This window comes from Aquarana catesbeiana, linkage group LG06 (genome assembly GCF_042186555.1).
Source record: "Aquarana catesbeiana isolate 2022-GZ linkage group LG06, ASM4218655v1, whole genome shotgun sequence".
Classification (NCBI taxonomy): domain Eukaryota; kingdom Metazoa; phylum Chordata; class Amphibia; order Anura; family Ranidae; genus Aquarana; species Aquarana catesbeiana.
In genome coordinates this window covers 281,947,320-282,091,498 of record NC_133329.1, presented here as the reverse complement: position 1 = coordinate 282,091,498, position 144,179 = coordinate 281,947,320, and the positions used below count along the sequence as shown (strand labels likewise).

At 43.4% G+C, this 144,179-nt stretch overlaps 1 protein-coding gene across 1 annotated transcript; it reads right to left on the bottom strand.

Annotated features, from left to right (window-relative positions):
• Positions 1-23,296: 23,296 nt before the first annotated feature.
• Positions 23,297-140,861, bottom strand: LOC141147756 (carboxypeptidase O-like). Its single transcript, XM_073634938.1, has 11 exons — positions 140,742-140,861; positions 90,214-90,289; positions 80,658-80,782; positions 63,563-63,674; positions 54,678-54,779; positions 39,905-40,009; positions 37,762-37,872; positions 37,102-37,192; positions 31,429-31,631; positions 29,417-29,501; positions 23,297-23,622 (listed from the first exon to the last, which is right to left on the bottom strand). The coding sequence occupies exons 1-11, from the start codon at positions 140,819-140,821 to the stop codon at positions 23,351-23,353; spliced, it is 1,362 nt and encodes a 453-aa protein (XP_073491039.1). The 5' UTR covers positions 140,822-140,861; the 3' UTR covers positions 23,297-23,350.
• Positions 140,862-144,179: the final 3,318 nt, after the last annotated feature.

Here is a 144,179-nt window from a genome sequence, read left to right as displayed (position 1 = left end):
TATGTAAACAGGCAGGTTTTTTGTGTCAGGTAATAAATTCCTACATGTTTTGCCAACTTTGGCTTCCTCAGGGAAAGATGATAATACCTGTACACTTCTATAAGTTCTAAAAAAAGAAAAGAAAAAACATATAACAGTATTTGCTAATAATAAACAATGAATTAATTTGTCAATGATTTTATCAGTAAATGAATGCTGGACATGACTAAAAATGATCCCCTCTCATTAATGCCCAGGTCCAAACCATAGCCCCCCAGATGGACAGATGGGTACCTACCAGATAATTACAGTGAGCACCAAGGGGCACAAGGCACCCCGAGGGAAAACGAAGGTCCTGCGCCGCAACTATACGTGGTTGCAGGGGGCAAAAAAAGACCTAGCAAAAAAGGAGTATGTTGAACATATAGTGTATAGTAACAAGATCATTATATAAGAGTGTTTAATTCAAATCAAGGTAAGAGGGGGGCTAACATAGCCTCAAAATACTAACAGTATGTGTGTAATAAAAGCAAAAACAAAACAAAGGGGCGCCCGGGATGTTGAATGGCTGAAAGATTTGGGAGAAAAAATTACCACCAAGAGGGGTATTGTGATTGAGATGGCATTACTGGAATGAAAATAAAATAAAAATAAAATGCTAAAAAGCAAACGTGACGCGGATGGCATCCCGCACGGCATTGTGGGGCTTGTAGGCCCACGGAGCCGGTGACGGTCGCATGCGCAATGGCTCCTGCTGTCCGCTCACACGGTCGGCTACGTCAGATGCCGACTGTGTGTGGGGGGTTCAATTTGCCAGCTCCCATAGTGCTTTCTTTGCTGGCTCTCAAGGGCGCCCATATCTGCTGCTGCTGCATCTTTGGTAAGTCTTAGAAACATCTAGCCATCAATATCCCACTCCTTATTATAGATATATACCCTCACACCCTATAATCTATTTATCCAAACTTCAGGTGTCCCTCCCTGCAGCATTGATCTGCTGTGGAAACCATCCTGGCCCCATGTGAATGGAACTTTATATTCCCACCCAGTCTAGTTACTTGGTGGTCATGTGGGTGAGTGTATTCACCCATTTTTTATATTATTTTCTTACGTTATCTTTCTGCAATCATTCACTTCTGAAGTTAGTTGATAGCATTCTCTCATACATTCACATACTGTTTGCATTTATAGCATTTTATTTTTATTTTATTTTCATTCCAGTAATGCCATCTCCATCACAATACCCCCCTCGGTGGTAATTTTTTCTATTCGTCCCAAATCATTCAGCCATTCAACATCCTGGGCGCCCCTGTGTTTTGTTTTTGCTTTTATTACACACATACTGTAAGTATTTTGAGGCTATGTTAGCCCCCCCTTTTTACCGTGTTTTGAATTAAACAATCTTATATAATGATCTTGTTACTATACACTATATGTTCAACATACTCCTTTTTCGCTAGGTCTTTGTTTGCCCCCTGCAACCAGGTATAGTTGCGGCGCAGGACCTTCATTTTCCCTCGGGGGGGCCTTGTGCCCCTTGGTGCTCACTGTGATTATCTGGTATGTACCCATCTGTCCATCTGGGGGGCTATGGTTTGGACCTGGGCATTAATGAGAGGGGATCATTTTTAGTCATGTCCAGCATTCATTTACTGATAAAATCATTGACAAATGAATTAATTGTTTATTATTAGCAAATACTGTTATATGAATTTATTACCTGACACAAAAAACCTGCCTGTTTACATACTGGCTGGTTCCTGCTGTATTTTCCATACGTCTGTACAGTGATTTTATATGTATTGCACCCTTGTACCCTATATATATATTTTTACTTTGTGTACTAATAAAATGACATACTTTTTAAACAATTTTGTGCAACTAATCTTTATATTCCTTGGCACCGTTATAATCCCCTTCTCTATCCCCAATTGTTGCTCTTTACATGCTAAGCCAATTGCTCAAAGAAAGTGTACCAGTGTCTATGATCGAGTACCCTTAAGAGGTGGATTTCCATTTTGTTTCCTGGAAGGATAAAGGCCTTGGCTGGGTTAAGAGCTGCAAGCAAGGTTGACCTCCTGTAATAGGAGGTCAACACGTTTCGGTAAGCAGGCATTTTATATGGTGGAGGTTCTTATCCAGGATCACAAAAATTTGGTGACGGATGATGTACATATCAGTGGATGGACTTTATCACTTTATGAATTTTGTGCAACTAATCTGTATATTCCTTGGCACCGTTATAATTCCCTTCTCTATTGCTAATTGTTGCTCTTTATTGATCACTGGGATGAGGTGCCATATTCTATTGAGAACCCTCCAGCCATACCTTCTTCTGGCTTAGCATATGTTGAGCAGTCCCTTTAGGCAGTCAAATGTACAAAGCAGAAAATCAGATTACAGTGCACACATACAAAAATGACATTTAAATCCTGCAAGGCTATTTAACTGCTTGCCGACCAGCTACCACAGTTTTACTGCAGCAGAATGGCACGGCTGGGCGAAACGACGTTACCTTACGTTGCTTCACCTTCAGCCACTAGGGGTGCGTGCGCCCGCAGCTGGAGGCGCACTCGCCCGCAGCATGTGCCCAGAGCCGATGCGAGTGTCCGGCAGGGGCGATCGCTCATGACAGAGCGAGAACCGGATCTGTGTGTGTAAACACACAAATCCCGGTTCTATCAGGGGAGTAGAGACAGATCGTGTGTTCATACTAAGTATGGACACCGATCTCTCTCTCCTCCTAGACAGTCCCATCCCCCCTATAGTTAGAACACACCTAGGGAACACAGTTAACCCCTTGATCGCCCGCTAGTGTTAACCCCTTCCCTGCCAGTGACGTTTAGACAGTAATCAGTGCATTTTTATAGCTCTGATCGCTGTATAATTGTCAATGGTCCCAAAAAATGTGTTAAAAGTGTCCAATTTGTCCGCCGCAATATCGCAGTCCTGATAAAAACCGCAGATCGCCGCCATTACTAGTAAAAAAAAAAAAAAAAAATGACATAAATCTATCCCCTATTTTGTAGACGCTATAACTTTTGCGCAAACCAATCAATATACGTTTATTGTGATTTCTTTTACCAAAAATATGGGATATTTATTATAGCAAATAGTAAAAGATATTATGTTTTTTCAAAATTGTCTCTCTTCTTTTGTTTATAGCGCAAAAAATAAAAACCGCAGAGGCGATCAAATACCACCAAAAGAAAGCTCTATTTGTGGAAAAAAAGGACATCAATATTATTTGGGTAAAAATGGCTTGGTCATTGAGCAGCAAAATCTTCCGGGGCTGAAGTGGTTAAAACACCAGAACATATTCAGCAAATAATGGAATTGGACTTTGGGGGCACATAAGTAGTTAGACTATAAAAAGTAAAAAGATTTTTTAATTTTATTAAATTTAAATAGACACGAATGTTAAAATCGATACAGTGTATATATAACAAATATATTGTATATAGAGTGGATCCTACGCTGCATACACTTTGAACCCTACTAGTAGTATATATAATCCGACATTCAAATAAATGAAAAATGGAAAAACAACTTCCCAAGTATAGATTGCAGTTATGAATGTAGGAGAAAAGGTTGTGGGTTGAGTTGCAGATGCGGTAGGTATTTCACTTTATATGCTTTTTAAACGCTTGACATGTTGCGCGTCTGAATAACGCTTCTTCAGGAGCTAGAGATAGTTCTGTTGAATATATATGAGAAATATATAGCAGTAAATACATATACATTATAAACAAAAATTATTAGAATAGAATATACATTAAATGTAGAATAGAGAGTAGAATACATTTAAACCAATTGTAGTGATCCCATGGAGAAAACCCCATAAAGGAAAATGGTCAACCGGGGACCAATGGTACAACCCGATAACTGGGGAGGCCATTTAATTAGTACATGTGATACCTATATATATAAATAAATGTAAATATCATTAAAAATAATCTATTATGTATTAAGCATGAACTCCTAATGCCTCCCGGTCTCCTTGAAGGTGTTACAAGTAATCAATTGCTCCAAGAAAGTTAGTAAAGTCGTTTGAGCCAATGTGAGATATTTAAATAGGGGGCAAGACCAGTTCATCAAAAAAACAGTTTAAACAAAACTGAATGATAACCAAACAAGATTGAGTCTAAAGGTATGTATAGATATGAATGCATATAAACACAGCTTACCCCATCTGGTCAGACAAAGTATATAGATTGCAGCTATAGTAGTACTGTTGATAAAGCAAGCAATCACTAGATTGTATTAAAAAGCTGGTAGTGTGTACCGGACGTAGCGGAAGCACCAGAATAACCCCAGTTTCTGAAAGTGGGCGCCAGTAGATAGCCTTTTAGGTAGCGATGGCTTAACGCGGCCAGTATTTCTAATATAAAAAAACAACACATAGTTGTAAAATAGTACTATGCATGTGTAACATGCCAGTGTTAGTTTAAACATGTTGCAGAAGGTAAATTCTGTGCTAGGTTGTATGCAGGCTTACCTGAGGTTCAATAAGAAACAGTGCAGGGTCTGGTAAAGCTTCCAGAAGTAAAGCAGTGTCCGCTGACCAAGTAGTCTAACTACTTGTGTGCCCCCAAAGTCCAATTCCATTAGTTCCCACATTTTGCATACAGATTATAGGGACCTTGGCACACCATTCTCAAGAGTACCTACAGTGTCACCCTGTTTTTAGGTACAGACCTAAGTGGGATTTTTTTCTGAATATTCAGCAAATAAGCAAAAAAATATGGGGATTTGGTCACACCATATGGACATATAGTACTTAAGCCCACTACTGCGTCAAAGTACAACATTATTAGTGGGTCCTACACTATTCATAGAATGAAGATCCTGCTTCTCAACCATGGGAGAAATACATTCCTCTATGTGGGACTTCTATTATAATACAGGTAGACACTAATAAGAGGTAATGGCAGGGGGGATGGGGTGCTCCAGCCCAAGGGATCTGGTCAGGACCCATACAATATACAATCAAAATCAGACTTTGGGGGGCACACCCTAAAATGCATTACATTACCCCGCTTGTTGACCAGCCGCCGTCATTATACTGCGGCAGTTCGGCGCGATCTTGCGAACCATCGTAGCTGTACGTCGGCCCTTTAAATGCCTATAGCAGGCGCGCACGCACCCGCTGCACTGCGGGGAGCTGATGCTCATGGCTGGCAGTCGCGATGACCGCCGGCCACGTGCGGGCATAAGAACCAGAACAAGGATGTGTGTGTGTAAACACACAAATCCCTCTTCTGTGAGGAGAGGAGAGACAGATCGTCTGTTCCTACTAGCTAGGAACAATGATATGTCTCCTCCTCTAGTTAGAAACACAAATAAGGGAACATATTTAACACCTTGATCGCCACCTAGTGTTATCCCCTTCCCTGCCAGTGACATTTATACAGTAACCAGTGCATTTTTATAGCACTGATCGCTGTATAAATGTTAGTGATCCCAAAGGTGTCTGATCTGTCCGCCGCAATGACGCAGTACTGCTATAAATCGCTGATCACCGCCATTACTAGTAAAAAAATTAAATAATAAACATGTCATAAATCTATCCAATAGTTTGTAGACGCTATAACTTTTGCGCAAACCAATCAATATATATGCTTATTGTGAATTTTTTACCAAAAGTATTATTATTATATAGGATTTATATAGCGCCAACAGTTTGAGCAGCTCTTTACAACACGAGGGCAGAAAGTACACTTCCAATACAAATCAATACAGAGGGATAAGAGGGCCCTGCTGGTTAGAGCTTACAATCTAGAAGGGATGGTCAAGTGGAACAAAAGCTAATAACTCTGGGGGGGTGAGCTGATGGAGAAAATGAAAATACAGTTGTTAGATGCAGGTAGGGTAGGCTTCTCTGAAGAGAAGGGTTTTCAGGGATTGTCTAAAAGCTAATAGAGTAGGAGATAAGCAGATAGATTGGGGTAAGGCATTCCATAGGATTGGAGAGGCTTTGGAAGAGTCCTGGAGGTGAGCATGGGAGGAGGTGACGAGGGAGCTAGAGAGCAGAAGGTCTTGAGAGGAATGAAGAGAATGAATAGGTTGGTATTTAGAGACTAGGATAGTGATGTATCTGGGGGCTAAATTGTGGATGGCTTTGTAAGTTAGTATTTTGAATGTAAGTATGTAGAAGAATATACATTGGCCAAAACTGATGAAGAAATGTGATTTTTAAAAACTTTTTGGGGGATATTTATTACAGTAAAAAGTAAAAAATATTGCTTTTTTTTCAAAATTGTCACTATTTTTTTGGTTTATAGCGCAAAAAATAAAAACCGCAGAGGTGATCAAATACCACCAAAAGAAAGCTCTATTTGTGGGAAAAAAAGGACATCAATTTTGTTTGGTTACAGCATCGCACGACCGCGCAATTTTCAGTTAAAACGACGCAGTGCCGCATTTGTATGGTTTTATAGCTGCACCATCTTTAATGTAATGCATTTTAGGGTGTGCCCTTCAAGTCTGATTTTGTTTGTATATTGTATGGGTCTTGACCAGATCTTATGGACTGGAGCACCCCGCCATTACCTCTTAATAGTGTCCACCTGTGTTATTGGAGGAGTCCTTTAGTTCTCCCACATAGAGGAGTGTATTTCTACCATGGTTAAGAAGCAGGATCTTTCATTCTATGAATAGTGTAGGACCCACTGATAATGGGGTACTTTAACACAGTAGTGGGCTTAATGTCCATATGTTGTAACCAAATCCCCATATTTTTTGCTTATTTGCTGAATATGTTTAGGTGTTTTAAATAGCCTTGCAGGATTAAAATGTCACGTTTGTATGTGTGTGCTGTAATCTGATTTTCTGTTTGTATGGTCTTATAGCTGCACCATCTTTAATGTAATGCATTTAGGGTGTGCCCCCACTAAGTCTGATTTTGTATTAATAAAAGGATAAACTACACTATATTTATGTGAATGTTTCAGTTCAGTCCTCCATGGCTTCTTTGCAGAAGTCACACCGCTAGCAAACTAATACTTATGTGAATACACATGTTTACTGTTAAAAATAATATTATTTTTCCATAGTGTATATATATTTCTGTCTACGCCACAGTTATATTATCATACTTTTTGGCCAAAATTAATCTATCTTAAGAGAAATGTCTGTAAATCTCTATAAAGTTACCCAAGGCAGGCAAACAACAAGTCTCAGGGCAAAAAAGGATATATGAAATAATAAAATTAAATAAAACCCTTTATTTAAAAGCAAAGTGAGCATATTCAAAGAAAGTGACAGCTATGTCTGGGTCCATTTCTCTCACGGCTCAGGCAGATCTTTTGAACTTCACATAGAATTTTTTTTTCTTATTCTCGTATCTACTTGTAAAGCTTATCATATACAACACAAACTGACTACAATCTTCTTTAGATTTACCAAAACTATGTAACATGGGAAACTGTCTAAATGATGCAATCAATTTGTGTCCAACTAAACAACCCCTTATTCTACGTACACACGATCGCACATTCTGACAACAAAATCCATGTTTTTATTCCGACGGATATTGGCTCAAACTTGTCTTGCATACACACGGTAACACAAATGTTGTCGGAAATTCCGAACGTCAAGAACGCGGTAAAGTACAACATGTACGACGAGCTGAGAAAAATGAAGTTCAATAGCCAGTGCGGCTCTTTTGCTTGATTCCGAGCATGCGTGGAATTTTGTGCGTCGGAATTGTGTACACACGATCGGAATTTCCGACAATGGATTTTGTTGACGGAAAATTTGAGATCAAGATCTCAAATTTTGTTTGTCAGAAATTCCGACGGAGAATGTCTGATGGAGCCTACACATGGTCGGAAATTCCGACAACAAGCTCTCATCGAACATTTGTTGTAGGAAGTTTCGACCGTGTGTACGCGGCATAACACTTCATACTTGTTGGTAGATCTAAAGGAGATTGTATAGTCAGATTGTAATGTTTGTGGAGAGCCTAATGTTTATGGAAGAGGGCATTAAAGTGATTGTAAAGTTTCAAGGTTTTTCACTTTAATGCATTCCATGCATTAAGGTGAAAAACCTTCTTTGCTGCAGCTTACCCCAGAGCCCCCCTTTTTGTTACCTGAGCACAATCTGATCCAGTGATGTACACAAGCCCAGCGGCTCCAGACGCTGTCTCTCTCCTCACTGGACAGATTGATAGCAGCATTGGCTCCCACTGCCGTCAGTCAAATCCAGTGACATGAGAGCCGCTGGCTGGGCCGATTCCCACTGTCTGTGTCAACAGGCGCAGCAGCGGGACTCGGGAGCCAGCCCGCACAGGTGCCCCCATGGAAAGCGGCTTTCCATGGGGGCACCCAATGAAGGGGAAGGAGCCAGGAGCACTGGCGGGGCACCCCAGAAGAGGAGGATCAGGGCTGCTCTGTGCAAAACCCTTGTACAATGTAGGTAAGTATAACATGTTTGTTATTTTTGTTTAAAAAAAATAAAGGAACCTTTAATACCCCTTTAACGTTCTTACATTTTTTTTAAATAATCAAAAAATACCTTTGTGAAAATTTATAAAGAATATGGTGTTTTATAAAGTATTCATACAATGAGCATTTTTAGTCTTAACTGTGTGCAGTGCATACTCAGCGGGGCACTGCTAGTTAAAAAATGTATAGGATGCCTAAAAGTAAAAGGCAAGGCACCAATATAAACACGTACTTCAGTAGAAAAAAATTCTACTACTACTAGCCCCTTTGCCATAGAGATTAATGTGAATAGTGAAATATTCACTGAACAACGATGCAGAATATGCTATATATCTATCTATCTATATATATATATATATATATATATATATATATATATATATATATATATATGTAAAAGAAAGAAATATATATGTATAATGTTTATAACTGTGTGTGTGTTTGGGGGCACTTTGGTATGAATTTCTTCTTTAGTGGAGGCTGAAATAAATTGGACAGAGTTGTTTCTACAGCACTGGTAAAAAGAGCTATGCAATAATACATGTGAATGTATATTTTGATTAGTTTCTGCAATTTGAAAAGTCCTGCAATAAGTCTCAGACTCTTCAAAGGCCTCTGCAAAAGCTGCCCAAGGCCTAACTCTGCCTTTGCTGCAAAGACCCAATTCATAATTTCTCAGGACTGAACTTTCACTTTTTCCTACTCCATGTCCCTCATTGATAAAGTCGTAAGCTATAAAGTATAATATATTAAACACTTATCCCTACTCAGGAAACAACCAGGATAATACTTAATGAATGCCAAAAGGACACAAAGATAACTCTAGCGATGACCTTGGAAGTCAGAGAAAGGGTTGTTAAAGGTACTGTAAACATATGAACAAAATGATAGTGTGTTAAAAACATTTTCCTGTAGTTGTATATCATTTCTGTGTAAATTGTAGGAGAAACTGCTGTAGAATCAGCTGTTTTATGAATCTAGCTTGTCTGGAAAAAGGTTTCTTTTTTGCTTCTGCTGAGCTTACCTTATTTTATCAAACAATACATTAAAAAAACCCAGATACGGATAATGACCTATTTGCATTTTAGTAACGTTTTTCATCTTTAAGATTAATTCCAAAGATATCCATGAATGCGACTTTGGTGGAGTTAAATTACAAAACACTACTCAAGTGGTTTATAGTCCCCACCAGGATAGTTAAAATGTGCCCAGAGATTTTATCTTACTGCTTGAGGCACTGTGGGCAGTTGGGCACTATGTTACATGTATAGTGGCAGTTGACCAAAATAGATTTTAGATTATCATTTTCAACTTAGTTCACTCAGTTATGGGATTAAATATAGCTTGGCCACCAGAAACCGCACTTAAAGTCAACGGTGACATCCCAAAACATAAAAAAAAGATATATGACTTTGGCGGCTAGAATTTGCAACAGTCAATGGTACCTCTTGACTACATTAACCGCTTTCCGCCCGCTGTACGCCAAATGACGTCCTCGGCTTTGAGCGGGGATATCTGAGTGATGCTGGTAGCTACAGACATCATCCAGATATCGCCTTTTAGAGCTGGCGAATCTGCGCACCATAAGAATGATCATAGCAGCTGTTCCACCTCTTGATAGTTCTTACAGGAGGCGAGAGTGAATGTCCCCCCCTTCCGCCGCCCTCCGGTGCTTGTACCGACTCACCGATACGATCGGTGAGTCGGTCACAGGATCCGCCAGCCCCAGATGTTTAGCATAGAGATTTCCGGCGGACCAGATGGTCGCCGGAGCCTCTATGATTGTTCGGAGGTGGGCGCGATGTTATGACGTCACGCCCGGCCTCCGTATTAAAAAAAACAGCGCCGCTTCGGCTGGGAAGCGTTGATTTTTTTTTTTATTTCATGCTTCTAAGCCTAGAGGTGAGATGTGGGGTCTTATTGACCCCACATCTCACTGTAAAGAGCACCTGTCATGCTTATTCCTATTACAAGGGATGTTTATATTCCTTGTAATAGAAACAAAAGTGATCAAAAAATTTTTTTGGGAAAAAAAGTGTCAAGCTAAAATAAAAAAAGTAAAATTAACAATAGAAAGAATTAAAAATTTTTAAAGCGCCCCTGTCCCCGTGAGCTCGCATGCAGAAGCGAATGCATACATAATTCCCGCCCACATATGAAGACGGTGTTCAAACCACACATGTGAGGTGTCACTGCGAACGTTAGCACGAGAGCAATAATTTTGGCCCTAGACCTCCTCTGTAACTCAAAACATGTAACCAGTAAAAATTTTTAAAATGTCACCTAAGGGGATTTTTAAATAGGGAAGTTTGGCGCCATTCCACGAGCGTGTGCAATTTTGAAGCGTGGCATGTTGGGTATCTATTTACTCAGCATAACTTCATCTTTCACATTATGCAAAAACATTGGGCTAACTTTCTTGTTTTGTTTTTTTTAAAGCCCAAAACTGTTTTTTTTTTCCCAAAAAATTGCATTCGAAAAATTGCTGCGCAAATACAGTGCTAGATAAAAAGTTGCAATGACCGTCATTGTATTCTCTAGGGTCTCTGCTAAAAAAAACATATATAATGTTTGGGGGTTCTATGTAATTTTCTAGCAAAAAAATTATGATTTTTACATGTAGGCCAGAAATGTCAGAATTGGCCTGGTAGGCAAGTGGTACAAAAAATAAATTGTATTATGATTAATGACAAACTCACCTGTATAACTAATAATAATTAAACCAAATCTGATAAGATGTGGGACCAATGGATCCGATGCATATCAGGGACCGTGTGAAACCTCCGGGTAACTGTTCTTTCCCCCGTTATATATTTCTTCCTTTCCTCTCTCTCTCTTTTATTTCCATTTGTTTCCTATGTTTGCTTTCTTTCTTTTTTCTCTTTCTGTTAAGAAGTGACTATACAGTAACAGTTAAATATGATTGAATTAGTCTTCTTCTATTTGTTACATTACTGTGGAACTAAATGCAATATGTATAACAAGACATAGAATGATGTGATGTACTGTACAAAATAGGATAATAATTTTTTCAAGTTTATACGGTATGAACTTTGAATAAGGTAACAATTTGTTTTCCTATTAAGACAAGTCTATCCTAATACTTTTTAAATAAAGCGGCGCTTAACATGACAAAAATTAACATTAAGAAATGTACAAATTGTGAAAGAAAAGTCCACAAAGTGACAAAGTCCATCCACTGATATGTACACCATCTGTCACCAAATTTGTGTGATCCTGGTGACATGGAAATCTATATATAGGCAACTCCTATCCTCATATTGATTAGTGGTTCCAAATTAATAATAACTACTGCAGTAGTTATTATTAATTTGGAACCACTAATTAATATGAGGATAGGAGTTGCCTATCTATAGATTTCCAGGTCAGATGGCGAGCTTTGCCTAGGAGGGGATTTACAGGTGACCCTGAGAATCGGAAACGAGGAGCTTGAGACGATCCGGGAGTTTTGGATAATCAGCTGGCTGAGGTAAGCCTTTTGCTTACATTTGAGTTATCAGACTTCCTTGATTGGTAAGGCATTTTCGGGACAAAGGGTACCTATTTTACTCCCCTTAATCGAACTGTATTGATTGGGGGTTAAATGTTATGTTGTCTCTGTCTACTGTCCACGAGAGTGCATCTTTTGTGTCTGTTCCCTACTGCAGTAATTATTATTAATTTGGAACCACTAATCAATATGAGGATAGGAGTTGCCTATCAATAGATTTCCATGTCACTGGATAAGAACCGCCCACTTAGCGGAACGTGTTGACCTCCTATTACAGAGGGTCAATCTCGCTTGCAGCTCTTAGCCCAGCCAAGGCCTTTATCCTTCCAGGAAACAAAATGGAAATCCACCTCTTTAGGGTACTCGATCATGGACACTGGTAAACTTTCATTGGGCATTTCGCTTAGCATATGTCGAGCAGTCCCTTTAGTCAGTCAAATGTACAAAGCAGGCAAGCAGCTTTGTCATTCTAGGAATAGGAGTGTGTTGGGAGTATGCAGCACTACATGCTTTGTCTATGATCGAGTACTATTAAGAGGTGGATTTCCATCCTGGAAGGATAAAGGCATTGTGTACATATCAGAAAGAATAAAAATAAAAAAGAATTGCGCTCGGTGAAAAATTAGTGAATAAGTAAATTATGAAAGCATAATATCCGTGAAAGGAGTCCTGCTGCTGAACACTATAACCTTGATATAAGGCAAAAGATGTATAGATAATAAACAGTGCATCGCTGGACATAAATCAATTATTATACCAACCAATGATAATAACACGATAATAACACGATGTGAGCAATCAAAATCATTAACCATAAATGTGAAAAATCAATTAGTGAAAAATAAATGTTCATAACACCCCAATAAGTCCCAAAGAGTGTTCAAAATAAAAAAGTCCAGAGAAAAATTCCAAAAAGGGTGTAGGATGAAGAATATAAAATCCAAATCCAAAGATCCACTTGAGAGTGACGACCACCACCAAGAGAGAAAAATGGAGGCTTACCAGAGAGCCTGCGACCGCCCTTACTCAGGGGGGTCAGAACAGTCTTAGTAGATCACCGTTGATATCTTGCCAGGAATGGATCAGTAGTTCCCCAGACCTCACTCCGCGATGGCTTATGGGTGACAGCCAGGAGCATTCAGGAGCATTTAGTCACGGGATGATCCAAGCAGCAAACAATCCAGTACGGGTGAATCATATAAAAGAAAAAGGAACTCCCATAGTGCAGAAAATCAAGTTCCATTTATTCCAGAAAGACAAATAAAATAGCAGGTACACTGCATTAAATAGCATATACAATGCCCCAGCAAAGTTAAGCAAAGAGAACAGTAAAAAACTGAAAACAGTAAAAAAGCTCCGCCGCTGTTTTGCATTAAAATCGCGCATGCGCGATGCATGTTCACATTGTGACCCTACGGCCAATTTGTCACAACTGACGTCATCAGGAGTACGCAATCGCGCATGCGCATTATATAGCCAGACGGCGATTTGGAGCTCACCGTCATTGGCTAGCTTCATTTGAACTGGACAGCACAATAGGTCAATTAAAAATCATTATTCTAAGGGTAGGGGCAGGCCTCCCTTATCAATGGACTATCGAACGGCTATTAAGCATGTAAAAAGCAGAACTCTGCAAGCACTAGTACCATCTAGTGGACATTTTAAAAATTGCCAAGAGAGACGTATATGGGTAAAAGATCTTAATAGATGTTGCTGAAAATAACGCTGTGGAGCACATATAATATATAGCATATTTTCCAAATTGATGCCATCCGGTGGACATAATAACAAAAGTACAAATAGTAGAAATCAAAAAATGAATGAAGGTGTCTATCCCAGGTATATATAACTTGGAACCTACCAAAATAAATGATATACATAAAGATTCACTTCCAAATACCAAAGGAAAAAAACATATTAATAAATAACAAAGGGAGAAAAAAATTAAAAATATATATAAACATCTTGAAGATGAATCCATTACTATGATTGTCATAGATAAACTACATGAAAATCCCAAATGCAGACAATCATAATGGTGGGGACCCCAAACAGAAAATATTGATCACTGTCAGGGAAATCACCTAAAAGGCAAACACATAATCACTTGACAGTCTGTAGCTTCTAGAAGGGACATCAACTGTTATTAATAAAACAGTTGATGTCCCATTCTATATTCAAGCCATTGGGGGCATGGGAACCTAATTTATAAATCCAGTTAGTTTCGGATCTAGAAATGGTTCTCTTACCATTGCTACCACGCCAGTGGGGGACATATTTCTCAATACCGATAAAGGTAGTGCCCGTCGGATCTCTATTGTGTGCAAGATCATAGTGTTTAGAAACACTGTGCTTGTCAAAGCCTTGCTTAATATTAGCAATGTGCTCCCCTAACCTAACATGCAGCATTCTAATGGTACATCCCACATATTCCAGCCCACATGGGCACCTAAGGAGGTATACAACACATTTAGAGGTACAGGTTATAAGTGATTTGATGGGGTATGTTAGACTTGTATTAGTTGAAGTAAATTCGGTCAATCTTCTTTCATTTAATGTATTCACCCTACAGACCTTGCACTTCCTGCACGGAGAGAAGCCCTTTAGATCCCCAAAAAAGCTCAAACGTGTAGGTGGGTCTGGGACGTTAGGTGCCAATATGTGTATGAAGCTAGTGGCTCCTCTAAACAGAACCCGAGGCTTGTCTGACTAGAAGGGCCCAAGAATCCTATCGTTTTTGATAACTGGCCAGTGTTTTTTAATAATCCTTTTAATGGCCCAATGTTGGCTCGAGTAAGTCGTAAGAAAAGCCAAACCGAAGTCCTCTCTGTTTTCTGCCCGCAGAGGTTTGTCACTAGTAGGTCCCTACGGTCCCTGTTGCCTACTTCTGTGATCAAAGAGTCAAGGACTATCCGATCATAGCCCTTGCTCAAAAATCTAGATTTCAAGGTGCAGGCTTCCTTATAAAATTGATCCACATCCGAGCAATTCCGCCTTAAGCGCAAAAATTGTCCCTTGGGGACAGCAGATAACCAGGAACGATGGTGACAGGAATCCAATGGGATGAAACTATTCCTGTCAGTAGATTTGAAAAAGGTGGAGGTGATAATCCTACCATTATCAATTTTTATGACTAGATCAAGGAAGTGGATCTCAGTTGGGCTAGCTTCATATGTAAAATCCTATCGTTTTTGATAACTGGCCAGTGTTTTTTAACAATCCTTTTAATGGCCCAATGTTGGCTCGAGTAAGTCGTAAGAAAAGCCAAACCGAAGTCCTCTCTGTTTTCCGCCCGTGGAGGTTTGTCACTAGTAGGTCCCTACGGTCCCTGTTGCCTACTTCTGTGATCAAAGAGTCAAGGACTATCCGATCATAGCCCTTGCTCAAAAATCTAGATTTCAAGGTGCAGGCTTCCTTATAAAATTGATCCACATCCGAGCAATTCCGCCTTAAGCGCAAAAATTGTCCCTTGGGGACAGCAGATAACCAGGAACGATGGTGACAGGAATCCAATCGGATGAAACTATTCCTGTCAGTAGATTTGAAAAAGGTGGAGGTGATAATCCTACCATTATCAATTTTTATGACTAGATCAAGGAAGTGGATCTCAGTTGGGCTAGCTTCATATGTAAGCACTATGCCTCTATTATTATTGTTGAGAGAAGACAGGTAAGTGGTAACAGATTCCAGATCACCGTCCCATATGAACAGGACGTCATCTATGAATCTTTTCCACATGACAAGCTGGGAAGGCTTGTCATGTGGAACCTCATCTTCCTCCCACTTGGCCATGAAGAGGTTGGCCATGCTGGGTGCAAATTTTGCTCCCATGGCCACCCCCTTTATCTGCAAATAATGTGTGCCATTATGCCAAAAGTGGTTGTGTTCCATCGAGAAGTCCAATAGCTCCATCACAAAATTTTGGTATTGAGAAATATGTCCCCCACTGGCGTGGTAGCAATGGTAAGAGAACCATTTCTAGATCCGAAACGAACTGGATTTATAAATTAGGTTCCCATGCCCCCAATGGCTTGAATATAGAATGGGACATCAACTGTTTTATTAACCACTTAAGGACCGCCTCACGCCGATGTATGTCGGCAAGGTGGCACAAGCAGGCAGTATATACACGTGATCTGCCTCCCGCGGGCGGGGGGTCCGATCGGACCCCCCCGGTGCCCGAGGCGGTCCGCTTTTGTCCAGCAGCGATCGGAGGTGAGGGGGAGACCATCCATTCATGGCCCCCCCCTCGTGATCGCCACCGGCCAATCAGATCATTCCTCTGCTGCTGTATGCTAAACAGCAGCAAAGGAAATGATGTCATCTCTCCTCGGCTCGGTATTTTCCGTCCGGCGCCGAGGAGAGAAGACATCACTGTGAGTGCACAACACACACACACAGTAGAATATGCCAGGCACACAAAACACCCCCCTTTACCCCCCGATCCCCCCCGATCACCCCCTAATCACCCCTCCCCATCACACTGACACCAAGCAGTTTTTTTTTTTCTGATTACTGCATGGTGTCAGTTTGTGACAGTTAGTGTGTTAGGCAGTTAGGGTTAGCCCTCTTTAGGTCTAGGGTACCCCCCTAACCCCCTCCAATAAAGTTTTAACCCCTTGATCACCCCCCATCGCCAGTGTCGCTAAGCGATCATTTTTCTGATCGATGTATTAGTGTCACTGGTGACGCTAGTTAGGGAGGTAAATATTTAGGTTCACCATCAGCGTTTTATAGTGACAGGGACCCCCATATACTACCTAATAAATGTTTTAACCCCTTGATTGCCCCCTAGTTAACCCTTTCGCCACTGATCACCGTATAACTGTTACGGGTGACGCTGGTTAGTTCGTTTATTTTTTATAGTGTCAGGGCACCTGCCGTTTATTACCGAATAAAGGTTTAGCCCCCTGATCGCCCGGCGGTGATATGCGTCGCCCCAGGCAGCGTCAGATTAGCGCCAGTACCGCTAACACCCATGCACGCAGCATACGCCTCCCTTAGTGGTATAGTATCTGAACGGATCAATATCTGATCCGATCAGATCTATACTAGCGTCCCCAGCAGTTTAGGGTTCCCAAAAATGCAGTGTTAGCAGGATCAGCCCAGATACCTGCTAGCACCTGCGTTTTGCCCCTCCGCCCGGCCCGGCCCAGCCCACCCAAGTGCAGTATCGATTGATCACTGTCACAAAACACTAAACGCATAACTGCAGCGTTCGCAGAGTCAGGCCTGATCCCTGCGATCGCTAACAGTTTTTTTGGTAGCATTTGTGAACTGGCAAGCACCAGCCCCAGGCAGCTTCAGGTTAGCGCCAGTACCGCTAACACCCACGCACGCACCGTACACCTCCCTTAGTGGTATAGTATCTGATCGGATCAATATCTGATCCGATCAGATCTATACTAGCGTCCCCAGCAGTTTAGGGTTCCCAAAAACGCAGTGTTAGTGGGATAAGCCCAGATACCTGCTAGCACCTGCGTTTTGCCCCTCCGCCCGGCCCAGCCCAGCCCACCCAAGTGCAGTATCGATCGATCACTGTCACTTACAAAACACTAAACACATAACTGCAGCGTTCGCAGAGTCAGGCCTGATCCCTGCGATCACTAACAGTTTTTTTGGTGGCGTTTTGGTGAACTGGCAAGCACCAGCCCCAGGCAGCGTCAGGTTAGCGCCAGTACCGCTAACACCCACGCACGCAGCATACGCCTCCCTTAGTGGTATAGTATCTGAACGGATCAATATCTGATCCGATCAGATCTATACTAGCGTCCCCAGCAGTTTAGGGTTCCCAAAAACGCAGTGTTAGCGGGATCAGCCCAGATACCTGCTAGCACCTGCATTTTGCCCCTCCGCCCGGCCCAGCCCAGCCCACCCAAGTGCAGTATCAATCGATCACTGACACTTACAAAACACTAAACGCATAACTGCAGCGTTCGCAGAGTCAGGCCTGATCCCTGCGATCGCTAACAGTTTTTTTGGTAGCGTTTTGGTGAACTGGCAAGCACCAGCGGCCTAGTACACCCCGGTCGTAGTCAAACCAACACTGCAGTAACACTTGGTGATGTGGCGAGTCCCATAAGTGCAGTTCAAGCTGGTGAGGTAGTGTCCTGCTGCCACCAAGAAGAAGACAAACACAGGCCCATCGTGCCCATAGTGCCCTTCCTGCTGCATTCGCCAATCCTAATTGGGAACCCACCACTTCTGCAGCGCCCGTACTTCCCCCATTCACATCCCCAACCAAATGCAGTCAGCTGCATGAGAGGCATTTACATTCCCTGAGATAACAATAAAAATGATAAAAAAAAAAAATGAAAGGAACAGTTTAAAAATAAGATAAAAAAGCAAAAAAATAATAAAGAAAAAAAAAAAGCACCCCTGTCCCCCTCTGCTCTCGCGCAAAGGTGAACGCAAGCATCGGTCTGGCGTCAAATGTAAACAGCAATTGCACCATGCATGTGAGGTGTCACCGCGAACGTCAGATTGAGTGCAGTAATTTTAGCAGTAGACCTCCTCTGTAAATCTAAAGTGGTAACCTGTAAAGGCTTTTAAAGGCTTTTAAAAATGTATTTCGTTTGTCGCCACTGCACGTTTGTGCGCAATTTTAAAGCATGTCATGGTTGGTATCCATGTACTCGGCCTAAGATCATCTTTTTTATTTCATCAAACATTTGGGCAATATAGTGTGTTTTAGTGCATTAAAATTTTAAAAAGTGTGTTTTTTCCCCCAAAAATGCGTTTGAAAAATCGCTGCGCAAATACTGTGTGAAAAAAATGAAACACCCACCATTTTAATATGTAGGGCATTTGCTTTAAAAAAATATATAATGTTTGGGGGTTCAAAGTAATTTTCTTGCAAAAAAAAAAAATTTTTTTCATGTAAACAAAAAGTGTCAGAAAGGGCTTTGTCTTCAAGTGGTTAGAAGAGTGGGTGATGTGTGACATAAGCTTCTAAATGTTGTGCATAAAATGCCAGGACAGTTCAAACCCCCCCCAAATGATCCCATTTTGGAAAGTAGACACCCCAAGCTATTTGCTGAGAGTCATGTCGAGTCCATGGAATATTTTATATTGTGACATAACTTGCGGGAAAGAGACAAATTTTTTTTTTTTTGCACAAAGTTGTCACTAAATGATATATTGCTCAAACATGCCATGGGAATATGTGAAATTACACCCCAAAATACATTCTGTTGCTTCTGCTGAGTACGGGGATACCACATGTGTGAGACTTTTTGGGAGCCTAGCCGCGTACGGGACCCCGAAAACCAAGCACCGCCTTCAGGCTTTCTAAGGGCGTACATTTTTTATTTCACTCTTCACTGCCTATCACAGTTTCGGAGGCCATGGAATGCCCAGGTGGCACAAAACCCCCCCAAATGACCCCATTTGGAAAAGTAGACACCCCAAGCTATTTGCTGAGAAGTATAGTGAGTATTTTGCAGACCTCACTTTTTGTCACAAAGTTTTGAAAATTGCAAAAAGAAAAAAAAATGTTTTTTCTTGTCTTTCTTCATTTTCAAAAACAAATGAGAGCTGCAAAATACTCACCATACCTCTCAGCAAATAGCTTGGGGTGTCTACTTTCCAAAATGGGGTCATTTGGGGGGGTTTTGTGCCACCTGGGCATTCCATGGCCTCCGAAACTGTGATAGGCAGTGAAGAGTGAAATCAAAAATTTACACCCTTAGAAATCCTGAAGGCGGTGATTGGTTTTCGGGGGCCCCGTACGCAGCTAGGCTCCCAAAAAGTCCCACACATGTGGTATCCCCATACTCAGGAGAAGCAGCTAAATGTATTTTGGGGTGCAATTCCACATATGCCCATGGCCTGTGTGAGCAATATATCATTTAGTGACAACTTTGTGCAAAAAAAAAAAAAAATTGTCACTTTCCTGCAACTTGTGTCAAAATATAAAATATTCCATGGACTCAACATGCCTCTCAGCAAATAGCTTGGGGTGTCTACTTTCCAAAATGGGGTCATTTGGGGGGGTTTTGTGCCACCTGGGCATTCCATGGCCTCCGAAACTGTGATAGGTAGTGAGGAGTGAAATTAAAAATTTACGCCCTTAGAAATCCTGAAGGCGGTGATTGGTTTTCGGGGCCCGTACGCGACTAGGCTCCCAAAAAGTCCCCCGTATCCCCGTACTCAGGAGAAGCAGCAGAATGTATTTTGGGGTGCAATTCCACATAGGCCCATGGCCTGTGTGAGCAACATGCCTCTCAGCAATTTCCTTGGGGTGTCTACTTTCCAAAATGGGGTCATTTGGAGGGGTTTTGTACTGCCCTGCCATTTTAGCACCTTAAGAAATGACATAGGCAGTCATAAACTAAAAGCTGTGTAAATTCCAGAAAATGTACCCTAGTTTGTAGACGCTATAACTTTTGCGCAAACCAATAAATATACGCTTATTGACATTTTTTTTACCAAAGACATGTGGCCGAATACATTTTGGCCTAAATGTATGACTAAAATTGAGTTTATTGGATTTTTTTTAAAACAAACAGTAGAAAATATCATTTCTTTTCAAAATTTTCGGTCTTTTTCCGTTTATAGTGCAAAAAATAAAAACGGCAGAGGTGATCAAATACCATCAAAAGAAAGCTCTATTTGTGGGGAGAAAAGGACGCAAATTTCGTTTGGGTACAGCATTGCATGACCGCGCAATTAGCAGTTAAAGCGACGCAGTGCCAAATTGGAAAAAGTCCTCTGGTCCTTAGGCAGCCAAATGGTCCGGGGCTGAAGTGGTTAATAACAGTTGATGTCCCTTCTAGAAGCTACAGACTGTCAAGTGATTATGTGTTTGCCTTTTAGGTGATTTCCCTGATAGTGATCAATATTTTCTGTTTGGGGTCCCCACCATTATGATTGTCTGCATTTGGGATTTTCATGTAGTTTATCTATAACAGTCATAGTAATGGATTCATCTTCAAGATGTTTATATATATTTTTTATTTTTTTCTCCCTTTGTTATTTATTAATATGTTTTTTTCCTTTGGTATTTGGAAGTGAATCTATATGTATATCATTTATTTTGGTAGGTTCCAAGTTATATTGACACATACCTGGGATAGACACCTTCATTCATTTTTTGATTTCTACTATTTGTACTTTTGTTATTATGTCCACCAGATGGCATCAATTTGGAAAATATGCTATATATTATAGGTGCTCCACAGCGTTATTTTCAGCAACATCTATTAAGATCTTTTACCCATATACGTCTCTCTTGGCAATTTTTAAAATGTCCACTAGATGGTACTAGTGCTTGCAGAGTTCTGCTTTTTACATGCGTAATAGCGGTTCGATAGCCCAGTGATAAGGGAGGCCTGCCCCTACCCTTAGAATAATGATTTTTAATTGACCTATTGTGCTGTCCAGTTCAGATGAAGCTAGCCAATGACGGTGTGTTCCAAAGCGCCGTCTGGCTATATAATGCGCATGCACGTGCGCGATTGCATACCCCTGATGACGTCAGTTGCGACGAAACGGCCGTAGGGTCACAACGTGAACACGCATCGTGCATGCGTGGTTTTAATTAAAAACAATGGCGGAGCTTTTTTACTGTTTTCAGTTTTTTACTGTTCTCTTTGCTTAACTTTGCTGGGGCATTGTATATGCTATTTAATGCAGTGTACCTGCTATTTTATTTGTCTTTCTGGAATAAATGGAACTTGATTTTCTGCACTATGGGAGTTCCTTTTTCTTTTATATGATTCACCCGTGCTGGATTGTTTGCTGCTTGGACCATCCTGTGACTAAATGCTCCTGAATGCTCCTGGCTGTCACCCATAAGCCATCGCGGAGTGAGGTCTGGGGAACTACTGATCCATTCCTGGCAAGATATCAACGGTGATCTACTAAGCCTGTTCTGACCCCACTGAGTAAGGACGGTCACAGGCTCTCTGGTGGGCCTCCATTTTCCTCTCTTGGTGGTGGTCGTCACTCTCAAGTGGATCTTTGGATTTGGATTTTATATTCTTCATCCTACACCCTTTTTGGAATTTTTCTCTGGACTTTTTTATTTTGAACATTCTTTGGGACTTATTGGGGTGTTATGAACATTTATTTTTCACTAATTGATTTTTCACATTTATGGTTAATGATTTTGATTGCTCACATCACTTTTTTTGCACATTGCTACTTATATTGTTGTATTAGCTTTGATTTGGTGTTATTATCATTGGTTGGTATAATAATTGATTTATGTCCAGCACTGCACTGTTTATTATCTATTGTGTACATATCAGTGGATGGACTTTGTCACTTTATGGACTTTTCTTTCACATTTTTTCCATTTCTTAATGTTTATTTTTGTCACGTTAAGCGCAGCGTAATTTGAAAAGTTATTTGGTACTGTGTGTGTCTTACAGGATAGCTGCTACTGTAAAATCTGTTACAGTTTAGATGAACAACCCAGTTTTTCTAATTTTGATGACTATCCTAATACTTGTTGAATTGTACATTATTGTAATAATAATGATGAACTGTCAATCGATTTTTCTTTTACTGGATTACCTGTTTTGAAAATCTCCAATAAACAGATTGAACATTAAAATGAATTCCAGGTATGGATATTTTTTATATAGTTACATTGGCTCAGGTTGGACCTATGTACTGTATATGCCATACCTGTCTGATGCCCCTAGAAGCTGGAAATCACTGAAGTAGATACTGCTACCCCAGTGATCTTCACTTGCTTCTTGGTCTCGCACCCATGGCTGCCCTGCTGCATGCTAAACAATGGAAGAGGGCTACTTGGCATGGGTGACATTCAGAGTATGATTTCCATTTTCTGAATGAATGGAAAGCTTTCTCTGTTAGAACAAGGCAGAGAGCATGAGGTCACTGCCCCACCTTCATCTTGTCCAACCAGAGAACATTTTGCATTCATTCAGAAAATGCAAAACATTCTTTAAATAGCATCCATGCATAAAGGCCAATCTCCTGTGTTCAGACTGCAGCAGGGCAGCTGCAAGGTGCAGGATCCAAAACAAGTGAAGGCCGCTAGAGTATTGGTGTCTACTTTACTGATTTCCAAGTTCCATGGGCATTGGCCAGATATGGTATATGCATATTTACATTGGTCCAAACTGGACTAATGCAACTAAGTGTAATAAATCCATAACTGGAATTCTTTTTTAAGACAACAGCTATGGGTTTGGAATATGCTATTTTGTAATACCTTGTTTTGGCAACACCCTATTTTGGCATCTTGGTACCACTGGTGTTGGAGAGTACCAAAACAATACTTCATTTGGCTTTTGGGCCATAAAAGAGTTTACAAACACTCATTTAGAGCAGAGAATTAATATATGAATGTCGTTTATTGTTATTGCTTGATCAACCCATGCTAGAAGAAGGCATGTACAATAGTAAAATCTGAAAATAATGATTGTTACAGATATTAAAATAAAGAATAATATGTGCCAATTAGGACTGAGAAGCTCATATTTATCCACAGATTTATAGAGAAAATTGTTGATGCACTGTTAAAATGTTTTTCATTGAGATATTCAATAATGGATAAAATTGCGGCTGTGGTTTCTTCGCAGGTTGGTTTGATCTGATCTTCTGGAAGAACAAAGCCATATGTCCCATTATCTCTTAACTCAAACGTGTATGGAAAAGGAATTCCTATGTCAGTAGCCCAGTCCCTTGAGGAGCCAGAGTTGAAATCTGTTAAATGAATAAACAGAAAAAATATAGCCTGGTTACTGGCAATCAAAATCAATCTCAGTCTACTGGGTATTTTTAAACCCAAATACAAAAATGTTATATTGCAATCCAATTCTTCGATGTGGTGGCTGCAATTGTTTGCTTTAAGACTTTTTCCTTTTATTTACACCTGGTGATCCTGACAGTAAGCCTGTTATTTTTCAACTTCCTTTAACAGACCAATGTGTCTAGCCAAAGTGGCAGTTAGGGGGTTGAGACTAACCAATTAATGCTTACAGGGATGCTTACAATGATCAGCTTTTTTTCATTAATGTTAAATCTTTATCCCAAAAAAAAAAAAAAAACTGTTGCTGTAACTGCTTATAAAGTGTTATCTGTAGTTACTCAAATCTCTCTAAATCTGCTAGTGCATCTAAGACTCCATTCACTGCTGAGCATTTTGTAGCTCTAAGCTCCAAAATCTCAGCATCCAAAATTCCAAGGTTTTCAATTGTGTATGTTCACACTTGAGTGTCATGTAACTTGAGGTTTGATGCTCATAGCATGAAACTGTACATGAGCTCTTTTGAGCTACATGCTTCAAGAGTTTTTCGGCCCCAATACATTTCCATGGGAATGCCAAAAATTTGGCAAATACTGAAAGAAGGACATGTAGAAATAACATATCATGCATTTTTATTCTTGGCAAATGACAAAAAGTAATGTAAAAAATGCTAAAGCTTCAGATTCCAGCACGTACACTTGTACATACGCTCAAAAGGGAAAAAAAGCCAGCAAAATGATCAAAGACGCTAAGCTCCAGTGTGAATGTAGTCTAATATTAACCTCTCCCTAGACTGACAATGTTGCTGTGCAAAGGTGTCTCTGTTAAGCTGGCTACACATTATACAATTTTTTTGTTCAACTTTAGATTTATATTCAACTATGTAGTGCAAGGGCCTGCCTGATTGCATACAATTTGAAAGTGTTTAGGTTTGACCTCTTATTATATGTTTTTGGTAAATCTAAAGGAAAATTGTACAAGAAAATTGTATAATGTGCAGCCAGCTTTAGATCTCCATTGGAGCGGAGACCCCCTAAGAGAGGAATGTTGTTACTGGTTGGATCACTAATACACCGTTAAAGTCTATGGGACACGAACATGAATAATCAAAAGTGCTCATTTTAAAGGCTTATATGCAAGTTATGTCATAAAAAGTGTTTGGGGAACCGGGACCTGCCCCAGGGGACATGTATCAATGCAATTTTTTTTTTTAAACGGACCCTTTTTCGGGAGCAGTGATTTTTGTAATGCTTAAAGTGAAACAATAATAATGAAATATTCCTTTAAATATCGTGCCTGGGGGGTATCTATAGTATGCCTGTAAAGTGGCACATTTTTCCCGTGTTCAGAACAGTACCACAGCAAAATTATATTTCTAAAGGAAAAAAAGTTATTTAAAACTGATCTCGGCTGTAATGAATTGTTGGATCTCTGCAATATAGATAAAACGCATTGAAAAAAAGAGCACGGGATCGTCGTCCCCCAGTCCATTACCAGGCCCTTTGGGTCTGGTATGACTATTAAGGGGAACACTGAACCAAAATTTTTAAAAAATTGCGTGGGGGTCCCCTTAAAATCCATACCAGGCCCTTTGGGTCTGATATGGAAATTAAGGGGAACCCTGCACCAATTTTTTTTTTTAAAATGGCATAGGGGTCCCCCCAAAATCCATACCAGACCCTTCAGGTCTGGTATGGATTTAAGGTGAACCCTTCGCCAAAATTAAAAAAAAAAATGTCGTAGGGGTCCCCCAAAATCCATACCAGACCCTTATCCAAGCATGCAACCTGACAGGCCACAGGAAAAGAGGGGGGGACAAGAGAGCACCACCCCTCCTGAACTTTACCAGGCCACATGCCCTCAACATGGGGAGGGTGCTTTGGGGTAGCCCCCCAAAGCACCTTGTCTCCATGTTGATGGGGACAAGGGCCTCATCCCCACAACCCTTCCCCAATGGTTGTGGGGGTCTGCGGGCGGGGGGCTTATCGAAATCTGAAAGAAAAAGATGAATGGATATCGTGGGACATTTTTATTTTTTTATTTTTTAATAAAGGACTTGTCCCCAAGCAGTGTCTTGTTGTTTTTAAAATTTTGACACTTTTTTTGTGAAATGGTAGGGGTACTTATCCCGTTACCATTTCACACAGGGGGAGGCCAGGATCTGGGGGTCCCCTTGTTAAAGGGGGCTTCCAAATTCCAATAAGCCCCCCGCCTGCAGACCCCCACAACCACCGGACAAGGGTTGTGATGAGGCCATCTTCTTCTTCACGCCGCACCGAAAAAGGAATAAAAATCTGCAACTGACCCGCCTCTATGGGAGGCTCCTGCCATGTGACACTTCTTCGCTGATGACAGTTCTTATATAACTGAGGACAGGGCCACCCGGTGACGTGCCTGGGTGACCCCGCCCCCTCTAAGGACACGGGGACTTCCCTATGGCTTCCCTATGATGTTAAAGGGGGGAGGGGTCACCCAGGTACATCGCCAGGTGGCCCTGCCCCCTCTGACACCACAGGGACTTTTTTATGGCGTCAGAGGGGGCAGGGCCACCCAGAGATGTACCTGGGTGACCCCGCCCCCCTTTGACATCACAAGGAAGCCATAGGGAAGTCCCCGTGGCCTTAGAGGGGGCGGGATCACCCAGGGACGTCACCGGGTGGCCCCGCCCTCAGTTATATCAGAACTGTCATCAGCAAAGAAGCGTCACATGGCGGGAGCCTCCCATAGAGGCGGGTCAGTTTCTTTTTCGGTCCATCACGGCGTGAAGAAAAAGATGAATGGATATCATGGGACATTTTTATTTTTTTATTTTTTAATAAAGGACTTGTCCCCAAGCAGTGCCTTGTCGTTTTTAACATTTTGACACTTTTTTTGTGAAATGGTAGGGGTACTTGTACCCCGTTACCATTTCACACAGGGGGGAGGCCAGGATCTGGGGGTCCTCTTGTTAAAGGGGGCTTCCAAATTCCAATAAGCCCCCCACCAGCAGACCCCCACAACCACTGGGCAAGGATTGTGATGAGGCCCTTGTCCCCATCAAAATGGGGACAAGGTGCTTTGGGGTGCTACCCCAAAGCACCCTCCCCATGTTGAGGGCATGTGGCCTGGTACAGTTCAGGAGGGGGGGCGCTCTCTCACCCCCCTCTTTTCCTGCAGCCTGCCAGGTTGCGTGTTTGGATAAGGGTCTGGTATGGATTTTGGGGGGGGACCCCTACACCATTAATTTCCATATCAGACCCGAAAGGGCCTGGTATGGATTTTAGGGGGACTTCACGCAATTTTTTTTTTAATTTTGGTTCGGGGTTCCCCTTAATATTCATACCAGACCCAAAGGGCCTGGAAATGGACTGGGGGGGGACCCCCATGCTCTTTTTGAGTTTTATTGAGTTTTATTTTATTGAGTTTTATTGAGTTTTATCTATATTGCCGAGACCCGACAATTTAGTCCACCTCGCTGATAATAGCCTTCTTGATCCCCTTCAGTCTGGATTTCGTCCTCAACACTCCACAGAAACTGCTCTCCTAAAACTAACAAACAATCTACTAACGGCCAAAACCAATCGACACTATTCTGTAATCCTACTCCTGGACCTCTCTGCTGCCTCTGATACGGTTGACCACCCCCTCCTCCTCTAAAAACTCCACGACTTTGGTCTCTGTGACTGTACTCTTCGCTGGTTCTCTTCCTACTTATCCAACCGCACCTTAACGTTTCCTACTACCCACTTCCTTTCTCAGTTGGGGTCTCCCAAGGTTCTGTTCTTGGACCTCTCCTATTTTCATTCTACACCTCCTCCCTGGATCAGCTGATAGCATCCCATGGCTTCCAATACCACCTCTACGCTGACGACACCCAAATCTATTTCTCTACCCCTCAGCTCACTCCCTCTGTTTCCTCATGTATCACTAATTTACTTTCAGATATATCAGTCTTGATGTCACACCACTTCCTCAAACTCAATCTATCCAAAACTGAACTTATGATTTTTCCTCCCCCATATGCCCCTTCCCTTGATCTCTCGGTTAAAATTGATGGAACTATAAGCCCATCCCCACATGCCAAGGTTCTAGGTGTAGTCCTGAACTTTCCTTCAAGCACCACGTCCAATCACTGTCCAAATCCTGCCGCCTCAACCTCTGCAACATCTCCAAAATACGCCCTTTTCTAACCAATGACACAACAAAGCTCTTAATTCACTCGCTGGTCATCTCTCGCCTCGACTACTGCAACTCCCTTCTCATTGGTTTATCTCTACATAGTCTATCACCTCTTCAATACATCATGAATGCTGCTGCCAGACTCATCCACCTTATCAATCGCTCTGTCTCTGCTACCCCTCTCTGTCAATCCCTCCACTTCCGGTCAGCCAAAGAATTAAATTCAAATTACTAACAACTACATACAAAGCCATCCACAATTTAGCCCCCAGCTACATCGATAGCCTAGTCTCTAAATACCAACCTATTCGTTCTCTTCGTTCCTCTCAAGACCTTTTGCTCTCTAGCTCCCTCATCACCTCCTCCCATGCTCACCTCCAGGACTTTTGCAAAGCCTCTCCAATCCTATGGAATGCCTTACCCTAATCTGTCCGCTTATCTCCTACTATATTAGCTTTTAGACGATCCCTGAAAACCCTTCTCTTCAGAGAAGCCTACCCTACCCACACCTAACAACTGTTTTTTTGGGGGTTTTTTTTCATTTTCTCCATCAGCTCACCCCCACAGTTATTACCTTTTGTTTCCACTTGACCCTCCCCTCTAGGTTGTAAGCTCTAACGAGCAGGGCCCTCTGATTCCTCCTGTATTGATTTGTATTGTAAGTGTAATGTCTGCCCTCATGTTGTAAAGCGATGCGCAAACTGTTGGCGCTATATAAATCCGGTTTATTATTAATAATAATAATAATAATAATAATTCATTACAGCCGCGATCAGTTTTCAATGACAATTTTTCCTTTAGAAATGTAATTTTGCTGTGATACTGTTCTAAACACGGGAAAAATGCGCCACTTTACAGGCATACTATAGACACCCCCCAGGCATGATATTTAAAGGAATATTTCATTTTTCTTGTTTCACTTTAAGCATTAAAAAAGTCACTGCTTCCAAAAAACGGCCGTTTAAAAAAATTTTTTTTTGCATTAATACATGTCCCCTGGGGCAGGACCCAGGTCCCCAAACACTTTTTATGACAATAACTTGCATGTAAGCCTTTAAAATGAACACTTTTGATTTTTCAGGTTAGTGTCCCATAGACTTTAACAGTGTTCCGAATTTTCCCTGAACACCACATATTGTTCGGTGTTCGCAAAACATTCGAACAACCAAAGTTCGGCCCGAACTTATGCTCGGGCCGAACCGTTCACCCATCCCTAATAGCTAGAAGTAATAAGGGTTTGCTTATGCTGCCTGTATGTTAAACATTACTTTTTAGTGTGCAAGCATCTGTCAGCTGTCGCCATACTACACATCACACGAATGTTGTGGTATGATTGGGAAACATAGAAAAAAATGTAAAAGATCTAAGGCACTGGATTTGTTCTGTAATGTTGAAGATGTTTCACAATTTTTCCATCCCAATCCTTCAGTTAAAATAAGTGTTAGGAAAATGTCCCAGTATTTATTGTCTACCATATTGTTATAACACTATACAACATTACAGCTCTTAAAATGGCTTTATAATCATATTCAAATGCTTTATATTCTAGTGTTAGCAAGCACAAGAACATAGTCATGTTCACATCAGACTTACATAATATGTGAGATGCTGATCCAACTCTATATGTTTTTCCATGTATCTGTGCCAGTCTGGCAGCTGCCATCTCCCCAACAGACAGCTGCAAATCAAACATTGAAAAAAAACATTTTAATATGTGTACTTTTTAAAAAAAGATCCAAATATACAAGAATGTGGAAAGTGCTGTTTTGAGGCTAACATGATCACTGTTGAGATAAGCATAATAAAGGCTCCCAAAAAGAATTATAGACAACTAACATAAAAGTCTTGATTCTTAAATACTGATCTCCTAATTTGAAACCAGATTGGTCATCAAAGCCTTTAGATCAGGGGTCTCAAACTGGTGGCACCAATCCAAAATATTATAAGTAATCATAATCCAATAACATAAATAGCAATCTAAGGTTGATTATCCATATGCAAATATCGAATTACTCATAAAAATGTGTCAAGTCCCATTCAAAATTGAGGCCCATCGGAATTCAGGTCTGCAAAGAAAAAAATCCAGAAGACCTCACATTTGCATAAAAGCCTAAACCTGTCCCCACTCCCCCTGAGGATGGCGACCCTTTCGATGCCCTGAATCTGTATCAAAGAGGTATCACCCCCATGAGTTCCATTGAAATGTCTAGCCACATTAGTGTTGTGTTCTTTCTCAGTGTCATAGACATGATCATGCAAACGATCACGGAGTCTTCTAGTTGTGCGACCAACATATTGCACCGCACATGCTTTGCAAGTTATTAAATAAACAATATTCCTGGTATTACAATTGATAAAGATTTGTATCTCCAAAGATGCATACCCTCTCCCACCAACCCCTATATAGGTTGGTGAGAGAGGATACGCATCTTTGGAGATATAAATCCATTCTGCCAGGCCACTAGGTTTTATTGTCAGTACATAGACTACCTGCTGTTCATTTGTTCTGGCTCTGCGGGAAATTTGAAAAATGTCTTATCCTACTTAAATATCAATGATTTGAACCTACGATTCACGGGCCATCTGGACGAAAGGTCAATTGATTTTCTTGACATTACTTTGTTTAGTATAGAGGACCGTATAGGGTCCAGAGTTCTTTACGATGAGGTACCATGTTGAACTTCCAGTGACCAGTATGAGAAAGTGAGAGTGATAACACCAAATTTAACACACCTGCTCCCCATTCACACCTTAGTCCTTGTAACGCTAATGAGTCACATGACACCAGGGAGGGTAAATGGTTAATTGGGCCCAATTTGGAAATTTGCACTGAGGGGTGTACTCACTTTTGTTGCCAGCGGTTTAGACATTAATGGCTGTGTATTGAGTTATTTTGAGGGGACAGCAAATTTACACTGTTATACAAGCTGTACACTCACTACTTTACATTGTAGCAGTGTCATTTTTTCAGTGTCACATAAAAAGATATAATAAAATATTTACAAAAATGTGGAGGGGTGTACTCACTTTTGTGAGATAGTGTATATGTAAGCCTATAATAAGGCTTACCTATTTGTACTGAAAATATCTCCTAAACATGCGCCGTTTAGGAGAGATTTACCTTGTAGTGTACCGATGAGGTCAATGGCGCATGCGCAGTGAAGAAACAGCCCTCCATGCCGTTCCCCAGCGTGTGCCATGACTGGTGGCTCCCATGTGCATGTGCGAGATGACGTCACGCGGCCCCAGCCAGTCACAGAGCTGGAGTCCCTGGCCCTGGAAGGAAGAGGGGCAAAGATGGATGCTTCCACCAGTGGGGACATGGCGGACATCGTGGGCTTCATTTGCAGGTAAGTGCCACATAATGGCTATTTCAGGGGAATAAAGAGGAAGTAAAACCCATCAGGGTTTACTTCCTCTTTAGAGAAAATAACATTCAATAGTCAAGTCCTTAGTCTGTTGCAAAAGACATTTAACATTAAAATATTAAAAATATTACATCTTTTATTCTGTTCTGTGAGTCACAGGCTATTCAAGCTAATCTTTTTCTAGCAATAAAAGGGAAGTGATCTTTCACTGTACAATAGAAGGATCCAGGATATTACCTTTTCTTCATGGTTAACAGAGGCATTTTGGGTATAGCCATATGGAAGAAGAATGAGTTGTCCATAGGAGTGCATTGTCAGGAAACACAAGATGTCAGATTTTAGCCTGCTCAACAGCTGTTGCACAGCATAGACCTCTGGTTCGGAGGCTGGGCCAGTTCCACAGAATGTAATGGTGCTACAGTTACTGGATGCACCAATAGCTACAAAGCAATCATTTAAAAGATAATGAAATCAGTTTAAGTATCTCTGTAAAGACTTACAGTATGCAGCATATCAAGTAAAAATTCTTGGTTAAGCACAGGTATTTTTTCTGAGATAAACTTACTCTTCAGATGGCCATGAGCAATGACTGTGAAGTCATAGTTGGTGCCTATGACCCATTGTTTTGTGTTGGGTCAATGTCAGCCCATTTGAAGCGTGCAAAAACCCCTGCTTTTGATCTTACTATGAAGCAAGCCTACCCAAGTGTTCATGACAATTATATGATATACAATTATGCCATGTTTTACTGAGATGATGTGGATAAATTATGAGGAGTATAACCACAATAAAATACAAAAGTGTTTTTCTCTAGAGTATACCTTGTGTGGTCTAGGCCCCCAAAGCATCCGGTATAATTACAGAGCCATCATTTAGTCATCATCATATTGCATCCAGACATATAATTGTAATGAGAGTCACTTTTTCATAGATATTTTCCAAATGTAGAACAATATTTGCAAGACAAATGTGCTGCAAAGCAACGTTTCTTCTGGTTTCAACTAAAACTTTGATAATGTGAAATGGTTCTTTTTACTAAGCAATGTGACAGAACTAGGGTTTGGCAACTGGTTTCATACCTTGATGTACCCTTTGTAAAGTGCACCTGTTACTTCGTCAAGTAAAGGCAAAATACAGGTTCACGCTAGTTTTTTAAATGTATTTATTTGAATATTGTTGAAAAAATGTTTACTGAGAAACATCCGGCCAAAAACAGGCATTGATCAATCATTCAATCAAAACAATTATGATTTTCTTTCCCTCCTCTCAACAACAAGGAGCTCCCCAGAGAATTAGGCATTTAGACAAGCTGTTCAATGTAGGCAGTAAAAACCTTGCATGGTTGCACCCAGCCCAGAAGGGAGGCAAACAAGGTCATACTTGTGTGAACATAGATTGGGATCCCACCAATGATCATCTATAAAAACTTAAAAAAAAATGAGTACATAAAAGTGAAGTCTAGAAACCCTCCACAAGCAACTATAGCATACTGTCAAAAGTGAACATATATGAAAGCAAAGGGAATTTATGACTTGAATTACAATACATCCAGCCATCAGTTCCATATAACTTTGTCAGACATGCTCAGTGATGATATGTGGCCTTGTGGAGCACCAGCAAGAGGAATGCAGAGGCAGGTGAGGTGTGTCAGCCTCCTCTTCTTTTTTGTGTTGGTGCTTGCTAGACATGTGCAATTCGTTTCGTAACAGATCGAAATTCGGCCGAATTTTGCATCTTTCGGACATTCGGATGCATCCGAATGTCTGAATAAAAAAATAACGAATTTCAACTAATACGAAAGAAATTATAGCGAATATAATGAATGAATTCAACATGATTCGGTAATTCGTTAAAGATCTAATGAAACAAAAGGTCAACTCAAAGTAAATCTAACTCCCCTTACACACAATTGGATATTCCGACAACAAAATCCATGGATTTTTTCTGACGGATGTTGGCTCAAACTTGTCTTGCATACACATGATCACACAAATCTTGTCGGAAATTCCGAACGTCAAGAACGCGGTGACATACAACACGAGCTGAGAAAAATGAAGCCAGTGCGGCTCTTCTGTTTGATTCCGAGCATGCGTGGAACTTTGTACGTCAGAATTGTGTACACATGATCGGAATTTATGACAACGGATTTTGTAGTCGGAAAATTTGAGATCCAGATCTCAAATTTTGTGTGACGGAAATTCCGATGGAAAATGTCCGATGGAGCCTACACACGGTCGGAATTTCTGACAACAAGCTCCCATCGAACATTTTCCGCCGGAAAATCCAACCGTGTGTACGGGGCATTACAGTCCAATCAGCTGATTAATTTTGTGCTGGAGGTTGGATTACTGGCAAAGTGCATTCCTGAGAACTGAGTGAGAACGGTGTTGTATTGTATTTGAGCAGAGGAGAAGAGATATTGTCATTGTGTGTGTTAATAGATTTAATAAACAAACGACTTTACAAACTACGAATCATTATCACGAATCAATATACATACATAAATATCGAATTTCAACTAATATGAAAGAATTTATAGCTGATATAACAAATGAATTCAACATGATTCGAGATTCAGTATAACGAATATCGACACTACAGAAATAACGAATTATCCGAAAACTAATTAACGTAACATAAAACTAATATAACAGAACAAAATTTTGTATTTTACGAATGACTGACTTGTATAGCGCTACCTATGTGAACTGAATCGCCTCAAGGTGCTTTTTGCCGCTGGTGTCCATCTGCAGTATAGCGTGGTCCTTTTTACCCCATGGGGTCCCAATGCGCTTACAAACACATATTTGGCACTTTTTTTTTTTTTGACAGGATCTAATTAACCTACCAGCAAGTCTTTTGTAGTGTGGGAGGAAACTGGAGTACCCAGAGGAAACCCACGCAGGCACAGGGAGAACACTCAAACTCCAGGCAGGTCGTGTCGTGGTTGGGATTTGAACCAGCGACCCTATCGTTGCTAGGTGAAAGTGCTAACAATTGCTGGGAGCTGGACTTACCGTCTATTTGCTAACTAAATCTAGTTGCCTGAATTTCCAACCTGCAATAACCAAATTGTGAAACTAGAGTAAAAGCAGGTTCTCCAAGTTGGGTCTTTAAACGGACCACAAACAGTATTTTTTTAGTAAAAATTGTGAAACTAAAGCATGGTGGAGCTGTTAGTACCTAAATAGGTGACAATTAGTAAAATTATTATTGAGAGCATCAAAACTCACAAAGAGTGTAAATCTGACCTTATATGTTACAATACGCTTTTGCATTTTCTATTGGATCTACATCTATCAGAATAACTATGGGGTACAAGGACCTGTCAGGTTGTTTACAAACTGGGCTGTTTGGTAGGTTTTTACATTACATAGTTCTAAATAATTTAAAAGAGATGGAAATATACTTGTATGTCAACACAAGGCCTTCTGGGAATAGTTTCTAGTTTCTGTAGTTCTGTAGCATAAAGTCACTTTTTGTTCTATTTTGTGTGATTTTATTAAAGTGGTTGTAAAGGCAAAAATTTTTTTATCTTAATGCATTTTATGCATTAAGATAAAAAACCTTATGTGTGCAGTAGCCCCTCCTCAGCCCCACTAACACTTACCTGAGCCTCATCTCGATCCAGCAATGTTACATTGTTACATCGTTGGAGAGGTTGAAAAAAGACACAAGTCCATCAAGTCCAACCTGTGTGTATGTTTTTATGTCAGTATTACATTGTATATCCATGTATGCTATGGTCGCTCAGGTGCCTATCTAATAGTTTTTTTTTTATTATCTATGCTCCCTGCTGAAACCACTGCCTGTGGAAGGGAATTCCACATCCTTACCGCCCTTACAGTAAAGAATCCTTTACGCCAGGGGTCTCAAACTGGCGGTCCTCCAGCTGTTGCAAAACTACAAGTCCCATGAGGCATTGCAAGGCTGACAGTTACAAGCATGACTCCCACAGGCAGAGGCATGATGGGACTTGTAGTTTTGCAACAGCTGGAGGGCTGCCAGTTTGAGACCCCTGTTCTAAGCAGTTTAAGGTTAAACCAGTTCTTTTCTAATTTTAGTGAATGGCCACGTGTCTTTTTAAATTCCCTTTCGCGAAAGAGCTTTATCCTTATTGTGGTGTCATCAGTACAGTAGTTGTACATTGAAATCATATCCCCTCTCAAGCGTCTCTTCTCCAGAGAGAATAAGTTCAGTGCTTGCAGTCTTTTCCCATAGCTGAGATCCTCCAGTCCCTTAATTAGCTTTGTTGCCCTTCTCTGGACTCTCTCCAGTTCCAGCACATCCTTCCTGAGGACTGGTGCCCAGAACTGGACAGCATACTCCAGGTGTGGCCGGACCAGAGTCTTGTAAAGTGGGAGAATTATTGTTTTATCTCTGGAGTTAATCCCCTTTTTAATGCATGCTAAAATTCTGTTGGCTTTGCATGCCATTGCTGAGCCTATCATCTACTAGGCCCCCCAGGTCCTTTTCCATCCTAGATTTCCCCAGAGGTTCACCCCCTAGTGAGTAGATTGCATTCATGTTTTTGCTACCCATATGCATTATTTTAGATTTTTCTACATTGAACCTCATTTGCCATGTAGTTGCCCACCTCATTAATTTGTTCAGATCTTCTTGCAAGGTTTCCACATCCTGCTGAGAAATTATTGCTTAGCTTTGTATCATCCGCAAATACTGATATTGAGCTGCTTATCCCATCCTCCAGGTCATTTATGAATAAATTAAATAGGATTGGACCCAGGATAGAACCCTGGGGGACCCCACTTTCCAAACCGGACCAATCCAAGTACTCCCCATTTATCACCACCCTCTGAACTCGCCCTTGTAGCCAGTTTTCAATCCATGTACTCACCTTTTGATCCCTGCTGACAGACCCTAGTTTGTACAGTAAACGTTTATGGGGAACGGTATTAAGTGCCTTTGCAAAATCCACCACCTCATAGAAGGTTAATAGATTGGTTTGGCAAGAACGATTCTTCATGAATTTATGCTGATTACTTCTAATGATACTGTTTTAATTACTAAAATATTGTATATAGTCCCTTTTTATCCCCTTATTATGTGCATGAGTACCTTGGCTGTTCGGGACTCTCCCTCCTGATTGGCTGAGACACAGCAGCAGCACCATTGGCTCCCGCTGCCATCAATAAAAATCAGTTATACAATAAGGAGAGAGAGGTGGTGGGGTCAAACTGTGGCTCCGTGTCTGAATGGACACACAGAGCTGCGGCTCAGCTCGGATGCCCCCATAGCAAGCTGCTTGCTATGGGGGCATTCAACAAGAGAGAGGGGCCAGGAGCGCCAGTAAGGGGCATGAGAAGAGGAGGATCTGAGCTGCTCTATGCAGAACTACTGTGCAGAGCAGGTAAGTATAACATGTTTAATGAAAAAAAAAAAAAAAACTTAAGTATCACTTTAACTCCTCATTTAAAAATAAAATTTCCTATTTTTTACCTAAATTGGAGTTCTTAATTAAAGCCAATCTCTGGGCAAAACTCTCTCCAACTCCTACCCCCTTCTGATCCATTAATTGTTCAATCTCCTAAAGCTTTTTTTTAAATTATCTAACGACACCATTCATGATTCTTACTGGTGCAGCTTCCAGAATTGATGACTGGTGATCCAATGCTATATTGTGCTCCTGCGATGACCAGTTGCCTCTTCATGACATAATCACACCTATGCAATCTCTTGCATCCTAAGAGGACCCTTTTGCTGGACAGCCAATAGGAAGTGTCCGCATTGTTTAGGCAACCATGAGAATACCTGAAGAAAAACCATATTCTGAGTATACACTTGTATACTCAGAATACAAGTGTATGTACAGAATAACCTTTTAAATCATTGTTAATTATTTTTTTACATCCCCATATAAATAAACATTGTCCCTTGCAATGAACTTACTGCACCAATTTGAATCAAAGTTTCGATTGAGGTCTACTCCAAAGCAAGTTCCATTGTTATGGGGAGAGCGTGATTTTCTCCAGAGACGATCCTATGCATTAAAGCAGGATAAAACAGAGATTGAGACTAAAGAGATTACTTAACTATGACACTAACACTTTTATGCCCTGTACACACAATATGATTTTCCGATGGAAAATGTGTGATAGGACCTTGTTTTCGGAAATTCCGACCGTGTGTAGGCTCCATCACACATTTTCCATAGGAATTTCCGACACACAAATTTTGAGAGCTTGCTATAAAATATTCCGACAACAAAATCCATTGTCCGAAATTCTGATCGTGTGTACACAAATCCGACGCACAAAGGCCACACATGCTCAGAATAAATTAAGAGATGAAAGCTATTGGCTATTCCGGCCCGTTTATAGTCCAGACGTACGTGTTTTACGTCACCGCGGTCAGAACGATTGGATTTTCCGACAACTTTGTGCGACCGTGTGTATGCAAGACAAGTTTGGGCCAACATCCGTTGGAAAAAATCCATGGATTTTGTTGTCGGAATGTCTGATCAATGTCCGACCGTGTGTACAGGGCATTAGACTGTATGGAAGTAGGTAATATTATTGAAAATCATCTTACTGGGTCATATTTTCTTACCGTAGTCCAGGAGTACACAAACCCATCAATATTGAGGACAGGAACAATATAAAAGTCTATATTTTCTAGGGCTTTATGTATGATTTTATTGCTGTTATGATGTTCAAGTAGCTGCAAGAGAAAAACAAATGTAAAAAGTTTATTTCTATATTTTATTTGATCTTACAGACTCCCAGAAAAAAAACAAATACATATACAATTAGCACATCCTTATATATATTACACACCTAGAATATGACAAATACAAAAGGTAAAATATAAGATCTGCCTCTATTTGTAGGTGTTATGGGAAAATGTGTGAGCACTGAACATTAGGAAGAGGTAGTTCACAAGCACTTGGTGTACTGGAGAGTGATGTTTAACCAATTGGATGTTTATATATGGACAATAATGTATGAACACAATTAAGACACTGTAAAGGTGTGGTGGACTGTTTCTTGAAATGTTGTGATTCACACTGGGCTATTATAGATATATGTGTTTATATACATATTTGTGTTAATGGCTGATCGCTTAGCGCCACCTTATACCTGTAATTTTATTGCAGATGTAATGGTATGCTGCCATTGATGTAAAGGTGGCAGCACTGATCAATGTTTGTATATATTATTGAAGTTTTACATCAGATGTTTTATTATTTTTATCTTAGATTTTATTTTTTATTTTTTTATTTACCCATGTTTGTTTTTTAATTTTACATGTAAAAATGTTATAATATTTTTCTAGAACCCCAAAACATTATTATATATATATAGATATATAAGCGCAATTTTTGGGAAAAAATAAAATTAATTTTAGTGCACACAAACACAATATAATACCTATTTTTTTGTAAATTATAAAACATGATGTTATGCTGTATAAATAGATACCTAACAAACATGCCATGCTTTAGAAATGTGCACATTCGTGGAACTGCACCAAACTACGGTACTTGAAAGTCTCCATAGGCAACGCTTTATAAGCCTTTACAGGTTACCAGTTACACAGCAAGTATGGTGCTAGAATTAATTCGTGATATAACATTTAATGGCGATACCTCACATGTGTGGTGTGAACACCGTTTACATATGAGTGTGTGACCTACGTATGTGTTTGCCTTTGTGCGCAACAAAGGCGCTTGAAATTTTTTTTTATGGTATCATTTATTTAATTTAATTGTTTTTATTTTTACATTGTCTCTTTACATTTTTTTAGCAACTTTATTGCTATCACAAGGGATGAACAACATCCCTTGTGATAGCATGGGCAGTGACAAGTACTCTTTACTTAGACACCTGGAATCTATTAGACCCCAGATCTCTCCTTTGCCATTAAAAGCATCTGATTAAACTGAGATAGGTTTGATCAGATGCTTTCACAGGCCAGTAATGGCTTGTTTACATTCTGGCGCATTCTGACAAAATACTCATCGTTTCCAGTTTCTTAGACCGTAGAGATGATCAGGGATGTGCCAGTCCCCTGTCATCTCTATGGTAAGCCAGTGGAGCCATTCCTGAAGCATGAAAAAGCAATCCAGTGGCTATTTAGCCACTAGGACTGCTTTCTTTAATTTTAAAAAGAAATTCTGGTGAAAAAAAAGATTCAGGCATCATCCCAGTTTCACCACTCAAAGCCCAGGACGTCATATGACATCCTACGAGCGGGAAGTGGCTAAATAGCAAAGTGAATCTTTGCTTAGCTTAGTAAATAGGGTGAAACTGTGTTCACTTTGATTATCCAATCATGTGTAATCATGTAAAATATTTTTTTTTGCTTGCACTTGTTTGTTTTTTTTTTTTTTTACGTTAGCACAGTATCACTTTATTTAGTAAGCTAAGAGAACTTTTATTTGCAATTTGCACATCAAGACATTATACAAATTGGTTAACAAACTTAACAACACAATATTAATGTTTTTATTATGATGTGCTTATTCAGCAGAGCAAAGAAGAGAGTACAAAGTGCAGGAGGTCAAGGTAGCTGATCACAAGTCACACTTTGCAGATCTGACTTCATTAATGAGAATTGTAAAACTATGGACTGCTTCACTTTGCACATCATCTTTGTTTTTTTTACAGCTTTATTACAGGTTATAAACTGAACACACACATATTAAGTAATGTTCCTGCAAATGTATAGAATAGTATAGTAAGTTACTTACCTCTCTTATAAACCATTGACAAAATGCTACTGAGATCCATTCCCGGGCATGTATTCCACAGTCCATCCAAATAATTTTCTTTTTTTTATCAGATGGAAAACCAATCTGCAAATTCATTAAATGAATGTAATCAGTGAACATTCCTATCAGGAGGAATTTTTAATTTAGTTAGATTATGAATAATTGAGTAGTGATATCACCAGGAGAAAAATTTAGTCTATAGCGAATGTATGTTTTTCATTTTACAGTCAGACTTCTAATTTATTTTAGATGCAATCACTATTTTTATTTAATCCAGTTATATAAGCTTGAGGAAAGTCTAGAATCAATCATATGACCTCTAACATAAAAGGAAACTTTTTGTGCAAGACGCTGTTTGTAAAACAATGTTACTTTATCACAACTTTTTAATGACAGCACCATAATAATGTATTAATAACATGCTTTGAGAATTTTTAATGATCACTTACTGGCACTGTTTGTACACTTGTAGCATTCCTAAGGGTTGTAGCCCCCACTGCACTGTAGAAAGTGTTCTAACAGTTTTAAACATGAGTCTACCACCATATATGTTACATAAAAAAGGAATCAAATTAGTTCACTTTAAATGCGATTGAAAATCAAATCCACATGCTTTGTTTTTTGCAAACCATGGATCACTCAGCATAATTCAAGGTTCTACAAAATTACATGCATTCACCGAAAACAAAAACTGATTGAATTTTTCTTAGTCCCCAGAATAATGTGTTTTATCCCTCTGTTACATACAGTGGGGACGGAAAGTATTCAGACCCCCTTAAATTTTTCACTCTTTGTTACATTTCAGCCATTTGCTAAAATCATTTAAAGGGGTTGTAAAGGTAATTTATTTTTTTTTTAAATAACAAACATGGTATACTTACCTTCACTGTGCAGCTCGTTCTGCACAGAGTGGCTCCGAACCTGCTCTTCTGGGGTCCCTCGGCGGCTGTCTCAGCTCTTTCGCATGGTGGTTAGTTATTGCGGGCGCGCTCCCGTGATACAGCCGGCGGCTATAGCCGCTAGCTGTATCACTCGGCCCCGCCCCCAGCGCGCCGCATCATTGGCTGTGATTGACAGCAGCGCGAGTCAATGGCTGCGCTGCTTTCAATCCATCCACTATAGCCAATCAGCGACCAGGCTGATCGGCTGAATGGAGGTCGGGAGCAAGCGGCCGAGTTTCGAGGTGTCAGGTAAGTAATACGGGGGGGCTGGGGGCGGCGGTATTTTCAAAAGTTTATTCACCTTAATGCAAAGAATGCATTAAGGTGAAAACATTTATACCTTTACAACCCCTTTAAGTTCATTTTTGTCCTCATTCATGTACACACAGCACCCCATATTGACAGAAAAACACAGAATTGTTGACATTTTTGCAGATTTATTAAAAAAGAAATACGGAAATATCACATGGTCCTAAGCATTCAGACCCTTTGCTCCGTATTTAATAGAAGCACCGTTTTGATCTAATACAGCCATGAGTCTTTTTGGGAAAGATGCAACAAGTTTTTCACACCTGGATTTGGGGATCCTCTGCCATTCCTCCTTGCAGATCCTCTCCAGTTCTGTCAGGTTGGATGGTAAACTTTGGTGTACAGCCATTTTTAGGTCTCTCCAGAGATGCTCAATTGGGTTTAAGTCAGGGCTCTGGCTGGGCCATTCAAGAACAGTCACAGAGTTGTTGTGAAGCCACTCCTTTGTTATTTTAGCTGTGTGCTTAGGGTTATTGTCTTGTTGGAAGGTAAACCTTCGGCCCAGTCTGAGGTCCTGAGCATTCTGGAGAAGGTTTTTGTCCAGGATATCCCTGTACTTGGCTGCATTCATCTTTCCCTCGATTGCAACCATTCGTCCTGTCCCTGCAGCTGAAAAACATCCCCACAGCATGATGCTGCCACCACCATGCTTCACTGTTGGAACTGTATTGGACAGGTGATGAGCAGTGCTTGGTTTTCTCCACACATACCGCTTAGAATTAAGGCCAAAAAATTCTATCTTGGGCTCATCAGACCAAAGAATCTTATTTCTCACCATCTTGGAGTCCTTCAGGTGTTTTTTAGCAAACTTCATGTGGGCTTTCATGTGTCTTGCACTGAGGAGAGGCTTCCGTCGGGCCACTCTGCCATAAAGCCCCAACTGGTGGAGGGCTGCAGTGATGGTTGACTTTCTACAACTTTCTCCCATCTCCCGACTGCATCTCTGGAGCTCAGTCACAGTGATCTTTGGGTTCTTCTTTACCTCTCTCACCAAGGCTCTTCACCCCCGATAGCTCAGTTTGGCCGGTCGGCCAGCTCTAGGAAGGGATCTGGTCGTCCCAAACATCTTCCATTTAAGGATTATGGAGGCCACTGTGCTCTTAGGAACCTTAAGGGCAGCAGAATTTTTTTGTAACCTTGGCCAGATCTGTGCCTTGCCACAATTCTGTCTCTGATCTCTTCAGGCAGTTCCTTTGACCTCATGATTCTCATTTGCTCTGACATGCACTGTGAGCTGTAAGGTCTTATATAGACAGGTGTGTGGCTTTCCTAATCAAGTCCAATCAGTATAGTCAAACACAGCTGGACTCAAATGAAGGTGTGGAACCCATCTCAAGGATGATCAGAAGAAATGGACAGCACCTGAGTTAAATATATGAGTGTCACAGCAAAGGGTCTGAATACTTAGGACCATGTGATATTTCAGTTTTCCTTTTTTAATAAATCTGCAAAAATGTCAACAATTTTGTGTTTTTCTGTCAATATGGGGTGCTGTATGTACATTAATGAGGAAAAAAATGAACTTAAATGATTTTAGCAAATGGCTGCAATATAACAAAGAGTGAAAAATTTAAGGGGGTCTGAATGCTTTCCATCCCCACTGTACATATGCTTAGAGAAAAACACAGAGCCAGGTAGAGAGTAGCCATTCAGTAGCCAACTGAATGGCTACTCTCTACCTTCAAACCAAACCATCTGTGGGCAGCACAGTAGCTAAGTAGTTAGCACTTTGCCTAGCAGCACTAGGGTCATCCCAACCACTACCTGCATGGAGTTTTCATGTTCTCCCTGTGTCTGCATGAGATTTCTCCAGGCACTCCGGTTTCCTCCCACACTCCAAAGACATGCTGGTAGGTTTATTGGTTCCTGTCTAAATTAGTCTTAGTATGTGCATGTATGAATGTGAGTTAGGGGCCTTAGTTTGTAAGCTCCTTGAGGGCAGGGAATGAGTGTATAATATATAGTATATGTAAAGCGCTGTGTAAATGGATGGTGCTATAGAAGTACCTGTAATAAATAAATCTCAACTCTCATTACCCTGTCTCCCTGACACTCATATTAACCAGCATTTCACAAAGAGTAGAGGGCTACAAGTACATGCAGAGTCTTTAACAGCTAAGCAGTGTGAGCTTCCTAACAACCTTACCTGTGGCAATCCTCTGAAATCAACCACTAATGCCGCGTACACACGACCGGATTTTCCGGCAGAAAAGTTCAGACGGAATCGTTCCGTTGGACATTCCGATCATGTGTGGGATTCATCTGACTTTTTCTTTCTAAAATTTTGACGGACCTAGAAATAGAACATGTTTCAAATCTTTCAGATGGATTCAGTTCCTATCGGGAAAACCGCTCGTCTGTAAGCTTTTCCGATGGGCCAAAAACGACGCAAGGGCAGCTATTGGCTACTGGCTATTGAACTTCCTTTTTCTAGTCCCATCGTACGTCATTGCGTTCTAAACGATCAGACTTTGGTGTGATTGTGTGTAGGCAAGTCCTTTTCAGTGGAACTCCGTCGGAAAGACCGTCGGAGTCTATTCTGACGGCATAAGGGTCCCTTCACACCTGTTCACTCTACTGCATTATGTTGAGAGTTATCATGCATTCCTGTAGGCAGCCCATTTATTTGAATTTTGATTTTTTTTTTGACACAGCACACCACAACACATTGTAGTGCATTACCATGGGTTGCAGTGCACTGCAACTCAGGTGCGTTGTGGAGGTCAAAAAGTGAATGGCACTATGATACACTAGTGTGCATACTGCAACACTGTAGTGTGAGGCCAGCTTAAAGGTTAGTTCAAACTGAAATTAAAACAAAATATTCTATGCAGCTTAACTGTCATTAAGTATGTAGAGCCCTCCTAGGTAGGTGCTAGAGTGAGTGTACTATAGTTTTTTTGGGTTTCTCTGCTTAACAGAGAGACAGTAAATAAATATATGTGCTATCTACTTAACAGAGGCTGTGATTGTTTAGCAGAGTCTACTTAGTGTGCTCTGGTGCTGCTCAAGCTTTCTTGGAGTTTCATACTGGTCTAGTAGCAATGAAATGTGCTAGACAGTGGGGGGAAACCATGCAGATGAGAGGATGAATATCCATACAGCCCTGGAAAATTAGAAGGGGAGGTGACCCAATGCGTGCTAGGTGACTGTACTTATGGGCTCTCAGTCTTCTTCTACAGAGAGAGGGTCAGGTGGGGAGGGGTCCTGCTGCCCCTCCTCAGCACAGGCTACCCTGTGGCCTCAGGTGGATGAGGCCGAGGCAGAGTCTACTCAGTGTGCTCTGGTGCTGCTCAAGCTTTCTTGGAGTTTCATACTGGTCTAGTAGCAATGAAATGTGCTAGACAGTGGGGGGAAACCATGCAGATGAGAGGATGAATATTCATATAGCCCTGGAAAATTAGAAGGGGAGGTGCCCCAATGCGTGCTGGGTGACTGTACTTATGGGCTCTGAGTCTTCCTCTACAGAGAGAGGGTCAGGTGGGGAGGATCCCGCTGCCCCTCCTCAGCACAGGCTACCCTGTGGCCTCAGGTGGATGACCTGAGGGTCTGAAACACTGAAGCTGATTACCATAGTTCTCCTGCGACTGAGGGAGGATGTTCACAGATGCCAACTGGTGTTACTAAATCCCCTTCTTGGTGCTAGAAGTCAGCATACTGGGTGTAAGCTAAAACGGACAATGACTAGTGTCTTTAAGAAGCAAAGTCCACTAAATTCCTTCTGAAACCAAGGGACATTGCTCTATTCAGTACAGCCTGCTGCATAGTTCTACTAACAGTCTGCTACACAGTTCTACTAAGAAAGTTTTTCTCTCTTGTGAATAGTTAATTTGGAGTATCCTACTAAATCCCTTCTCCTATCCAAGTTCTCCAAATAAAACAAAAAACAAAAAGACATATCCCCCTAGACAAGTTATTGGAGACAACGAGCGGAAGAGTGTGTGCACCTGGCTGTGTGAAAAATACCCTGTGACTGTCTGCAGATTAATCTGTGGGAGTACCAGGGCACAAATAATTCAAGCAGCTCCTGTAGGAGTAGCGCTACAAGTACAGGACGAGTGAAAGTGTAATTCAAGTAAAATTCTTACTAAGTCTACCCCCAAACCCATTCTAAGACTAGTCTATCTAACAAGTAAAAGAAAATATGTCTATACTTATCTATTCTGAAGCTGATCCAGTCCAGTCACATGATCAGGTCCCAGCACCACCTTCAGTGTAAAGGAGAGGCAGCGACAATGGCTGCAGAGCCTGGGCAATAATAGCACCCATAGGCTTAATATGGGGCAGCCATTGTCAGCTGTCCCTCCTCTACACTGAAGCTGGTGCTGGAAGCGCCAGCTTTAGTGGGGTACAGGGTAGATATATTAATCTTAGACTAGGGTGGGAGTAAATTTAGCCTCAGTTAGAATTTGACAGGAATTACACTTTAAGCCACTGTATGATAAAAAAAGTTAGATTGTAAGCTCTTACGAGCAGGGCCCTTTGATTCCTCCTGTATTGAATTGTATTGTAACTGTACTGTTTTCCCTAATGTTGTAAAGCGCTGCACAAACTGTTGACGCTATATAAATCCTGTATAATAATAGTAATAAAACATGAAATCCACAATAACATTGCTAGCAGAACTACAGTTTATTAATAATCATGAAGCAGCAAGAATAAGGTAGCTGCATTAGAGCGGAGTTCCACCCAAAAATGGAACTTCCGCTTTAAGTGAAGGTGACCCATTGGTATGCCACATTTGACATGTCATTTTTTTTCGGGGAGCAGATACCCTTTTTTTAGAGGCATCCAGCTCCCACTTCCACCCGGGGAAGTTCACCTCTCCTCCCCCAATCACAGCGTGCAGCACGGCTTTGCACATGCACAGTGCATGCCCGGCTGTGAAGCCACAGCCGGGCGCCCACAGTCAGATTGCCGGTGCCGCAGAGAGGAGGGGGAGAGGCTTTGTTCGCCCGCATCGCTGGATCGTGGGGCAGGTGAGTGTCCGATTATTAAAAGTCAGCAGCTACACTTTTTGTAGCTGATGACATTTATATGGGCAGAACTCCACTTTAAAGTAATCATCTCGCTCCTTAACGTTGATACGAAATTATTTGCCAAAGTGCTTGCAGAAAGTTTGAAACAAATAATAAATAAGATTATACATCCAGACCAGGTAGGGTTTATACCAGGAAGAGAGGGACGTGATAACGGCATCAAAACACTTTTAGCAGTACAGAAAATCAAAGAGAGCGGAGCCCCAGGTCTACTACTGTCAATCGACATTGAGAAAGCATTTGACAGAGTAGACTGGGGCTTCATGATGTGCACATTGGAGGGGATTGGACTTGGGGATCGAACCCTTAGATGGATAAAGGCATTATACTTCCAACCCACAGCGAGGGTGAGGGTAAACGGTCTACTCTCTGAGCCATTTGAAATGTTCAATGGCACAAGACAGGGCTGCCCACTCTCCCCGTTGCTATTTGTGTTGGCTCTCGAACCCCTTCTCTCCAGGATTAGGCAAAACCCAGACATCAGCGGGTTAAGGATCGGCAAAGAGGGGGCGTGGCCAAGATGGCAGACTGAGCAGACGTACTTCTTGAGCTCTCCTGGAGTGTGATCCGACTATCTCATCCGTACCTAGTGACTGCGTGGATCGGCAAGATCCTGGCACATCTGGATGCCTTCTAAATCATTTGGGAGTCAAAATCGGGGTAAGAGACTGAAATTTCCTCCGAGTGCTTCGGTGGAGACCACCCCGGTCTCCTGCGCCCTTGCTTCTCCTGCACGCCTTCACAATATGGCGTCCCCAACTGACCACGAGGAGGCCTCTGCCCTGACCACTCCCGGTATACCAGAGGTTATGGCAGCTATTAGCTCCTGTCAATTGGCCCTCACGTCGAAGATTGAGGAGGCGCAACTAGATGTGAGTTTAATCTGGCAGGATTTGGACAAAATCAGGTCCCGTGTGACAGAAACGGAGCGATGGGTGGGGGATGTGGAGAACACAGTTACCGACCATGCTGCTTCCATCAGGGTCCCGCAAACTAAAGTTCGGGTGCTGGAATATAGGTGGAGGACGCTGAGAACCGGAGCCACCGGAACAATCTGCGGATTGTAGGACTCCCGGAGGGGGTGGAAGGCAGATCCCCCGCGCTGTTCACAGAGGAACTCCTGCGCTCCCTGCTGCCGGCGGCCCAGCTCTCCCCGTACTTTGCTGTGGAGCGGGCCCATCGTGTTCCACCCAAGCCGGAACCGGAGGGTGCTCCACCTCGTACACTCATACTGCGGCTCTTAAATTTCCGGGACCGGGATGAGCTACTTAGGGCCGCACTAGCGGCTGGTGTACTCCCCTATCGTAATGGCAAACTACTACTATTGCCGGACTACATGATGGAAACTCAGAGACAGCACCGATCATTCGACAGTATTAAAGCAGCTCTGCGCGCCAAAGGAGTCAAGTACAGTGTCATATTTCCGGCTAAACTGCGGGTGGTGGATGGAGAGACTGTACATTTTTTCACTGTCCCCAAGGATGCTGCTGCCTGGTTAGAGGCACTGCCGCCGTAGCGACTTCGTTCCGACTGCAGAATGATGCCTCTGCTTTACAACAGTTCTCTAGATACTGATGTAATGGGTAAGCTACTCAGTTATGTTATACTTTGAGTTCCCCTGACTTTGTTTGCCCCAACTGAGTACTTACAGAAATGTAGTAGATGCCCATACTGTCTACAGGACTGATGTATGCTACGTGGATCGCTGTGACATCTGCTTGTTGTACTTACCTGGCTGTCTGGAAGCTTTTCTCCATCTTAAGATGATCCTGTTGGAGCTACAGGCCCTGATGTATTAACTTCCATGGTACTGACCTATGCCTGCAACCAACTTCTAAGCGAGTGCCCCTGCTCTGTCAGGCGTAAGCAGTTATATTGGTTTTTTATTTATTTTTTTATTTTTTATTTTTCACTCCACTTCGATAGCTCTGGAATGTACCTTTTGTATTCACTACCACGAGTTTTTGTGCTCAAAATAGTCCAGGATATGTCCTAACTTGTTTGCATGTCCCCAAACTGTGTGGTTTGTAGTCCTTGGACTAAGGGTGTTATGGGATTTAGGTGCAGCTCTCTGTTTTGGGTTGCATGGGGTGGGGGGGTGGGGGAGGTTGGCCGTTGCTGACCATGTTTTTTGTTCCTTTTGTTTTTTTCTTGTTTCACTGCTCAGGTTAAGTTGGTCTATTGTAAATGATACTCGCCCATGCTGGCGTTTGTGGGAGTATGATACTACTTGGGGGAGGAGGCGCTCTATTGGGCTCTGCTGCACCTGGGGGAGCGGCTTGCTCCCCCTGGTCCAGGGGACCCGAGTGAGATCACAGTTCTTCCTACGATATGTCATTGTAATACCTCTGTATGGCTAAATTTCTGATAGTCTCATGGAACGTTCGGGGGCTTAACTCGGCCATTAAACGCTCCTTGGTACTTAATTACTTGCGGAAACTCCACCCACAAATCTGTATATTGCAGGAAACACACCTGGTGGGCTTGAGGGTCATGTGTCTGAAAAGGGCCTGGGTTGGTGCTCACTACCATGCTCCCTACTCTAATTATGCTAGGGGTGTCAATGTCTTAGTCCACAGATCCTTGCCCTTTCAGCTCATGGAAGTTAAACTAGACCCCAGCGGTCGTTATATTATTATACATGCACTGATCTCTGAGACCCCTTATGTGATAGTTGGGATCTACCTGCCCCCCCCTGCGGATATTGATGTACTTCATAGGCTGATGCAACAGATTACGGTGTACAATGTAGATAATGTGTTATTCTTAAGGGATTTTAATTTAGTGCCGTCCAGGGAACTAGCTACATGCTTCTGGCTCCCCACAACATGGTCTCTCCCAATGGGCTACAGCCTTCCACATGACCGATGTCTGGAGGCATTTCCATCTCTCGGACGGGGAATACACCTGCCTCTTCATGTCATACCGGACCATGTCAAGAATAGATTTGGCCTTTGCCTCCCCGGCAATGTTGCAGAGAGTGATCTCTACGGAGATCCTGTCTAGGGGTATCTCGGATCATGCTCCATTTTCAGTTACTATTCGAACCTCTCCGGAGGAGAGGGGTTGGATTGCAGACCCAGAGATTCAGGAGGTAATGCCTGAAGCATTTTGCAATTTTTGGATAGATAATACAGACTCTGCGGAGCCTAAGTTGCTATGGGATTCCTTTAAGGCATGGCTTAGGGGGGAATTTATCACAAGGATCGCTCAGCGGAAAAGACAGTCTGTGCAGTCTCTGCGGCAAATGGAGGAACAGGAGAGGTTACGCGAGGCAGAGTTTGTGCGGAGCCCGGGGCAGAGTAATTATATAGCCTGGCAGGACACGCTGCGGGACCTTTCCCTGCTTAGATTAGATCTCACCAAGAAATCTATGATCGATGGTGCCCAAAGGGTGTTCGAATTTGGGGACAAAAATGGCAGGTTGTTGGCCTGGCTAGCCAGGGGACAGCATTCAGTGACCCACATAGGGCATTTGAGGGGACCCAGCGGTCATCTTCTGACGTTACAAGCGGATATTAATGAGAGATTCCTGAGTTTTTATCAGGCCCTGTGCTCCTCTAGGGTCTCCTAAAATGACGCAGATCTATTTCATTATTTAGACCAAATCCAGCTTCCCGCCCTTGAATCAGGGAAAAGAGAAAAATTGGAGGAAGACATTTCACTGGAGGAAGTGCAGGAGGCATTGGGCTCTATGCAATCTGGGAAGGCACCAGGGCCAGATGGGATTCCTATAGAATTCTATTCAACTTATCCTGAATTGCTGGCACCCAGGCTTACGGCATTGCTGAAGCAATTCACGGCTCTGGGTTGTCTACCTGATTCAATGTATGATGCGATAGTGGTGTTGGTGCCCAAGCATGGCAAGGACCCTGAGGAGTGCGCCTCCTACAGGCTGATATCGCTAATTAATGCTGATGCAAAAATGCTGGCAAAAATACTGGCCACCAGGCTCAGAAGAGTTATGGATGATCTTGTCCATGCAGACCAGATGGGGTACATGGTGAGTAAGGGCACCGATATTAATATCCGTCGCTTATTTCTTAACCTGTCTACTTCCCATAGTAATGCTGGTACAAGAGTCATAGCCTCTCTGGACGCGGAGAAGGCTTTTGACTCCGTGGAGTGGGGTTATCTCTGGGAGGTTCTGCGAAGGTTTGGGTTTGGTCCTAAATTTCTCCACTGACTGAGTCTGCTTTACCATGCCCCTAGAGCTAGGATACGTATAAACAGTAACCTTTCGGATTACTTTCTCCTTCAGAGGGGGGCCCGCCAAGGGCGCCCCTTATCACCTAGCCTGTTTGCCTTGGTGCTGGAGCCTTTGGCGGTCCTGATTAGAGAATCTGATCGCATAGTAGGTCTTCGGATCGGCCCTCTAGAGGAGAAGATATCCTTATACGCAGACGACACCTTGCTGTACCTGCAGGATGCTGAATCGTCACTGGATGCTGCCTTGGCAGCCTTTGATGAACTTGGAAGATTTTCAGGAATTCGCATTAATTGGGCCAAATCCGCCTTATTCCCTTTGGATGAGCAGGCCAAGGTGAATGGGACACGGACCCCCTTGCAATGGGTGGAGGAATTCAATTATTTAGGTATTAGGATATCAAGGGATCTGGGCTCCTTTCCGCGCCTTAATCTCCAACCGGTGGTCCAGCGTCTTAGAGATCATTGCTCACGTTGGGCTAATCTCCCGCTTAATCTTCTTGGTCGCATTAATATCCTGAAGATGATTTACCTTCCCAAGTTTACCTATCTCTTCAGGAACTGTCCCGTATGGTTATCCCCGTCCTTTTTTAAGGATATAGACAGTAGCATTGGTTCCTTTCTGTGGAAGGGTGCTTCCCCTCGGTTGGCCAGACAGACTCTCCAGCTTCCTGTGAGTTGTGGTGGCCTTGCCTTGCCCAGTTTACTGGTGTATTATTGGGTGGCCATGCTTGTTGCAGTGAGGTGGTGGTTTCAGCAGTCTAGAGCGAATGCAGCTGTGTGTTTGGAGGCGGCCATAGTAGGCTCTCTTACGGAGCTGAGCAATTTGGTGTATAGGGGCCCCTCGACATATCCCTCCCTTCCGACCACGACTGCGGCAACCCTACGGGTGTGGGCTATGGCCAGGCAATGGTTTACCTGTCCTAATAGATGGTCCCCCTTTTGTCCCTTGTGTGGTAATCCTTCACTCCCTCACTTCAGGACTATACCAGATCCTCAACTTTGGGCCCGTTATGGCATTAAGCTGTTAAAAGATGTGCTCCAGGAGGGATCTCTTCTCTCTTCTAGGGCTCTTGCAGATAGATTTGCCCTCCCTGCCTGGATGCAGTTTAGGTACCATCAGATGCGTCATGCTAGTAGGGCACAGTTCCCAATGCCTCCCAGTCTCAAAGCAGACCCTATTGAGGAATTGCTGGCACAGGAATCCCTCGATAAGATTATGTCTACATTGTATTTTGCTCTTATTCAAAAGGATTCACCCAAAATGGAGGCCCTATGGAATAAATGGAAAACAGACTTGCCTGACTTAGATAGAGAGACATGGGAGGAATTATCAAGGTACTGGGCTGAGGTGGGGGAAGCTATTAATATTCGCCTTCAGCTGAATATCTCAGTGACACCAGAGTTGGCCCTACTAGGTATCCAGGATGACGAGCAGAGACCTAGATACTCTAAGATACTGATTTCATTATTTTTTTTTACGCCAAAAAAGAAATCTTGCTGAAATGGACCTCTCATTTGCCCCCTACGATAAGATCATGGGAGGACTCAGTTAATGCAATATTGCCATTATATAAGTTAACATACATGAGTAGAGGGTGTCCTTTGAAGTACGAGCGTATTTGGAGGCCGTGGACAGATCCCACATATAGCGCCTGCCCTGGCTGACGGGGCTTACAATTGTGCTTGTTTTTTCTCAAAATAATTTTGTGGTGTTTTCCTCCCCTGTCCCCCCCCCCCCCCTTCCCCTCCCACCCCCTTATCCTTATATATACTAGGCACCGTTTGTATTCTTGAGTAGATACTCTATTATTCATGTCGCCTGATGCTCTGTACTAATACCTTTAAGTTGACGTTCTTGTATGATTTTGACTGTATTTATTTACTGTCCAAACAAATGTATCATACCAACTTCATGTATATTTTTCTTTTAATAAAGACCAACCTTGTTGTAAAAAAAAAGGATCGGCAAAGAGGAGTATAAACTAGCTGCCTTTGCGGATGATCTTCTGCTCTATGTCACACGCCAGAGGACCACTCTCCCGAATATTATATCTACATTAATAGAATACGGGAAGCTCTCCAACTTTGAGGTTAATCTGACCAAATCGGAAACGCTAGATATCAACAAAAGCAAACTCAGAGATTATTCATATCAAAAACACTTTCCATTTATTTGGGGGAAAAAAAGAACTTAATTACTTAGGAGTTAAAATAACTACTTCAAAAGAGACCCTGATCCAGAAACTATATGCCCCTTCTTAATGAAATAAAGCAAGAGCTGAACAGAATCTCATGAGGTCAGTTATCTTGGGGAGGTAGAATTGACATTCATAAAATGGTAATATTAAAATCACATATAAAATGCAGATGCTTCCAATATCACTTCCACAAGCGTACCTCAAAAGTTTACACACAATGCTTTTAAGATTTATTTGGAGAGGGAAAAAACATTGTTTAAATTTCACTCAGTAAACCAAAGACAAGGATAAGGGGGGGTGGGGAGCACCAGATATTTTTAAGTACTATGAGGCAATTGCTTTAGCACGAGTAATAGATTGGGTTAAAAAGAATAAAGAAAAACAATGGGTAAAAATGGAAAATACAATTAGTGAAAACAAGTTAAATAAAATTGTATGGATTCCACCACACTTAAGAAAATGTAGCGCTGAAACACAGGATATTACAAGACATGCACTTAAAGTTGGGACACATTGCACAAAAGGGAGCACTGGGAGTTCAATTCTCCCCTAATTCCACTTAAGGACACTGAATACTTTTCACCGGGGATGGAGGACTGGTTCGGGAAGTGGATTTTGGAGGATGACGTCCAACTAAAGGATGTAATGGAGCAGGATATAAAATTTGCACAATTCAAGAACTTAAAGATAAGGACAATCTCCTCGTCATAGACCCATGGAGGTATAACAAATTGAGCCATTTTATTAACTCCCTCCCGCAGCCAATTAGATCGGCAGATAAACTACTCCCACTGGAGAAAATTTGTGTACAAAAAAAAGGAAGGGGGGGTTCTCTAAGATCTATAAAGTATTAATAGAATTGAGGAACATAGATGTCCCCCCATATATCAAGAAGTGGGAGAAGGAATTGGAAAGTAAGCTTAAAGACTCGGAAGCGTGGCAGATACTAAGGAGAGCTAATGCCACTGCAAAAAAAAACTGCAAAATGCTGGAGTTGAACTACAAGTGTTTGGCGAGAATGTACGTGACCCCCGACAGAGTACATAAATGCCAGAAGGAATTTTCACAATTATGCTGGAGGTGATGTAAAGAAATAGGGACAATGGCACATATTTGGTGGCAATGCCCAGAAATTAAAAAATTCTGGGGGGAGGTAAGGGGAATATTCCAAGAGATTACCAATATTGCTAACCCAAATGACCCCTGGGAGTGCTTATTTCATAAGAGCGAAATGCCCGCTAAGACATATCTGAAAACGCTGTTGCCACAGCTCACCGATGCGGCTAAAAGCCTTATACCAAGGTATTGGCAAAAGAAAGGAAGACCCACGATGAGAGACTGGTTCAACAAAATTAACTAAATACAAAGTCTAGAATACCTTAGGTTTAGTGAAGGGACGAATATGGAAGTCTTTGAGACGAAGTGGAGGAAATGGGTGGAGTTCAAAGACTCTCTAAGAGCGGCCGAGGTATGGGGCTTTTAGCCTAGAGGTCTAGACACTGTGAGTCGGCGTATAGCGAGCCAGGGTGTGACGAGTTGACATTGGGGAAAACAGGAGCGGAGTGGAGTAGGAGCGGTGGAGAGGGAGGCGAAATAAGAGAGGCGAGGCTGCAGGGTCGGGGGGGGGGTGTCTTAGGATGTGTTGGAAAGAGGTTAGTTTATTGTAACAAGGGTTTTTTTATGATATATTTGTTTGGTTAAAAGCTGACAAAAATTGCCACCATGATGTGACGACGTGAAGGGACGAGTTTTTGAACTTCAATAACTGAAACATAACTCACGGAAATATATCTCGCTGACGTGGCAAAAAAAAAAAAGGAATCATGTTAGGATCGTTAAAACTGAAGCTTCCATTCAGTGCTGGAGGGAATCATTGAAGCTAGGACTAGCTCCAGGACATGCACGTTACTGTATAAAACTTAGATATACTGTAGGCTGTGCCCTGAAGCTTGGACTGTATTACGGTGTCAGGCTATTGCAACCCCCAGCGCTAAATAGAGGCCTTGGTTGTGACACATTCCTGCTGTCCTCAACAATATTCATGTATAAAACTTACTTTAAAGTAGTAAATAGGCCTAAATTCATAGGTTGATCCCAAATAATTTAATGTAACTAGATGTGGATATTCTTGCTTGATTTGGTCAATCCACTTGTAAATCTGTAAAAGACAAATAAAACTGTATTATTACTTATGTGTCTATGAAGGTTCTCATTTATCCAGGTCATGATAGATCTAGTGGTAGTTAGTCACATACAACTAGACTTGTTCTGTAAAGTTGAAGAAGTTATGTAGCTTAACCAAACTTTTTTTTCAGTTCCTATGTAGACGTGGACTGGACAAGCTATGAAATATCTTTAACACTACAGAACAATTCCAGTTGAATGTGCCTAACTACTACTAGGTATACTTACTTATGTATTAATTATGGGTACCACATTTGTAGAGCAAAATTCTATTAGCTCATCTGGATGTTTTTAGTATTTACAGGATTACATACTTTAAAGTAGAACTATAGGCAAAACTTTTTTTTTTCTATTTTGGATAGCATAAGGGAGGGTCATAACCCCTGGCTGATTTTTTTTTTTCGCCATCTGTGTTTCATTGTGGAGATTTTCCTTCACTTCCTGTCCCATAGCCAAAGAGAATGTGAGAGTAAATCACTGCGAATTAAGGGAAATCCTTGGGGACCCCCATGTCACCGGGACTAGTATCCCCATTGAAAGAGTTCCCCTCTATTATGTTTCTGGGGACTACCCAAAATTTTGGGTTTTCTTTTACTTTAATTTTCAAAGTTAATGATAAACAAGACAAATAGAGAGGATGAATCTCCTTAATGGGGCACAGACAGCAATAAAAATCCACAAGTGTTCTAATCCTTCTCCACTCTGTCCAAAACTGGAAAAAAAGTGTTGCCTTTAGTTATAGTTTAACCGGTTCCTGACCGGCTCACGCAGATATACTGTGGCAGAATGTCTCTCCTGGGTGAAACCCTGTATGGGTACATCCTTCCCCTTTTTGGTCACCAGAGGGTGCGCGCGCCCGCTGCACGGCGGGGGTCACGATTCGCATGGCCGGCGATCTCCACTGGCCACGCACAATCGCGTGCACCAGTGCCGGCACTGAGATTTGTGTGTGCTGTCAGAGGAGAGGAGACATGTCGTTTGTTCCTAGTAAGTAGGAACAGCAATATATCTCCTCTCTTACTCAGTCCTATCCCCATACATATTGCTGTTCCTACTTACTAGGAACAAACGACATGTCTCCTCTCCTCTGACAGCACACACAAATCTCAGTGCCGGCACTGGTGCACGCGATTGTGCGTGGCCAGTGGAGATCGCCGGCCATGCGAATCGTGACCCCCGCTGTGAGGAGAGGAACAAAGATATGTCTCCTCCTCTAGTCAGTTCCATCCCCCCACAGTTAGAAACACAAATGAGGGAACACACATTTAACCCCTTGATCACCCCCTAGTGTTAAGCCCTTCCCTGCCATTTTTATAGCACTGATCGCTGTATAATTGTCAGTGGTCCCAAAAATGTGTCAAAAGTGTCCGATATGTCCGTTGCATTGTCGCTAAAAATCGCAGATCACTGCCATTACTAGTAAAAAAGAAATTATAAAAATGCCATAAAACTTTCCCATAGTTTGTAGATGCTATGACTTTTGCGCAAAACAATCAATATACGCTTATTGCGATTCTTTTACCACAAATATGTAGAAGGATACATATTGGCTGATGAAGATTATTTTTTCTTAAATTTGGGGGATAATTATTATAGCAAAAAGTAAAAAATATTGTTTTTTTTTTCAAAATTGTTGCTCTTTTTTTGTTTTTTTTTACCGCAAAAAAAAAAAAAAAAACACAGAGGTGATAAAATAGCACCAAAAGAAAGCTGTGTTTGTGGGGAAAAAAGGACACAAATTTTGTTTGGATACAGCATTGTATGACCGCGCAATTGTCAGTTAAATTAACGCAGTGCCAAATTGTAAAAAAAGTGCTCTGGTCAGGGAGGGGGTAAAATCTTCCGGGGCTGAAGTGGTTAATAAGTAAATAAGTAAACTCTGTTATGGTGCTGAATGGGTTTCATGTTAAAAAGCAATACATTTGGTTCCCCTGTCCCCAGGCATTTGTAAATTAATTAATTAAAGTAAATGTATTGTGTTTTTGTAAGAAGTGCCCTCCTTAATTATATTAAGAATAAAAAAGTAAACACTTCAACAAAAAAACTAACAAACATGTTTTCATTTTTTCAGATAAATATGAAATATTGCATAATTATATTTGATATTTATCTCTGTAGCCATTAGGAATAACTCCAGGTGCTATTACCTGTCGGACACCTGCTTTTTATTGGTGTCTATGTCCCTGTTGCAGATTTTTCCCCCACTCCCTGCCTGGGGAAACAGTTACAAGCAGAATGTGAGGGAAAATTTTTCTAGAAATTTAGAAAATAAAATAAATTCTAAATAGTAGTAAAAACAGAGGGGGATTTTAACATTTCTGTATGCCTTTCAAAACAAAAATTATATACGTATATCATTTGTCTTATTTTTTTTTTAACTTCATTTATGAAATGCCAAGCACTTGACTGGTGAGAAACACATTCTATTATTGCACACATAAGTGGTTCAGCTGACTGTTGCATTAAAGTATAATTAAAGGCAAACTTTTGTTTGTTTTGGGCAGAGGGGAGAGGGATTAGAATACCTGTTAAGTTTTTATTGCTGCCTGTGCCTGCATTAGGGAGATTCACACTCTCTATTTGTCCTGTTTACCATTATCACTAAAAGTGAAATTATAAGAAAATCTCAAATTTTGGGTTGTCAGAAAAGGTATAGAAGAAAAATCTTCCAATGGGGACATTAGTTCCGATGACTCTAGTGACAACCAGGGATTCCCTCCTTTTGGAGAGATATTCTCTCACCTTCTGTTTTGTCTATGTAACAGGAAATGAAGGGAAATCTTCACAATGGGACACAGATGGCGAAGAAGAAAAAATTACAGGGGTTATGACCCTCCCTTACTCAGTCCAAAAAAAAAAAGTTTTGCCTTTAGTTCTACTTTAAGTTCTCAAATCGGCCATGAAAATGGAAAATTTATATCAAATACTTTCCTGATGGACTCCATGGCAGCCTACGTATGGGTTAATCCCGCCTCTCATACCTCATAGGACCCCACTCCCATAAATCTTTGCTTCTAGCCGTAGACCGTGTTCCGTAATATAGCCTACTCCAGCAAATGGGAGGGAACTCCTGCTGCCATGGAGTCCATCAGGAAAGGAAAATTACGGTAAGTATTTGATATAAATTTTCCATTTTCCTGACAGACTCCATGGCAGCCTACGTATGGGAAATGACTAGCCATACACTCCCGGGTGGGAAATTGCTGGTTCAAAGAAAAAAGGTTTATTTGGCACCGTCAACAGACAAGACATGCAAACCAAAACCAACCGAAGACAAAGAGGCCGGTTCTACACAATAGTGTGTCATAAAAGTGTTGATCGACGACCAAGAGGCCGCCTTGCAGATTACTTCCGGGGATACATGACGGGAAGCTGCCCATGACGTAGAAACGCTCCTAGTAGAATGAGCGGTCACCGCTTCCGGAGGAGCCAAACCCTTGGCTGCATAAGCCCCTTGTATAGCCTGAACGATCCAAGCTGCAATGACCCTGGAGGAAGCACGCAAACCCTTGTTCTTTCCTTGAAAATAAACGAACAAATAATCGGATCTTCGGAAAGAGGCAGTGACATCAAGGTATTGCCTTAAAACTTCTCCCACATCCAAAGGGTGAATGCTAGAGTCCTCAGTTGCCCGGAAAATTGGAAGAACAATCTCCTGATTCTCATGAAAAACCGAAGTTACCTTGGGATTTGATCCGAGCATAGGAATCAGGACCACCCGGTCAGGGAAGAAGGTAAGGAATGGTTCTTTACATCCTAGGGAACTGATTTCAGAAACCCTTTTGGCTGATGTTATAGCCACTAGGAATACAGCTTTAAGAGAGAGATCTTTAATAGCTGCTTGATCCACACATATTTCCTTTTCCGAAAAGAAATTTAGGACAAGGGGAAGATCCCACTTGGAAAACCTCGGCTTTCTTTGAGGCCTGAGTCTTATCGCTCCTCTGAAGAATTGCCTTGTAAGGGGATGTCTGGCCCAGGATATGCCTGTGAAGACAGAGATTGCGGAAACCTGAACCCGTAGAGAACTTACTGATAAGGATAGATCCAGGCCTGTCTGTAAGAAACCAAGAATATCCTGAATCCTTGGGTCGGTACAGGAACCATCAGTGGTGGAAATGTAATCCGCAAATTTTGACCAAATTCTTTGGTAAACTCTATTGGTACCTGGTCTTCTGGCATTCAGTAGAGTCGAAATAGCCGCACTTGGACACCCTAGGGCTTCCAACCTTCCCCTCTCAAGAACCAAGCCGTCAGCTGGAGCTGGGACGGACATGGGTGAAGAGATGTTCCTTGTAATAGGAGATCTGATCTGGCTGGGAGAGGAATTGGAATCCGGTAGCTGAGTTGTAGTAAGAGGGGGAACCACGGTCTGTTGGGCCAATATGGAACAACTGCCACTATTTCAACCTCTTCCCACCTGAGCCTTGATAGGAAGCGAAGAATGACCGGAACTGGTGGAAAGGCATAAGCCCTATGGAATCTCCACTGGTCCGTCAGAGCATCCACTCCGAAAGCCTGGGGACAACGACATCTCGTGAAGTACTTCTCCATTTTGTGGTTGCAAGGAGACGCAAACAAGTCCACTTCTGGTGACACTCCCAGAGACAGGATCCAATTGGGTGTGCCCCCTTGTCTCTTGATATAAGACACCGCTGTCATGTTGTCTAGCCTCAGGAGGACTGAGGCCCCTGATGTTAAGTGGAGAAAGGCTCGTAGTGCACAGAGGGCAGCTCGGAGTTCCAGGACATTTGAAACTACACCCCGGGATGGGAAATCCCACTGACCCTGGGCTATCTCCGTCAGACAGAGAGCACCCCAGCCTCTGCTGCTGGCATCCGTTGTCACCGTGATCCAGGAAACGGGAGCTATGGAATGGCAATTGAGGAGATTCCTCCGCTGCAGCCACCAGGGGAGACTCTCCCGCATGGACGGGGTTATCCGAACCAGATGGTCTCGAGAACCCGGATCCCACTGTTGTAGAAAACCCTTCTGAAAAGGGCGCATCCTCCATTGAGCCCATTTCACCATGGGGGCTGTTGCTACCATGGTGCCGATTATCCTGAGACACTGAGAAGCTCTGAGCAGGGGAGATGACATTGCCAGGTGAATTCTGTCCCGAATCAAAGGGATTTTCTCCAGAGGCAGAGAGATGGTACTCTTCAACGTGTTGAACTGGGCTCCGAGGAATATCAGAGACTGTGTCGGATCTAGATGACTTTTTTCCCTGTTCAACAGCCAACCGAACTCTGTCAGAGTAGAAATGACCTGATCTCGGTGTGACACTAGTTGATCCCTGTCCTGCGAAAGCAAGAGTAGGTCGTCCAGGTAGTGGTGTAAACGGATACCCTTGACTCTGATCAATGCCACGACAGCCAGTAAGAGCTTCGAAAACACTCGAGGCGATGTTGTAAGCCCGAATGGGAGACATGTAAATTGGAGGTGTCTCTGACCCACTGCAAAACGTAGGTACTTCTGTAAGTCTCTCGTAATTGGTACGTGAAAGTAGGCATCTTTCAGGTCTATGGACACTAGCCAATCGCCTGGCTGTATTATCTGACGAATTGTTAGCAGAGTCTCCATCTTGAATTTTTCCTTCTTGATGAAGGAGTTCAGATATGTCAGGTCGATGACTGGCCTCCAGGAACCACTCTTTTTGAGGACCATGAAAAGGGGGGAATACACCCCTTGAAATTTCTCTTCCGAAGGCACCGGGACGGCAGCCCCTTGAGCTATCAGAGAATCCATGTATGACAGAAGAATTTGTTTCTTTTCTTCCTGGTGAGGGAGGACTGTGGGAACAAACCGGTGTAAAGGTGGATTGGAGAACACCCACGAATGGCCTGAAGAGACTGTTTTGACCGTCCAGTAGTCCCTGATCGAGGCTGCCCAGACGTGCTGAAAAAGGAGTAACCGAGCCCCAACTTGCTCCGCCTGGACAGGCTTCATATCAAAAGGACTTAGAAGCCTCCCGCCCACCAGAAGAGGATGTCTTTGAGGACTTCTGGCCGGAGGGTTGATTTCTCTTCCAATTTCTCCTGAAATCACGGCCCGGTGCCTGGGTTGGGGTCTCCTCTGACCCAAAAGGCGACGATCCTGGGGTAAGAACCCTGACCTACCCCCTGTAGCACGGGTAATGGCGGAGTCCAGTTTGTTCCCAAAAAGGGAGGAACCCTCAAAGGGAATTTTGCACCAAGCCTGTTTAGAGGCAGGATCCGCAACCCACGGGCGCAGCCACAAGGCGCGCTTGGCTGTGACTGAGGAAAGCATGACCCGTGCCACTAGGCGGATAATATCCAGGGATGCTTCCCCCAGGAAGACTGACGCCAGTTTTAGTTCATGAATTGGTGAACTCTTAACCAAATCTTCGGACACACTCGCTAATGCCGCATCCACATCATCCGACCAGGACTCCATAGCTTTCGACAGAGCTGCGAGAGCCAAGGCTGGTTTACACGCCATACCTGCCGTAATATAGATGCGTTTTAGATCAGTATCGATCTTCCTTTCCAGACCATCTTTAAATGAAATGGTATCCTCTAGAGGGAGGGTGACATGCCTCACCAACCTCATCAAAGCAGCATCAATGAGCGGATCTGACTCCAGATGCTTTACCTCTTCGCTCTTAAACGGATACATCTTGGCCACTTTGGAGATTAGTGAGTTCTTCCTCTCAACTTTACTCCACTCATCTGAAATGATTTCGCCCAGCTCTCCCAAGAAGGGAAAATTCGGTTGATCCTTTTTGAGATGTTTAAAGTATTTCCTCTGTTTAGAGGGTGCTTCAACTGGCTCTTCCCATTTCAATGCGTCTTTAACTGCCTTGACCAACCGTGGCACCATGGAGAAATCAAAACCCACACCAGGGTCATTCAGATCAGTCTCGCTTTCGGAGGATCCGCTTAAGGAGGGACTGCGTCTAGAGGGACCAGGAGCCCCAAGGTCGACTCCGCCTGGAGCTAGCACTGGAGCAGAAGGAGAGATAGCTGAATGATTGGGATCCGATCTGATCAGGGATTCCTGAACCACCTTTCGGACCATAGCTTCCACTTGCTGGTCTCCAGCTCCTCTTTCTTTTGCGGCTCGGGCGTAACATAGCTCACAGAGGGATTTACCTTCTGGGACCTGAGCTTTACATCCCCAGCAAGCCCTTTTGTCAGAGCGGCTGGAATGGCGGTGGGAGTGACGCCCAGATGTAGACTTGGGCTCTTCACTATGGCGCCTAGAAGCTGATCTCGAACGCCTTGAACTTGATGACTGTTTTTGATGATGCGATCTAGAACGATCGGTGTCTTCACGTGCTGAGGGTCTATGATCAGACCTAGGGCTGTGGAAAATAAAAGGAAATAAACAGGATCCAGAAAGAAACAAACCCAAAACAATGAAGCAGAAGGAAAAAAACAATTCCTACCTGCAGCGCAAGGGTTGGCCACTGGGGGGCGGTGACACGTCCATAGCAGAAAACCAGGTATCTGAAATGGACAATTCCTTGTCAATACACAGGGATCAGAGAGAGAGAGAGGCTTGGACATCCAGCAGCGAAGTCTCCTACCTTGCCAGGGAATAAGCACTGCACCGGGAAGCCGCCGTTTTCACCCGCAGACAACCCAAGTAATAGCTGTATTCTGACAGCTATTTAAACTTGGCGCCGCCGATGACGTCACCGCGCCCCCCAGCGTCGACAAGCGGGGCTCGTGCGCATGCGCGGCCGCCGCCATTTTCCCGGAACTGCGCATCCGCGAACCAAGCCTCGCTTTCAGACGAGGCTCGCAATGTGCAGAAACCCGGAAGACGCGGCGGAGTGGGACGCAGATGCGTTCCAGCCGCCATAGAGGCCAGAAAGAAAGATACAGGGACGAACAAAACACACAAAACAGCTGCCATATAAAAATGAAACAGTGAAATATACGATACCACCGCACGCTCCTGGTCCAGTCTGATTTGGGGATGATCATCCACTGCACAGCCGGGCTTCAATAAGGGGGGGGCCTCCTGCTAATAGCAAGGACGTTTGGCCCAGTTGCCACTTGCCTGCCAATGGCAAGGCTAGTAAGCTCTTCATGGCATCGCAAAGCTGCCCGTATCCACCCTGCTAATAGCTGGGACTGCTGGACTCCAGAACCGCCATCAGAACCACCGTGCAACCAGAACCGGACCGCAGAAAACTTCATAAGGTAAGATCCACCTTGGTCCTAGGAGGAGGACAAAAAAGGAACACGGTCTACGGCTAGAAGCAAAGATTTATGGGAGTGGGGTCCTATGAGGTATGAGAGGCAGGATTAACCCATACGTAGGCTGCCATGGAGTCTCTCAGGAAATGGCTGTTTATGGTCTTTCAAAGAGGTGATATAACATATGGCTTGATATATAGCATTTTTCTATAAAAATCAGTAAATCATTGGAATGAACTCTTGCTATAAAAATGACTTTATTATGATTACCCTTCAGGACAAATAAAAAATACAGTACAATATTAATGTGCAGTGCAGTATTTGTATCTTAGTTTCTTTTCCTTTGCATAGCTTTTTCTTGTCTAGACTATTTGTCAGTCCCCGACTGCCAGTCTCTGTTTCACTGTCTGCCTTTCCCAGTTGCAGTGTCCTGACCAGTCCATGCTCCTTCTTTGCCCTTTCACTTCTGCAAGTCTTGGGTTGAGTATGCACAACTGCCATGAGTAAAGGAAGGGGGTACTTAAAAGGGGAACTCTATACCGCACAACCCAGCAATAATTGGATTTACAAATATGCATATTCTTACCTCTTGCATTGGATGGTACTTTGTGTAATCAAATGAGGACAGCAATGTCTGCACTCTATGTTCATTTGCAGTGCTTTTAGCAATGAGTGCTTGTACATCACTGATCATGACTCTATAAAAGAAAAAATGAGAGAAGAAACTAAAAAAATGTGACAAAAGCTTATTTAAAATAAAACCCTTCAAATAATTTTATTTTCACATCTTGTGAAAATACTAACTGAGAATGCGTGAGGTATAAATCCATCACTAGCTATATCCATTTACCCTTTTGACCAGAGTCAACATTGCTATAATTTGAATAACTTTAGTAAAGCCTATGTTGTTAATCTAGGAATTGTCCATTCTTTTTATCTCCCACGATATTAACCTATAATTGCCATAATTAGGATCCATGAGATTAGCAGAATAACTGGCAAGCAGTATTGGCCTCATGCACACAGGGTGTTAAAACGCAGCTTTTAGAGAAGTTTCAAATTTTTTTCTGCCTCTAAACTCCCCACAATGTTAGCCTATGTGTCCATAGGTGTAAAATAATATTCTGGCCAAAGGAATAAATGAACCCTCAAGCACTAGACGTGCCTAAACGCACCTAAATGCATTCGCATCTGTCAGAAACCATGAATCAGTCTGAGACAGAAGTACAGTTAAATCACACTTGTTTAATAAGAAAAGTAAATAGAACTATCGTAGTCAAAACATAGTCAAAGTTCGGCAACCGGAACGGATAGTCAGACAAGCCAGAAAGCCAGGAATCAGCGTAGTGGAACAGCAAGCAGGATCTGGAGCCAGAAGGAATGTCAGCCAAGCCAGTCTTTAACAGGAGCACAGGAGAAAGTCTCTGTGATGTCGACCAAGGCGAAGGCAGAGATCATCTGGGCTGGTCGGCTTGAGTAAGCAGGACTGACGAGCAGGATATCATCAATAGGTGAGTCACTGTGGAGAGATAGGAGCTGACCGGCCAGCTCAGAGAAGGAAGGACTGAGCCCAGCCCTGACAGCATTAGGCTGATGAATAGGTGTGAATGCCTTGAAATGTGTTTTGACACATCATCTGTGATGTCGGGTGAAAGAGGTTCCATTCCCCTGGTTCCTTTTCTGGGTCTTGTACATGAGGCATTGTGGTCCTGTGTTTTGTGTTCCAAGTTGTTTGAGGTATTTATTTTGGATACTGTAAAGATAGGTATCCTATATGCTAACGCCCTCTGCACGAGGAACACCTCCACCGCGCCAATGGCACCCAAATAAACTTCAAAAATACTAAGAAAATGTACACCAGTGACAGTGAATAAATAATAATAAAATAGTGAACACAATAAGTGTCGAGCTGCCCCCTTAAAATCAAAATATAAATCAGTAGTTTATTTAGTCCTAAATATCGGTTAGAAACCAAAAATGGTAAACCGACACATAGGGTAAATAGAAGGCGCTCAGAAACAATAAAGGTATACCTTGCAGTATACAATGATGGTGATAACCTCTATTGGTCAATAAGTTACCTGGGTGTAAACAATAAAGGTATACTTTGCAGTGTACAATAGTGGTGATAACCTCTATTAGTGAATAAATCACCTAAGTGCAGCACACTGAATTAACAGTGGACCACAAAAGTATATAAACCTGTAAACATAAAATAAAACATTCAAATATATAGTGTGACCATATGAATTAATACACACATATAAATGTGACAACAACTTGAAAAAATAATAAACACGTGCAATTATTTCAATTCATGCTGCAAAAGTTAGAAACTCAATATACAGTCCATGAATGAAAACAGCCTCCAAACAGGCTGCAGGTGATATAAAATGGTGACGAAAAAAATCAAATGTCCCACACAGATGATTTCTCAGTGATAAATGTCAAATGATGAGTAACTTCGTGCTTCTTCCACCTCACCACCGTGCCAGTGAATCATACTCTCCAGACATACACTCACCGAAATAAAATGCCAGCATTCTCATGCAAGGCAAAACACGCTCTCTTTACCACACTCCAGGGTAAATAGTGTATACGAGGTTCACAGCGATGGTATTCAATGGATCCACATAAAAGAAAATGAATGCTCCAATAGTGTAATTCAGCAACAACAATTTATTAAAATCACTGCAACCCTCACACATAGCACTCACATTGTGTAAAAGTAAAAAAGGCAAAGAACGTGTAATCAACAGCAAGCCTCAAGTTTGTGGATAAAACAATAACCAATGGTCACGGCGGACCCGAGGTGTGCAGCTGCTGGGTATGCTCTCACCCCTCCCTCAGGAAACCTCCGTTCCTCCGTGCGCTCGTAATCCTATCTTCCTGTGTGGCTGACAGCATGTACGTCACAACTCACAGCCACGCCCCCGACATGTTTCGTCATGGATAGACTTATTCATGGGATTGGCTGTGTTCGCTGCCACTCAACCCTTTTATCTGCTCCTAAATACACGCCCACTGGATCACGTACTGCGCATGCACACACCTCGCTTCCCCGTGCGCTGGATACAATGATGTCTAGTACAGCAGATACAAGTGGGAATCAGGCACATGAGAAAACTCTAAAATGATTAATACAGTAAACGGAATCTAAGCAATCTGCCCAAATAATGTGCTTATATAAGTGTAAACCGCGATTTCCTGGATAAGTTAAAATACCATTTCAATCATAGCCAGCAGTTACAATGATCTTCCACAAGGTTAATCCGCTGCCTAACTAAGAGAATAATTCATATAGCAAACCCATTGCAGGGTACAGAGGCTGAGATCGAATATTAACTGGTCTAAGCACACTCATTACCTGGTCTTAATACATAAAGAATATAAACAAATATAAGGCAACATTCCTCCTGTATACCACAATTTAAATTATATTCAGGTTACATAAAAATGCTGAACTAAAGGACATTAAATAATCTAAAAAATCTATAAGAATTTATATAAATCCTCCAATAAAATATAAACCATATGATCAGATGTTGAATTCCACTTTTGTGGATACATGTAAATTTAAAATATATAAACTTCTAAAAAATATGAATATATATCTATAATATATTAATATTCTATAAGGATACCAATTAATCAAACCGAACGAAAGTTACATAGAGTTATAACTGACCCCTCGGGTAAGTACTAAACGACAAAACACCGAAAAAACATATACCACATATATGATATAAAATGTCTGTTTGAAAAAAAAAAAAAAAAAAAAAACAGACATTTTATATCATATATGTGGTATATGTTTTTTCGGTTATCACCCTTGTAATTACTGTATATTGAACACCTACATTAGGTGGGTCACGGATTGTCGTTTAGTACTTACCCGAGGGGTCAGTTATAACTCTATGTAACTTTTGTTCGGTTTGATTAATTGGTATCCTTATAGAATATTAATATATTATAGATATATATTCATATTTTTTAGAAGTTTATATATTTTAAATTTACATGTATCCACAAAAGTGGAATTCAACATCTGATCATATGGTTTATATTTTATTGGAGGATTTATATAAATTCTTATAGATTTTTTAGATTATTTAATGTCCTTTAGTTCAGCATTTTTATGTAACCTGAATATAATTTAAATTGTGGTATACAGGAGGAATGTTGCCTTATATTTGTTTATATTCTTTATGTATTAAGACCAGGTAATGAGTGTGCTTAGACCAGTTAATATTCGATCTCAGCCTCTGTACCCTGCAATGGGTTTGCTATATGAATTATTCTCTTAGTTAGGCAGCGGATTAACCTTGTGGAAGATCATTGTAACTGCTGGCTATGATTGAAATGGTATTTTAACTTATCCAGGAAATCGCGGTTTACACTTATATAAGCACATTATTTGGGCAGATTGCTTAGATTCCGTTTACTGTATTAATCATTTTAGAGTTTTCTCATGTGCCTGATTCCCACTTGTATCTGCTGTACTAGACATCATTGTATCCAGCGCACGGGGAAGCGAGGTGTGCGCATGCGCAGTACGTGACCCAGTGGGCGTGTATTTAGGAGCAGATAAAAGGGTTGAGTGGCAGCGAACACAGCAAATCCCATGAATAAGTCTATCCATGACGAAACATGTCGGGGGCGTGGCTGTGAGTTGTGACGTACATGCTGTCAGCCACACAGGAAGATAGGATTACGAGCGCACGGAGGAACAGAGGTTTCCCGAGGGAGGGGTGAGAGCATACCCAGCAGCTGCACACCTCGGGTCCGCCGTGACCATTGGTTATTGTTTTATCCACAAAGTTGAGGCTTGCTGTTGATTACACGTTCTTTGCCTTTTTTACTTTTACACAATGTGAGTGCTATGTGTGAGGATTGCAGTGATTTTAATAAATTGTTGTTGCTGAATTACACTATTGGAGCATTCATTTTCTTTTATGTGGATCCATTGAATACCATCGCTGTGAACCTCGTATACACTATTTACCCTGGAGTGTGGTAAAGAGAACGTGTTTTGCCTTGCATGAGAATGCTGGCATTTTATTTCGGTGAGTGTATGTCTGGAGAGTGTGATTCACTGGCACGGTGGTGAGGTGGAAGAAGCACGAAGTTACTCATCATTTGACATTTATCACTGAGAAATCATCTGTGTGGGACATTTGATTTTTTTCGTCACCATTTTATATCACCTGCAGCCTGTTTGGAGGCTGTTTTCATTCATGGACTGTATATTGAGTTTCTAACTTTTGCAGCATGAATTGAAATATTTGCACGTGTTTATTATTTTTTCAAGTTGTTGTCACATTTATATGTGTGTATTAATTCATATGGTCACACTATATATTTGAATGTTTTATTTTATGTTTACAGGTTTATATACTTTTGTGGTCCACTGTTAATTCAGTGTGCTGCACTTAGGTGATTTATTCACTAATAGAGGTTATCACCACTATTGTACACTGCAAAGTATACCTTTATTGTTTACACCCAGGTAACTTATTGACCAATAGAGGTTATCACCATCATTGTATACTGCAAGGTATACCTTTATTGTTTCTGAGCGCCTTCTATTTACCCTATGTGTCGGTTTACCATTTTTGGTTTCTAACCGATATTTAGGACTAAATAAACTACTGATTTATTTTGGATACCAATAATTTATAATAGCAGTTTAAACCTTTTCTGCTTTAAGGCACAGTGCTGGATCAAGATTGGGCTCAGGTAAGTATTTAGGTGCACTGGGTGGGTGATCACAGAAGGTTTTTTACCTTACTGTACAGAATTCCTTAAAGCGATACTAAAGTCTCATTTTTTTCTTTAAAAATAACAAAGATGTTATACTTACTTGCCCTGTGTAATGGTTTTGCACAGAGCAGCCCAGATCCTCCTCTTCTCAGATCCCTCTTCAGTGCTCCTGCCCCATTCCTCCTGTCAAGTGCCCCCACACAAGCAGCTTGCTATCGGGGCACCTTAGCCGAGCCGCAGTTCCATGTGTCCATTCAGACATAGAGCCGTGGTTTGGCCCCGCCCCTCTCTGTCATGATTGGCTAACTGACTTTAATTGACATCAACGGCAGTCAATGGCGCCACCGCTGTGTCTCAGCCAATCAGGAGGGAGAGTCCCGGACGGCCAAAGCAGTCATGCACATCGCTGGATAGAGATGTGGCTCAGGTAAGTATTAGGGGGGCTCAGGGGGGCTGCTGCACACAAAAGGTTTTTTTTTATCTTATTGCCTAGAATGCATTAAGATAAAAAAAAACCTTCTGCCTTTACAACCACTTTAAGTTAAAAAAAAATACTTCTGCCTTTACAAACACTTTAACACCATCTGTGGTAATTAGTCTATAAGTCTGTGTAGGACCCTAATAATCCATTTCCAAAAGCTTGCTGGACCCTGAAAGGCTGGTGGGAAGGCAGGGTTATGGGTAAAAGCCATAGGAGGTTTACTCAAAGATTATAACCCCCCAGAATATATGACAGCATCCCAAACCTGAATAATACAGTGAGGGAGAGTTACTAAAACGGGTGCACTCAGAATCTGGTGCAGCTGTGCATGGTAATCAATCAGCTTCAGCTTGTTCAGTTAAGCTCTGACAATAAAACCTGAAAGCTGACTGGTTTCTATGCAAAGCTGCACCATATTTTGCACACTCCAGTCTTAGTAAATAACCACCATTATGTTTTAAAATTGGATTAGGAATTAGGTAAACATTTAAATAAAGCCATGGGGGCAGGGGCGTACCTAGAGCATTTGGCACCTGGGGCGGATCCATATCTGGCACCCCCCCATCTGGCACCCCCTTCACTGAACATGCCTGTATACACTCAGTCCCCCAACACACGTCTATTCACTCAGCCCCCCAACACACCTGTAGACACTCAGCTTCCCCCCCAACACACACACCTGTACACACTCAGCCCCCCCCCACCCATACACCTGTACACACTCAGCTGCCCCCCCACACACACACCTGTACACACTCAGCTGACCCCCCCACACACACACCTGTACACACTCAGCTGCCCCCCCCACACACACACCTGTACACACTCAGCTCCCCTCCCCACACACACACCTGTACACACTCAGCTGCCCCCCACACACACACACACACCTGTACACACTCAGCTGCCCACACACACACACACACACACCTGTACACATTCAGATGCCCACACACACACACCTGTAAACACTCAGATGCCCCCTCCCCACACACACACACCTGTACACACTCCGCTGCCCCCCCATACACATGCACCTGTACACACTCAGCTGCCCCCCCACACACACACACCTGTACACACTCAGCTGCCCCCCTACACACACACACACCTGTAGACACTCAGCTGCCCCCACCACACACACACCTGTATCTCTAATGACAATCATTATTATTTTATTCTTACAGACAAAAGCAAACCAAAGTGAGTGTGGCATAGGTGTTAGGTCCAAAAACAACCCATGACCCATCCATGCCCCATACCAAGTAATATCCAACTGCACATCCATCCCGTCAGTGTAAAATATGAATCACGTATACTATCTTTTCTTTGAAAAGTAAGTCTTCTGATTTGTTGTAGTGATTCTTACAGTTCATGAGAATGTATTTTACACTTTTGTTAACTAGAGTCCAGCATACCTGATACCTTTAAGACCTTACAATGGTTAGTGACTTACACTGAGTAATCGTCAAAAGGCAATATTTTGCGCCCCTCTGCATAAAGATTATGTTGCGCTCGAAAGCCATACAATATTTGGGTATGGTCTGTGAAGTCCAAACAAAGGACAATCACAGGATACGGGGTCATGGCATCCATATGAATGGGTCCAAACCTATGTGCTTGTTCCACTTTGAGGGGGGTCTTGAGGCCTAGTGTTTGTGAAAGGATAAATGCTGTAAACGTGTGCAGGTCTGCCGCATGGTAGGATTTCTGCAGTCCTATAATCCATAGATTATTCCTGTGCTACCTATTTTCTAGGTCATTTAAATTGTCTATTAGTGCTATCAAGCATTCCTAACTTTTGTGTAGAATTTTAAGCCCATGCTAGTATGACCTCTATTTAATCTTCCAGGTTGCTGACTCCATGCTCTAATGGCATCATTTGGGTCTTGTGCTCCTGTGGCACAGTTTACAAGGGGCCATGTGCTGTTGCACTGCCTTCTTGATTATATGGGATAGGTCTGCTTTGAAGTTAGAGGCCACCTCCAGTTTTTATAATCCATTTGCAGCTTTGAAAAAATAAACTCACCACCAGTATCTTCATCATTGCTGAGCAGTGATCTGTCTTTGTTTGCCATCTTGGTTGGTGGCACTCTCTTGCAGTCCCTATGCTAAGCCTGACTGTGCTTGGAAGACATCAATTATTTTTTTTTAAATATCTCCATGCCTGTGTGAGCTTTAGATTCTGGCATTCACAGTGTCAAATTAGTACAAGGAGATGCTGGATTTCATAGGAATAACAGGCAGCAGGATAGAGCTCCCCATGCCTGTGGCTATTGCATCAGGTTTAGGAATGGCAGTTGGTAGATCATCTACTGTATATCACTGCAGCTCTACCCAATGAGGATATCCTAAATTTGTAGTCAGAGTCAGGATACTGGCTGAGACGTAACCCCACCTGTGGCGACCTGAGGTGTTCCGTGGTCGCCCGTGAGAGTAAGCTTAAAAGAGGGCATACCCTGAGTATGAAATATGGGAAAAATTGGGGAATGGGTGGGAGGGAACCCAGGAATGCAAGCCGACGAGAATGTAGGAGAGGAGGAAGGGGATTATATGGCTCCGACTCCTCCTACAAACCCAGGCTAGCCAATGGCCAGCCTTTTACTTGTAGTCAGAGTCAGGATACTGGCTGAGACGTAACCCCACCTGTGGCGACCTGAGGTGTGCTGTGGTCGCCCGTGAGAGTAAGATTAAAAGAGGGCAAGAAGAGAGAACAACTAGGTACAGTAAGTGGAATTTAATGAAAACATGACAAATAACTTAATTTAACAAAGTAGCAAAAGCATGTTTGACCTCCACATGGGGATCAGGAATGTAACGACTATAGCAAGAAGATTGCCAGCGTCCCATATATTGGATGACATGGGATGGGACCCCCTGCTTGGATGCCGCAGATGCTACACCGATCCTGAAAGAATGACCTGAGAACTGTCTCGGGTTCAATCCTAAGTTAGCTATCGGAATCCTAATATGTGCGATAAACTGACTAGAAGTCAGAGCCTGTGTGGGAAAAGGAAGCAATGGGCTATCGTGAAGGGCTGCTGGAAACAAGGCGGCAAGCTGATCCAAAACCTGTACTGGACACCAGACAGTATTGGTAGCGTAATAACTAACCACAAAACCCTGCCCAAACTGCTGGTTCTTGTTGTTGGGGAGTTGAAGAGCATAGTGATCGGGAAAGACTCCCCTTGAGGAGAACTGCTGCTTGCAGACCCGCTCGGGACACCTCCCCGGGGCTGAGGAAACCAAAGTATCTAAGGAAGATTGCCGCCTTGAGAACCAAACTGGGACCCAACCCAAAGGGAGAACGGGACAATAGATCTGCTAGATCACAGAACATCTGGCAAACGTGTGACTCCTGGTTTCCCCTGCGTTCTCTGGATACCTTTAAGCATGGCTTTAATAGGATGAGCTGCAAAAAAGGACGGTCTATCAGGATGGAGTGGTGAAGAGAAATGCTGCAAGGTAAAGCTTAATGGTATTGAATGAAAGTGACAACTTGAACTGGCAATAGGCCATGAAAGACATCATATACATGACATCCCCCACCCAATTGCAGGGATAGAGAGACCTGAAACCACTGAAACACCTCCACGCTGTCTTGTATGCCCTGAGCGTGTTCTTTGACAGTGACACATTCACCAGGATGTATGCCTGCGCCCTGAGTGCGACTAATCCAATATCAGCAGGGCCAATGGCGGGACCGGCTGACCCACCTGATCCGCTTCTGGAAGCTGTTGGAAAAACGCCGGAAATCAGCACGAGATAATGCATCAGCAGCCACATTATAGACTCCACTAATGAACTCCCCTTGGAAATGGAAATTATACTTGAGGCCCAACCACGTCCACCTGAGCATGAACGACATTATCAGGAGAGAACCGGATCTACCCTTATTAATAATCTCAGCAGTGGCCGAGTTATCAGTGAAGAACACCACTGTGTGTCCAGACCAGGAGGGTCCCCAAGTGATAGCTGCAGCCACAATCGGATAAATTTCAAAAAGTGCTGATGTCTGGGCAAACCTGGGAAAGTCCGACACCTCTGAAGGCCAAGGGCCTTCTAGCCACTGACCCCCAAACACCGCTGAAAAACCTACCGAGGCTGCAGCATCCGAGAAAACTCTGGAAGAAAATGTCGTAGGTGGATGGATGAACATGGAGATCCCATTCCATTTGTCCAGTAACTGATCCCACATCAGCAGATCTGCCCGAGCATCGGCCTGCAATAGCACTGCTGAATCGACATCTTGATTGAGAGGAAGGAGAGCCAAAAGCCTGGACACAAATGCCCTGCCCTGAGGAATAATCCTCATAGCAAAGTTTAGCATACCTAACAAAGACTGCAAATCTTTTTTAGAGCACACTGGGGACCTGACCAAACTGTGTATGATACCCCGGATCCTGACCAGCTTGTCCTGAGGCAGACTTGCGATCAAGCGTACAGAATCTAAGGTAATACCTAAAAAGGTAATTACAGTGGCAGGGGACATTCAGATCTGTGAGCAATACCGTGAGTGCAGCAAGGTCCTTGGAAGGCTGTGCTGGGCTTTCTAATAACAAGAAGTCATCCAAGTAGTGAATGACCTTGCCACACCCCATCTGAGAAGTCAAAACCCAATTGAGAGCTGAGGCAAACGTGTTGAAGAGCCAAGGACTGCTTTTGGAGCCAAACGTTAACTTAGTGGCAAAGTAATAAAGCTCCCGCCATTTGAACCCATGCCATTGCCAGAGAGATGGTTTGATGGGAAGTAATTTGAAGGCATCTGAAATGTCCACCTTAGACAACCATGTGCCCTGACCCAACTGTAAAATGTATTGGATGGCTAAGTCTACCGATGAATATTGCAATGAAATTTCTTCTGACGGAACGAGCGAATTTAAACTAGGTACGGGTGAAGAATGAGGAGCCGACAGGTCATAGATTATACGAAATTTATTAGAAAATTTACCTCTTACCACACAAATGGGGCTAACCCTCCACATTTTAAGCGGTGAGGACACAAAAGGCCCAATGATGAACCCCTTGGCTAATTCCTCCTTCAACAATTCATCTACTACCTGGGTGTTGGTGGCATCAGACAACAAATTGGCACATTCCACTGTCTGCAAAGGTAGGGTGATAAGACCTGTATGAAACCCCTCAGAAAAGCCTTCAACCAGAAGCTGCCTCAGACCCGGGGAAGGGTGGTGCAACAACCAAAAAACTAGCCTAGGGATATTAACTCGGCTCAGTCATGAGGAACTGGGTGCCTTGATGGGACAGGCAGACTTGGGGTGCACCCTGAAACAGTTGGCACAAATATGGAGGAGTCTGCACTGGTTGTAATTGCAAACCGTGTAGTTAAAATTGTTACACAACTGAGCCTTTCCTAACAAATGGATGGGCCTGCCCAGTTTATCAAACTGCCCAGAAGGCCCCGTAGAAGAACCACTAAACCCTGGCCTGTTGGACCCTGAAGCCACCGGATGATCCAGGATAGGACACCAATTGGCAGTGTGGGCAGATGACTGAAAGTTGAAGACTTTTGACTAGCAAAATGCCTACAAAAAAGCTCAGTGTCAATGTTGCTCTAACATGAGACCAACTGAAACTGTGCCCAAGTGGCAGCGACTTTGGCCGAAAAAGATCGGTGGTAATCATAGAAGGTGATTATGGAGATAAAGGTCCATCTCCTCCCTTCTACCAGGACTGACTGTACAAATAACATCCCTGTAAATACCGAAAGCAAGGACGAACTTAGCAATGCTCAACTTGCGATTAAGCCTCGGATCATGGGTTTTGAGGACTACCGAGACTTCCCCGTAAGCATAAGTCTTGTTTTCCACGACATCCTGTGACGCTATGAGCAAGGACGCCAAATTGACATCCTTTCCCTCCAAAATATCCTTTCTAAGGTTAGCAGGAATGAAATGGGCAGGGGAAACAGATGGTAGAATGGTCAAAGGAGATGGAACAGCCAGAGATAGCGGCACACTGGTGTTACCTAAGGAGGACCCATATGGCCTGGGATCTGCTGAAGTTGTTGCAGCTACCACGCTGGCTGGGCAGGCTTCCATGACATCCATCCTGTCCTGTAACTGCTGGACAGAAGTGGAGAGTGTGTTTAACACAGCATGGATCTGAGTCAATGACGTAATCAAGGACACGTGCTCCGCACTGGTAGTAGGCTGAGGCTGAGATGGGTTAGAACAGAGGAATCTGAACAACTCCGCTTTCCTGGCCATGGCTGGGAATGGAATGCCCCTGTGACGGAGCTCAGCAATAAGTTTAGGGATAGTCCAATTTCTTAGGGATGAAGTGTTTCCATGCTCTGAGCCCCTGACTGGAGTAGGAGGAATATAGGCAAATTCGTCCCTCTCCGACACATGAGACATGTTCCAGTCTGTGGAAAAAACAACTAGATATAGTCAGCCCAAACCATGCCCTGAGCCTCAAATGTCCCTAACCATGAGTGGTGCTGAATAAAATACCAACAGCACGTAAGTACACTACTGACCGTGACCCTACGTGAGTGAGTCGCGAGCCCGAGTAACCTGTTGCGCAGAGACAGGCAATTAAAAACGAACACTCAGGGCTAGATACCTACAGACCGTGGTAGGCAGGAATAGGAATGTACGTGACGTGCAACGTATGACGTATGATGTACAGGCGAGAAGATTGCAAATGTTACAATCATTTAAAAACAAAACCTCAGCCTGCACGGAACTGTAGACGTGACAGTTCCTGGTATGTAGTAACCCTAGCTATAACCCCTGGACGAAAGACACACAGAACACACCTTCACACCGTTCCTGAATGAAAGTGAAGAATCCACCTGTAACAACATCTTGACGCATGTACTGAACAAAATGGAAAATACAAGCTGACAAAACAACCTCACAACCTGTCAACACAAGGAAACCACCTGACCAAAGTGGACATGATCACTGTAGTGAGAGGAGAAAAGGTGCAGCTGTGGTGAAAGTAATTATGAATGAACTTTTATTTTTTATTTTTTTTTATAACCAGGGGTAGGATACCTTAGGCTGAGCGTCCCCTGATGCAATCGAGCGATGTGATATGGAGTTGACTGTATGGTATCGTGGCAGCCTGAGAGGGGTAACGTGGTCACCAAGCTGTGGAACTAACAGACTCAGCAGGCCTGCCTGAGCTATGTAAGTGATGCCAGACATGCCTGGTGCAAGTGAAGCTGGAAATGACCCAGAGTAAACCTATGACATAAGAATCACATGTAGTATGACGAAAACAAAGCAGTAACATACAATGCTGATGGGACTATGGCGACAGGCAGTGATTGACATTGAGCGTGCCTGATTAGGCTAGAAAAAGTGCTGCTGATGCGAGTTTAAGTGGCAGCCTGAGAAGCTGCATGAGTCCCTGCTGTGAAACTACAAGACTCAGCAGGTAGCTTAGTGCAGCAGCACCTGACCGAGCCCCTACATGGATCCAAAAACACACCGTACATGAGCCCCTGAAAGCCGCCCTAAATGCATCCACCCCCTGCTCCTGTCCCCTGGCCTCAGACACCAGACTTACCTTCGCCAGCCTCTGTGTAAGAAACAAATGCTCGTAAGGGAACTTTAGGGAGACCGAGCCTCAGCTGAGGAGAAGAGAAGCGTCCCGCCTGTCTGCACGTCTGCCGACCGATGTATGAAACCAATACCTGTGTGGAGCGGGAAAAACATGGTCAAACCTGAGCAACCCCCTCTGCCAGGCTGACCGGACCTATACTGACCCCCCGAAGCTGACCGGAGAGCCGAACGTCCACTGTCCAGAAACACCTGACCCGGAACCGGAAACGCCTGTCGCCTGCTGTCCAACCCGGAAATGCAAGCCGACGAGAACGTAGGAGAGGAGGAGGGGGATTATATGGCCCCGACTCCTCCTACAAACCCAGGCTAGCCAATGGCCAGCCTTTCACTTGTCCAAGGTGGTAAGATGGGATTTGAGTTAACACAGAAGGGGAGGGCAATTGGCTGTGTATAACCCATCATATGAGGTTGTTAGATGGATCCCTAAATAGTGAAGAAGTAGTAGAAGTCCATTGAAGTTCATAAGTCTTTTGCAGGTGATCGACCATCTGTTGTGAGAGAGTAATGTTAAATGCCTAGGATTTTTGATTATTGACCATGAGGCGTAACACAGATGCAAATTGAAATAGTATTTCCAGGACTTTATGTGATTGGATTGGTGACAAACAGGATCACGTCTGTGAATTGAGTAAAATTTTTGGTGTCAGCAATAGAAATACGATGATATTTAGTGTGTTATCAGGGTAATCAAATGCACAATAAGAGGGTAAGAGTAGTAACTAATAAGAGTGGAGAGAATGAACACCCCTGCATGAGTATTTCACGTAATTCTGTATGAAGGTATACAGGTAAATTATCCAGGTTTGGTGAGTGGGAATGAAACCTACTTGGTCTTTCTGAATTAATGTGCCAATGACCATGTTAATGCATGACAAAACTGGTAATTTTCATTCCAGAGCTCACTTAAACCTACAGCAGGCAACTCCTACCTCCACCAGATTAGTTACCATCATTCCCTGTGGAAATGGAATATCCCCTTTGGACAATCTTATAGTTTGAAGAGAAATTCTTCTTCTGCAAATTGACTCACAGCTGCAAGCCATTACTGGCAATACAACATAAATGGGGACGAGGGCCTCTTCCTGACATCCCTGGGCGGTGGTTGTGGGGGTCTGCAGGCAGGGGGCTTATCCGAATCTGGAAGCACCCTTTTACATTGTACACTCAAGAAAAGAGTGTCAAAAATAAATAGACAGGAGGCAGTTTTTGACAATTCCTTTATTAGAAAAATAAAAAAATAATATTCCCTGATCCATCATCAATCACGACGCCTGCCACACCACCAGACTCGAAAAAAAATGCCCCGCCCGTGATGGTGGCAAACTGCCGAGTGCCTGCTCCTCTGTCTGTTACTAAATATATAAGGGTCGGGCCACCTGGTGGCACTGCCCCCTTGTGATGTCAACGACTGTTAGATATTAGATAAGCACCTGAATGACCGCAACATACAAGGATATACAATGCAATACTGACACATAATCACACATCGGTTGGACTTGATGGACTTGTGTCTTTTTTTCAACCTCACCTACTATGTAACTATGTAACTATGGTGCATGCTGGGTAGGTGACGTCACAAGTTGGCGGTGCCATCAGGTGATGTCAAAAGGTGTCCCAGCCCCTTACCTATTTAAGAACTGTCAGATGAAGGAGCAGGCATTTGGCGGTTAGACTTTGTCATAAAAAATGCTAACTTTTTTTAAATACAATTTTTAAAGGAGCAGTGATATTAATGAAGCTTAAAGTGAAAAAATACAATTCAAAATTTCTTTAAATGTAGTGTCTAGGGGGTCTCCTTAGTCTGCCTGTAAAGCGGCACATCTGTACCATTTATAGAACCTGCTGCAGCAAAACTGACATATATAAAGAAAAATAAAAGACATTTAAATAGATTTTCCAGACTGTAAAAAAAAAAAAAAACAACCATTTTCGCCAATAAATTTTTTTTTCTAAAAATGGTATGGGGTCCTTAGGTCTGGTAAGGATTTTGAGGGGAACCCCCACGCCAAAATTTAAAAACAAAAAGGGGTGGGGTCCCCCCAAACTCAATACCAGACCCTTATCCGAGCATGCAGCCTAGCAGGCCAGGAAAGGGTCCTCCCCGAATCATACCAGGCCACATGCCTTTTACATGGGGGGGTGGTTTGGGGGGCTCTGTCCCCCCACCCCAAAGCACCTTGTCCCTATGTTCATGGGGACAAAGCCCTCTCCCCTGTGGGCAGGAGGCTTATCGGAATCTGGACGGCTTATCGGAATCTGGTAGAACCCCCCCTCCCCTTAAGTATTATAAATCTGAACACAGCTTATGACTTATTGGTCATATTTTACAAATTCTTATTTTATCCAGTTTACCTTTGGTATTTAAAGGTTTATTAGGCTAGTTATGAGTTTATCTCTCAGATTTAAGTAACATTTCTCACAAATAAGTTAAACGCATAAGTAGTCCCTTAAGCAAGCTGATAAAAGAGAAGCAGTTCACCAAACCTGTTTCTGTGAGTGCTGACATCATCATCAGAGGTTTGTTTTATGTGTGTGTGAGATTTGGTTGATTTATTCCACCAATGAAATGTCTTTCTTCTCCTTTCACTGTGCATGTGATTCTTCCCCAGATGCTAACTGAGGCTTGTGTACCCCACTGTGAAATGTTGTGTTCCTTAGCTACTCTCTAATTATTCTCATTACTGTTACATCTTTGAGTGTAATTTTACTCATTTGTTAAATACTAATTTTATGGGCTTCTCTACTATCTATTGCTAGCTACTACAACTGGAGCCTCCTCTTTATCAGAGCTGAGTGCATGAGGCTTCTATCACCATGTAGTTGAAGTTGTAGTTGAACACTGCTTAGTGTTTGGGACAACCACTGTATTAGGCTGGGTTCACACTAATACGACACAACTGTTGTACGACTGTCATCCTACTTTGCCCTGCTACATCGGTCCTACATTAGTCCTACTTTGGTCTTACTTCCATCGGACTTGCATGAACAAGATAAGATTTTGCTCCAACTTTGAGATAGTATGGCTTGTCCTTTGACCAATCAAAACAATCACAGAGTGACATAAATTCCTTTTACTGCTGCTGTAATCACCATGTCGGATGTCACAAGTCAGATGGACAAAAATCCTACTTTGATCCGACTTCAATGATATTCAATCGGCTGAAGTAGGATCAAAGTTGGACCAAAGAAGTGCCAAAGAAGTGCAGGGAGCATTTTCAAAGTCAGACCGACTTGTGTCGGACCAGTTAAGACGGCTCTCAGGGAAACATTGATTTTCACACGTCATGCGACATGAGCTCCCAATGTCGGAGAGTTTGTTGTACAAGTGTGAACCCAGGCTGAATTATGGTTAATTTCACATATCCTTTTTTTATGGCACTATGATATTATCATTGTTGTTTGTTATTTGCACTAGTTTCAGTCAAGAGTGCCTATACAGGATATATTGCATTACATACCCTTTCCCCTGTTTTACCCTACTCTCTTCTGCAATCTTGCATAGCTCCTCTCCAGCCAAGTTTCTCATGTCATGGCCAAAAAAAGCATTTTCTCTTTCCGATGGATAGGGGTCTGCTTTTTAAGAGTCTGCACCACAGTTTAAAATGTATGATTTTTTTTTAGCTTGATATACTAAAGGCAAATAGGCTGTTTACCCCAGAACATGAGTGTAAAGCAATTGGCATATGTCTAAATTTTCCTTAATAAGTGTTTTTCTGCTCTATCTCTAAAATATATACTCTTTTGAAGGAAGACTGCGAGGAATGGATCTATGCTCTCTGAAAAGTGCAGTGTAATATGTTGGTGTTATATATAGCTGGAAAATACAAAACTCAAATACATACGTAAATGCAATATCTCTTTGAAGCAGACTTCCTTTTATTTGGTCCAGAAGAGAAGGTGGCACATGAACATGTACTTCCCTTCCAGGAGAGATTTCCTCTAATATGCTTGGTTTCCAAAGGTCCAGCTAAAATGAAGAATGACAGTTAATTAACACTATCAATATAATATGTTTTTATTTGCAATAGAAAAAAAAAATCTCAATAAATGTTTATTAACCACCTCAATACAGGGCACTTACACCCCCTTCTTGCCCAAGTAATTTTTCAGCTTTCAGCGCACACTTTGAATGACAATTGCGCGGTCATGCTACATTGTAACCATGTGACATTTTTAACATTTTATTCACACAAATAGAGCTTTCTTTTGGTGGTATTTAATCACTCCTGGGTTTTTTAAATTTTGTAAATAAGTCATTTTTCTCCTTCACTGATAGGCGCTAATGAGGCACCACTGATGGGCGCTGATGAGGCAGCACTGATGGGCACTGATGAGGTGGCACTTATGGGCACCGATGAGGTGACACTTATGGGCACTGATTAGGTGGCACTGATGAGGAGACATGAATATGCCGCACTTATGGACACTGATAGGTGGCACTGATATGTGGCACTGATAAGCACTGATAGGCAGCACTGGTAGGCACTGGGCACAGATAGGCGGCACTGCTGGGCACAGATAGGTAGCACTGGTGGGCACAGATAGGCAGCACAGATAGGCGGCAGTGATGGGCGGCACTGATGGGCATTGATGGGTGGCATTGATGGGCAGCAGTGATGAGCATTGATGGGCACCAGTGATGGGCATTGATGGGCAGCACTGATAGCCAGCACTGACTGGCATCACTGATGACCACTGATTGCTGGCGCTTTTGGGCACTGATTGCTGGCACTTGTGGGCACAGATTGGTGCCAATTGTGGGTACTGGTTGGCACTGATTGCTGGCAGTGGCATTGCTGGCACTTAATTGTAATCAGGACACTGATGATCAGTGCCCTGATTACATTTCTAGATGTCCTCTGTAAGGAGATGCCACTGATTGGCTCTCCTCTCCTCACACCCTGTCAGTGTGAGGTGAGGAGTGCCGATTAACGGCATCTCCGTCTTTACATGTGACCGGCTGTGATTGGACACCGCCATTCACATGGTTAAAGAGCCGTGGCTCCAGCTCTTTACACAGATCGGGGTCGCGATGTGTCCTAGCAACACGGTGCGGCTGTGATCGCTGCGCTGCACGCCCCCCAGGGGCGCATGAGAGCGGTCGTTCTGGAGGGCCGTCATATGACGTCCACCCAGAACGAGAGCCACGCTGCCCAGCCGTCATTTGATGGCTGGCGGGCAGGCGGGAAGAGGTTAAAGATTAGAATAGTACAATTCCATGAAGCATGAAACATTTATTTGTAAGGGTAGTCACAGGCAGGAAGATGTCTACCCTAGTACTGTGGATAGGTAGATATCTGCCTGCCTTTGAACACACCAGTAAATTCAGATATGTGTCTTGTGGATTAGCATGAACCAAAGTGGCACATGGCCAACTAATAATAAAACGGAATGGTCAGCCTCATTGTCCAATACAGAGTTAGGACTGCAGATAATAATGGGGTGCCATGGTCTTGCTCTGCAGCTTATACATGTATTTTCAAATGTGTGCTAACTAAACCCCTGTTTTTAACTGAAATTGTTAGACAGGAGAATTTGGTTGGTTGCAGGCTGGCTGGTGAGTTGAGCTGGGAATTTTTGTTCGTTTTGTTTGACATGCATTGGCCTTCCATGTGCTCCTTGCTGCAAAGGCCAGTTAAAGGCAGGGGCAATAGCCAGTTGTTTGTACCATTCTTCAACAACTCCAACCTCTTGGAAACTTCTCCATTTGATATGGAATCCTTTTAACATGTTCTCATCAATTGGGAACCTTGCTATTAAACCATTGTGTTCCCAAGCTGGGCTTGGTTAATTACTAAAGAATGCCCTAGTTATTCAATACTTTAATCATAATTTGTGTTGGCAATTATCTTTAGAACCCATTTATTTCTCTCTTACTTCACAAGGGACAGTTCTCGCTACTGCTGCAAGCTATTGATTCTACACAGGGATTGCCTTATTTGACATCCCTTTTCACATAACTGCAGTTTTGAACACATTCTTCCTTGGTCTTTATCCGTCTTGCCATCGCAACAGGGAGAGTGCTTGACATACTACTGTTGAATATTAGGGAGATCTGATTTTTACCCCCATGTGAGTGGGTTGCGGCGATTCTGGCCAAACACGAGAGTGTGAGGCTATAGCAGCTGGTGAGTGCCTTTTTTAGAGGGGAGTGGAATCACGTCACTGAGGTGTGGTGGATGATTACAAGAATCACACTGTGTTTCTCATACCGGAGATCTTATCACTCTTTGGACTTTTGTTCACATTTAATATGGACTGTTTTCATGTATTCTAATAATTAATATATATATTTTTATAATTTTTTTTTTAAAAGTGACACATCCATTTCACACTTGTCACAGGGTGTTAATCATTTGCTCAGTCATGTTATTTACATTCTGTATGTATTTGGACACAGTTTTTATTTTTTGCTTTTATTCATTGTGGTGTTGATGCTAGTGTCACATTACCAGCAATATTTCCATATATATTTGTTTCACCCATCACTTATCATTTGCACATTAGCGCCACTATTCATTCTTATACTTATTAGAGGTTTGTATTCGGTTTGCATGTTTCCTCTTTTTAAGTGGCAGCTATAGAATTGTCTTTTTTCATTTCCCAGAGCGCAGTGGTGGGATTATAGGTATAGGCGGATTCACTTGTAGACCAACAGTTTGAATCACTTTAAGCATTATTAAATTACTGCTCCTAAAAAAAAAACGGTTGTTTTTAAACTTTTTTCCCTGGTCCCCATACACTTTTTATGGCAATAACTTACATATAAGCCTTTAAAATGAGCACTTTTGATTTTTCATGTTTAACGGTGTTTGCATGTTCGCACAAATTTTTTGCCTGTTCGCATGTTCTGGTGCAAACCGAACCGGGGGGGGGGGGGGGGTTGGGGGTTGCTCGGCTCATCCCTACCCAGCCCCTTTTAATGTATTCTCTTAGTTACACAACAAACCCTAGGCTCTGAAATGACACTGTAACCATAATTTGTGTTGGCAATTACGGTATCTTTGTAACCCAGTCCCATTTACAGTGTAATTTCAGAGCCTAAAGTTTGTTGTGTAACTAAGAGAATAACAGCCAATAAAAAAACTAGCTGGCAGCCACATATTTAAATATCATGTTGCTATAGGGATGCTGACTGTATTTTTATAAGCATAAGGTAGCATTACTTTGATTGAAAGAAATATTACATAGATGAAAACAGGAACATTTGCACACGCATATACACACAGGCTCTTCAAACAGGTTTACTTTATATGAATGTGCTGCATCTTTTGGTTACAGTAAAGTAATATTATTCCTAATAAAAGGCTATGAGACTAAGCAAATACACTATCTTGAATAAAAGACTTCAGCTTGGATGACATGTTTGGATGTAGAATTGTGAGGGATTATTTTGACACCAATGCAAACAGTAGTTTTGTGTGTGTGTGTGTGCAAAGCAATTTGAAAGACTGTCTCCGCAGCTTAGAAACTCTGTATCTTCACAGAATATACTGTACACATTATACAGTATGTGAATATAACATAATATAATCAATGAAATCTAATTCAATCTAATATCAGTAAGCCTTTATAAAAATAAAACTGGCAATGGTCTAAAAAGACCATTAGATAGCAATAAGCATACTAGAAAATAGACAAAGTCTATGTCTGAACTAACCATGCCATTAAACTTGTATACAAGTCGTTTTTACCCTGGGAACTACCATTTTAACTGCTGACTATTCACTGGATTGCTATAAGTGTTTGTTAACCTTTTCTCAAATTGATAGTGTTTACGGTTTTACACTCTGTGGCCCCCCCCTTTTCTTTCTTATTGGTCATGTCTGAGGAACACCAGGGATTCGCTTTGAGTGCTGGATCATTATTCAAACGCTTGTCTAGACTCCTATAACATGGAGTCTAGCCACTTGAGCCCCGGACCATTATGCTGCCTAAGGACCAGAGGTCTTTTTCCAATTTGGCACTGCGTCGCTTTAACTGCTAATTGCGCGGTCATGCAATGCTGTACCCAAACGAAATTTGCGTCCTTTTCTTCCCACAAATAGAGCTTTCTTTTGATGGTATTTGATCACCTCTGCGGTTTTTATTTTTTGCGCTATAAACGGAAAAAGACCGAAAATTTTGAAAAAAAATGATATTTTCTACTTTTTGTTATAAAAAAAATCCAATAAACTCAATTTTAGTCATACATTTAGGCCAAAATGTATTCGGCCACATGTCTTTGGTAAAAAAAATGTCAATAAGCGTATATTTATTGGTTTGCGCAAAAGTTATAGCGTCTACAAACTAGGGTACATTTTCTGGAATTTACACAGCTTTTAGTTTATGACTGCCTATGTCATTTCTTGAGGTGCTAAAATGGCAGGGCAGTACAAAACCCCCCCAAATGACCCCATTTTGGAAAGTAGACACCCCAAGGAAATTGCTGAGAGGCATGTTGAACCCATTGAATATTTATTTTTTTTGTCCCAAGTGATTGAAAAATGACAAAAAAAAAAAAAAAAAAAAATATTTACAAAAAGTCGTCACTAAATGATATATTGCTCACACAGGCCATGGGCCTATGTGGAATTGCACCCCAAAATACATTTAGCTGCTTCTCCTGAGTATGGGGATACCACATGTGTGGGACTTTTTGGGAGCCTAGCCGCGTACGGGGCCCCGAAAACCAATCACCGCCTTCAGGATTTCTAAGGGTGTAAATTTTTGCTTTCACTCTTCACTGCCTATCACAGTTTCGGAGGCCATGGAATGCCCAGGTGGCACAAAACCCCCCAAAATGACCCCATTTTGGAAAGTAGACACCCCAAGCTATTTGCTGAGAGGCATATTGAGTCCATGGAATATTTTATATTTTGACACAAGTTGCGGGAAAGTGACACTTTTTTTTTTTTTTTTTTTTTTTTTCATAAAGTTGTCACTAAATGATATATTGCTCACACAGGCCATGGGCATATGTGGAATTGCACCCCAAAATACATTTAGCTGCTTCTCCTGAGTATGGGGATACCACATGTGTGGGACTTTTTGGGAGCCTAGCCGCGTACTGGACCCCGAAAACCAATCACTGCCTTCAGGATTTCTAAGGTTGAAAATATTTGATTTCACTCTTTACTGCCTATCACAGTTTCGGAGGCCATGGAATGCCCAGGTGGCACAAAACCCCCCCAAATGACCCCATTTTGGAAAGTAGACACCCCAAGCTATTTGCTGAAAGGCATGGTGAGTATTTTGCAGCTCTCATTTGTTTTTGAAAATGAAGAAAGACAAGAAAAAACATTTTTTTTTTTCTTTTTTCAATTTTCAAAACTTTGTGACAAAAAGTGAGGTCTGCAAAATACTCACTATACCTCTCAGCAAATAGCTTGGGGTGTCTACTTTCCAAAATGGGGTCATTTGGGGGGGTTTTGTGCCACCTGGGCTTTCCATGGCCTCCGAAACTGTGATAGGCAGTGAAGAGTGAAATCAAAAATTCACGCCCTTAGAAAGCCTGAAGGCGGTGCTTGGTTTTCGGGGTCCCGTACGCGGCTAGGCTCCCAAAAAGTCTCACACATGTGGTATCCCCGTACTCAGGAGAAGCAGCAGAATGTATTTTGGGGTGTAATTTCACATATTTCCATGGCATGTTTGAGCAATATATCATTTAGTGACAACTTTGTGCAAAAAAAAAAAAAAAAAAAAAAAAATTTGTCTCTTTCCCGCAACTTGTGTCGCAATATAAAATATTCCATGGACTCGACATGCCTCTCAGCAAATAGCTTGGGGTGTCTACTTTCCAAAATGGGGTCATTTGGGGGGGGTTTTGAACTGTCCTGGCATTTTATGCACAACATTTAGAAGCTTATGTCACACATCACCCACTCTTCTAACCACTTGAAGACAAAGCCCTTTCTGACACTTATTGTTTACATGAAAAAGTTTTTTTTTTTTGCAAAAAAATTACTTTGAACCCCCAAACATTATATATTTTTTTAAAGCAAATGCCCTACAGATTAAAATGGTGGGTGTTTCATTTTTTTTTTTCACACAGTAATTGCGCAGCGATTTTTCAAACGCATTTTTTGGGGAAAAAACACACTTTTTTTAATTTTAATGCACTAAAACACGCTATATTGCCCAAATGTTTGATGAAATAAAAAAGATGATCTTAGGCCGAGTACATGGATACCAAACATGACATGCTTTAAAATTGCGCACAAACGTGCAGTGGCAACAAAATAAATACATGTTTAAAAGCCTTCAAAAGCCTTTACAGGTTACCACTTTAGATTTACAGAGGAGGTCTACTGGAAAAATTACTGCACTCGATCTGGCCTTCGCGGTGATACCTCACATGCATGGTGCAATTGCTGTTTATGTTTGACGACAGACCGCCGCTTGCGTTCGCCTTAGCGCGAGAGCAGGGGGCGACAGGGGTGTTTTTTTTTTTTGTTTTTTTTTTCTTTATTATTTTTTTGCTTTTTTAATCTTACTTTTAAACTGTTCCTTTCATATTTTTTTTTTTAATCATTTTTATTGTTATCTCGGGGAATGTAAATATCCCCTATGATAGCAATAGGTAGTGACAGGTACTCTTTTTTGAAAAAATTGTGGTCTATTAGACCCTAGATCTCTCCTCTGCCCTCAAAGCATCTGACCACACCAAGATCGGTGTGATAAAATGCTTCCCCAATTTCCCAATGGCGCTATTTACATCCGGCGAAATCTAAGTCATGAAATACTCGTAGCTTCCGGTTTCTTAGGCCATAGAGATGTTTGGAGCCACTCTGGTCTCTGATCAGCTCTATGGTCAGCTGGCTGAATCACCGGCTGCATTCTCAGGTTCCCTGTTGAGACAGGAGAGCCAGAGAAAAACACGGAAGACGGTGGGGGGGGGGGGCATTCCCTCCCACGGCTTGTAAAAGCAGTCTAGAGGCTAATTAGCCGCTAGGATTGCTTTTACATGAAAGCCGACCGCTGGCTGAAAAGAATGATACCAAGATGATACCTAAACCTGCAGGCATCATTCTGGTATAACCACTCAAAGTCGTGAATGGCGTACCTGAAGACAAAAAAATGGTTAACAATGGTTAACAATAAAGCACAGTAAAGTGTAAATAATTACACACCTGAAAAACAAACATGATAAAACATAATAACAATAACAATAACAATAAAACATTGCAGAATAGAATACAGTAAAAAAGAGCAGAACAATAGAGAGAGAGAATAGAGAGAGAGAGAACAATAAAACAACAACTATTTTTTTTTATTTCATATTTTTTTTTTTTTTTACACTTTTTTTGTAACTAACTTTTATAACGGTAACCGGTTCCAGGTTCGGGTCTCTCAAAATGCGATGGCATCTTGGGAGACCCTGTGAAAGTGTGCCTAGTCTGTGCAATGCTGTACCCTACGCTAATACTCAACTAGTGAATGGTAGCGTTCAAAACATTCACCAATGCAAGACCAGGATTGTCAGGACAGGAGGGACAATAATAGCGGGTGTCACGCCTATATCCGCGCTCTTACTGCAGACACAACATCTTTTTTGGGGGGTTCGTTGGGTAGGGGTACTCGGGAGGACATAAAAATGCCTCTCATGCAGCCGACTGCATTTGGTTGGGGATGTGAATGGGGGAAGTACGGGCGCTGCAGAAGCGGTGGGTTCCCAATTAGGATTGGCGAATGCAGCAGGAAGGGCACTATGGGCACGATGGGCCTGTGTTTGTCTTTTTGGTGGCAGCGGGACACTACTTGTGCTTGCCACCTCACCAGCTTCAACTGCACTTATGGGACTCGCCACGTCACCACGTGTTACTGCAGTGCTGGTTTGACTACGACCGGGGTGTACTAGGCCACTGGCGCTTGCCAGTTCACCAAAACGCTACCAAAAAACGTTAGCGATCGCAGGGATCAGGCCTGACTCTGCGAACGCTGCAGTTATGCGTTTAGTGTTTTGTAAGTGTCAGTGATCGATCGATACTGCACTTGGGTGGGCTGTGCCGGGCGGAGGGGCAAAACGCAGGTGCTAGCAGGTATCTGGGCTGATCCCGCTAACACTGCGTTTTTGGGAACCCTAAACTGCTGGTGACGCTAGTATAGATCTGATCGGATCAGATATTGATGCGATCAGATACTATACCACTAAGGGAGGTGTACGGTGCGTGCGTGGGTGTTAGCGGTACTGGCGCTAATCTGACGCTGCCTGGGGCTGGTGCTTGCCAGTTCACCAAAACGCTACAAAAAAAACTGTTAGCGATCGCAGGGATCAATTGATGGGGTTTTTTTCAGAATTTTTCCCCCCCCAAAACTATTGAGCACCAGCCGCCACTGATTAAGAGAGGTATGGACTCCAGAGAGAGTAATATCAGCTGTACAAATCATTAGTAAGACCTCATCTGGAATATGCAGTTCAGTTTTGGGCACCAGTTCTCAAAAAGGGTATCGGGGAACTGGAGAAAGTGCAGAGAAGGGCAACCAAACTGATAAGAGGCATGGAGGAGCTCAGCTATGAGGAAAGATTAGAGGAACTGAATTTATTCTCTCTTGAGAAGAGGAGATTAAGGGGGGATATGATCAATATGTACAAATATATAAGGGGTACATATAGTGAACTTAGTGTTGAGTTATTCACTTTACAGTCAACACAGATGACAAGGGGGCACTCTTTACACCTAGAGGAAAAGAGATTTCATCTCCAAATATGGAAAGGTTTCTTCACAGTAAGAGCTGTGAAAATGTGGAATAGGCTCTCTCCAGAGGTGGTTCTGGTCAGCTCAGTAGATTGCTTTAAGAAAAGCCTGGATTCTTTCCTAAAGGCACACAATATAACTGGGTACTAACATTTATAGGTAAAGCTGATCCAGGGAAAATCCAATTGCCTCTTGGGGATCAGGAAGGAATTTTTCCCCCTGCTGTAGCAAATTGGATCATGCTTTGCTGGAGTTTTTCGCCTTCTTCTAGTTGTGCTTGTTCAGAGACCAAAAATATGTTGAAACTGTTAGATCAACAAAGGCAGCCTATGCAACTCACTACAACATTATTTAATAAATTATCTGTAATTAAACTGTCTTAACTGAGATGATATTATGACTTTAGACTCTGAAAGGGGAAAAAAAAACATAAGCTGCTCTTTGTGACCTCATTTTCTAAAAATGTTGGTTGTTGGGTTGTCAAGCTTATTTCAAAATATATGCAGTTTGTGATTTCCTTCTTCACTCTGATTTCACTGGATACATGGCTATTTCAGATCTCTCTAAAGTGTCAAAATAGGAGACAGCAAAGCTACTAGCACTTCTCTCAGTACAAATGGGTCAGTAATGGCATACCTCTGAAAAATAAGTCTCTGGTATATTACAACTTAGCAAACAATGTTGCTTTTGCCTTCGTTTTTGAAGTTCATTTATAACTCACCTGTAATTCGCTGCAGATATTTTGTATGTAGTTGGCATGGCTCACCGTCTTTGGAATAATGCTTAGGACTTGATGCCTGAAAAAAGGGCAAATCAAAGATTAAGCCTTCTGACATGAGATAGTCTTTGTGAAGTTTTATCTCATTAGCTCCATCGATATCTAGCCACTTGCCGACCGGCTAATGTACATATATGTCGGCAGTTTGAAGTTGGATATCTCGGTAATGGCAGCAGCTGATGCCACAACCGAGGTATCCATCTTTAGAGCCAGCGGTTCTGTTTACGATAATGGTGGTCTCTGCAGCAGATTCGCCGTGAGATCACCTTTATCATGGCAGGAGAGGTGCCACCCCCCCTCCTGCCGCTCTCCCGCGCCCTCTGCCACTTACCGGAGCCCTCAGCAGCGGCGGAGGCGATCGGGACCTGTCTGTGGCTGGGTATGGAAATGAGTGAGGGGAAGATGGCCCCCACCTGTCTCCATACTATAGCAGGGCAGAAGCGACGTCAAAACGTCAATTCCGTCCATACGTCTTAAAGGCACATTTTTCTGTTGTCATTTTTTCAAATGACAATTTTTTTTTTTTTTTTAGCATTTAAGTCCAAATATGAGATCTGAAGACTTTTTACCCCAGATCTCATATTTAAGAGGACCTGTCATGCTTTTTTTCTATTACAAGGGATGTTTACATTCCTTGTAATAGGAATAAAAGTGGCCCATTTAAAAAAAAAACTGTGAAAAAATAAATAAAATCAAGTAAAATAAATAAGAAAAAAAAATGTTTTTAAAGCGCCCCGTCCCGACGAGCTCGCACGCAGAAGCGAACGCATACGTGAGTAGAGCCCGCATATGAAAACGGTGGTCAAACCACACATGTGAGGTATCGCCACAATCGTTAGAGTGAGTGCAATAATTCTAGCCCTAGACCTCCTCTGTAACTCAAAACATGCAACCTGTAGAATTTTTTAAACGTCGCCTATGGAGATTTTTAAGGGTAAAAGTTTGATGCCATTCCACGAGCGGGCGCAATTTTGAAGCATGACATGTTGGGTAACAATTTACTCGGCATAACATTATCTTTCACAATATAAAAAAAATTGGGCTAACTTTACTGTTGTCTTATTTTTTTATGCAACAAAATGAATTTTTTTCCAAAGAAAGTGCGCTTGTAAGACCGCTGCGCAAATATGGTGTGACAAAAAGTATCGCAATGACCGCCATTTTGTTCTCTAGGGTGTTAGGGAAAAAAATGTATACTGTTTGGGAGTTCTTAGTAATTTTCTAGCAAAATAACTTGTTTTTAACTTGTAAACACCAAGTCTGAAAAAGTGGCCTGGTCTTTAAGTGGCTAGATCATACATCTTTGCATCATATTTATTTAATAAAAATGTTTATCAAGCCCTGCTACATGTGACATACAATCTACAGTAATATTACAATTAAATCATAACACTTTGTGGAAGTAACAAAATCATTCCAAATTTGCTGTTTTAAAGGCTGACGTTAGGATTCCCTATTAATTGCTGTCACAAAATTCTTCATGTAAAAAATATTGAAACTGAAGCACCACACCACTTCTAATTCCCTGTTCACACGATAGGATTTTCTGACAATAAAATCCATGTTTTTTTTCCGACGGATGTTGGCTCAAACTTGTCTTGCGTACACACATGGTCACACAAATCTTGTCGGAAATTCCGAACGTCCACAATGCGGTGATGTACAACAGGTACAACGAGCCGAGAAAAAGTTCAATAGCCAGTGCGGCTCTTCTGCTTGATTCTGAGCATGCGTGGAACTTTGTGCGTCGGAATTGTGTACACACGATCGGAATTTACATCAATGGATTTTGTGGTCAGAAAATTTGAGAACCAGCTCTCAAATTTTGTGTGATGGAAATTCTGAAAATGTCCAATGGAGTCTACACACGGTCGGAATTTCCGACAACAAGCTCCTATAGAACATTTTCTGTCAGAAAATCCTATCGTGTGTACAGTGCATAAGAGGACCAGAAACAACTTTATTTAAAGTAGGAAGGACATTAACCACTTGCCTACTGCCTAACACAGATGTACTGTGGCAGAATGGCACGGGCAGGCAAAATCACGTACCTGGTACGTGATCTGCTTCCTGCGGGGCGGGGGGTGCGTCGCGCCCCCCCGGTGCCCGAGGCGGTTGGCATCATTAGGAAGGTGATCAGTGCTGAGGGGGAGGCCACTCATTCGTGGCCACCCCCTCGCGATCGCTCCCAACTAATGAAAATCTTCCTCGGCTTCTGTAATGTAAACAGCGGCAGAGGAAGTGATGTCACCTCTCCTCGCATCAGTCTTTTTCGTTCCTGCGCCGAGGAGAGAAGACATCAAGTATGTGCACCAAACACTACACTAACAGTAAAACACACTAGGCACACTTTTCACCCCCGATCACCCCCTGATCACCCCCCTGCACCCCCTGTCACAGTGACAGCAATAGCAGTTTTTTTTTTTACTGATTATTGCATTGGTGTCAGTTTGTGACAGTTATAAGTGGTAGGGCAGTTAGTGTTAGGCCCCTTTAGGTCTAGAGTACCCCCCTAACCCCACCTAATAAAGTTTTAACCCCGTGATCACCCCCATCGCCAGTGTCACTAAGTGATCATTTTTCTGATCGCTGTATTAGTGTCACTGGTGACGCTAGTTAGGGAGATAAGTATTTAGGTTCGCCGTCAGCGTTTTATAGCGTCAGGGACCCCTATATACTACCTAGTAAAGGTTTTAACCCCTTGATTGCCCCCTAGTTAACCCATTCACCAGTGATCACCGTATAACTGTTACGGGTGACGCTGGTTAGTTAGTTTATTTTTTATAGTGTCAGGGCACCCGCCTTTTATTACCTAATAAAGATTTAACCCCCTAATCACCCGGCGGGTGAGGTTTTAGCATCAGATAAGGTCTGCGTCGTCCCAGGCAGCGTCAGGTTAGTGCCAGTAGCGCTAACACCCACGCACACAGCATACACCTCCCTTAGTGGTATAGTATCTGAACGGATCAATATCTGAACCGATCAGATCTATACTAGCGTCCCCAGCAGTTTGGGGTTCCCAAAAATGCAGTGTTAGCGGGATCAGCCCAGATACCTGCTAGCACCTGCGTTTTGCCCCTCTGCCCGGCCCGGCCCAGCCCACCCAAGTGCAGTATTGATCGATCACTGTCACTTGCAAAACACTAAACACATGAATGAATGAATGAAGGATTTGTAGAGCGTTGCAAATGCGAACTGAATCGTCTCAAGGTGCTAGAATGCGTTCTCTGTTGCCAGCTTCTTAGAAAAGGAAGGTCTTTCGTTTTTTCCTGAAGGCCTCATGGTTTTCTTCCATGCGGATGTGGGTCGGAAGAGCGTTCCATAGTCGAGGTCCTTGGACTGCGAATCTTCTTTCTCCCTTTGCTTTGTAGCGATATTTGGGAATGATGAAGAGGTTTTGGTTAGCTGATCGAAGGCTGCGATTGGGTGTGTAGTGTTTTATTCTCTCCTGGAGATATAGCGGAGCGTTTCCTTGTATGCATTTGTGGGTGAGGCAGAGGGTCTTGAATTTGATCCGATTCTTTACGGTTAGCCAGTGTAGGCATTTTAGGGATGGTGAAATAGATTCCCAGGGTTTTTTTCCTGTTAACAGTCTTGCCATCGTGTTTTGAATGAGTTGTAAGCACGCAAGCTGATATTGGGGTAGTCCTATGTAGAGCGAATTTGCGTAGTCGAGTCGGGAATTGATGATTGTTCCCACAACTGCCGCTTTGTCTTCTTCTGGGATGAAGGGGAAGAGTCTACGTAGGAGGCGGAGGAGATGGTGGGATCCGCTCACCACTGATCCTATTTGTGCATCCATTGTCATTCCTGAGTCAAAGATGACTCCGAGACTCTTGGCTTTGATGCTTGGAACGATGGTCTGTCCGAGGATGGTGGGAGGTGTCCACGGGGTCTTAATTTTGGAATTTTTGTTGGCGTGTAGGAGAAGAAGTTCTGTTTTTGAACCGTTAAGTTTGAGGGAGCTGATGGTCATCCAGTCATCAATTAAACTGAGGCATTCCTCTAATTGTTGATGATGGTTTTTTTGTCCGGTGATGCGAAAGTAGAGTTGGGTGTCATCAGCGTATGAGTGGAAACAGAGGTCCGTTTTCCTGATGATATTGAGAAGTGGGCGGATGTAGATGTTAAATAGCACTGGTGACAGGGGTGAGCCCTGAGGAACTCCGCAGGAGATTGCCCGGGTTTCCGAGGTGAATGTTCCTAGTTTCATTATCTGAGAGCGATTCTCTAGAAAGGATGCAAGCCATTTTAGAGCAGGACCTGTGGCTCCTGCCACTTCTGAGAGGCGGACAAGTAAAGTATTGTGGTCCACTGTATCAAATGCTGCGCTGAGGTCCAACAGTACCAGGAGACTTGATTCTCCGTCATCTGCTGCTTCAAGGGCGTCGTCCCATATTTTGAGGAGTGCTGTTTCTGTGCCATGGCCCGGGCAGAAGCCTGATTGCAGTGGGTCCAGGAGTTGGTGTGTGTCCAGGTGGTGTTGTAGCTGCAGTACTACTGCTTTCTCCATAATCTTGGAGATGGTGTTGAGGCTTGTTATCGGTCTGCGGCAGTTAGGGTCCTTAGGGTCGAGATTGGGTTTCTTCAGCAGGGGTTTGATGATGCCTTGCTTGAGGGAGGTTGGTACAGTCCCTTCTTTGAATGATTGATTTATGAGGTGTGTAAGAGTAGGGGCCAGGATGTCGGAACATTCTTTCAGGAGTTTTGTGGGAATGATGTCGTTTGGTGATGTGCTGTCTCGAAGGCTTCTGATGATGTTTATAGTCGTGTCAGAGGTGATAGGGGACAAAGAGAAATTCGGTGGTTGTGTGATGTTCGTGTTAATATCCTCTTTTTGCTTTGGTTGAATGAGGTTGGTTGTTCTTTTCTGATGAATTGATTTCCGGATGTTGTCGATTTTGTCGATGAAGTAATCTGATAATTCATTGCAGAATTCTTGAGTATTGTTTCCGGGTGGCTCTAAGCAAGTCGGGTTCATTGACTGAGTGACTAATTTGAAAAGTTCCCGTGGACAGTTTAGGGCAGTTGAGATGGTGTCCGAGAAATGTTCTTTTTTGGCTTTGAAGATTGCCTTGTGGTATTTCACAGTAAGTTCTTTGTAGTTGGTACGGTTTTCCTTGGTGGGATTTCTTCTCCATGCTCTTTCAGCTCTTCTACGTTCCTGCTTGAGTAGGGTGAGCGTAGTATTAAGCCATCTCGAGTTTTTATTGCAGATAGGTGTTCTGCGTTTTGGCGCCACTGAGTCTGCTGTTTGTAGTAATACCTTGTTTAGGTAGTTGATTGTTTGTTCCGTTGAGAGGTTTGAGTTTAGCAGAAGTATTTTATTTGATAATGTGGTTTTGAAGAGTTCGGAGTGTAGTTTCTTCTGGGATCTATTCCAGTTTGTTGTTGCTCGTTTCTGTTTTTGGGAGGTGGTGTTGATGGTGATTTTAAATTTGATAGCGTGGTGGTCCATCCACGGTAGTGGAGTGTTGTCCAGTATGTTGATGTCCATATTCTGTTTGAAAATGAGATCTAGAGTGTGTCCTGAACCGTGTGTGGGAGCATTTATCAGCTGTTGAAGGCCTAGTTCTTCCATTTGGTTGACGCAGGCGGTTGCAATACAGTCTTGGGCAGAGTTTGCCCAGAGGTTAAAATCCCCAAGTACCAGCAGGTTTTTGGTTTTCAGGGTGTGTATTGAGAAGAATTCGGTGAGTGGAGTAAGGAGATTTGTCTTTGGTCCTGGTGGTCTGTAGCATAGTAGTATGTGAATGGTGTCTTGAGGTGTTGTTTGAAGATGCAGTGAGAGAGTTTCCATGAAAGGCACTGAGTTCTGTAAAGTTGGTTCGGTAAACCCAAGGTGCGATTTGAAAATCACTGCTAGGCCTCCTCCTTTTTTTCCTATTCTATGCCCAGTTAGGATACTGTAGTTCTCGGGCACCAATTCAGTTAGGATGGTGTTGCAGTCAGGTGTTAGCCAGCTTTCTGTAATGAAGAGGCAGTCGATGTTGTTTTCGATGATAAAGTCGTGAATTTCCAGCCTGTGCTTGACTGCAGATCTGGTGTTTATCATGGCGCATGCTAGTTGTTGTGGTTGGATCGATGTCTCCCTGTTTCTGATGGTTGATTGTGGCTTGGTCCTTAGTAATTGTTCTTTTTTCAGTCTTTTTTGAGTGGCGGTTGTCAAAATTGAGGCAGCGTTTCTTAGCCTGTGAAGGGCGTCTGCTGTGTATTTGAAGTTGCACATGATGAGGAGGCAGAGTTGTTGAAGGAAGGTTAATCTAATGATGATGATGATACTGATGTAGCGATAACGAGCTTGCTGGAGGATGTAGGGATCAGATGGTCACCACTGCTTCTGGAGTGGTGTGGGTGACGGGTTAATGTGGTGCGGAGGTCCTGGCGGAGGTGATGGGCCTACCACCCTCTTGTTGATCCAGAGGAAGGCGAAAAACCTCCAGCTGCGATAGCCAATTGCGCAGCAGAGGAAAAAAATTCCTTCCTGACCCCCCGAGGGGCGATCGGGCTCGGCCCCTGGATCAACTGCTAGTGACCTTCGGTGCTTACCTGTAGGATGGTGGGTGGTGCGGTGGCTGCGTCTAGGGCGATCTGTGGTGGATTGGCCTCAGGTGAATAACCAGTGCCCCCTGCGGGGAGGTCCAGTAGCGGGGGGTGTTTCCAGGTGTGGAGTGGCACGGGCTCTGTTAGACGAGAGTGGGAGGGGGGGTGTGTGGCTGCCGGAGCTAGGCCGCAGCCGTGGTCTGTCCCACCAATCTAGTGGCTAGAGCGGGGTGGCTAGACCGCGGCTGCGGTGGTGTCCGGGGGGGTACAACTAGGGGGGCTGTGGGAGGAGGGTCCAGTCAGGAGGTGATGCGGCCGGAGTGCTTGCGGTCTCAAGAGGGAGGCCCAGAAGCTGTACCGTTCAGCCTAGAGGTGTAGCAAGATGGCCACCGGCTAGGCCCGAGCCGTGGACTGGCCGGCAATAGGGGTACCAAGATGGCCGCCGGCTAGGCCCGAGTCGCGGGCTGTCCTAGCGTAGTTACCCAGGCCCTTCTGCTGTTAGTAGGCGGGTAGATCCGGTGTGGAAAAGGCTGGCAGGAGGGGGGGTGCGGTCCTGGTGGTTGGTGTGATGTGCCGGGCAGTCAGCCGGAGCTAGGCCGGAGCCGCGGAGTGTCCTGAGCGGCCGGCCGGCTAGCTGAATGCAGCGCCCAGATGTAGGTCAGTCAGGGGGGGGGGTCCCGGTGTACCGCTGGAGGGGGAGACGGGCTGAATCCGGATCCGAGGATGGGTGGCTGGATGGCCGGAGCTGAGAGGCCGGGTGACCGAGGCTGAAGTGTGGGGTGGCAGTGATGTCCTGCTGAGCTAGCAGCCGGAGCTAGGCCGGGCCACAGAGGATCCTGAGCGGCCGGCCTGCTGGCTGAGCGCGGCACCCAGAGAAGGTCAGTAGGGGGAGGGAGGGGGGATTCCGGAGTGACGCTGCAGAGAGCTAGGCCGGGTCCGCGGAGTGTCCCATAAATGCAGCGTTCGCAGAGTCAGGCCTGATCCCTGCGATTGCTAACAGTTTTTTTGGTAGCGTTTGAATCAGTCGCTAACAGTCAGGAGCTTTTTTACCGGTGAGTCTCACTACTGTACCACTAAATTTAGAGCCCAAAATGGCAAATTGAAGGCACAGTAGTGAAGAGGCCTACACGTTTCTGAGAATGACAGATAGTGAAGAGGAAGTCACTTATCTGTCAGATTCAGGTTCAGAATACGATCCTGTAGATGACAGTGGCTCCATGACAGATAGCTCTGACGATGGAGTTGTGGTCCCTGCCAAGGTCAGGCGTACCCGACCCCAATCTTCTTCTGCTGTTGTTGAGGTGCAGGAACCGCAGGTCCCTCGTATGGAGCAGAGCAGTACTAGAGCCACTATTCCTTCTGGTGAACTGTCAAGCACCAGCGGCCTAGTACACCCCAGTCGTAGTCAAACCAGCACTGCAGTAACACTTGGTGACGTGGCGAGTTCCATAAGTGAAGTTCAAGCTGGTGAGGTGGCAAGCACAAGTAATGTCCCGCTGCCACCAAGAAGAAGACAAACACAGGCCCGTCGTGCCCATAGTGCCCTTCCTGCTGCATTCGCCAATCCTAATTGGGAACCCACCACTTCTGTAGCACCCGTACTTCCCCCATTCACATCCCCAACCAAATGCAGTCGACTGCATGAGAGGCATTTTCTTTATGTCCTCCCCAGCACCCCTACCCAACGAACTCCCCAAAAAAGATGTCGTGCCTGCAGCAAGCGCAGATATAAGCGTGACACCCGCTATTATTGTCCCTCCTGTCCTGACAATCCTGGTGTTTGCATTGGTGAATGTTTTGAACGCTACCGTACACTAGTTGAGTATTAGCGTAGGTTACAGCATTGCACAGACTAGGCACACTTTCACAGGGTCTCCTGTCATTTTATTGTTCTCTCTCTCTATTGTTCTGCTCTTTTTTACTGTATTCTATTCTGCAATGTTTTATTGTTTTAATGTTTTATCCTGTTTGCTTTTCAGGTATGTAATTTTTTATACTTTAGAGTTTACTGTATTTTATTGTTAACCATATTTTTGTTCTCAGGTACGCCATTTAGCTGCAGTGCGGATTTATTTATCCTGACAGCAACAGCATTTGCTCCCACGATACATAAAGCCGTGACTCCAGCGCTGTCGGAGGTGATATATGCCGAAGCATGGGGGCAGCAGGGGTGGAGGAGCGATTTGCTCCTAACTTTTGGGGCGGATGCCCCCATCCTTCGGCATATATAAATGGTGCATGTATGCCCATCATTAGAAGTGGGTGGATGAAGGGAGGTATTCCAATGGAGGACATACCCACCGATCAATCTCTTTTTTTCATTCAGCCCACAGGCTGCATAAAAAAAAGATTACAATATATGCCCAACAAGGACCAGCAACGTACTGGTATGTTATTGAACTTTGAGTGGTTATACCAGAATTATGTCTGCAGGTTTAAGTATCATCTTGGTATCATTCTTTTCAGCCAGCAGTCAGCTTTCATGTAAAAGCAATCCTAGCGGCTAATTAGCCTCTAGACTGCTTTTACAAGCAGTGGGAGGGAATGTCTCCCCCCACTGTCTTCCATGTTTTTCTCTGGTTCTCCTGTCCCAACAGGGAACCTGAGAATGCAGCCGGTGAATCTGCCAGCTGACCATAGAGCTGATCAGAGACCAGAATGGCTCCAATCATCTCTATGGCCTAAGAAACTGGAAGCTACATGACTTAGATTTTGCCGGATGTAAACAGCGAAATTGGGAAAGCATTTTATCACACTGATCTTGGTGTGGTCAGATGCTTTCAGGGCAGAGGAGAGATCTAGGGTCTAATAGCTGCCCGTCACTACCTATTGCTATCAATCAAAATGATTAAAAAAAAATGAAAGGAAGAGTTTAAAAATAAGATAAAAACACAAAAAAAATAATAATGAAAAGTTCCCCCCTGCTCTCGCGCAAAGGCGAATGCAAGCATTGGTCTGGAGTCAAATTTAAACAGCAATTGCACCATGCATGTGAGGTATCACCACGAAGGTCAGATCGAGGGCAGTAATTTTAGCAGTAGACCTCCTCTGTAAATCTAAAGTGGTAACCTGTAAAGGCTTTTAAAGACTTGCGTGTATGTAGTTTGTCGCCACTGCACATTTGTGTGCAATTTTAAAGCATGTCATGTTTGGTATCCATGTACTTGGCCTAAGATCATCTTTTTTATTTCATCAAACATTTAAACAATATAGTGTGTTTTAGTGCATTAAAATTTAAAATGTTTGGGGTTCAAAGTAATTTTCTTTCAAAAAAAATTATTTTTTCATGTAAACAAATAGTGTCAGAAAGGGCTTTGTCTTCAAGTGGTTAGAAGAGTGGGTGATGTGTGACTTAAGCTTATAAATGTTGTGTATAAAATGCCAGGACAGTTCAACCCCCCCCCCAGATTACCCCATTTTGGAAAGTAGACACCCCAAGCTACACCCCAAAATACATTCTGGTGCTTCTCCTTAGTATGAGGATACCACATGTGTGAGACTTTTTAGGAGCATAGCTGTGTACGGGACCCCGAAAACCAAGCACCGCCTTCAGGCTTTCTAAGGGTGTAAATTTTTTATTTCACTCCTCACTGCCTATCACAGTTTCGGTGGCCATGGAATGCCCAGATGGCACAAACCCCCCCACAAATGTCCCCATTTTGGAAAGTAGACACCCCAAGCTATTTGCTGAGAGTGAGTATTTTGCAGACCTCGCTTTTTGTCACAAAGTTTTGAAAATTGAAAAAAGAAAAAAAAAATACATTTTTCTTTTCTTCATTTTCAAAAACAAACGAGAGCTGCAAAATACTTACAATGCCTCGCAGCAAATAGCTTGGGGTGTCTACTTTCTAAAATTGTGTCATTTGGGGGGGTTTTGTGCCATCTTGGCATTTTATGGCCTTCAAAACTGCGATAGGTAGTGAGGAGTGAAATCAAAAATTTACGCCCTTAGAAATCCTGAAGGCGGTGATTGGTTTTTTGGGGCCCTGTACGCAGCTAGGCTCCCGAAAAGTCCCACACATGTGGTATCCCCATACTCAGGAGAAGCAGCAGAATGTATTTTGGGATGTAATTTCACATATGCCCATGGAATGTTTGAGCAATATATCATTTAGTGAAAACTTTGTGCAATAAAAAAAAAGTTAGTCATTTTCCCGCAACTTGTGGCAAAATATAAAATATTCCGTGGACTCAACATGCCTCTCAGCAAATAGCTTGGGGTGTCTACTTTCCAAAATGGGGTCATTTGTGGGGGGTTTGAACTGTCCTGGCATTTTATGGCCTTCAAAACTGTGATAGATAGTGAGGAGTGAAATCAAAAATATCATTTTTTTTCCAAATTTTCGGTCTTTTTCTGTTTATAGCGCAAAAAATAAAAACTGCAGAGGTGATCAAATACCATCAAAAGAAAGCTCTATTTGTGGGAACAAAAGGATGCAAATTTCATTTGGGTACAGCATTGCATGACCACGCAATTAGCAGTTAAAGCAACGCAGTGCCAAATTGAAAAGAGTGCTATGGTCAGAAAGGGGGTAAATCCTTCCGGGGCTGAAGTGGTTAAAAAAAGTATCCAATGTGTTTTGGGGTTCAAGAGAGCCTTCTTCATCAGGGCTAGAATGACAATAATGTGAAGAAAGTAGAAGTGTACTGAACCATAATGTTATTTTTTCCGGTGTGATTACAAGAGCAGGCCTTGTCAGCAGCTGCCCTTTATATTATTGCCCTATGGTCCAATGGACAGAAAGAACAGCTTTTAATGCACAAAAATACCCCTACACAGACATTTAATTATAGGGTAGGTACACATAATGAATTGATCTTGGTTGCTTTTGGTATGTTGAATATACTATTAAAAGCATTTTGTTATATTTGTTCTGTAGTTCTGAAGGCTAAAGGTTTTTTACCTTCATTTTTTACCTTTATGCATGCATTCTATGCATAAATGTAAAAACCTTTTGTATTTAGCACCCCCCTAATCCTTACCTGAGCTCCCTCTGATCCAACGATACTCACGATGCCCTCGGCTGTCCCGGGACTCTCCCTTCTCATTGGCAAAGACAGCCCATTGGCTCCCACTGCTGTCAATAAAAGCCAGTGAGCCAAAGAGGAGAGAGCAGGGGGGCGGGGCTGAGCACTCAGCAGTGTCTTATGGACGCATAGAGCAGTGGCTCTGGAGCAAACACTCAGAGGTGCCCCCAGGGCAAGTGGCTTTTTCTGAGGGCACTGCTCAAGGGGGAGGAGCCAGGAGCCAAAAGAAGAGGATTAAAGCTGCTCTGTGCAAAACCACTGCACAGAGCAGGTAAGTATAACATGTTTGTTATTTAAAGAAAAAAAAACAAAGCTTTAATACCACTTTAAATTTAAAAATGCCTGTTGAAATCTTGTGAGCTTATAACTTCCTCACACTCTGATAACTCTCTCCCTATGCTAACTGATAACAGTTGCATTGTCCTCAGCTGTTCCGTTGGACTACAGAACTTTGCCCCTCTGTTATGCAAAATAGGAAAAGAGTAGAATTTTGCAGTCCCGCCTTGTTTCTACTGTCTTTTACAGAAAGGTATGTGAGTGCTATCATTTTAGGAATGGACATGTGGGAATGAAAAGAAAAAAAATCCTTAAAAGTATTTTTGGCTTTTGCAAAATGTGTAATACTGTATATAAAGTATCAGTATCAGGAAAGCAGTGTTACGTGAGTTGGGATATATGCATTGTGGAAGGCTAATTAAAGTGAAACTTTTGGCAAAATCAAAAATGACATATAAAGTATCATATAGTCCAGGGGTATTGAATTAAAATTCATGAAGGTCCAAATCATATATTTGACTCTCAATGACACCTCTGCACAATGCAAATGTGGCACATTTTTTGCGAGTGCTACACCGCATGGTGCCATAGTACCATGCAGCTTGGTACGGCGCAATAAAAAAAAAAAAGGCCAGGGCAGGGACTTATTTTTCTTCATTTCTGCTTAAAAGGCAGCCCACTGCAATAAAGGGGCTGCCTACATGCTGTATGCAAAAATGTTAAGCTAGCCTCAGATCCTTCACATCACAATCCTTTTTATTATATCAGTGTTCTCAGTCCCCCTGCACATCATCCCCCCTTCACATTCTTGTCTGCGGTCCCCCTTTATATCACCCCCTACTTCAAATTGCAGTTCCCAGCCCCCCTTCACATAACTGTCCTCACCCCCTTTATAGCACCCCTCTTAACACTGCAGTCCCCAGCCCCCCCTTAACATTCCTGTCCTCACCACCTTTATAGCACCCCCTTCACATTCCTAACCTCATCACCTTTATATCACTCCCTTCACATTCCTGTCCTCACCCCCTTTAAACCCCCTTCACATTCCCGTTCTCATCCCCTTTATAGTACCCAGTTCACACCACAATCCCCAGCCCCCCTTCACATTCCTGTCCTCGCCCCCTTTGCAGAACCCCATCCCTCGTCATATCACTTCCTTCACATTCCTGACCTGCCTCCCTTTTTGTATCACCCCCTCCTCCTTCCTTACAGTTTCTAAACCTTTCCCCTTCCCTCCCCCCTGTCCTTCATAACAGTGCCCTTTTCCCTGTTATACCTTACACAGGGCCCAGCAGCTGCCCTAGGAGGCACAGCAGCTGACATCGGAAGTGCAGCAAAGGGACAGACGGAGGGCGGGACCTGCCCCAGTTAACTGATTGGTTGTTAGAATCCAGGGCGGTTCTAGCAACCAATCAGTTAACTGGGCCAGCCCCTGCCCTCCGTGCATCGATGTGCTGCTCTTCTGATGTCAGCACTACGAAGATAACAGAGCCAGCAGGCTCTTACCTGAACTTGATCTGATCCAGTGATGTGCATGAGTGCAGCAGCTTCAGCCGCTGTCGCATTCCTCATTGGACAGATTGATAGCAGCGGGAGCTATTGGCTCCCACTGCTGTCAATCAAAATCGGTGACACGGGAGCTGGGGGAAGGCAGAGTCCCGCTGTCTGTGTCAGTGGACACAGCAGAGGGACTCAGGAGTGAGCCCGCATGGGTGCCCCCATGGAAAGCATCTTTCCGTGGGGGCACCCGATGAAAAGGAGGGGCCCGGAGTGCTGGCAGGGGACCCCAGATGAAAAGGACAGGGGCTACTCTGCAAAACCATTGCACAGAGCAGCCCCTTCCAGTGGTAAATGGTTTGTCCCTGCCAATGGTAAATGGTTTGTTCCATCCTTTTTAACTGATCCATCTGCAAAAGAGCTTGTTCTGATGAAAACAAACTTGCTGGCTGGATCACCAAATTAAAATAGAAGAAAGAAAGTCTAAAAAAGAAAAAGATTACACTATTACACTACTACACTATTACAGCTATCACATCTTCTAATTAGTGAATGTTTGCTTTTGGGTTTAATACTGCTTTAATCCTTCCTGGCAATGCCCATGCGGTTCTTCTTTTGCACTGTTTTCTCCCAGTTAAAGCAAAGCAATCAAACGTTTGGGGGATATGTGCACACTGAAAATCGTATCAATACAGAGAAGGAATGCACAGCACTACTAGGAAGGGGAATACCACACAAAGGCACTAGTAGAATGGGATTGGGGCTGACATGGACATTCATTGTACTGTTCATTTAAGCACAAGAGAATCCATTTTGTTCTCACTGTTGAAATGTGTTCTGTAACCTTCACCTAACACACAGACACTTCTCCTACTAAACGCTCTCTACTCCCCCCTCCCTTTTCAAGGTTTTACTTTTGCAATTGTTCTATTTGCTAGTTTTTAATAATATATTTCTATTTGTTAGCTTTTAATAACATATTGCTAATTGTTAGTTTTTAATAACATCTCACACCACCCCTTTCTTATCTATGTATAAAATAACATGTAATAATAAATTTTTCACTGAACGGACATTTTAAACACAGTGATTGAGTCCTGTGAATCTGTTCCTGCAGCTGCAGTATTAACTTTGTTTTAGAGTCCCAATCAGAAATCAGTCATATCAGTCTTGGCGAGTCATAACAGGAGTTTGGCAGAGTCTCCAGAAGGAACCACGCTTCGATCGGGATCATCGGGAAACGCAGACCTCAAATGCCGGCTAGGTAAGCTGCCCTTAAGCTTGCTATATTTCTGCCTTTTCCTATGTATCCTATCTGTCGGTTCTCAAGGAAACCAGACCACTCTCGGACCTTTCTGGTTGGGTAACGTGTGTGTGTGAATGTGTTTGTGTCCCCCTTCACGGGTTGGACTGTGTGTGGATAGGGAAAATCCTCTGCAGTTCCCTGCGTTGACTCCTTGTGGGCGACCTGGGTCAGAGGCGCATGGTAGGGTCAGATAAAACTCACAGAGAAGAGACGAGGAGGGTCTCTTAATGAGTGTTTTGTCTATTGTCATAAACCCCTTCTATCCACGTAGATAAGTGGAGACTATTCTTGTAAATCTGCAGATTTGCTGTACTATTTGTTTTAGAGGCAAGAGGGTATAGGCACAAGTAGAGAAGAGAGAAGACTGGCCAGTCATTATGGGCATTAAATTAATTAAGGGAATGAAGGGAGAGAGGCCTTCAGAAAATGCCCAGTGCAAGATGAGCGCTAGAGAATATATGAACCGAAGGTATGGTTCTGCCTATACTGAGCCCCTAGATAAATGGGTAGAATGGACAAAGGGAATAGCTAAACCTTTAAAATCTGAAGGGACTTTTGATTTAAAAGTATGGCAAACTTTTCTGCACGATTATGGCCCACTACTGTGCAGTGAAGGAACGTGGAGAATAGCTTGCACATGGGAGACAGAAGCTAAAGTAGCAAATCAAACTGGCTTGACGGAGATATTTAATAAAAGTACTGCCCAAATTTACTACGTTTGGCCAGAAGACTCTGTAGAGGAGGACCCCCCACCTTATGTGGCTGCCAGTTTGGCTTTAAGGGGTCCACGCACAAAAGCAAAAGAATTAGATTACATGGAACACACAAAAGATGAGCTATGCAATATAGTAGAGAGCAGAGGTTTAACAGCCCCATATCAACCTACAAAGAGGGATTTGGCTCGTATCCTAGAAACAGATGATTGGCATAAATCAAAAGGCACATATGCAAACCTAGATCTCTCTGAACTTAAGGCTTTGGCCAGAGAAAGAGAGATAGAGTCTGAACTTCCAGAGCAAACCATAATTTCCAAATTGTGGCAGCAAGATGAAGAGAGAAGGAAGGGAGATGCCAGCCCTTCTGCCCCTGGCATATAGAAATCTGTTGCAGTTTATCCTGTCAGAACCCAATTCGTTTTTGAAGTTGATGCTGTTGACAGTAAGTCTCAAATTAAATGGCATGTACCTTTTAGTCCCCAAGATATGAGAGCCATATTAGAGGGATTGGGAGATCCTAGAAAGAATCCAATTGGGTTTGCAAACAAACTTAGTGCTGCACAGGAAGCATATGAGGCTTCTGCTACTGACATTCATCAGCTTCTTATTAAAGCAGTGGGAAGCAACATGTCTGGCTATATACTTAAAGAATGTGGTGTAGACGTCAAAAATCTAGGTAAGATGGTTAGTGGACGGGAGGTTTGTGAGAAATTGAAGGAAAAATTGCCCCAAATATATGGACAAACCAGACATGCTGAATTTATGAATGCAAAGCAAGGGAAAGAGGAAGCAGCAGGGGCTTATTGGAGGCGGTTAAGTGATATGGCTGAGGAAGCAGGCATTAAAATAGAGGAAGAGAAGGCGGGAGAAACTGCAAGTCCATCTACACAACTGGTGAAACAAAGGTTTCTTGATGGTTTAATACCCCAGTTGAAAGAAAAGTTGTTCACAGCAAGGCCTGAGGCAGGCAATATGTCTATTCGAGACGTCCTGCCTATCCTGTTGTCCATAGAAAACAGGATTAACCAAAAAGACAGCAAACCCAAGGTAATGTACATGGGGAAGCAGAGAGGAAAAGGAAGAGGAAGAGGCAAAGGCAATTTCAGAAATCATGGCAATCGGGGACCAATTATATGCTACAATTGTGATGGGGAAGGACACATAGCCAAATTCTGCCATCTTCCTGACCGTAGACTAGGAAAGAGCTTAGAGGCTCCTCATGCTGATCCCAGTTCTCTGCCAAAAGCAGTGGATCAGGCATAGGAAAATGGCATGCCAGTATCAATCATGTTAAATAGGGGAGACAATGGTCCCGAGGCCAGAGTAAAAGTATTTTTACAAGAACTCCCCTATCCTGGAGGAGAAACAGAATTAACCTGTTTAATTGATACTGGTGCAAGCCGAAGTGTTTTTCATATAGAGGACTTGCCTCCAGGATTATTATCTACAAATGTTATCTCTGGTGTTGGCCTAACCGGGACCTCTACTGATTTGGTTGAGTCCAAGCCACTTAAACTCAGGCTAGGACAGCAAACAGAAATTGTCACTAAAGTGTTAGTTTCAGACACAGTTCCTACCAATCTTTTGGGAGCTGACATTTTGAACCAAATTTTAGCAAACATAGACTACACTCCTACAGGAGTCCAAGTGGTCAGTAGTCTATCAGAAGAAGTTTTAAATTCTGCCTGTGGAGTATTTTTAATCCAAGACTCCACTCTGCCATTTCCACCAGAATTGAAAGTGATTCCCACTGAATTATGGGCCACCAGTAAATATGATGTAGGTCTGCTGGATTGCACCCCAGTCATGATAAAAATTAAACCAGGAGCCCATCTCCCACAGATTAAACAGTACCCACTGAGTATTGCTCAGACTGAGGGGATAAAAGATCAAATCACTCAACTGAAAGCAGCAGGGGTTGTTGTACCAATTAAGTCCCAGGTCAATACACCCCTGTTCCCAATTGCAAAGAAGCCAGACAAGAAGGGTGGGCAGGTGACTTATCGCATGGTGCATGATTTGAGAGCCATTAACAATATAATAGAGGCAGATAACCCGATCGTGCCCAACCCCCGCACTTTACTAAGTGGAATACCTGCCTCCAGCACCTGCTTTACAGTGATTGATCTTGCAAATGCTTTCTTTTCGGTGCCCCTGAACCCAGATTGCTGGCACCTTTTTTCATTTACCCATGATGCCCAAAAGTTAGTAAAGATAAGCTACAATACTGCCAAGAGAAAGTGATCTTCCTGGGTCACTGCATTTCACATGGAATCCGTCACCTAACCCCAGATCGAGTTAAAACTCTACAAAACTTTGAAAAGCCAAGAAATGTCCGGCAACTACGTGCCTTCCTGGGGTTAGTGGGATATTGTAGGGACTGGATTCCAAATGCATCAGAACTTATGGCTCCTCTATATGAGGCTACCACTAGAAACCCTTTCAAACTCACATGGGACAATGAATTGCAGATGAAGGAGCTTATTAAAATTTTGTCTGAAGCTCCCGCCATTGGACTTCCTGACTATACTAAGACTTTCTCGTTGTTCTGTCATGAAGTCAATGGATTTGCTGCAGGTGTACTCACCCAGCTACATGGAGACAAACAGAGGCCTGTGATGTATGTATCAGCCTCATTAGACCCTGTCATCAAAGGCTCCCCCAGTTGTATGCGAGCCATAGCAGCCTGCATTTTGCTGCTAGACAAAGTAACGGAGCTTGTACTAGATTCTGCTCTGATCCTGTATGTGCCACATGCAGTACAGGAAATCATGAATCAAGTAAATACTAGACATGTGTCTGCCAGTAGATTTGACAAGTACCAGTCTGCTCTTTTTGCTCCATCGAATTTAACAATCAAACGATGTGTTACTTTAAATCCGGCTACTCTTCTTCCTATAATTGATGAGGAAGATGCAACAAATGGTACTGATGTAGAACCTGAGAGTTTTTCTCATGATTGTATGGCTCTTATGGAGGTAGAAAGGGCCTCTGTCACACCAGCAAAAGATGAGCCCTTATCAGATTGTGACACACACTTATTCGTAGATGGTTCCAGATTTTACACTGATGATGGTCAGCCACACACAGGGTTTGCTGTAACCACTACAGACACCATTTTACATCAGGAAGCATTGAAACCCCAGATGTCAGCACAGGAAGCGGAGTTGTATGCTGTAGTCAAAGCATGTCATCTCCTAGAGAATCAAAGGGGAAATGTTTACACTGACAGCAGATATGCATTTGGAATAGCCCACGATTTTGGGCCTATCTAGAAAGCACGGCACTTTCTGACTAGTGCAGGGAAGCCAGTGAGACATGCAAAACTCATAGAGCGGCTATTTGAGGCCTTTCAGAAACCAGCAGAAGTTGCCATCTTGAAGGTAAAAGGGCATGCAAGGGGAAGTGACATGACAGCCAGAGGAAATGCTTTAGCGGACCAAGCGGCAAAGGATGCTGCCCTTATGGCATTTGGAGTCACATCCACTGTAGGGGTCGCCCAGGTAGCGGGGACAGTTTCCCCTCATCAAGAGCAGTGGGATGTAGAAACTCTAATTCAGTTGCAGAACCAGGCCCCTGATGAAGAGAAGGATAAGTGGATCAAATGTAATGCTACCCAAAATCAGCAGGGCCTGTGGAGCGCTGACAACAGGTGGTGTCTACCCAGGAGTTTGTACCCAGTTTTAGCACAGCTGGCACATGGCGTCAGTCATCTTGCTAAGGGCGCGATGGTGGCACTTACTGACTGCTATTGGATAGCACCTGGATTTAGTGCATTTGCAGCCAGGTTTTGTGCTTCATGTCTCACTTGTGCTCTGTACAATGCAGGGAGGCCTGTTCATGTTCCCCAAAGGTATTCTCCAAAGCCAGATTTCCCTTTCCAAAGAATTCAAATAGACTACATTCAGATGCCCAGAATAGGCACCTATGAGTTTGCTTTAGTGTGTGTTGACATGTTTTCAGGTTGGCCCGAGAGCTGGCCAGTAGCCAAAGCAAATGCAAAAACAACAGCAAAGAAAATTTTGAATGAAATAGTTTGTAGATATGGAGTTCCTGAAACTATTGAGAGTGACAGAGGAACCCATTTTACTGGGGAAGTAATGAAAGAGGTAATGGAAGCACTTCACATACAGCAAGCTTTCCATACACCTTATCATCCACAAAGTAGTGGCAAAGTTGAGAGACTTAATGGAATTTTGAAAAACAGATGTGCAAAAATTAAAGCAGATACAGGAAAAGGATGGGTGGAAGCTTTGCCATTAGCCCTATATTCTTTATGAACTACCCCTAAACAACCACATGGGCTGTCCCCCTATGAGATTTTATTTGGAGGGCCACCCAAAACAGGGCTATATTTTCCCCAACAGTTGCAGGCTTCTCACTCTAATCTGTTAGAATATGTTCAGATTTTGCAAAGAACATTGAATAAAATACATGAAGGTGTTTATAAATCTATCCCCGACCCAGATTCTGTTTCAGGTATTCACAGAATCCAACCAGGTGACTGGGTGGTGGTCAAGCGACACGTCAGAAAGCCACTAGAACCAAAATTTGACCGACCACATTTGGTGCTTTTGACAACCGGTTCTGCTGTCAAGTTGGAAGGAAAGCCCACCTGGATTCACGCCAGTCACTGCAAGAAAATCCTGAAGTGATGATATCCTTTGAAAAAAAGATGATAATGTTTCTTTTCTTTTTGTTGTTTGTGAGAACTGAGACATGGAAAAATAACCCTTTCATCCAAATGTTAAAATTGTATGCAACCCATAGCAACGCTAGTAACTGCTGGGTGTGTTCTCACTTACATCCCCAAACAGGAACAATATCCATGATAGCAATGCCTCTCAATTTCACTGATCTAAACAGGACCAGAATAAATGGCTCGGCTTAAAAAAGTAGTATTAGAGCACAGATTAACGCTAAATTATCTCACTGCAGCTCAAGGTGGGATGTGTAAGATATTTCGCACTGACTGTTGTATATACATTTCTGATAATGAGGACATTATTAAAGGGCATCTTGCTAAGATAAGAGAACTACAGAATAAGGCCAGAGATATTGCTAAAGATGGATGGAACCCCTTTCAGGTTTTAGGAGGTTTTGGTGATTTTTTATATGGCATAGCAACATGGTTACAGAAAGTAGGCGCTTACATTGTGATGTTCCTATTTCTCATGTTTGTTATTTACTTCCTCATCAGGCTATGCCTCTGTGTGACTACCCGTTGTACCAACAAATGTACCACCAGCCCTGATGAACCCATTATTGTGAGAAAGCTAGGAGAGAGCTGAACAGGACGCCGTCTCTCTGCGCCAATGTAACAGGAGTTACCAGCAATCGGCTGAATGTAACGCGGAGAAGAATGGTGTCAAATAAACAAAAGGGGGGAAATGACATGGACATTCATTGTACTGTTCATTTAAGCACAAGAGAATCCATTTTGTTCTCACTGTTGAAATGTGTTCTGTAACCTTCACCTAACACACAGACACTTCTCCTACTAAACGCTCTCTACTCCCCCCTCCCTTTTCAAGGTTTTACTTTTGCAATTGTTCTATTCGCTAGTTTTTAATAATATATTTCTATTTGTTAGCTTTTAACCACTTCAGCCCCGGAAGGTTTTACCCCCTTCCTGACCAGAGCACTTTTTACAATTCGGCACTGCGTCGCTTTAACTGCTAATTGCGCGGTCATGCAATGCTGTACCCAAACGAAATTTGCGTCCTTTTCTTCCCACAAATAGAGCTTTCTTTTGATAGCATTTGATCACCTCTGCCGTTTTTATTTTTTGCGCTATACACGGAAAAAGACCGAAAATTTTGAAAAAAAATGATATTTTCTACTTTTTGTTCTAAAAAAAATCCAATAAACTCAATTTTAGTCATACATTTAGGCCAAAATGTATTCGGCCACATGTCTTTGGTAAAAAAAATGTCAATAAGTGTATATTTATTGGTTTGCGCAAAAGTTATAGCGTCTACAAACTAGGGTACATTTTCTGGAATTTACACAGCCTTTAATTTATGACTGCCTATGTCGTTTCTTGAGGTGCTAAAATGGCAGGGCAGTACAAAACCCCCCCAAATGACCCCATTTTGGAAAGTAGACACCCCAAGGAATTTGCTGAGAGGCATGTTGAGCCCATTGAATATTCATTTTTTTTGTCCCAAGTGATTGAACAATGACAAAAAAAAAAAAAAAAAAAAAAAATTACAAAAAGTTGTCACTAAATGATATATTGCTCACACAGGCCATGGGCATATGTGGAATTGCACCCCAAAATACATTTAGCTGCTTCTCCTGAGTATGGGGATACCACATGTGTGAGACTTTTTGGGAGCCTAGCCGCGTACGGGGCCCCGAAAACCAATCACTGCCTTCAGGATTTCTAAGGGCGTACATTTTTGATTTTACTCCTCACTACCTATCACAGTTTTGAAGGCCATAAAATGCCCAGATGACATAAAACCCCCCCAAATGACCCCATTTTGGAAAGTAGACACCCCAAGCTATTTGCTTTGAGGCATGTTGAGTCCATGGAATGTTTTATATTTTGACACAAGTTGCGGGAAAGTGACAAATTTTTTTTTTTTTTTTTGCACAAAGTTGTCACTAAATGATATATTGCTCACACAGGCCATGGGCATATGTGGAATTGCACCCCAAAATACATTTAGCTGCTTCTCCTGAGTATGGGGATACCACATGTGTGGGACTTTTTGGGAGCCTAGCCGCGTACGGGGCCCCGAAAACCAAGCACCGCCTTCAGGATTTCTAAGGGCGTACATTTTTGATTTTACTCCTCACTGCCTATCACAGTTTCGGAGGCCATGGAATGCCCAGGTGGCACAAACCCCCCCCAAATGACCCCATTTTGGAAAGTAGACACCCCAAGCTATTTGCTGAGAGGCATGGTGAGTATTTTGCAGCTCTCATTTGTTTTTGAAAATAAAGAAAGACGAGAAAAAAAAATTTTTTTTTTTCTTTTTTCAATTTTCAAAACTTTGTGACAAAAAGTGAGGTCTGCAAAATACTCACTATACCTCTCATCAAATAGCTTGGGGTGTCTACTTTCCAAAATGGGGTCATTTGGGGGGTTTTTTTGCCACCTGGGCATTCCATGGCCTCCGAAACTGTGATAGGCAGTGAAGAGTGAAATCAAAAATTTACGGCCTTAGAAAGCCTGAAGGCGGTGCTTGGTTTTCGGGGTCCCGTACGCGGCTAGGCTCCCAAAAAGTCCCACACATGTGGTATCCCCGTACTCAGGAGAAGCAGCAGAAAGTATTTTGGGGTGTAATTTCACATATTCCCATGGCATGTTTGAGCAATATATCATTTAGTGACAACTTTGCGCAAAAAAAAATAAAAAAAATAAAAAATTGTCTCTTTCCCGCAACTTGTGTCACAATATAAATTATTCCATGGACTCAACATGACTCTCAGCAAATAGCTTGGGGTGTCTACTTTCCAAAATGGGGTCATTTGGGGGGGTTTTGAACTGTCCTGGCATTTTATGCACAACATCTAGAAGCTTATGTCACACATCACCCACACTTCTAACCACTTGAAGACAAAGCCCTTTCTGACACTTATTGTTTACATAAAAAAATAATTTTTTTTGCAAGAAAATTACTTTGAACCCCCAAACATTATATATTTTTTTTAAAGCAAATGCCCTACAGATTAAAATGGTGGGTGTTTCATTTTTTTTTTTCACACAGTATTTGCGCAGCGATTTTTCAAACGCATTTTTTGGGGAAAAAACACACTTTTTTACATTTTAATGCACTAAAACACACTATATTGCCCAAATGTTTGATGAAATAAAAAAGATGATCTTAGGCCGAGTACATGGATACCAAACATGACATGCTTTAAAATTGCGCACAAACGTGCAGTGGCGACAAACTAAATACATTTTTAAAAGCCTTTAAAAGCCTTTACAGGTTACCACTTTAGATTTACAGAGGAGGTCTACTGCTAAACTTACTGCCCTCGATCTGACCTTCGCGGCGATACCTCACATGCATGGTGCAATTGCTGTTTACATTTGACGCCAGACCGACGCTTGCGTTCGCCTTAGCGCGAGAGCAGGGGGGACAGGGGTGCTTTTTTTTTTTTTTTTTTTTTTTCTTTATTATTATTATTTTTTTATCTTATTTTTAAACTGTTCCTTTCATTTTTTTTTTTTTTTAATCATTTTTATTGTTATCTCAGGGAATGTAAATATCCCCTATGATAGCAATAGGTAGTGACAGGTACTCTTTTTTGCAAAAATTGGGGTCTATTAGACCCTAGATTTCTCCTCTGCCCTCAAAGCATCTGACCACACCAAGATCGGTGTGATAAAATGCTTTCCCAATTTCCCAATGGCGCTGTTTACATCCGGCGAAATCTAAGTCATAAAATGCTCGTAGCTTCCGGTTTCTTAGGCCATAGAGATGTTTGGAGCCACTCTGGTCTCTGATCAGCTCTATGGTCAGCTGGCTGAATCACCGGCTGCATTTTCAGGTTCCCTGTTGAGACAGGAGAGCCAGAGAAAAACACGGAAGACGTTGGGGGGGGAGGGGCATTCCCTCCCACTGCTTGTAAAAGCAGTCTAGAGGCTAATTAGCCGCTAGGATTGCTTTTACATGAAAGCCGACCGCTGGCTGAAAAGAATGATACCAAGATGATACCTAAACCTGCAGGCATCATTCTGGTATAACCACTCAAAGTCGTGAATGGCGTACCTGAAGACAAAAAAATGGTTAACAATAAAGCACAGTAAACGGTAAGGTATAAAAAATTGCATACCTGAAAAGCAAACATGATAAAACATAATAACAATAAAACATTGCAGAATAGAATACAGTAAAAAAGAACAGAACAATAGAGAGAGAGAATAGAGAGAGAAAGAACAATAAAACGACAACTATTTTTTTTTTATTTTATATTTTTGTATGTGTTTTTTTTTTTTTTTACACTTTTTTTTGTAACTAACTTTTATAACTGTAACCGGTTCCAGGTTCGGGTCTCTCAAAATGCGATGGCATTTTGGGAGACCCTGTGAAAGTGTGCCTAGTCTGTGGAATGCTGTACCCTACGCTAATACTCAACTAGTGCATGGTAGCGTTCAAAATATTCACCAATGCAAAGACCAGGATTGTCAGGACAGGAGGGACAATAATAGCGGGTGTCACGCCTATATCCGCGCTTGCTGTAGACACGACATCTTTTTTGGGGGGTTCGTTGGGTAGGGGTACTCGGGAGGACATAAAGAAAATGCCTCTCATGCAGCCGACTGCATTTGGTTGGGGATGTGAATGGGGGAAGTACGGGTGCTGCAGAAGTGGTGGGTTCCCAATTAGGATTGGCGAATGCAGCAGGAAGGGCACTATGGGCACGACGGGCCTGTGTTCGTCTTCTTGGTGGCAGCGGGACACTACTTGTGCTTGCCACCTCACCAGCTTGAACTGCACTTATGGGACTCGCCACGTCACCAAGTGTTACTGCAGTGCTGGTTTGACTACGACCGGGCTGTACTAGGCCGCTGGTGCTTGCCAGTTCACCAAAACGCTACCAAAAAAACTGTTAGCGATCGCAAGGATCAGGCCTGACTCTGCGAACGCTGCAGTTATGCGTTTAGTGTTTTGTAAGTGACAGTGATCGATCGATACTGCACTTGGGTGGGCTGGGCTGGGCCGGGCGGAGGGGCAAAACGCAGGTGCTAGCAGGTATCTGGGCTGATCCCGCTAACACTGCGTTTGTGGGAACCCTAAACTGCTGGGGACGCTAGTATAGATCTGATCGGATCAGATATTGATCCGATCAGATACTATACCACTAAGGGAGGCGTATGCTGCGTGCGTGGGTGTTAGCGGTACTGGCGCTAACCTGACGCTGCCTGGGGCTGGTGCTTGCCAGTTCACCAAAACGCTACCAGAAAAACTGTTAGCGATCGCAGGGATCAGGCCTGACTCTGCGAACGCTGCAGTTATGTGTTTAGTGTTTTGTAAGTGTCAGTGATCGATCGATACTGCACTTGGGTGGGCTGGGCTGGGCCGGGCGGAGGGGCAAAACGCAGGTGCTAGCAGGTATCTGGGCTGATCCCGCTAACACTGCGTTTGTGGGAACCCTAAACTGCTGGGGACGCTAGTATAGATCTGATCAGATCAGATATTGATCCGATCAGATACTATACCACTAAGGGAGGTGTACGGTGAGTGCGTGGGTGTTAGCGGTACTGGCGCTAATCTGACGCTGCCTGGGGCTGGTGCTTGCCAGTTCACCAAAACGCTACCAAAAAAACTGTTAGCGATCGCAGGGATCAGGCCTGACTATGCGAACGCTGCAGTTATGCGTTTAGTGTTTTGTAAGTGACAGTGATCGATCGATACTGCACTTGGGTGGGCCGGGCAGAGGGGCAAAACGCAGGTGCTAGCGGGTATCTGGGCTGATCCCGCTAACACTGCGTTTTCGGGAACCCTAAACTGCTGGGGACGCTAGTATAGATCTGATCGGATCAGATATTGATCCGTACAGATACTATACCACTAAGGGAGGCGTATGCTGCGTGCGTGGGTGTTAGCGGTACTGGCGCTAATCTGACGCTCCCTGGGGCGACGCATATCACCGCGGGGCGATCAGGGGGCTAAACCTTTATTAGGTAATAAACGGCGGGTGCCCTGACACTATAAAAAATAAACAAACTAACCAGCGTCACCCGTAACACTTATATGGTGATCAGTGGTGAAAGGGTTAACTAGGGGGCAATCAAGGGGTTAAAACATTTATTAGATAGTATATGGGAGTCCCTGTCGCTATAAAACGCTGACGGCGAACCTAAATATTTACGTCTCTAACTAGCGTCACCAGCGACACTAATACAGCGATCAGAAAAATGATCGCTTAGTGACACTGGTGACAGGGGGTGATCAAGGGGTTAAAACTTTATTAGGGGGGGTTAGGGGGGTATCCTAGACCTAAAGGGGGGTAATATTCACTGCCCTAACACTGTAACTGTCACAAACTGACATTATGCAGTAATCAGAAAAAAAAAAAAAAAAAAAAAAAAAAATACTGCTAATGTCAGTTTGTGACGGGGGGGGGGGTGATTGGGGGGGGATCGGGGGGCGATCGGGGGGGGATCGGGGGTGTAAGGTATGCCTGGCATGTTCTACTGTGTGTGTTTGTGTTGTGTGCACTTACATGTCTTCTCTCCTCGGCGCTGGACGGAAACTGCCAGACCGAGGAGAGATGACATCACATCCTCTGCCTGTGTGAAACTACACACAGGCAGAGGAGGATTCCCATTGGCTGGGAGCGATCGCGAGGGGGGGGCCACGATCGGATGGTCTCCCCCTCGCCTCCCGACGCTCCCAGTCAGATGCCGACCGCCGATGGCACCGGGGGGGGGTCCGATCGGACCCCCCGCCCGCGGGAGGCAGATCACGTACAGGTACGTGATTCTGCCTGCCCGTGCCATTCTGCCGACGTATATATACGTTAGGCGGTCGGCAAGTGGTTAATAACATATTGCTATTTGTTAGTTTTTAATAACATCTCACACCACCCCTTTCTTATCTATGTATAAAATAACATGTAATAATAAATTTTTCACTGAACGGACATTTTAAACACAGTGATTGAGTCCTGTGAATCTGTTCCTGCAGCTGCAGTATTAACTTTGTTTTAGAGTCCCAATCAGAAATCAGTCATATCAGGGCTCTAGGATATATCACAAGAAAGTGTGCAGTGATTGTAAGCATGCAATGCAACAACAATCTCAGTCATCTGCCACACTGTGGGAATAATTACATTATAATTACACAGCCAATGTAGGCTTATATCAATATCTATAATTATTTCCAGAAAACAACCACACCCTTCATACCCTGCCATGTACTTTGCTTGCTTACTTTGAGACTAAACTCCTATTTAGCACATAATAGGCAACAATAACAGACTTAACGATTCCTAGTTTATTATTAACTATTATAACTTTATTTGTTATTATTGGATAGTACACTCAGTCTATAATTCGGGCATGCACAAAGTTTATATGTTTTGTCAATGTATTGATTTAAGAATAAGATATAAAAGTGTCACCATAAGCTTACTGTTCAAATAAATGACACAAATGAGATGCAATTAAAAAAGCAAAATAATGACAATTAATATTGTTGATTATCAGGAAACACTTTAGTTACTGACATGGACATTCATGATGAGCTATGCAATATAGTAGAGAGCAGAGGTTTAACAGCCCCATATCAATCTACAAAGAGGATTTTGGCTCGTATCATAGAAACAGATGATTGGCATAAATCAAAAGGCACATATGCAAAACTAGATCTCTCTGAACTTAAGGCTTTGGCCAGAGAAAGAGAGATAGAGTCTGAACTTCCGGAGCAAACCATAATTTCCAAATTGTGGCAGCAAGATGAAGAGAGAAGGAAGGGAGATGCCAGCCATTCTGCCCCTGGCATAGAGCAATCTGTTGCAGTTTATCCTGTCAGAACCCAATTTGTTTTTGACGGTGATGCTGTTGACAGTAAGTCTCAAATTAAATGGCATGTACCTTTTAGTCCCCAAGATATGAGAGCCATATTAGAGGGATTGGGAGATCCTAGAAAGAATCCAATTGGGTTTGCAAACAAACTTAGCGCTGCACAGGAAGCATACGAGGCTTCTGCTACTGACATTCATCAGCTTCTTATTAAAGCAGTGGGAAGCAACATGTCTGGCTATATACTTAAAGAATGTGGTGTAGACGTCAAAAATCTAGGTAAGATGGTTAGTGGATGGGAGGTTTGTGAGAAATTGAAGGAAAAATTGCCCCAAATATATGGACAAACCAGACTTGCTGAATTTATGAATGCTAAGCAAGGGAAAGAGGAAGCAGCAGGGGCTTATTGGAGGCGGTTAAGCGATATGGCTGAGGAAGCAGGCATTAAAATAGAGGAAGAGAAGGCGGGAGAAACTGCAAGTCCATCCTCACAACTGGTGAAACAAAGGTTTCTTGATGGTTTAATACCCCAGTTGAAAGAAAAGTTGTTCACAGCAAGGCCTGAGCCAGGCAATATGTCTATTCGAGACGTCCTGCCTATCCTGTTATCCATAGAAAACAGGATTAACCAAAAAGACAGCAAACCCAAGGTAATGTACATTACCACTGGGGAAGCAGAGAGGAAGAGGAAGAGGCAAAGGCAATTTCAGAAATCATGGCAATCGGGGACCAATTATATGCTACAATTGTGATGGGGAAGGACTCATAGTCAAGTTCTGCCATCTTCCTGACCGTAGACTGGAAAAGAGCTTAGAGGCACCTCATGCTGATCCCAGTTCTCTGCCAAAAGCAGTGGATCAGGCATAGGAAAATGGCATGCCAGTGTCAATAGGGGAGACAATGGTCCCGAGGCCAGAGTAAAAGTATTTTTACAAGAACTCCCCTATCCTGGAGGAGAAACAGAATTAACCTGTTTAATGGATACTGGTGCAAGCCGAAGTGTTTTTAATATAGAGGACTTACCTCCAGGATTATTATCTACAAATGTTATCTCTGGTGTTGGCCTAACCGGGACCTCTACTGATTTGATTGAGTCCAAGCCACTTAAACTCAGGCTAGGACAGCAAACAGAAATTGTCACTAAAGTGTTAGTTTCAGACTCAGTTCCTACCAATCTTTTGGGAGCTGACATTTTGAACCAAATTTTAGCAAACATAGACTACACTCCTACAGGAGTCCAAGTGGTCAGTAGTCTTTCAGGAGAAGTTTTAAATTCTGCCTGTGGAGTATTTTTAATCCAGGACTCCACTCCGCCATTTCCACCAGAATTGAAAGTGATTCCTGCTGAATTATGGGCCACCAGCAAATATGATGTAGGTCTGCTGGATTGCACCCCAGTCATGATAAAAATTAAACCAGGAGCCCATCTCCCACAATTTAAACAGTACCCACTGAGTATTGCTCAGACTGAGGGGATAAAGGATCAAATTACTCAACTGAAAGCAGCACAGGTTGTTGTACCAATTAAGTCCCAGGTCAATACACCCCTGTTCCCAATTGCAAAGAAGCCAGACAAGAAGGGTGGGCAGGTGACATACCACATGGTGCATGATTTGAGAGCCATTAACAATATAATAGAGGCAGATACCCCGATCGTGCTCAACCCCCGCACTTTACTAAGTGGAATACCTGCCTCCAGCACCTGCTTTACAGTGATTAATCTTGCAAATGCTTTCTTTTCGGGGCCCCTGCACCCAGATTGCTGGCACCTTTTTTCATTTACCCATGATGCCCAAAAGTTAGCATGGACAAGATTGCCCCAAGGCTGTGTGAGTAGCCCCTCTGAATATAATACTGCGTTAAAGCAAGTATTGGACCAATGGTCCCCCTCACACCCAAACACAGTTTTGCTTCAGTACATAGACAATTTGCTTAGGGTGACTCACAGCACTTAAGCTGCGGTTACCAGCGGGACTTAGGCGAATTTTCGTCCGAACCACTACCGACAGGTTATGGGCCCAGTGACCTTAGATGAGTCCCCTCTTTCCCGAGGTGGTATTCCGGGTTCAATCGGAGAGAAACTTCCACACGGTGGCTCGCAGGAGGGTCGGTCCACCCGGATCTGGTGTCTAAAATCCACCGGTAGCGACCTGCCAAATTTGGGGTCTCTAGCTCAAAGTATGGGGGAGATAGGGTCCTCCAAAGTTGACCGACCCATGGTGGCCACCGCGGCCGAGGGGGTAGCGAGTGACCGCTAGATCGGAAACGGTCCCTTGGTGCCCCATGGCCGGCCTGAATTTTTCGGTTTACCGATCAATATCTCCGGGACCGTAGGTCACAGGAACTTCAAACTTGGTACTTGGGGGTTTCTAGAGCCCCCCTAGGTGCAGGCCAAATTTGGGGTCTCTGGAACCAAAGGCGGCCGAAATCACTTTTCTGGAAATCACCTTGTAACCTTTGTGTCAACCTAACTTTCAATCTCAAGTGATTTTTTGGCTCCAAGAATTTTTGGATATGTTGTAGACCTAGATCCCATGAGTGTGCACCCCAAATTTGGGGTTCGTAGACCCAAGGGGGCCGGAGATACGAGCCCTCAAATTGCTCCGACCGGGACCCGCCAGAGCCTAAGTCCGAAATTCTCGGGTAGCAGAACCGTTTTTTCCGCCCTAGGGGTGCCGTCTTTGGAAGACGGTTACGGCCCAACCGTAGGGTCTAGGAACCCCAAATTTGGACCACATGTAGTGCACCATCTCCCCTATAAGTGTGCCCAGTTTGGCATTTCCAACCCCAACGGCCGAAGAAATAGGAGGCCCCAAAGTTGAGTGACTTTCCCATAGACTCCAATGTTAAATCGCGGTTTCTCTCGGTTCCACTTTTCGGGGTGCCAGCGGGCCGCTATCGGTTCCCTGGACTCCAAACTTGGCCAGTGAGTACCTGAAGTGTGTCCCCACAAACTCCCGTGTATTTTTAAGACCCATAGAACCGGAGAGCGATGCGCACGTCTTTGCTGGTAGTGTGTGAAGCGGCTATTGACCCCCGAAAGTCGAGGGGGGTCTCATTCGACTGGAAACCGATGAAATATTCTTTTGAACCCTACCGGGGCCTTCCCCGGTGAACCGGGCCCGAGCTATACCGTTTCAAAGTGGCATTTTCCGGTTACCGGAAGGTTCCGGTGGGTGTACCGGGCCCCAAATCGGTGTGGCGGTACCCAGAGAGTGAATCTACAACACCCCCAATTTTGGTAATTTTGTGACCTAGGGTCCGGGAGCACCGGTACCGAGAAGACGGTCAACATTGTGGCCCCGGTAAGTCCCCGGTAAAGCACCCCCGAACCTCCAAATTTTTTGGAGGTGTAGCTGTGCTACCTGGGAAGAAGGGGTGCAAGTTTGGTGCCCCTAGCCCATTCGGTCTTCGAATGGTTAAGCGATAAGTGAAAAGAGCCCCAAAATCGCCTCATTTCCCCATAGACTTCCATGTTAAGCGAATGGGCTACTTTGGGGAACCGGTACCGGCCGTCCTTCGGGTCCCTTGACCCGAAATTTCTTCCACGTGTAGCCGTGGAGCTTCCCTACAAGTGTGCCAAGTTTGGGGGGATTTGACTCGGTGGATCCCCGGAAACCGGAGGCCAAAGTTGCCCCAATATATGCGCCCTTTTCCCCAGGCGCCAAACCGACGCGAGGGGCCCACTTTGGGGAGTCGGTACCGGGCGGCCTTGGGTTCCCTGGACCCGAAACTTCTTCCACGTGCAGCCCTGGGACTTCCCTACAACATTGGTCCAGCTTGGTGAGAAAAACGGGGAAACTTAGTCGTTTTTAGGGGGTCCAAATTAGGGGGACTCGGTCATCCAAAAAGTTTAGACTTAGTCGTTTTTATGGAAGAAAAGTTCCCCAGCGGGACTTAGGTGAATTTTGATCCGAACCACTACGACAGGTGATCGGCCCAGTGACCTTAAATGAGTCCCCTCTTTCCTGGGGTGGTATTCCGGGTTCAATCGGAGAGAAACTTCCACACGGTGGCTCGCAGGAGGGTCGTTCCACCCGGATCTGGTGTCTAAAATCCACCTGTAGCGACCTGCCAAATTTGGGGTCTCTAGCTCAAAGTATGGGGGAGATAGGGTCCTCCAAAGTTGACCGACCCATGGTGGCCACCACGGCCGAGGGGGTAGCGAGTGACCGCTAAATAGGAAACGGTCCCCTGGAGCCCCATGGTCGGTATGAAATGTTCGCCTTGAAGCCGGTCCTCCGGTCCTAGGGGTGCCGTCTTTGGAAGACGGTTACGGGGCAACCTTAAGGGTTAGGAACCCCAAATTTGGACCACATGTAGATCATCGCTTCCCCAACAAGTGTGCCGAGCTTGGTGTTCCTAACCCCAACAGCCGATGATTCAGAACACCCCAAAGTTGAGTGACTTTCCCCATAGACTCCAATGTTAAATCACGGTTTCTCTTGGTTCCACTTTTCGGGGTGCCACCGGGCCGCTATCGGTTCCCTGGACCCCAAACTTGGCCAGTGAGTACCTGAAGTGTTTCCCCACAACCTCCCGGTGTCGGTGTATTTTTAAGACCCATAGCACCGGAGAGCGACGCGCGCATCTTTGCCCGCGGTCTGTGAAGCGGCTATTGACCCCCGAAAGTCGAGGGGGATCTCATTCTACTGGAAAGCGATGAAATATTCTTTTGAACCCTACCGGGGCTTTCCCTGGTGAACCGGGCCCGAGCTATACTGTTTCAAAGTGGCATTTTCCGGTTACTGGAGGGTTCCGGTGGGGGTACCGGGCCCCAAATCGGTGTGGGGGTACCCAGAGAGTGAATCTACAACACTCCCAAGTTTGGTAATTTTGTGACCTATGGTCCGGGAGCACCGGTACCGGGAAGACAGTCAACATTGTGGCCCCGGTAAGTCCCCGGTAAAACACCCCCGAACCTCCAAATTTTTTGGAGGTGTAGCTGTGCTATCTGGGAAGAAGGGGTGCAAGTTTGGTGCCCCTAGCCCATTCGGTCTTCGAATGGTTAAGCGATAAGTGAAAAGAGCCCCAAAATCGCCTCATTTCCCCATAGACTTCCATGTTAAGCGAATGGGCTAATTTGGGGAACCGGTACCGGCCGTCCTTCGGGTCCCTTGACCCGAAATTTCTTCCACGTGTAGCCGTGGAGCTCCCCTACAAGTGTGCCAAGTTTGGGGGGATTTGACTCGGTGGATCCCCGGAAACCGGAGGCCAAATTTGCCCCAATATATCCGCCCTTTTCCCCAGGCGCCAAACCGACGCTAGGGGTGCCGTCTTTGGAAGACGGTTACGGGGCAACCTTAAGGGTTAGGAACCCCAAATTTGGACCACATGTAGATCATCGCTTCCCCTACAAGTGTGCCGAGCTTGGTGTTCCTAACCCCAACAGCCGATGATTCAGAACACCCCAAAGTTGAGTGACTTTCCCCATAGACTCCAATGTTAAATCGCGGTTTCTCTCGGTTCCACTTTTCGGGGTGCCACCGGGCCGCTATCGGTTCCCTGGACCCCAAACTTGGCCAATGAGTACCTGAAGTGTTTCCCCACAACCTGCCAGTGTCGGTGTATTTTTAAGACCCATAGCACCGGAGAGCGACGCGCGCATCTTTGCCCGCGGTCTGTGAAGCGGCTATTGACCCCCGAAAGTCGAGGGGGATCTCATTCTACTGGAAAGCGATGAAATATTCTTTTGAACCCTACCGGGGCTTTCCCTGGTGAACCGGGCCCGAGCTATACTGTTTCAAAGTGGCATTTTCCGGTTACTGGAGGGTTCCGGTGGGGGTACCGGGCCCCAAATCGGTGTGGGGGTACCCAGAGAGTGAATCTACAACACTCCCAAGTTTGGTAATTTTGTGACCTATGGTCCGGGAGCACCGGTACCGGGAAGACAGTCAACATTGTGGCCCCGGTAAGTCCCCGGTAAAACACCCCCGAACCTCCAAATTTTTTGGAGGTGTAGCTGTGCTATCTGGGAAGAAGGGGTGCAAGTTTGGTGCCCCTAGCCCATTCGGTCTTCGAATGGTTAAGCGATAAGTGAAAAGAGCCCCAAAATCGCCTCATTTCCCCATAGACTTCCATGTTAAGCGAATGGGCTAATTTGGGGAACCGGTACCGGCCGTCCTTCGGGTCCCTTGACCCGAAATTTCTTCCACGTGTAGCCGTGGAGCTCCCCTACAAGTGTGCCAAGTTTGGGGGGATTTGACTCGGTGGATCCCCGGAAACCGGAGGCCAAAGTTGCCCCAATATATCCGCCCTTTTCCCCAGGCGCCAAACCGACGCTAGGGGTGCCGTCTTTGGAAGACGGTTACGGGGCAACCTTAAGGGTTAGGAACCCCAAATTTGGACCACATGTAGATCATCGCTTCCCCTACAAGTGTGCCGAGCTTGGTGTTCCTAACCCCAACAGCCGATGATTCAGAACACCCCAAAGTTGAGTGACTTTCCCCATAGACTCCAATGTTAAATCGCGGTTTCTCTCGGTTCCACTTTTCGGGGTGCCACCGGGCCGCTATCGGTTCCCTGGACCCCAAACTTGGCCAATGAGTACCTGAAGTGTTTCCCCACAACCTGCCAGTGTCGGTGTATTTTTAAGACCCATAGCACCGGAGAGCGACGCGCGCATCTTTGCCCGCGGTCTGTGAAGCGGCTATTGACCCCCGAAAGTCGAGGGGGGTCTCATTCTACTGGAAAGCGATGAAATATTCTTTTGAACCCTACCGGGGCTTTCCCTGGTGAACCGGGCCCGAGCTATACTGTTTCAAAGTGGCATTTTCCGGTTACTGGAGGGTTCCGGTGGGGGTACCGGGCCCCAAATCGGTGTGGGGGTACCCACAGAGTGATTCTACAACACTCCCAAGTTTGGTAATTTTGTGACCTATGGTCCGGGAGCACCGGTACCGGGAAGACAGTCAACATTGTGGCCCCGGTAAGTCCCCGGTAAAACACCCCCGAACCTCCAAATTTTTTGGAGGTGTAGCTGTGCTATCTGGGAAGAAGGGGTGCAAGTTTGGTGCCCCTAGCCCATTCGGTCTTCGAATGGTTAAGCGATAAGTGAAAAGAGCCCCAAAATCGCCTCATTTCCCCATAGACTTCCATGTTAAGCGAATGGGCTAATTTGGGGAACCGGTACCGGCCGTCCTTCGGGTCCCTTGACCCGAAATTTCTTCCACGTGTAGCCGTGGAGCTCCCCTACAAGTGTGCCAAGTTTGGGGGGATTTGACTCGGTGGATCCCCGGAAACCGGAGGCCAAAGTTGCCCCAATATATCCGCCCTTTTCCCCAGGCGCCAAACCGACGCTAGGGGTGCCGTCTTTGGAAGACGGTTACGGGGCAACCTTAAGGGTTAGGAACCCCAAATTTGGACCACATGTAGATCATCGCTTCCCCTACAAGTGTGCCGAGCTTGGTGTTCCTAACCCCAACAGCCGATGATTCAGAACACCCCAAAGTTGAGTGACTTTCCCCATAGACTCCAATGTTAAATCGCGGTTTCTCTCGGTTCCACTTTTCGGGGTGCCACCGGGCCGCTATCGGTTCCCTGGACCCCAAACTTGGCCAATGAGTACCTGAAGTGTTTCCCCACAACCTGCCAGTGTCGGTGTATTTTTAAGACCCATAGCACCGGAGAGCGACGCGCGCATCTTTGCCCGCGGTCTGTGAAGCGGCTATTGACCCCCGAAAGTCGAGGGGGGTCTCATTCTACTGGAAAGCGATGAAATATTCTTTTGAACCCTACCGGGGCTTTCCCTGGTGAACCGGGCCCGAGCTATACTGTTTCAAAGTGGCATTTTCCGGTTACTGGAGGGTTCCGGTGGGGGTACCGGGCCTCAAATCGGTGTGGGGGTACCCACAGAGTGATTCTACAACACTCCCAAGTTTGGTAATTTTGTGACCTATGGTCCGGGAGCACCGGTACCGGGAAGACAGTCAACATTGTGGCCCCGGTAAGTCCCCGGTAAAACACCCCCGAACCTCCAAATTTTTTGGAGGTGTAGCTGTGCTATCTGGGAAGAAGGGGTGCAAGTTTGGTGCCCCTAGCCCATTCGGTCTTCGAATGGTTAAGCGATAAGTGAAAAGAGCCCCAAAATCGCCTCATTTCCCCATAGACTTCCATGTTAAGCGAATGGGCTACTTTGGGGAACCGGTACCGGCCGTCCTTCGGGTCCCTTGACCCGAAATTTCTTCCACGTGTAGCCGTGGAGCTCCCCTACAAGTGTGCCAAGTTTGGGGGGATTTGACTCGGTGGATCCCCGGAAACCGGAGGCCAAAGTTGCCCCAATATATCCGCCCTTTTCCCCAGGCGCCAAACCGACGCTAGGGGTGCCGTCTTTGGAAGACGGTTACGGGGCAACCTTAAGGGTTAGGAACCCCAAATTTGGACCACATGTAGATCATCGCTTCCCCTACAAGTGTGCCGAGCTTGGTGTTCCTAACCCCAACAGCCGATGATTCAGAACACCCCAAAGTTGAGTGACTTTCCCCATAGACTCCAATGTTAAATCGCGGTTTCTCTCGGTTCCACTTTTCGGGGTGCCACCGGGCCGCTATCGGTTCCCTGGACCCCAAACTTGGCCAATGAGTACCTGAAATGTTTCCCCACAACCTGCCAGTGTCGGTGTATTTTTAAGACCCATAGCACCGGAGAGCGACGCGCGCATCTTTGCCCGCGGTCTGTGAAGCGGCTATTGACCCCCGAAAGTCGAGGGGGGTCTCATTCTACTGGAAAGCGATGAAATATTCTTTTGAACCCTACCGGGGCTTTCCCCGGTGAACCGGGCCCGAGCTATACCGTTTCAAAGTGGCATTTTCCGGTTACCGGAGGGTTCCGGTGGGGGTACCGGGCCCCAAATTGGTGTGTGGGGGTACCCAGAGAGTGAATCTACAACACCCCCAAGTTTGGTAATTTTGTGACCTAGGGTCCGGGAGCACCGGTACCGAGAAGACGGTCAACATTGTGGCCCCGGTAAGTCCCCGGTAAAGCACCCCCGAACCTCCAAATTTTTTGGACGTGTAGCTGTACTATCTGGGAAGAAGGGGTGCAAGTTTGGTGCCCCTAGCACATTCGGTCTTCGAACGGTTAAGCGATAAGTGAAAAGAGCCCCAAATTCGCCTCATTTCCCCATAGACTTCCATGTTAAGCGAGCGGTCTACTTTGGGGTGTCGGTACCGGCCGTCCTTCGGGTCCCTGGACCCGAAATTTCTTCCACGTGTAGCCGTGGAGCTCCCCTACAAGTGTGCCAAGTTTGGGGGGATTCGACTTGGTGGATCCCCGGATACCGGAGGCCAAAGTTGCCCCCATATCTTCGCCACTTTCCCCCAGGCGCCAAAACGACGCGAGTGGTCAACTTTGGGTCGTCGGTACCGGCCGGCCTTAGGTTCTCTGGACCCGAAATTTCTTCCACGTGTAGCCATCAGTCTTCCGCACAACTGTGCCAAGTTTGGGGGGCTTTCACCGTAAGGGTCCCCAGATACAGGTGCTCAAATTAGGCCCCTCGTCGCGCCAAGCTGACCAGAAACCCTTCCCTGGCGGGGCCCCCCACCCCCCTACCCCCCCTCCCCCGCCCCCCAAATTTTTTTCACAGTCTCCCCCGACCCTGAGACACCCCCCCGCAGCAAGTCCCCCCAGCTTAATAGTCGTTGGCCAGCTTGGGGGGAAAAGTGGGGACTTAGTCATTTTTTCACCCCAAAAAAGTGGGGACTTAGTCTTTTTTTTGAAGATTTTCGTACTTAGAAGGTATTTCACAAACAGACGGTGGGGACTTAGTCTTTTTTTCGCCAATTTTCATACTTAGTCATTTTTTCACGCCAAAAAAGAACCAGCAGCACATGTGTTGAAGAGTCACACTGCTTATTTGTTCTGATACAAAGGACATTTGTAGCAGAGAAACCATAAGCCTTCTCATGTTTCTCTATAACAGTAACAACAAAGTTAGCAAAGATAAGCTACAATACTGCCAAGAGAAAGTGATCTTCCTGGGTCACTGCATTTCACATGGAATCCGTCACCTAACCCCAGATCGAGTTAAAACTCTACAAAACTTTGAAAAGCCAAGAAATGTACGGCAACTACGTGCCTTCCTGGGGTTAGTGGAATATTGTAGGGACTGGATTCCAAATGCATCAGAACTTATGGCTCCTCTATATGAGGCTACCACTAGAAACCCTTTCAAACTCACATGAGACAATGAATTGAACATGAAGGAGCTTATTAAAATTTTGTCTGAAGCTCCCGCCATTGGACTTCCTGACTATACTAAGACTTTCTCGTTGTTCTGTCATGAAGTCAATGGATTTGCTGCAGGTGTACTCACCCAGCTACATGGAGACAAACAGAGGCCTATGATGTATGTATCAGCCTCATTAGACCCTGTCATCAAAGGCTCCCCCAGTTGTATGCGAGCCATAGCAGCCTGCATTTTGCTGCTAGACAAAGTAACTGAGCTTGTACTAGATTCTGCTCTGATCCTGTATGTGCCACATGCAGTACAGGAAATCATGAATCAAGTAAATACCAGACATGTGTCTGCCAGTAGATTTGACAAGTACCAGTCTGCTCTTTTTGCTCCATCGAATTTAACAATCAAATGATGTGTTACTCTAAATCCGGCTACTCTTCTTCCTATAATTGATGAGGAAGATGCAACAAATGGTACTGATGTAGAACCTGAGAGTTTTTCTCATGATTGTATGGCTCTTATGAAGGTAGAAAGGGCCTCTGTCACACCAGCAAAAGGTGAGCCCTTATCAGATTGTGACACACACTTATTCGTAGATGGTTCCAGATTTTACACTGATGATGGTCAGCCACACACAGGGTTTGCTGTAACCACTACAGACACCATTTTACATCAGGAAGCATTGAAACCCCAGATGTCAGCACAGGAAGTGGAGTTGTGTGCTGTAGTCAAAGCATGTCATCTCCTAGAGAATAAAAGGGGAAACATTTACACTGACAGCAGATATGCGTTTGGAATAGCCCACGATTTTGGGCCTATCTGCAAAGCACGGAACTTTCTGACTAGTGCAGTGAGACTTTTCACTGAACGGACATTTTAAACACAGTGATTGAGTCCTGTGAATCTGTTCCTGCAGCTGCAGTACCGTATATACTCGAGTATAAGTCGAATTTTTCAGTACATTTTTTTGTGCTGAAAGTGCCCCCCTCGACTTATACTCGAGTCAAGCACTTTTCTGCAGCAAAAAATTTCATTTTCTGAACCGACTTTGGGGCCCTGTATCTCGGGGCTACTTGGTGCTAGAAACCCCAGCTTTAGATATGTTGTGGTACCAGTTCCACTGGGTTTGCACACCAAATTTGGGGTTCCTAGCACCAAGTGGCCCTGAGATACAGGACCCCAAATCAGTTCGGAAAATGAAATTTTTTGCTGCAGAAAAGCCACTTGGTGCTGGAAACCCCAGCTTTGGATATTTTATGGTGCTAGTTCCACTGGGTTTGCACACCAAATTTGGGGTTCCTAGCACCATCATTTCGGGACCCTTTGGGTTCAGAGACCCCAGCTAGGGGGCATCTAGAAACCCTTAACTACCGAGTTTGAAATTTGGGGGACCTATGGCTGCAAATGGGCACAGTAAGGCATGCAAATGGGCACAGTGAGGCTGCAAATGGGCACAGTGAGGCTGCAAATGGGCACAGTGAGGCTGCAAATGGGCATTGTTGACCCTCTTTTCCACTTACAGTAGCTGTGCATTTCTCACCCTCGTCTTATACTCGGGTCAATAAGTTTTTCCCATTTTTTTGTGGTAAATTAGGGCCTCGATTTATACTCGGAACGACTTATACTCGAGTATATACGGTATTAACTTTGTTTTAGAGTCCCAATCAGAAATCAGTCATATCAGCTACCACACAGGACAATTGCACCTTTAAATGGGAAGACAAAGCCATTAAATATCCTGGCATATGGCTCACGTCGAAAACAGACTCAATATACACGACAAATTTTAAACCCCTCTTACAGAATATTAATAAGGATTTGGAAAAAGTGGTCTATGAAATATTTTTCCTGGTTTGGCAGAGCTGCGATAATAAAAATGACAATTTTACCTAGAATCTTATATTTCTTTCAGACTCTACCAGTCCAGCTGCCAGTGAGCTTTTTCCAAGCACTGAACTCCATAACTAGGAGATTTCTTCGGGCAGCCAAACATCCGCGCATAAATCTTAAATTACTCACCAAAGCAAAACATGCCGGAGGTATGGGTTTTCCAAATTTTAAAAATTACTATTTAGCCTCATGTGTGAACCGTATAATTAATTGGCATTGTCATGCAGACAATAAGGACTGGGTGAGTCTGGAAGATGATACAGGGCCTATTCTTATTAAACATACACCTTGGATTGCATGGGCCGCGTGCCCTACGCAAGTTAAAAATCATCCAACAATAGGTGCCACACTAAAAGCAGCACAGAAAATCAGTAAAAACACCAACTTGATCTCCTCACCGGGTCCATTGACCCCTATACACAACAATCCTGAGTTTCCTCCTGGCCTAACAGCACGAGCAGAACAGACAGGGGGTGAAACAAAACCACTATTAGCAATTCATTGCTTTGAGAAGCATAAAGTGAAAATGATACAAGAACTTCAACAGGTTAACAGACAAGAAACGTTATCTTATTGGGAATATCGCCAAATTCACAGCTTTGTCTCAAACCCCAATAAACGCACTCACTGTATTAGGCCCTTATCTTCACTAATGGAGGTTTGTTTAACAGCTGAAAAAATGGAGAAAACTATTTCTCTGGCATACACTTGGTTACAAGCTCCATGACCTACCAAAATAAATAAACACAAAAGGTTTTGGGAAGATACTTTGAACACCACCTTTAGCGTTGATCAATGGCTTCATGCCTGTGTGTTCGCACACAAATGCTCGATTAGCACACGACATCAAGAGACTTCCTACAATCTTTTGACAAATTGGTATAATACTCCATCTAAATTGCATAAATGGTTCCCCATGGTATCAGACCGATGCTGGAGATGCAATGGGGCAAAAGGTTCGACATACCATATATGGTGGGAATGCGTTTAAATACACCCATTTTGGCAAAAGGTTTGTGACGTAATTAAACATATCAATGAAACTTCAATTTCTCTAACAGCTGCTTGCTGCCTATTAAATATTTCAAAAGGTACAATGAAAAGATATAAAATATCCTTTACAAGATTTCTTCTTTCAGCTGCAAAAGCTCTGATTCCCAGATATTGGAAGACCACAAAAACACCCTCTATCAAAGAGTGGCTGCTTAATATACATGACATATATGGCATGGAGGAATTGAGAGCCATAGCACACGAAAATATTGAGAAACTCTATGGAGAGTATAGGCGGTTTATAAATATTCTGAAGATTATAAGACCCTTACAAATACTTGAACAAAGAGTGAAAGCTTAGCAATCTCATGGTATTCCTGAAACACCTCTTTCTTTGCTATTCCTTTCTACATTTCATTCCTATCTCTTGTTTTCTTCTACCAAATTTACATGGTTATTTTAATCGTACAGTAATTATGACAGGCCTAATGCCCCGTACACACGATCGGACATTGATCGGACATTCCGACAACAAAATCCATGGATTTTTTCCGACGGATGCTCAAACTGGTTTTACATACACACGGTCGCACAAAGTTGTCAGATTTTCCGATCGCCAAGAACGCAGTCACGTACACCACATACGACGAGACTATAAAAGGGCAGTTCAGAACCAAGCGCGGCACCCTTTGGGCTCCTTTTGCTAATCTTGTGTTAGTAAAAGTTTGGTGAGAGACGATTCGCGCTTTTTCAGACTCGTGGCTTTCAGATCGTTTTCTGCTGTTCGGTTTGTGCTTGTGGGTTTGTATATGGTCTTCAGTGCGTGCAGCAAGTACAATTAACTTGTCATTGTGTTTGTGTTTATTCATTACTGATTTTCAGGTCGCTCTTCACAGGCCTTGCTGTTCTTCAGTGCGTTCTGCTACTTCGTTCTGAGCAGCTGACCGTTTTCTAGCCATGTTGCGTATACGTACTCCTCGTAGAGTTCGTGCTGTGCAGGGGCTTGGTGTTGTGGTCCTTACCTTGACACAAGCCCAGTCCATGAACAGGGTGGGGAGGAGTTCATGGACCAAGAATTGGTTGCTTCAGTGTGACCAGTTCTGTCACATGCCTTTGCTCCGTGAGATCTGTGAGAATAATCCTGATGATTTCAGGAACTTTCTCCGGATGACGGACCCCGTATTTCACCATTTGTTGGCTTTGCTGATCCCCTATATCAGCAGGCAGGATACCTGCATGAGGCAAGCCATCACTCTGGAGCAGAGGCTAGTCGCCACCCTGTGGTACTTGGTGATGGGGAGAAGCCTGCAGGACCTTAAGTTCTCAACAGGCATCTCCCCCCAGGCTCTGGGGATCATTATCCCGGAGACCTGTTCTGCCATCATCCAGGTCCTGTAGAAGGAGTATATGAAGGTAAGAATTTTATCCTTTAACATCACATTTTATTGTATTTAATGTCTACTAATGTAATATATTTCTTTCCTCATTCCCTAATTGCCATCATTGTAATATGCTGTGAATGTCCCCTTTGTCCTCATGCATGCTGGATTTTTATGTAATTTTTATTTTTGTCCTTCATACATATTTGCCTTCACTTACCTCCCCAGCATGCTCTCCTGGGCCTATATTCACCTCATGTAGTCACTTAACAATGTATTTTGTCAGCTCCATAGTAGTGCTTTACCCTAAATACCCCCTAAAATGTTAAAAATTGTGATATGTGCTTTAAATTCTGGCAGAGTGCCAGAGGTTTTTTTTGGGGGGGTCACAAAATCATTTGGAGCCCTCCCTCCCCCCAACTGCTGACTCAGCTAATACCAATCCTCTATCTGCTGACTTTACCAAACCCATACACATTATACCTACCTCTTTTGTAGTCAGATTTATGGATGAATTCCCCAAAGCATATAGCGCAAGGGCCTGCCTGAATACTTTTAAATGGTACTGTTTGAAGTTTTTGGATCCAATTATTATCTTGATAGGTAATAGCAGAATTTTAAAATGTGCTAAAATGTGTACAGTGTGTATTTATATCTTTGTATTATGACACTTCTTACCTGTCCAGTGGGCTGCCAATAGTGTAAGTAAGGAGGGGCTGGCCAAAGTAATACACATTATTTAGGCATTTATCTCTCTATGAAGTGGAGAGGGTTACCTGTCCAAAACATCTCTCCCCCCCTCCTAAAATTCACAAAATGGCACATGGGGGGGGGGAATCTGATAGGTGGACCTTATACCTTTGTCTTTAAATACTCCTTAAAATAAATGTAATACTGATGTTGGCCAGGATTGTTTGTGTCTAATATGCTTTCCATGTTTATGTGAAAAATTATTAATTTTATTTTCTTGTTTGACTTCACAGTTTCCTTCCAACCCACAGGAATGGCAGACCGTGGCCTCCCACTTTGCCCAGCGGTGGGACTTTCCTAACTGCGGAGGGGCAATTGATGGAAAACATGTCCACATCATCCCACCACCCAACTCGGGGTCATACTATTACAACTACAAGGGGTTCAATAGTATTGTGATGTTGGCAGTGGTGTCTGCTACTTACGAGTTCTGGTATGTGGACGTGGGGAAGAATGGCCGGATGTCAGATGGTGGAGTCATCACCCACACGGAGTTCTACAGGCATCTCCAGAATGGCAGCTTGGACTTGCCACCTCCAGAAGACAATGTGGAAGGACTCCCATTCGTCTTCGTTGCAGATGAAGCGTTTGTGCTGGGGGACCATCTTATGCGGCCATTCCCTATGAGAACCCTCACCCCAGACCAGAGGGTTTTTAATTACCAGCTGGCCAGAGCCAGAAGAGTGGCGGAGAAGACATTTGGAATCATGGCCAGCCGGTTCCACCTATTTCTTACACCCATACATATGGCGAAGTATAAACTCAATCATATCATCCTGGCGTCCTGTGTTCTCCACAACTTTTTACAGAGAAATTCTGTGAACTATGCTGGCTCAGTTGGGCCTAAATCCGGAATTCAAGTAAATGAACCAACCCTGACGGCGCTTGAAGCTGGCCATCCTGGCTTGCCCCCCCTGAGTGCCCACGAGGTCCGTCTAAGATACATGGAATACTCTGCGGGTAGGGGGTCATCAATATGCCAGACAATGTCTGAGACTTTTTTTAAATAAAAAACAAATTTGAACAACTAAAATATTTGATGACATTTACTGCTTGTCTTTCTTTTAGCTGACCCTGACAAAAATTTGGGGAGTCCTGAAAATGGCGTGATTGTGTAACATTAGAAAGCATTGCTGAGTGTTATTTACTAAAGGCAAAGACACTTTGCACTACAAGTGCACTTGAGACTGCACTGAAACTGTGCTTGTAGTACAAAGTGGATTTGCCCTTAGGAAATAACCCCCATTGTCACAGAAACCAACAATTTTACCAACCAAAAATTTGGGGAGCATTGAAAGAAGAATCCACACATTCTTGATGAACAATCTTTTTAATACAAGCACACTTACATGTGCATTTATCAAAGGTTTTTAAAACAAACCAACATGTTTGTTGTATAACAATTTTTGGGGTCACATTAATAAAAGTAGAAATGTCCATTTAAGGTAAAACAGGCATGTTTAAAACCAGCAAGAAATACACAAACTTACAAAGCTCAGCTTTGTTATAAATTGAAGGCAATATCAGACATGAGTATTTCTAAACTGTGTTTGATATTGCGTTCAGATGGGGTGAAGTCACCCCTGGAAAAGCCAAATTTTGAAGGTGCACACAAATTCACGAATATCAACATGTGCCAGCTGCCATCACGGGGGATCAAGGGACGGGTTTTGTGGGTGCAACCCCTTCCTCTCAGCTACTTTATTATTGAGGAAGGGGTTGCACCCACAAAACGGATACATTGATCTCCCGTGATGGCTGATAGCACATGTTGACATACTGTGTGCATCTTCAAAATTTGGCTTTTCGACAACAATTTTTTGTGGAAAAAATGCAAACTACATAAGGAATTTCGAGGGGTTTTAAACTCTCCCTAAAACATCAGTGATGTTCTTCATTTTGTTTTTAACATCGTTGATGTTTTTCTGGATGTTTTCCAAGTCCCTATTACACCCCATGATCTCCCCGATCAGGATCTGGGCACTCTCACTGGTGAAATGTCCTTCATCCACAACATCACGATCACCTAAAAATATATAAAAAAAACCACACCATGTATTATAAATATGCCGCCATCCATCTCTTACCTGAGCCTGTGGTCGCAGACACTCACCTGTTGTGGTGACAATTTCCACCACGTCTCCCTCCTCCTCCTCCTGTTGCCTTTGGGGGATTTCAACTTCCTCATGAGGTGGGGGGTCTGTGGTCTCCTCGGATGAGTGGTGTCCTCCGAGTCTTTTCTCCCCTATGTAAAAAAAAAAATAGGTGTACTTAGCACACAGATATTTTATGACAGAAATAAGAATATGAAACATTGCTTGGAAGTGGGGTACAATTGTCTCTTTTGGCAGAGTTGCAAGATGAAGAAATATTTGTTTCCTTTGTCAAGCTTGAATACTTACCTGTTTTGTACAAGCTTCACACATGGAGTCACCCCTATAGTATTCACTGGAGGACCTGTGTGGGCCCCCTAATAAAAAGGGTGTTCTGGTGTCCCCCACTAGTGCTCCAGTGTCCAAATGTGTAAACAGCTGCTGAGTGTCCTCTCCTTACACAGAATCTAGTGTGCATTTCATTCTAGTTAACAACCCATCTAGACACCAATATTATTTGAAGAGAAGTAGGCCAGCAAAAATGTATTCAAATGCATATGTCCAAACATGGTGTTTTCTATGCCGAACGAACAATGTTGCATACGAACAAATAATGTGCACATGAACATGAAAGTTGCCATTTTAAACTGTACAACAGTTAAGAAAAGCACATGGAGCAGCACAAACGTTAGAAAAATAAAGAATAGGAACACAGGACAACTACTTACTTTTTTGCAGCACTCTCCTGATCCTTCTGTACTGCTCTTGCTCTCTTAATTTGAGGTCCGACCACCGCTTCCTCAGTTGATCTTTCGATCGTCGTACCCCAAAATTCTTCTGCAGACTTTTGATTACTTTCGCCATGATCTTGGCCTTTCTGACATTGGGGTTGGGGTAAGGTCCATACTTCCCATCATAGTCGGTCCTCTTCAGTATGTCAACCATCTCCAATATCTCCCCATATTTGAGGCCTTAAATCGCCTCCTCCGGGATCGGGACGTTTCTGGCTCCGGGCTTTCCTCCTCCTCCTCGTTGCTGTAATTAGCACGCACCTGCTGTATTTCCGCCATGTGCTCTTCCCCCACTGCGCCAAACGAGAAGGGGCGGGGAATAGACTAGAAAGGACGCGAGGGGTGGGTGGAGTTTCACACATGCGCAGTGTATATAAAGCGTAGTATGTATGATCTGTGAGCAGAAGAAGGAGTTTTGGAAGCGCCGATCGTGATAACGAAGGTAACATTTAAACTTGGGCCTATACTGATTCTAGATTGAGGCCTATATTGGAACAAGATTAGGAGACTTTAGCCTGACATTAGGGTTTGTCTTGTGTATTGCAGATAAAATAGATGGCTTCAACGACCACAATTTCCTCCCTCTGATCATAGACAAATACAGGGAGCTGCCCTGTCTGTGGCAGATCAAACACCACAACAATACAACAATAAACAAAAGAGGCAGGCAGCGCTGGAGAAACTGCTGGAGTTGGTGAAGCCGGTGGTCCCCATGGCAACCATCCCCTATTTAAAAGCCAAAATTGGTGGCCTGATGAGCACATATCTTAGGGAGAGCAAGAAGGTCCGGGATTCCCAGAGATCCGGAGCTGCAGCAGATTACGTTTATGTCCCCAGGCTGTGGTACTATGAGAGACTGCGATTTCTGTCAGACCAGACTGAAGTCAGGGAATCCCTCTCAACCCTTCCTTCCACTCTTCCTTCCACCCTATCTTCCACCGCAGCTGAGGCTTCCGATGTCCAACCTGGGACTTCCAGCAAGGAAGAAGTGGAGGAGCCCAGCTGGAGCCAGGTATAGCATTCTTCTACAGATTTCTGGTCAATAAATACATGATGTTTACTAGATGTTTTTATTGATCATTAAATGCTGATTTAATAAAGTGTTTTACATATCAATAGACAGTAGTGGGCACAAATAATTGGGACAAGAATGAAAAATGCTGTGCTCAGAATGATAGTCTGTTATATTTCTTAACATTCAATTTGCAACAGTCATGAGATGAAAATTGTGTGTGATTGATGAAGAAAACACTAAAACTATGTCCCTTTTTCATACACAGGAAGACCTCAGCCAGGAGGAGGCTGTGGAATGTGGCACACAGGAGGAGGCTTTGGAATGTGGCAGCCAGGAGGAGGCGGGGGTTAGTGGCAGCCAGGAAGAGGAGGGGCTAAGTGGCAGCCAGGAGAAGGCCAGGCCCAGTAAGAGCCTGACAGAATCACAGGTCCCTCCCCTCCGCCTTCCAAACAAAAGACCCAGGAAGGGGAGTAACGTGCAGGATTCAGCATTCAGGCTGATTCAGGAGGCTTCTGAGTCCCTCAGAGCCTTCCCCACTCGCGAAGAGGCCTTTGCCTGCATGGCTGCCACCAAACTGAAGGACATGCAGGAGGGTCAATGCCTCATGTGTGAGGATCTTCTTTATAAAATCTTAACTAAGGGGGTGAGGGGCGAAATCACACCCAATCCCCACGTGTGTGAGTTGGACCATCCTCCTGCCACAACTCCACCACCACAGACACAGCGTGGAAGGAAGCGTGGAAGGAAGACCAGAGAGTGATGACCTGGGTTCATTCTGGTCTGACAAAAGATGCAGGCTCTTGTATGACCACAGCCTGGGGACAATACATGTCATCTGCTGCTTTCATGATTCTCTTGGACTTCTGGACCAGATTGAACTCCCTTAGATATGGACTCCTCAGGCCACCAATTTTGCAGTCAAATAATTGATGTGTGCCCTGGGGACCAAAGGCTTCGCCAATTTCTGCTGTTTCTCCAGCGTTGCCTCCCTCTTTCCTTGGTTATGAGCCCTTAATACATTTTTGGTTTGATTTATTATACTTGCCTATGTGTGTTTTCCTTCAAAAAGGACAGTTTGTTTGTGAGGAGGCAGGTACATTTCAAAAATACAATGTAAAATTAACAAGAGACACCAACACCAAGCAAACTCCTTGAGATTAAATAATACAAGATAATAATCGTGTTGTGATAACTTTATACACACAAAACACACCCAAAAATATTCTGATCCGATGGAGCCCACACACGGCCGGAATTTCCGACAACAAGCTCCGATCGCACATTTTCCATCGGAAAATCCGACCGTGTGTACAGGGCATAACATTGTCGACTTGATTGTTTTACACATGACATATGTATAATGAACAAACTTAAGTGATGGATGGTAGACTTGAAACATGTTCAATTACTATGTTTTAAATACGTTTGGCAATATATTGTTGTATTACTATCACTGTTTTTTCAATAAAACTTTATTGTGGAAAAAAAATTAATATTGTTGACCTAGAAAAGCTGGGAATGCTGTATTATATAATGCTGTAACCATACACCCCTGAAATGGAGTGACTCATGTATCGCTAAAGGTTTGTTTAAATGTCCGTCTTGTGCATAATTCCCAAGAATTAAGGGAGGTAATTTATTTTTTTTACTTGATGGATCCAGTTTCAAACCACAATTTACTTCCTGAGACATTAATTCTGTATATCAGACTCTTTACTGTATTGTATGTTTTATTTGTGTGTAGTAGTTTATACTGTGTACATTTATATGTTATATATATTTATTTTTAATGGGACTGACTACATTGTATAGTATATAGCATAGCGAGAGTGGTGGAGAATACTTAAAGTGGAACTAAACTGTATCTGAGTACCAAAAACAGTATTCCATTAATGTTTAATATTCAAAGCAAACTCCCCCATCCATCTGTGTCTCTTTGCCTTATTTTTAGCTGTCATTTTGAGTAAGGGCAGGTGATTCGTGTAGTATTTACTTTCTGGAATCCATCTGCCCTTTGCTCAGGCATGCAGGCAGGAGGGTGTGCTTAGCTGAGAAAGCCCCTCCTTCAGATGAAGAAAAAAAAGTCTTCATGGGCTGTATGCCATCATTTTGGCCTAGTCCAGAAACCAGAAAGCAACCGAAGAAATATAAAAAAAAAAAAAAAGCTTAGTAAGTAAGTGTAGTAAAGTAAGTAAATATGATATACCTTCCTATCTATTTACTAATTCCAGCAGCATAAGGATTTCAATTAGTTAATGTTGATTGTGAGAGTTTAGTTCCACTTTAGGGAGTGCACAGCCCCTCTTAAAGTTTATGGGGTGACTGTGTGGTTTTCCCCCCAGGTGGGCAGTGAAGAAGATGCCCGTTTTCATCTTCCTATTTGCCGCTGGTAAGAACTTTTAATTCCTGATATTACACAATAATCAATGATTTGTGTTTCCTCCAACAGGGAAAAAATGTATACTGGGGACATGCTGTACATATTCACTGGAATACCCAATTACTATTGGACATTAATGTTTTGTTATTTTGTTTGGATCTCATCAGTTTAGGTAAAGGTAAATATATACACACATATATCCAACAATTACAATAATAATACAATATTAAATCTCAATATCTCTATTCTATCTTTCCAGCAAACAACCACAACCCCCGTGTATTTTGTTTGCTTACTTGAGAATAAACTCTTATTTAGCACACAATTAACAAGCAACAATGACAGAACTACCCATTTCTAGTTATTAACCATTATTTATAACACATTATTATTTAGGTATTTTGCACAACATAAAAAAATCCCAGCGTACTCAGTCTTTTGGTTTTGAAGTGAGTATATTCATGGTTATATGTTTCTAAATATGGCCATCAACCGAATGATCACAACCACCATGATGGCTGTACGGTGTTCTGAATTGTGCAGTAGTATAATGCATAGTTAATTGGGGCATGAGAAGGGAAAGGGATTCTGTATGTGACAAGTTTTTCTTTTTTTTGCACTCTAAACAGCAGTATTGATATTGTGTGAAGGTATTTTCTGACAAATTATCTTTCTTGGGATCCGTGAACTGTCACATTGCCTAGGATCTTGCTTGGTTTTAAACAGGAGCTAAAGTCATACAGATCCAATTGTGCGTAAAAATAATTGGTTTTATAATCCCTAAGCCAAAATTTAATTTTCCTACCAATCTTGCTTCTGCATTGCTACATAAATAATCCACCAAAACTCTTCATATCACTGCAAACCATCTGGTGCCTTATTGCTGTCACTATATAAAATAAGACATTGCCAACACCCTTGCACCACTTTCTGCACTGATTCAAAATGTTGAGCAAAGTACTTTTTCCTTGCATTATGAATTACATACTGAAACTGATAAAGGTTCTTTTCTTACCACAATGCTTGTTTAGAAAAGGGGCAGAGACATGCAGAGTATTCATACATTCAAACATACATTCAACACATTTTTAAAGTCACTAGTAGTGCCAAATTTCATTATAACAATTGCCAAATTGTTTCAACTTACCCATTATACTGGACTTTTACAGCAAACACTTTGAGTGCTATCGTGCAAAGAAAGATGGTGAAATAAGAAATAATCTTCATCCTTTTTACACTGGTTTTCTGTGGTTCTTTTAAACTCTTGTATCTAAATGTATTCTGTTAAGGGAATCTAGCATGTCAAAGTTATTCAGATAACATTATCTATGCCCAGCCCATGAACTGCATTCATAAATAGTTCAGTAATGGATTCCAGTGTGAAATTTTGTATTTAACACAGACAACTTACAAGAATAGCTACAAATCAAGTGACATTTTTATTGACAACCAACAAGTAACTTTTTGAGCCAGCAGTTATAACAAAGAATACTTGGCATTACAGATCATGGATGAGAGGGATAGTCCTTAGATTTTCTATATTGCTCTGCTGCGTACCCATTTAAAAAGGTATTAAAAGCTCAGTACTGTGTACCTTTTGTATTAGGGGTACAGTAAATGCAAATTAGGTCTAGCAAGGAAAGCTGATTATGCCTCCTTGTCTGCTTTCAAAGAATTATATAGAGCAATTTATGTTGGAATTTTCCAATAGAGAAATTATTTCAATATTTTGATCTCATTTCTGGTAATAGAGAGTTGTTGGCTATGCATGCACATTCTTATGGCTCATAATGGGGTTGATTTACTAAAGGCAAATACACTGTGCACTGCAAGTGCACTTACTCCAGAGCTTAGTAAATGAGGTAAAGCTTTCCTTTGCAAAGAATACTTAATCACATGCAAGGAGTATAAAAAACAGCATTTTTGCTTGTACATGATTGAAGGATGAAATCAGCAGTGCTTCCCCTCATTTAAGAGCTTCCCCCTTAGATCTAGAGCAAATGCACTTTTAGTGCACTTGCAGTACATTGTATATTTGCCTTTAGTAAATCAATCTCAATGTCTTTTAGCCAATCTTCTGCCCCAAACGGGAATGTTCTACAAATATTGTTGTTTGGACAAGTGTGTATCAACAGTCCTGACACTTTTTTTTTTTTTTTGGAAACAATAGTGATCAAAAAAGGTATTTCATTTAGGGCTGTTGGGTGCTACCCTATAGACACAAGACCTGCTATGTAATGTTTTTAGGCCAGTATCGACGGCTTTGGGCTTGTGTCAATGGGCAAATATAGCTTGCTTCCTGGTGCATTCTGCTTGCATTTGACATCTGTTTGAGAAACTCCTGAGATTATTCACAGTTTATTGACCTGCAGTTGTCCTGCTTCCAACCTCCCTTTAAGTTGCATTGACCTGCTTCACGCTGCTTTTGAATTTCTATTGAGAAAGAGGCAGTTCTTGCATAAACAAAGGGTGCTAATTTTACAATGTGCTTTACGTTTGTTCAGTTTTCATAACTACCTGAATAGGAAAAACTCTTTGGACAAACTGTAATCTCTGTGATACCCCTGACTTATTGAGCATACAGATCACTGGTATGTTCTATGGAATCAATATTTACTGCAACTTGTGTGGCATGAGTTGGCTTACATTTTTCAGATAAGATCTGTAAGTATAATGATAGAGTAAATATAAAAGCTCCACCACTGAAACTTGTGGACTTCGCTTTAGTGCTTTGCAGCTGGGTGGGCACAAGAAAGGTTGGCATGTATACCGAGCTGAACCAGATCAGTCTCTGTTGCAGTAATCAGAGCATAAAATAGTTAAACAGTTTTTCATAAGATCCTGAAAACTATATACAAAAACATTATGAAGCAAAAAACCTTATAGAGCATGCACAGAAAAGACACATACAATTATTCAAAAAGTAGCAGACCCTGGAGTTGGCAAACATTCATTCTTTGGAACTATCAGCGTTATTTTTACTCCAGGCTTAAAATCTTCAACCACTTAATTTTATTTTCCACCACTTTTGAGTTTGTACCAAAGCTTCCACTAGAACAGTGGTTCTCCACTCCTCAGGACCCACTAACAGGCCAGATTTTAATAATTACTTCTGTGGAGGTGCAGACTATAATTCTGCAATCACTGAGCAGTAGGGATGAGCCGAACACCCCCCTGTTCGGTTCGCACCAGAACATGCGAACAGGAAAAAAGTTCGTTCGAACACGTGAACACCGTTAAAGTCTATGGGACACGAACATGAATAATCAAAAGTGCTAATTTTAAAGGCTAATATGCAAGTTATTGTCATAAAAAGTGTTTGGGGACCTGGGTCCTGCCCCAGGGGACATGGATCAATGCAAAAAAAAGTTTTAAAAACGGCCGTTTTTTCAGGAGCAGTGATTTTAATAATGCTTAAAGTCAAACAATAAAAGTGTAATATCCCTTTAAATTTCGTACCTGGGGGGTGTCTATAGTATGCCCGTAAAGGGGTGCATGTTTCCTGTGTTTAGAACAGTCTGACAGCAAAATGACATTTTGAAGGAAAAAACTCATTTAAAACTACCCGCGGCTATTGCATTGCTGACAATACACAGAAGTTCATTGATAAAAACGGCATGGGAATTCCCCAAAGGGGAACCCCGAACCAAAATTAAAAAAAAAAAAATGACGTGGGAGTCCCCCTAAATTCCATACCAGGCCCTTCAGGTCTGGTATGGATATTAAGGGGAACCCCGGCCAAAATTAAAAAAAAAAAATGACGTGGGGTTCCCCCTAAATTCCATACCAGACCCTTATCCGAGCACGCAACCTGGCAGGCTGCAGGAAAAGAGGGGGGGACGAGAGTGCGCCCCCCCCCTCCTGAACCGTACCAGGCCACATGCCCTCAACATTGGGAGGGTGTTTTGGGGTAGCCCCCCAAAACACCTTGTCCCCATGTTGATGAGGACAAGGGCCTCATCCCCACACCCCTGGCCGGTGGTTGTGGGGGTCTGCGGGCGGGGGGCTTATCGGAATCTGGAAGCCCCCTTTAACAAGGGGACCCCCAGATTCCGACCCCCCCCCCCCGTGTGAAATGGTAAGGGGGTACAAAAGTACCCCTACCATTTCACTAAAAAACTGTCAAAAATGTTAAAAATGACAAGAGACAGTTTTTGACAATTCCTTTATTTAAATACTTCTTCTTTCTTCTATCTTCCTTCATCTTCTGGTTCTTCTGGTTCTTCTGGCTCTTCTGGTTCTTCCTCCAGCGTTCTCGTCCAGCATCTCCTCCGCGGCGTCTTCTACCTTCTTCTCCTCGGGCCGCTCCGCACCCATGGCATGGGGGGGAGGCTCCCGCTCTTCTCTTCATCTTCTTCTCTTCTTCTTTTCTTCTCTTCTTCTCTTCTTCATTTTCTTCTCCGGGCCGCTCTGCACCCATGCTGGAATGAAGGGAGGCTCCCGCTGTGTGACGGCGCTCCTCGTCTGACAGTTCTTAAATAACGGGGGGCGGGGCCACCCGGTGACCCCGCCCCCCTCTGACGCTCGGGACATGATGGGACTTCCCTGTGGCATTCCCCGTGACGTCACAGGGAAGTCCCGTCAA

What these genes read in the sequence shown, in the direction of transcription:
- LOC141147756 (XM_073634938.1), bottom strand. Translation starts at nt 140,821, where the DNA reads ATGAAGATTATTTCTTATTTCACCATCTTTCTTTGCACGATAGCACTC. An exon ending in GTAAAAGTCCAGTATAATGG is followed by an intron (nt 90,290 to 140,741) that starts GTAAGTTGAAAC and finishes CCCTTTTTTCAG; the next exon opens with GCATCAAGTCCTAAGCATTA. An exon ending in CTTTGATTCAAATTGGTGCA is followed by an intron (nt 31,632 to 37,101) that starts GTAAGTTCATTG and finishes ATTGCTTTGTAG; the next exon opens with CTATTGGTGCATCCAGTAAC.